Here is a 144,179-nt window from a genome sequence, read left to right as displayed (position 1 = left end):
ATTTCCTTAAAGGGGTTTTCCCATCTCAGACAATGGGGGCATATCACTAGGATATGCCCCCATTATCTGATAGGTGCGCAGCGTGTCCCACCGCTGGGACCCACACCTATATTGAGAACGGAGCACCGAAAGTGAAGGAGGGCGCACTGCGCATGCGCAGCCACCCTCCATTTAATTATACGGGGCCGCCGAAAATATCCAAGCGCTGGCTCGGCTATTTCCGTCTGCCCCATAGAAATGAATGGGAGCATGCGTGGTGCGCTCCCATTCACTTCTAAGGGAGCAGCGCTTGGTGGTGGACACAGCACTCCCCGCTTCGTTCTCGTTGTAGGTGCGGGTCCCAGCGGTGAGACCCGCACCTATCAGACAATGGGGGCATATCCTAGTGATATGCCCACATTGTATGTGATGGGAATAGAGCTAACATTGTTCACACATATTGTGTATAAGGCTCTCCTAAAACTGCCTCCTTTGCATTCATCCCAGACCACCACCCAATGCCACCAAGCCACCCACTGCTCCCTGCCACAATGACCAGATGTCCCTGTTCAATTCTTACTGCATTGGCTTTTACAGATTCTACCGCTCCAATCCTTACGTGACAGATTTGGTGCTTCGAGAAAGGTAGGGATTTAGTCTGAGAGAGAAATTTTAATTTAAAATGGTCAGCCATGGGGTCTAGGAACAGTGAGGGGGTGTAATGAAGTATGGTGAGCCTCAAGATTGATGGCTGGGGTGTGAAGGAGGAACAGTGTTCTTGTATATTATAGTATATTCTTTATCCATAGGGAGTATCTTTAAGTAGCTTATCTAGACCCATCTCTGACACACAGCAGGAAACCCCGCCACTGCTCGCCTACACAGACAGGAAAGACTGCCGCTGCACAACCAGGAAAGCCCGCCGCTGCTCACCTGCACAGACAAGAAAGCCCACCAGTGCTCACCCGCACAGACAGGAAAGCCCGCCACTCCTAACTTGTGAGCTACAGCAAGGAAGAATCTGATAAGCCGCATTACCAGTAGATACTGATTCTTGTGTATTGTCTTGCAATTACCGCCTGTGGCAAAGAGAATGTATGGCTTATTTTGGTAGTAGTGATATTTTTATCCATAGTGGGCAGTATTATAGTAGTCACATTCTTGTACATAGGGGACAACAGGAAAGTCCGCCGCTGTTCACCTACGCAGACAGGAAAGACCGCCGCTGCACAACCAGGAAAGCCTGACGCTGCTCAACTGCGCAGACAAGAAAGCCCGCCACTCCTAACTTGCAAGTTACAGCAAGGAAGAATCTGGTAAGCTGCATTACCAGTAGATACTGATTCTTGTGTATTGTCTGGCTATTACCGCCTATGGCAAAGAAAACGTATGGCTTATTTTGGTAGTAGTGATATTTTTATCCATAGTGGGCAGTATTATAGTAGTCACATTCTTGTGCATAGGGGGCAGCAGGAAAGCCCGCCGCTGCTCACCTACGCAGACAGGAAAGACCACCGCTGCACAACCAGGAAAGCCCGCCGCTGCTCACCTGCGCAGACAAGAAAGCCCGCCAGTGCTCACCCGCCCAACCAGGAAAGCCGGCCGCTGATCACCTGCGCAGACAAGAAAGCCCGCCAGTGCTCACCCGCACAGACAGGAAAGCCCGCCACTCCTCACTTGCGAGTTACAGCAAGGAAGAATCTGGTAAGCCGCATTACCAGTAGATACTGATTCTTGTGTATTGTCTGGCTATTACTGCCTGTGGCAAAGAGAACGTATGGCTTATTTTGGTAGTAGTGATATTTTTATCCATAGTGGGCAGTATTATAGTAGTCACATTCTTGTACATAGGGGCAGCAGGAAAGCCCGCCGCTGCACACCTACGCAGACAGGAAAGACCGCACCTGCACAACCAGGAAAGCCGCCGCTGCTCACCTGCGCAGACAAGAAAGCCCGCCAGTGCTCACCCGCACAGACAGGAAAGCCCGCTATGCCTCACTTGCACAGACAGGAAAGCCCGCCACTGCTCGCCTGCGCAGACAGGAAAGCCTGCCACTCACTTGCGAGTTACAGCAAGGAAGAATCTGGTAAGCAGCATCACCACTGATTCTTGTGAATTGCAAACATCTAGGCAGATCAGGTAATTATACATAATTGTTATTCACATGCTACAACGCTTAGCTCAGTATGGCAACATGTAAAATCACAGATTTTTTCAAAGATCTATCCTCCAGAGAGTCTTGTACCTAGTGTTAATAAGGGTGTGAGAGGTGGTGTAGGTGCACTGATAAGAAAAGATATAGGAAAATATTTACTCTCATTTCACTGCTTAGAACACAGGCTGGAACTGGCCATGTTGAGCACACAAAAGTGTCTTCCTACGGTTCAAAAAGTATATGACCTCTTGATTGGAAGACTGATCATTTTAGTTCCAAAAGTAAAAGGGAGTTGAGAGCAATTGGCACAGAGTTAGGCTGTAATTGGCACAGAGTTAGGCAGTGAAGACCCAGCGTTGGCTACCTTATATTTTTCGTGCACTCTCAGTCTTCCTCTCCTCGGATCATGAAAAACAGGACAGTACATCATCACATGGAACACCTTGCTGCCTCGTCCAAAAACAGTGATATATATGGAAGAGCTAAGCACATTGTACAGCAAATGGAGAACATTGGGCCAGATTTATCATTAGCTCAAGTCAGAATAATGGAGTGAAAAAGTCTGAAAAAAATGCGCAAACGCTAAAACTGCGCACAAATTTGCGACTTTTTTCTGCTCTGCACTATGCTCGCCAGTTTTCTGAAAATGGGCGTGTTTTCTTATGTAAATGAATCCCTAGACAGATTTACTATCAGGACTATTTAAAAAGTCACAAAAAGGTCGCAAAAAAATTCGCAATTTCACTCCAGTGAGGACCATGCTTATCTTTTGAGACTTTTTAATAGAACATGCGACTTTTTGGTAAAGACGTGCGACTTTTTCGTAAAGATGTGCGACTTTTGTAAAGCTGACAGATAAACTGCTACCGTCAAACCACATTTATTACAGTCTTAAAGGGCCGATCATAAATCTGACTTGGCTAAAACTGACTTTAGCCATATGTGAAAGTGGAGTGAGCTGTCAGAGTAATGATAAATCTGGCCCACAGTGTTTGTTGGATTCTGTCACTTTCTCCATGACCTCTTTGGAGAAATCTCAAAGTTAAGCCTTAGTCTTCAGAAAAATTCTCTAATATTACCACAAGCTGTCGCTGCTATTAAAAGTTGTATTATGACAATAGAAAGCATTAAAGAAAAGCCACTAAGAAATGGGAAACTACAGAATTTTTTCTGCTAATAGCTGGTAAAGAAATGCATACCCAGACAACGGTTCCTAAAAGGCGGGATAAAACCACAAGTGATACATGCATTCAGTTTCAGACTGCTGGTACTCAGGAACAGGGGTTAGGATAAGAGAAATACCACCAGGGCCCCTTCTGAATTCCGCTCCAACTCAGGAACCTCAAACAAAAGAAAACAACATGACCATCCAAATACAAACAAACATACCAATAAAGGGAGGGAGGGAGGGCGGGACCAGCTTGCCCTCACCGTACAAAGGAAGAGGCAGGAGCTGGGGGGGAGTATGTATCACCTGTCATTGCCTCCTCCCCTTCCTGCTCCATAGCCCCACCACCGCACATTTAACCCTTCCACCACCGCTCCCAACTCCCTTAACCCCACTTCGCCCAAATGGGCACAACATTGGAGGATTAAGGCAGAGGAAGAGAAGAAACAACAGGCCCCGCTCATAACCTGGGAAGGGGATGGGGGCACCATCAGTCCCTCATCACCCTCCTTAAACCGTCGGGTGCTCTCCAGACTGCTGGTACTCAGGAACAGGGGTTAGGATAAGAGAAATACCACCAGGCCCCCCGTTATTCACTTATCCTATAACAAAGGACACAAACACCGTTTAACTTTAACTTGCTTTACTGGGTCATGATCGGCCACAGCTAAACATTATAACGGCAAATTAAACTCCTCCTCCAACCACTCCTTCGGTGCAGTGTGCCAATCCCTGGACCCCAGAGGGCACGTGCGCCAAATCTGTTCCCACCATGCTCCTGTTCTCCACATTGCCGCCATGGAGGAGGACCGACTTTATACGGGACTCCGACCACCACCCAGCAAAAAGAAGCCTTGCTCAATGCCATCTTGCAGGCCAGACAAAAATATATCCAAACCAATGTCCGTCAGGTGCACCCCATCCGGTCTCATCAACACCCTATTGTCACCTTCTAATTGTCGGTGACGAACCGTCACCCCACCTCGGGAGCGCACAAAGCGTGAAATACGGGCATTTAAGGTTTTCGGGCACCTCTCCAGTGCCTCTCCATCCTGAGCCCCATGGGGAACCACACAATGACCAATTCCCTAAAGAAGGCCGGAAACCTTTCCAGATCAGAGCGCATAAGCGCCATTAACTCAGTCAGCCGCAGGGCACAGAGATCATTTCAGCCTGCATGAATCACCAGTATGACCGGCCCCACAGACCGGAGACCCAAATCAACCACCCCAGGTAACAGCTGCGACCATCGGAGGCCCCGTACACCCTTCCAAAAAAACTCTACTTCCCTGAATCCAAGGCTCCGACCTCCAGGCCTGCGTTCTGCCCTCTGCGCAGCCCAAAATATGTAAAAGTGGCCCAACAGCCACACCACCGGACGAACAGCCCCTGAAAGAGAAAAAACTATGAAAACATAGATCTGCCAGGAATACCTTAATAATTTTTAATTTTTTTTTGTCAATAATGCAATGGCTGTAAACACAGTAACTCAAACCAGCAGATCAGGACGAATATATCTCGCAAAGCAGGCCGACCGCCACCTGCCAATGCGCATCACCTCTGATTCAGATAAACCCGCTCTAGCCGCCTCTGTGGCTGCGCCTATATGAAAAGAGTGAGTGCCAAATTCACCAGGCTCCATCCCCAAATGCGGCAGGCAATTGCGAAAAACCGAAGAAAACAGAAATTTCTTAAACGGGGACCCATCAGCATGCGCAAAAAATGTTACGCCTCCCCTCCTAATTAACTTATATTCAGACACTAACCGAACTGGGCAGGCTACTCCCGGTACTGGCAATATCGGTAACCATACCCCATTCCCCAACTGATCCGTCTTTGATCTTCTAATACGGACTCTGAGAGCATTATTACCCAGCACGACATCCAATTCCAACAAGCCACCTGGTCTAGTGCCTGAAGGCGCCACAAATTCCCCCACCCTTAGAGCTGCAAAAAAGGCAAGACTGAAACTAGCCACCACCATAGAACACTCAAAGGCTGATGAACAAATCTCCCCGCAACACTCAATCAATTTGCCTAGTAAGGTAAAAGAAATAGGTCGTCTACTATCCCTCACTACCAGGGCCGGATTAACGTAGGGGCGGATGGAGCTGCAGCTCCAGGCCCCTGCATGAAAATAGGCCCAGCAGCCCGCATACAGGGCCGGACTGGCACGGCCCGTTAGGCCGGTAGCCTTGACTGCTGCACGGCCGGCAGTGAGGAGGCTCCTTGACTGGTGCAGTATATTACACAGAGGGACTGACAGACAGAGGAGCCCATCCCCCGGCCCCGCCCCCAACAGCAGGCTCCAGCACGGACATTGCCCGGAGCCTGACTCCTCCCACACATGTGACTGATCACATGATCATGACATCACGGAAGGTCCTTTAGCCTGCTAGCTGCTGCTTGTGCAGAGCTGTCATCCGGCTGTTCAGGGCTGTGTATCAGGTAGGACTCGGAGGCTGAGTACAGAGTACAGTCATAGCACACATCCCCTATAACAGTGCATCATCCATAGGTCCCCATAACAGTGCCAACCACAGATCCCCATAACAGTGCCATCCACAGATCCCCATAACAGTGCCATCCACAGATCCTCCATAACAGTGCCATCCACAGATCCTCCATAACAGTGCCATCCACAGATCCCCATAACAGTGCCATCCACAGATCCTCCATAACAGTGCCATCCACAGATCTCCATAACAGTGCCATCCACAGATCCCCATAACAATGTCATCCATAGATCCCCTCCATAACAGCGTGATCCACAGATCCCCCATAACAGTGCCAACCACAGATCCTTCATAACTGTGCCATCCACAGATCCTTCATAACAGTGCCAACCACAGATCCTTCATAACAGTGCCATCCACAGATCCTGTATAACAGTGCCATCCACAGATCCTTCATAACAGTGCCATCCGCAGATCCCCCATAACAGTGCAGGGGTGTGGAAATTAAAAAAAAAACTACTTGTCGAAGGACTAAAGCGGGGGCTCGATCTACTTGTCCCTCATGACAACCTACTTGTCCTGATACAAAAAATAATTTGAAATCAAAACCTTATTTCAATGCACCGCCACGCTTCCTTATGCAGGGATGGGTGGCTGGCTTGCATTCCAGCCTTTGTGGTGTGAAATGACTAAGTTTAGGCCTCGTTCACACCAGATGATTCTGTCCAGAATGCCTACATCGCGGCCGGCTCACTATGTTGCGGGGCAGGAGGGGGCGTGACAATCCATTGAAGTGAATGGCACCGTAGCCACAGGCGCAGGCGATCGGATGCACGGGATCGCAAGGCACAATTATGCCTGAGGTCCGGTCACAAGGCTGCTTGCAGCATTTTGTTTGGACTGCATAATTTGCCTTGCGATCCTGTGCAGACCACTACGCCCCTTCCTGCCCCACAATATAGTTAGCCGGCCGCAATGCGGTGCAGGGCATTCTGGACAGAATCAGGCCGGAACGCACTGCCTGGTGTGAACGAGGCCTTAATGTGATCACAGAAATTAGTTTAGTGCACACTCTTGCTAATCTTAGCACATTACTACCCATGCCTCTAGGTGGTTTAGGCAAACTAGCTGCTGATGTGGCATGGAAAGGACCCCCCTCACCTTCCCAGTTTGACAACACATGCAGAAAGGGGGTCCTCTGAGGGGTGCTGGCAGAGGTGAGAGTTCTATCAATGCCCCTGGCTCTGTAACGGCTCTGTCACTGCTCCTCCCCCAGAACCTTTCATTGCTCCACCCCTCCAGCTCTGTAATTTCTTCTTCCCCACGCTGTCACTACACCACGCCCCCCCCTTCCCACTCTGTCACCGCGGCTGCGTCACTGCTCTTAGAGATGGGAAGTTCGGATCTTTTTCATGAATCGGTTCATTTGAATCAGTTCACTCAAAAGAACCGATTCATGAATCGGATCTTCGGTTCACTTCCTGAGCCGGCAGAAGCAAGTGAACTGAAGATCAGTGCGCATGCTCAGCTCATCGAATCTTCAGTTCACTTGCTGAGTCGGCTCTCAAGTGAACCGAAGGTTAGGAGGGACTGGTTCCTGGCAAACACAGCTCTGCTGCAGTGAAAGCCGTGGAGCAGACTGTGATGTAGTGGCTATAGTTATTGCAGGGACTCAGATAATTGTCTGAGAGTTTATTAGTTAAAAGAATCGTTTTACCGAGTCCCTACCAGGCTTCCTGCTCTGCTACACTGCTGCATGCACCCTGTACACACACAGCTCTGCTACATGCTATACTAGCTCTGCTACATGCTACACACAGCTCTGCTACATGCTATACTAGCTCTGCTACATACAGCTCTGCTACATGCTATACTAGCTCTGCTACATGCTACACACAGCTCTGCTACATGCTATACTAGCTCTGCTACATGCTATACTAGCTCTGCTACATGCTACACACAGCTCTGCTACATGCTACACACAGCTCTGCTACATGCTACACACAGCTCTGCTACATGCTACACACAGCTCTGCTACATGCTACACACAGCTCTGCTACATGCTACACACAGCTCTGCTACATGCTATACTAGCTCTGCTACATGCTACACACAGCTCTGCTACATGCTATACTAGCTCTGCTACATGCTCCCCCCCCCCCAATGGGGGTTCTACAAAAGAGCTATTGTGGGGCAAAATTCATATTCGTGTTTACACACGTGTTTTAAAATGAATGCTTTTGCCTTTTATAAACAAGTAAATAAGGACACAATGCTGTGGGGCTGGTGTGCAACTTTTTCCAGGGCTGGTTTTTATCCCCAGTCCGGCCCTGCCCGCATAGGCCAACCAGAGCTAGGCCTGCATAGGCCGCCTCGCTGAGGTTGCCTGTCAGCCGCCCCGCAACCCTTTAGTAGGACCGAACCGTGCCGAATGTCAGATGATGACAGGGCCTGCGCGCAAGGAGAAATCTCCCAGGCCGGCCCTTTACAGAACTCACCAGGACAGTGACAGCTGACAGATCAGGTCAGGTGACAGCTCAGCTGTGCACGCCGCGCTGCGTCGTCACGTCAGACTCCTCCCCTGGGGCCTAGGCCATGCCGTAAAGTGAAAGACCGTGACGGCTGCTGCGCGCTGGAAGTTCAAAATTCTTCCTGCGTGGAGTCAGGGGTGCTGCCAGCGGTGAGTCGCGTTCAGCAGCCTTCAGTGTACTGCCCAGAAAACAACTCATAGGCGGTAAGTAAATCAGCATTGGCTCACCTCACCTATTATACTGTATACTGTATAATTTATATATGTCATTCAGGAGCATGGAAAAGCTGGGTGATGATTTTTTTCACCTAGCTTTTCCATGCTCCTGAATTGCATATCTGCTTATAGGCATATATATCTTTATAATAGCTGACCCTGATCTATTATAAACAGATATGCCATTCAGGAGCATTGAAAAGCTAAGTGAGAAATAGTCACCTAGCTCTTCAATGCTCCTGAGTGGTATATCTGCTTATAATAGATCAGGTATTATAAACAGATATGCCTAAAGGCAGATTTGCCATTCAGGAGCATAGCATGGAAAAGTTAAGTGAGAAATTGTCACCTAGCTTTTCCATGCTCCTGAATGATATATCTGCTTATAATAGTTCAGCTATTACAAACAGATATACCTAAAGGCAGATCTGCCATTCAGGAGCTTGGAAAAGATAGGTAGGCAAGAAATAGTCACCTAGCTTTTCCATGCTCCTGAATGGCAGATCTGCATATAATAGCTTGGCTATTATAACCATGTATGCATATAAGCAGATCTGCCATTCAGGAGCATGGAAAAGCTGGGTGACTATTTCTTGCCTACCTATCTTTTCCAAGCTCCTCAATGGCATATCTGCTTATAATAGATTAGCTTTTATAAACACATATGTTATTCAGGAGCATGGAAAAGCTAGACGTGAATAGCTTTTTCATGCTCCTGAATGACATATCCAGCAGCACTAGTTAACTCCTTGGGGGGTGGCTATACATAATACAGTAATCACAGCTAAGACAGTATCCCGTCAGAGGGAATAATAACCACAGGTGGTATATAATCCAATAATGTAATCACAGGGAACGACCTGTTTAAAACGTAGCCTTTAATCTAATTTTAACATAAAATAACAAAACTCCCACAGACATACATAGAAAAAGAACAAAACAGAAAATATATCCTTAATGACATGGAAGATGATACTTATAATGGTTCAGAAGTGCGGGTCAGGTGTGGACTGAGAGGATAGAAATGAAGTCTAGCCTGTCCCTATTCCTGGCCCTGGGCTAAATAGCCCTGCCTAAGAACGGAATGGCCGCCCTGATAAGGACGATCCCGTATTCAGGAACCTCCTGGTGGCCCTGGTAAGGCCCTGTGACCCTGGTGGATCCCTACTTGGGGCCTGCTCTGGGTACACAAAACAAAAACAAAGTATAGATAATCATTCAAAAAGCAACAATCCAGCCACCCCCTTGGATGCTCAGTGGCGTGGGTGGAAATGCTGCCAATAATAAATATGTCATAAGGAATATATAAACAGCCAGAGATATGGCTATCTATGAATATGCATCATCAATGGACAATAACACTGTGTAAACCCCACACACCGGATACACTGTGCGACGTCAACACACCAAGATACGCCGTTAACATTTGTACATATCAGTATATAAATTATGATGTATATACACATTCGGCACCAGAAGCACTACATCTAGTATGCAATCAGATGCCGGAGTCCCAACGCGTTTCACCCTGATTGATAGTCGGGTTCATCAGGGGACGTATATCAAAGTACAATGCTTTAGTTAGGCATCAAAAAGAGGTAACCAATCTAATGGCAAGGTCCTCAATTATGATGACACCGTTAGACCAGATAATATACTAGTCGCATTATGTTCATTCACTTAATAGCTTGAGAAAATCAAATGCAGGGACCACATTGGGGGGCCTTTTGGAGTATGTTCAAGAGATAATCATTCGCCAGTGTGGTGATATACCCACATATATATCCCGGCGATGAACCAACATAGGAATTCACAAATGAATAGCAACGGAGCGAGGCGCAGACATAGTGGAGTGCGTCTTGACTTGGGGGGAAGACCGCAGGCTAGGAGAGGGTTAATGGTTGGAAGTGTGTTGGGGGTTAGGTTCAGGTGAACGGGGAGGAGTAGCAATTTCCCGGGCTGTATATAGGTTATGGGTGGAGCTAGTGAGGCAGTTGCCAGTGTAAGCTAGAGTGTTTTAGGGTCAAGATGTCGTCTCTGGAGGAGTTATTGGAAGCGGTCCGTGCTGCGGTTCAGGTACATGGAGCGGAGCGCTTGCAGCAGACCATACAGGCTGCTTTGATCCCCCCGTCTACGGCGGCCTTGCCGGCGCGTCCACACAGGACCAGGAGGTCGGTTCCCCCAGAGCGCCTGAGTCCAGAGGCTACACCTCGGGTGCGTCGTCGCCTTAGAAGCCCCCCTATGGCCCCTCCGCTGCAGTCTGCGGTGCCTGTGCCCGGTTTGGCGCCCAGACGCAGCGGGAGGAGTGTGTCGGCGCGAAGCAGGTCAGCGGGTGAGGGACGGGATGTCCCCGGCCCGGTCTCCCCGGCGGTGAGAGGAAGAGAGCGCAGACAGGCGGGTGTCTCTTCACAGGTGCGGCGTTGTGAGGAGCGAACCATGGCGGCCTTACCGTCGGAGAGGAGGAGCAGTACGGTCGGGCGGTCCGGCGGCCTGGGCCTTCCATCAGTCGGGGAGGAGAGGTCTTCTGCGCCGCGGCCGGTGGCTTCCGGTCGGCGGCAGGCAAGCGCCGGGTCCAGTGAGCAGGAAGGAGCTGGTAGGAGTGAGTGTGCGTCGCGCCCCCTGGCGGTGGGTCGGCGACATTGCGGCATGGCAGGGACTGTGGCTGTTGCTTCGTCTCCTGGCATTTTGTCGCTGGATGCGGCTCACAGCCCTCCTGCTGTGGGGCCCGAAATTTCGATGGGTGACAGAGGAGAAAATATGCGGCCTGGTGATGAGGCCTGTGCTGCAGTCGATTTAGCGGATGACGGTCACCTGCATTCGCAGGGTGACGGGGGGATGTCACCATTGGAAGAAGGAGAAGTCGGCCCAAACGAAGAATTGGCGGCAGGCGCTTTGGACTTTCCGCTGGATGTTGACGCCGTGCCGTGCAGGATGGATGCGCTACTGAGGACACCTGGGAGGAGTTCTGCGGCTGCCGGAGGTGCTATCCGGGGACGGCCAGGTGAGAGATCTACGGGTCAGACTATTGTTGGGGGAGGTGGGGTTGCTGTGTCTCATAATGCGGGGGGTTCTGATGTTTTGGTGCGGGAGGTGTTGTCAGGCATGATGTCATTGTTGTCACGGCTGGGTACGGGATCTGTTGCGTCCCCGGTGCCAGTCTGGGCTCCGGCGCAAGCGGGTTCGTTGGAACAGGGGCCGGTGCGGGGTTTAATGGGGACAGTGGAAGACGGTGTGGCGGTTGGTACCCAGGGATCTGGGGCGGTTGCGGGTGTTAGGAGTGACATGGGTGATGGCGTGCGGTTGGCGGATGCAGCGAAAGGGGAGATCTATGTGTGTTTTGAGGGGCCGCTGGGGGCTCACTTGAAGCAGGAGATGAAGGATAAGATATGGAAGGATGAATACGTTGAAATTTTTTCGTTGCTTCCATTGGAAAAATTTAACTTAGATAGGGGAAAGCCGGACGAGAGTAAGAAAGAGGAGGAAGAGAGGAGGCGGTACAGGCTTATCCCGCGTACTTTTCAAAATTGGCTTCAAGCCTTTGCAATTTTGGCTAGCGTAGTTGGGGAAAAGGCGCCTGAGCACTGCTCCGCGCTCTTTTGCTATATGGATGCTATTGGTGAGGCGCATCGGACGTATGGGGGTGTTGCGTGGCTTAGGTATGACGAGCAGTTCCGGCAGCGGAAGGCGGTCAGGCCTAGCATTCGTTGGGACCATAAGGACATTGGTCTGTGGATGCGGTTGATGGCGGCACCTAGGATGGGCCCTCAGCCCTTTCGTGGAACGGCCGGGGGCACCTCGGCCTCTGAGTCGCATGGGGGTAATAGAAAGGGGTGTTGCTGGCAGTACAACGAAGGGCATTGCAGGTTCTTGTCTGATTGCCGGTACAAGCATGAGTGCTCCGGTTGTGGCGGCTCCCATAGTTTGTCGCGGTGTTTCAAGCGCGGCAAAGGTAAGGGACCCGAGGTTGTGCAGAAGAGGGGTGACGCCGGTGAGGGTGGAAGAGATGGAGCCCTATTTAAAGAAGTATCCAGATAAGGAGGTAGCGCAGCTGTTGTTGGCAGGGTTTACGAAGGGTTTTGTCATTCCGTGCGGATTGGTTGGGCCGCAACGGGCACCCCGGAATTTGTCATCGGCTCTTTGCCATCCGGCAGTTGTGAGAAATAAGATTGATGGTGAGGTTTCTGCCGGAAGGGTGGTGGGTCCTTTTTCTGTGTGTCCGTTGCCGGATTTGTGGGTTTCCCCTTTGGGCTTAGTCCCTAAGAAGGAGCCTAATAAATTTCGGCTTATTCATCACTTGTCCTATCCGTTAGGTGGGTCAGTGAATGATGGTATAGCGGACGAGTTATGCTCCGTTTCGTACACGTCTTTTGACGAGGCGGTACGGTGGGTCCGGCGTTTTGGGCGAGGCGCCCTGCTTGCGAAAACGGACATTGAGGCCGCTTTTCGTTTGTTGCCTATTCATCCCGATAGCGTGCATTTACTTGGTTTTCAGTGGGATGGCAGTTATTATGTTGATTGTTGTTTGCCGATGGGTTGTGCGATTTCGTGTTCATTGTTTGAATCGTTTAGTTCTTTTCTGGAATGGGTGGTGAAACAGGAGGCAGGATGGAGTTCGGTTTTGCACTACCTGGATGATTTTTTGTTTTTGGGTCCGGCTGGGTCCAGAGTGTGTGCTGTTTTGTTACATACCATGGAAAGGGTGGCTGCGCGCTTCGGTATCCCGTTAGCTGCGGAAAAGACGGAAGGCCCTTCCACGGTTATGAGGTTTTTGGGCATCGAAATTGATAGTGTGGCTATGGAATGTCGCTTGCCTGACAACAAGGTGTCGGATTTGTTGGATGAGGTTGTGTACTTACGGAAGGCAAAGAAGGTTCAGCTTAAGCGGGTTCAATCGGTTCTGGGTAAATTGAACTTTGCGTGTCGCATATTGCCGATGGGGCGGGTTTTTTGTCGTCGTTTGGCGCTTGCGACTGCGGGGGTTACTTCCCCGTTTTACTACTTGCGTTTACCAGCAGCAGTGAAGGATGATTTGGCGGTGTGGGAGACGTTTCTGTCGGAGTACAATGGGCGGTCTATGTGGATGGAGGCAGTGATTAGTAATGTGGATTTGGAATTGTTCTCAGATGCATCAGGTTCGTGTGGATATGGTGTTTTCTGTAGAGGACAATGGAGTGCTGGGGCGTGGCCGGTTGAATGGAGGGAGGCGGGTTTTCTTACTAACTTGGCTCTGTTGGAGCTTTTTCCGATTGTTTTGGCTACTGAGTTGTGGGGGACCTGGCTCAGGAATCGGCGAGTTCGTTTCTACTGTGACAATATGGGTGTGGTGCAGGCGATCAATAGCCAAACGGCGAACTCGCCTCCGGTGTTGAATTTACTGAGGCATCTTGTATTGCGGGGTTTGCAGTTGAATGCATGTTTTGTTGCGGTTCATGTTCCTGGAGTTGATAACTCACTCGCCGATTCCCTTTCTCGTTTTCAGTGGGACCGTTTCCGCAGCTTGGCGCCGGGTGCCGAGTTACAGGGGTTGCCTTGCCCCCAGTGGCTCTGGAGCGTGGCCTTGGGGTATCGGCGGACTTGATTAGGCAGTCTCTTAGTAGAGGTACGTGGTCGGCCTATTCATCAGTGTGGGCGTTGTGGGAGGAGTTGATCGAGCAGGTAGGTGGGGGCAGTAGTTCATTAGAGGATTTTCAGACGTTATTGGTTTTTTGGGTGGGTCAGTCTTATGCTGCGGGTTTGTCATTCTCGGTTGCATCTAAGAGGGTAGCGGCTGTTGCCTTCTGGTTGCGCCTGCGGGGACTGGCTGACGTGTCTAAATGTTTTATGGTGCGGCAAGCTTTAAAGGGTTACCGTCGTAGTGCGTTACGGAAGGATAGTCGTAGGCCGGTTTCATTTGATGTGTTGCAGATGCTATGGAAGGTGGCTGAGTCTGTTTGTGTGTCGGCATATGAAGTATGTCTGTTTAGGGCGGCTTTTGCGTTAGCTTTTTTCGGGGCTTTTCGTATATCGGAATTGGTTGCAGCTAGTCGCATGGGTGATGGTGGTTTGTTGTGGGAGGATGTTTGGATTGTAGAGGGGGCTTTGAGATGTACGCTCCGCAAGTCTAAGACTGATCAGGATGGTAAGGGTGTGGTTTTGTGGCTTAGGCCGCTATTGGGGTCAGTTTTTTGTCCAGTGCATTGTGTGAAGGAATTTTTGGAGCTGCGTCCTGGCGGTCCGGGTGCGTTGCTGGTTCATAGGGATGGTTCGCGGTTGTCGCGTTTCCAATTTGTGGCTGTTTTCAGAAAATGTTTGGCTGCCGCGGGTCTTCCTGCAAAGGACTTTGCATCTCACTCATTCAGGATTGGGGCCGCGACTGAGGCTTCCAGGTGGGGCCTAGGGGAGAAGGTTATAAAGCGAATCGGGCGTTGGGAGTCCGATTGTTTTCGATCATATGTCAGGCCTCATCTGTTATAGTGTTACAAGGAGGAGTTGGGTTTGTGTCTGTTCTTTATTAAATTTGTTTTTTGCAGTGCTGTTTTTTTGACTATGTTCGTTTTTTGCAGGGGCGGCGCCTTGCTTGGCATGGATTTTCGGGCATTCGTACGTCTACTGGGGGGCCTTGCGAGCGGATGTGCGGCGGAACGGTCGTCAATTGGGTTTTCCGATGGAGGATTTGCTGGTCAGGTGGATTGGTTTGAGGGGGCTCCTCTGGGGGCGTGTTTTGCCCGAAATCCATACCAATGTACTGTTAGATCGCCCGCCTGATATCTTAGTTCTTCATGCGGGTGGTAATGATTTGGGGGTTCGGCGGTCCCGTGATGTGATACGGGATATTAAGTTAGACGTTTTGCGTTTGATGTCAGATTTTCCGGAGTTGCTGGTGGTGTGGTCAGAGGTGGTGGCGAGGAGTAGTTGGCGGTTTGCCAGGTCGGTTGAGCGGCTCAATAAAGCGCGGGCCAAGTTGAATAAGGAGGTGGGACGCTTTGTTCGCAGACAGGGTGGTCTGGTGGTTCGACATCGGGAATTGGAGGCTGCATCGCCTCAATTCTTGAGATCCGATGGTGTGCATCTTAATGATATCGGGATTGATATGTGGGCGTTAGGTATTCAGGAGGGTCTGGAAACGGCCCTGAGGGTGTGGCGTGACGCCCACAGGTGAGGTGTCACCGGTGGTCTTCTTGTGGCTGATTGATATGGGATCCTGGGGGAGCAATACAATGGTTTTAAGAGATGCAGGACATGTTGGAGCCTGTATCTCATGTGGATGGTGATTGCCGAGGATGGGGCTCCTGTTTGGGCTGAAAGGCCTACAGGAGGAGATACATGGATACTTCAAGGATTTGGTGCCCTTGGGTCGGTGAGTGCGGCCAAGGGTAACCTTGAAGTACAAGGAGAGATGTTTAAGGAAGATACCGCTTGTTGGGTTGCCCTCCAGGATCCTTGTTACGGTACAGTGGCTCATAAGGTTGAAGGATGTGTTAAAATGCTTGTTGGTATTATTGTTATTATTATTATTGTGTGTGTATAATAAAGTTGGCCGTAATGGTCATTTTGCCAAAGCAAGAAGGTTTCTGTCTGGTTATTGGTAGGAAAAGGGGTTTGGTAAGGCTAGCCGGAGGAGAATTCTTCCATCCGAGTAAGTCAGAATAGCAACGGAGCGAGGCGCAGACATAGTGGAGTGCGTCTTGACTTGGGGGGAAGACCGCAGGCTAGGAGAGGGTTAATGGTTGGAAGTGTGTTGGGGGTTAGGTTCAGGTGAACGGGGAGGAGTAGCAATTTCCCGGGCTGTATATAGGTTATGGGTGGAGCTAGTGAGGCAGTTGCCAGTGTAAGCTAGAGTGTTTCCCGCCCTCCCGCCCTTGTTTGGGTAGAGAAGGGTATAATTAATGGAGGTGTGATGGTGGCTGATTGATATGGGATCCTGGGGGAGCAATACAATGGTTTTAAGAGATGCAGGACATGTTGGAGCCTGTATCTCATGTGGATGGTGATTGCCGAGGATGGGGCTCCTGTTTGGGCTGAAAGGCCTACAGGAGGAGATACATGGATACTTCAAGGATTTGGTGCCCTTGGGTCGGTGAGTGCGGCCAAGGGTAACCTTGAAGTACAAGGAGAGATGTTTAAGGAAGATACCGCTTGTTGGGTTGCCCTCCAGGATCCTTGTTACGGTACAGTGGCTCATAAGGTTGAAGGATGTGTTAAAATGCTTGTTGGTATTATTGTTATTATTATTATTGTGTGTGTATAATAAAGTTGGCCGTAATGGTCATTTTGCCAAAGCAAGAAGGTTTCTGTCTGGTTATTGGTAGGAAAAGGGGTTTGGTAAGGCTAGCCGGAGGAGAATTCTTCCATCCGAGTAAGTCAGGATAGTCAGAGTGACAACCTCCTACAAGCAGTCACATATGCATGATGACATGTATGATCGCATGGCAAACAGATAACAAGATACTACTTGCGTGTCCATACACGGCCAAGAATGGCCCAAGCTGTCTGTGGAGATAGTCATATGTCCACTCTCACTCCAGCCATAGCCCGCATCTGCACTGTTTAAGACAAAATTGGTAGTCAGGATTAAAAGCCAGATAAGGCCAAAAACTAACCTTTTGTTGGTAGGGGGAGACAGCCCCCCGTTCTCCCAAGAAACTCACAAATAATGGTGCCTCACTGGTCCTGTGTGTGAGGTCGCCGAGCAGTGAAGCCTGCTTGGTTTAAATAGCCCGCCTTTGGGAGATGGAGCAGGGGGCCGGATATTGCCCCGCCCCTCCCCCTTCATACCTAAGGTTAGGCGTGCGTCTATGGCCTGCTAACGCCTCCTATGGGCGTACCTATAATGTTAGATGGATTCAGCCAAACCCCCTAGTCTCTGGTGCTCGGCCTGTACAGGGTGCCGCCCCCATCCAGTCCCGCCCCAACGGGGTGTCTCACCATGATGCGGGCGGATCCGGGATGCAAGCCAGCCGGCGTGTAGACCTCGTGGATGACGTCACCGGGCGCGCCCGATCACATGGTCACACTGTTGTGGCCTCCTAGTGCCGGAGCGCCGCCCGATGACGTCACCCATCGCCTCCGATTATGTGCCTGCTTGGGAGATGGAACAGGGGGCCGAATATTGCCCCGCCCCTCCCTCATCATACCTAAGGTCAGGCATGCGTCAATGGCCTGCTAACGCCTCCTATGGGCGTACCTATGAAGCTGAATGGATTCAGCCAAACCCCCTTATCTTCTAACGCTCGGCCTGTGTAGGGTGTCGCCCCCATCCAGCCCCGCCCATACGGGGTGTGTCCCCATGATGTGGGCGGATACGGAAGACCAGCCGGCCGGCGTGTAAGCCTAGTGGATGACGCCACCGGGCGCGCCCGATCACATGGCCACCTGTTGTGGCCTCCTAGTGCCGGAGCGCCGCCCGATGACGTCACCCACCACCACCGATCATGTGACCAGGTCCGAGAACACTGTGAAACATCCACAGTGCAAGATTCAAAACCGGGTTCCATATATAGAGAGCGCACAGTTATGCACCAAAAAGGGGCCCAGTATAGATTATTGACCCCGATTGGGAAAAGAGGGGATGGGAAGAGGGGAGGGGGCAGGCAAAATAGCGCAGTGTGGATGCGCAGATCATAAACCAAAATGGTATGTAGATTACAGTGGGGACAAATATTTAGAACAGGTATACGCCCCTAGGGGCACAGTGCACATAATGTACACCGCTAAAGGGGGAAGGAAGAAACGTACCACAGGCTAAATCAAGCTATTAGTGAATACTCTATTATATCATAGTGATTAGAGCATATATATATGTATAAATTGATGTTCTTTATGGGGTAAATCCAAAGCGGCACTATAATGGGGGTGGCCACATATCCTCCCCTTCAAAATACTACAGTGCTCGAGATATATATATTAACCCAATGTAAGATAGCATATGGCTGGCTAAAGAAAGCAGGAATAATCGATATTTTCATTCAATCCTGCAGGTGACATGGTGTTAAGCATATGTATCCATTTTGACTCTTTCTGTCTCAGGATAATGTCAATGTCACCTCCCCTGATGGAATGTTTTACTATTTCCACCATTGAGAAGTTTACCGCTTTCGGGTCTCCTCCATGTTTTAGAACCACATGTCTGGATAAAGGCTTATCGCGCTTATGGCGAATATCGCCAATATGCTCCAGGATCCTCTTTTTAAAGGCTCTACAGGTTTTGCCGATGTATCTAAGGCTGCATATACATTGGGCCATGTAAACCACGCCCACTGTATTGCAATTTGCAAAGCCACGGGTCATATACGTATGGGTCTGTTCGGTGTTCGTAAAGGATTGACCTACTGTTATGAAGGAGCAAGCCTTACACTTACCACACCTGTAGGTACCATTTCTCCTATCTACTAGCCACGTACTGGAGGGGGGGGCAGGTTCATAGTGACTATGTACCAGTTGGTCTCCTAAACTTCGACCTCGCCTAAAGGTAATTGAGGGATGCTCCGGAAGAAGATCAGTCAGGTCAGGGTCAGCTTTAATCAATGACCAGTATCGCCCGATAATCTGGCGGACTTGATTAGCTTCAGTGTCGTACGTACCTATAATTCTGATCACTTCATCTGATGTCTTATTTCTCCCTACAGAGTGGATTAATGCTGATCTATCACGAGATCCAGCATGATTCCACGCTTCATAGAGGCAGTCCTCAGAATACCCCCTCTGTTTAAACCGATGAAATAGGGTACTGGCTTGTTTGTCAAACTCGATTTTATCAGAACAGTTCCTGCGAATCCGCAGAAACTGTCCCTTAGGGATACCTTTTTTGAGTGGTTTAGGGTGAAAACTATCCCATCTCAATAAGCTATTTGTTGAGGTGGATTTACGGAACAGGGTGGTTGTAAGAGTGTTATTAGTGTCCTTGCTAATCTGTAAATCGAGAAAATTGATTGTTCTGGATTGTAGTTCATGAGTAAAGAATAGACCGATGTGATTGATGTTAAGGTCCTTCATGAACCCATCAAAATCTTCTGCAGTACCTGACCAGAATAGCAGGATGTCATCGATGAACCTCGACCAAGATATTATATGGCGGGTCCATCTCTGCATCCCTTCAGTGAAAACAATAGTGTCCTCCCACCAGCCCAGGAGCAAGTTGGCGTATGTGGGCGCACAAGGGCTCCCCATCGCCGTGCCCCTGAGCTGGTGGTAGAACCGACCATTGAAAACAAATCGGCTGAATCCATCTAACATTATAGGTACGCCCATAGGAGGCGTTAGCAGGCCATAGACGCACGCCTAACCTTAGGTATGAAGGGGGAGGGGCGGGGCAATGTCCGGCCCCCTGCTCCATCTCCCAAAGGCGGGCTATTTAAACCAAGCAGGCTTCACTGCTCGGCGACCTCACACACAGGACCAGTGAGGCACCATTATTTGTGAGTTTCTTGGGAGAACGGGGGGCTGTCTCCCCCTACCAACAAAAGGTTAGTTTTTGGCCTTATCTGGCTTTTAATCCTGACTACCAATTTTGTCTTAAACAGTGCAGATGCGGGCTATGGCTGGAGTGAGAGTGGACATATGACTATCTCCACAGACAGCTTGGGCCATTCTTGGCCGTGTATGGACACGCAAGTAGTATCTTGTTATCTGTTTGCCATGCGATCATACATGTCATCATGCATATGTGACTGCTTGTAGGAGGTTGTCACTCTGACTATCCATTTGTGAATTCCTATGTTGGTTCATCGCCGGGATATATATGTGGGTATATCACCACACTGGCGAATGATTATCTCTTGAACATACTCCAAAAGGCCCCCCAATGTGGTCCCTGCATTTGATTTTCTCAAGCTATTAAGTGAATGAACATAATGCGACTAGTATATTATCTGGTCTAACGGTGTCATCATAATTGAGGACCTTGCCATTAGATTGGTTACCTCTTTTTGATGCCTAACTAAAGCATTGTACTTTGATATACGTCCCCTGATGAACCCGACTATCAATCAGGGTGAAACGCGTTGGGACTCCGGCATCTGATTGCATACTAGATGTAGTGCTTCTGGTGCCGAATGTGTATATACATCATAATTTATATACTGATATGTACAAATGTTAACGGCGTATCTTGGTGTGTTGACGTCGCACAGTGTATCCGGTGTGTGGGGTTTACACAGTGTTATTGTCCATTGATGATGCATATTCATAGATAGCCATATCTCTGGCTGTTTATATATTCCTTATGACATATTTATTATTGGCAGCATTTCCACCCACGCCACTGAGCATCCAAGGGGGTGGCTGGATTGTTGCTTTTTGAATGATTATCTATACTTTGTTTTTGTTTTGTGTACCCAGAGCAGGCCCCAAGTAGGGATCCACCAGGGTCACAGGGCCTTACCAGGGCCACCAGGAGGTTCCTGAATACGGGATCGTCCTTATCAGGGCGGCCATTCCGTTCTTAGGCAGGGCTATTTAGCCCAGGGCCAGGAATAGGGACAGGCTAGACTTCATTTCTATCCTCTCAGTCCACACCTGACCCGCACTTCTGAACCATTATAAGTATCATCTTCCATGTCATTAAGGATATATTTTCTGTTTTGTTCTTTTTCTATGTATGTCTGTGGGAGTTTTGTTATTTTATGTTAAAATTAGATTAAAGGCTACGTTTTAAACAGGTCGTTCCCTGTGATTATATACATAATACAGCCATCTATATAGATGGCTGTATATTTAAACTGTGGCCAGAGATGTACACTTAGGCTAAGTTCACACAGCAGATTTTTCACACGCAAACCCGTGCGTAAATCTGCTTCAAAATGACGCATGAACTTTAGTCCAATAGACTTGAATGGGATTACGCAGACCCGTTCACACTTCAAACTTTATGCATGCGTATTTTCACACGTGTAATTTTGCGTAAATTCACACTTTATTTGTGCTATAAAAAGTTGCTCTGCGTTGCGTTTTCATTTTCTATAAAAAGGCCCATTAAAATCTTCTGCACCAGGCCCATGATGCTCTTAATCCGGCCCTGCTCACTACATACTCCCTTTGCCATCCCTTCATAGCCTGCCTCACAACAAAGTTTTTTGTCACATCCGCCCAACCACATAACTTAAAGTAGAACGCCACCCCAGCCAAAACGCCGCCATGCCACGGGGGCGGAGGCCCCCAGGGTCCTCATCCCTAACAGCCATTCAATAGTAACCTCCAAACGAAGATCATCCCTCCTAGCGACATATCTTATACCTCGCACAGCCAACCAGTCTGCCCAGGCCTTACCATGTGCCTGCCACGTCGCCGGTGACACCGACGCACTCACAAGGGACATCAACTGTTGGCCACTAGCTGCCACAGGTACTGCGGGCAGTCCATTCCATCCGCCTCCGCCTGCGGAAGAAGTTCCCGAAAAACCTCCCAATTGAAGCGAGAAAGAGCGTCAGCGATCCGGTTGTCAACCCCAGGAACATGCCTGGCCCTAAAATAAATGTTACACTCCAGGCAACGGAGGACCAAGTGCCGTAGCAACGCTATCACCGGAAGGGATGAAGTTGACAAACTATTAATACATTGAACAGTCTCCAAATTATCAGACCAAAAACAAACATGCCGATTAGCCAAACGCTCCCCCCAGATCTCAACCGCCACCACTATAGGGAACAGCTCCAGCAGAGTAAGGTTCCGAACGAGCCCCGAGGCACGCCAATCCTCTGGCCAGGAAGATGCCCACTCCATGCCCAGTATTGTGCCAAAACCACATGAGCCAGCCGCATCAGACCACAACGCCAGTTTCAAGTTTGAAACCTCCGCAGCGATAAAGCAAGTGTGACCGTTATAGGAACCTAAAAAGGAACTCCATACCATCAAGTCAGCTTTCAGAGACTTCGGAAGGCGAATATGATGCCTAAGGGACCGGGCCCTGCACGTAGCCAAAGAAAGGCGCCGCGAAAAAACCCGGCCCATGGGCATGACTCGGCACGCAAAGCAAAGTAAACCCAAAAGAGACGGGAGTTGCCGTAAAGAAACCTTCCTTACCACCAAAAAATCATCAATCAATCCCATGAGATTAATCAATTTGTCCGAAGGGAGACGAAAGACCATGGCGACCGTATTAATCTCAATTCCTAAAAAGGAGAGACAGGTCACCGGACCCTCCGTTTTTTTTTTGGGGACTCCAAAACGCTCCATTAACTCCAGAAAGGTAGACAGTAGAAACCGCCAGCCGTCCCCTTCCCGCGGAGCCACAAAAAGGAAGTCGTCAAGATAATGAATCACCGACGACAACCCAGACTCAACACGCACAACCCATTTGAAAAATGAGCTGAACATCTTAAAATAATGGCACGAAATGGAGCACCCCATGGGCAAGCACATGTCATAATAAAAAAGGCCCTCGAAACAACCCCCTAGCAAATGAAAACAATCAGGGTGAATGGGCAGAAGTCTAAATGCTGACTCTATATCTGATTTGGCCAGAAGGGCACCCTGACCCGCTGCTCTCACCAAAAGTCACTGCTCTATCAAACGAGACATGCGTTACCGATGCTTCCTCCTGGAGGATAGCATCGTTAACGGACGAACCCCGGGGGTGAGATAGATGATGTATGAGGCGGAATTTACCTGTCTCTTTTTTGGGAACCACGCCCCACGGAGAAACCCTCAAGTTAGGGAAAGGGGGGGCCACAAAAGGGCCAGCAATCCTTCCCGCTGACACCTCCTTCCGCAACTTAGCCTCTAGCACCTCTGGGTTTTCCCTGACCGACTTAAAGGGAACCTGTCACCATGATTTTGCACACAGAGCTGGGGACATGGGCTGCTAGATGGCCACTAGCTCATCTGCAGTACCCAGGTCCCATAGCTCTCCGCGCTTTTATTGTGTTAAAAAAACCTTTTGAGTGATATGCAAATTACCTGATATGAGTCCTGTAGCCGAAGATGAGTCAAGCGTCAAGGAGCCCAGCACCGCCCCGCGTCCTCCGAATCTCCTCCTTGCCGGCTGACGTCACAGAGCTGGAGCGCCGAAATCTCGCGATGCGCGAGCTGGCGCATGCGTAGTTCGTTCCCTGTGCTGATGCCAGCACAGGGAATGAACATGATGCCGACACTGCGCATGCGCTAGCTCGCGCATCGCGAGATTTCGGCGCTCCAGCTGTGTGACGTCAGCCGGCAAGGAGGAGATTCGGAGGACGCGGGGCGGTGCTGGGCTCCTTGACGCTTGACTCATCTCCGGCTACAGGACTCATATCAGGTAATTTGCATATCACTCAAAAGGTTTTTTTAACACAATAAAAGCGCGGAGAGCTATGGGACCTGGGTACTGCAGATGAGCTAGTGGCCATCTAGCAGCCCATGTCCCCAGCTCTGTGTGCAAAATCATGGTGACAGGTTCCCTTTAAGATTATCAGAATAAACCGGGGACCTATTAAGAACAAACGGTATGAAAAAACCATCAGAAAAACCGTTACGCAAAGTGAAAGCTGCCTCCTTATTGGGATACCTGTCTAGCCATGCACTGCCCCCTTGAGCCTTATGAGCACTATAGATAGTGTCCAAGTATATGAACAATTCAGAACAGCACTCGGGGTGCCGCTGACCCATAACGCAACCCAGGACCGAGAATGCTTGTAGCCAATTGTTCATAGTCTTTGACACCTTCACCCTCCTGTCATACGGCTTATCTAAAAAACGTTTCTCTTTACCTACCATATGTTGGTCCACCGATATCAGAGACCAAATGTCCACATATTGGTTGGACCAAATTTTTTCCCGTACCGCCTCATCTAAATGAGAACCTAAGGGGCTAACCCCGCAGAAAAAGGAATCCTTGTGCACACTCGCCAATACCGGGGGAACCCTCCCGGAGGACGACGAGGCCTCCTGTGGATCAGATCCCAGCTCTGGCGCTGTAGACGCAGGAGTCGCTGGGGGAAACAAGGACGGCAATTTGTCCAATAAGGATTACAGCAACACTTCCAGACCCGCACTGGATCCACCCGCCCCCCAAGCCCCAGCATATTGGTACTCACCAGACGAAGAAGGCATCGGCACCGCCATTGCAGGTACAGGTACAACTTCCCTGTGAACCGCCGAAGTAGCCAGGCTAGAGGCCCTAGACCCATCAACCGGAACCGGTCTGCCCCGTCTGGAACGCGGTGAACGAACAGACTCCTACGATGCATCCGAGGACGACGGGGAGCGCCATCGAGAGGATCTGGACCGCCGACTGTATCTAGACGACCGGTTGCGCCGGCCCCTACTCCTGCCGTCCACTGACGAGGAGGGGGACAAGGACAACTCCCTGCGCCTGTGTGATCGGACAGGGGGGGTGGTGCAAGTGGCTGAGAGGGAGGTAAGGGGGGGGCCAAGTGGGAGGGCCCAGCCATGGGTATACCCACAGCAGGAATCACCAATATCTGCTGCAGAAGCGGGGGCAACATGTCACCCTGCAGAGGTGGGGGGGACTGCTGAGACTCAGGAGGGGTTAATGGACGGTCCTCCGCCGCCTCAACACTATTGTTGGACCCCATATTGCCACGCTGAGGCACACATTGGCTGAAGTGGAGGGAGCGGAGGAAGCGGAAGGGGCGGGGCTATCTCCCGGCGGCGCGAAACGGAGGCCACGCGCCTGCGAATTACGGCAGGCGCCGGAGCAGAACCCGGAGAGGAAGGCGGAGAGTTCTCCAGGCGCGCAGGAGGGCGGTGAGTCCTCCCCGATCGCTGCTCAGCCGGCATGACAAAGGGGTTGGGTGGGAGTTGGGCAGTCACCTGCGGCATCCCCACCGCATCAGGCATCACGGGCGCAGGAGGGATGGAGGAAGAGGGAGCGCTCAGGCTGCCTAGGAATGATCGCAGCCAGCCCTCCCCTTCCTCACTAAATATCGCCAGGAGCGCGTCACATAGGTGAGCGTCTCCTGCGGCCATATCTCTTGGGGACAGGCAGCCAGCAAAAACCTACCAGCTTGCCCTCACCGTACAGAGGAGGAAGTAGGAGCAGGGGGGGGAGTATATATCACCTGTCATTGCCTCCTCCCCTTCCTGCTCCATGGCCCCACCACCGCACATTTAACCCTTCCACCCCCGCTCCCAACTCCCTTAACCCCACTTCGCCCAAATGGGCACAACATTGGAGGATTAAGGCAGAGGAAGAGAAGAAACAGGGGGGGGCCCTGCTCTCATAACCTGGGAAGGGGATGGGGGCACCATCAGTCCCTCATCACCCTCCCTAAACCTGCTCTCCAAAATATTCAACTGAAAGAAAGCCTTTCCAGTTTTATGGATATACTTAAGGAACATATAAAAAAAAAAACAGTAGGGGTAACAATTACAGAACTGGAAAAAAGATTTGGAGTGAGGATAGGGAAAGACCAGGAAGATAACATAGGAGGGTCAGAAATCATCTGATGTTTCTCTATCTTTTGTCACGATTCTTGGCCTGAAGACTTCATCGCGTATGGAGAAGAGGAAATTGACATGCTAATACAGTGGTATAAGCCGATCTTGTTCAAGAATCACTGTGATTTGGAGGCAATCCACAGTGAGTGAAGATTGCTAAAATTCTAAATCAAAGGGCAGTTTGCAGACATGTCTTACAGCAATTTTTGGGAGGTAATCCTGACGAAAGAGCCTTACTCCACCTACTACAAAAATGTTTTACATTTGGTGAACATTGTGCTTATACTTCCTATATCAGCTGCACAGTGTCAACGAGGCATTTCTGTGCAAAACAGAATAAAATCACCAGTACGCAACTCACTTCATATTTCTACACTGGAGGATTTAATACAAATTAGCTAAGAAGGCCCTTCACTTGAGCTGTTTGATCCCGAGCCCTGCGTGAGACGCTGGTTTGGAGCCAAGAGGAAGAGGAGGCCTCATTATTCTGGATGGCCAAGTGACACTGACTTATATGTAGTCAGTGACACTGACTCAGAATCGGAGCAATAAGTTGTCTATTGAGGACTGTAAATAGTTTTAACGTTTTTGTTGGCTGTAAGAAGAACGAATCCAAAAAAACATATGGGCAACTGCACAAGGTAAGACAAGTCTTTTATTTTTTTCTCATAATTATATGTATTTTACATTTGGCGAATAAAAAATTTATTTGCCTCCTAAATTTTTCAGATTATTTTTTTTAGTCTGGAGCACTGCTTATGGGGCAAAAAATACGGTAATCATTTGCTGGATAAAAAAGAAAAAGAGTACATTCTAGTAAAGGATTCTACTCTATGGGGATCCCTGACGCTCGTTTCGGAAACACCTTCATCTGGGGGTGTGTGGTTCTCCTGAGGTGACTCTTCCACTTATGGGTATGTGAATGTTATATTTCTTTATTCTCATGTAGGATGGTTGATGTGGAACTTTTTACCAGTATAATGCACTGGCACTATATTTCCCCATGTTTCCCCCTTTTGTGGGTCAGGGATGTCTATTTTTTTATGCCTGGTATTTTTTTCCTCCTCCTTGTGATGAATATATTTACACTATCCTGTGATAATCATAATGTCATGAGTTTCCCTCAGGGGTATTCTGCACCACATTGATGTATTGTTTGTCTTTGCTTCTGTTTTTTTTTTATATTTAATAAAGATATATTTTCTTTATAAGGCCCTGTAGACTCAGCCTTTTTTCATGTAGGTGTATATATTCATTAGGAGCCAGGTCTGGAAATGTTTTTAGCACACATTTGTAAAGGAATATACAATGACGTCTGGATTTCTGCAAATTAAATGCAGAGTCACATAGAGTACATGATACGGCAAAATTTATAACATGATTTATAATATACACTGCCTGTCCCAAAAAAAAATTGCGTCCTGGATTTAACTAAGCAAATAGTTATGAGCCTCCTATTGGATAATTACTGCATGGGCGATTATCTTTCAGCTGGCAATAAGTTATTTAACCCCAACTGGTGCAATGAGTTGCTTCTCATTTCTTAAGCAACCATGTCAAAAGACACATCTTGTGGTCATGGAAAAGATGTTATTCTGTTTGAGAAGAGTTAAATCATTGGCATGCATCAAGCAGAGAAAACAGAAACTACAAAAATTGGGTTAAGAACTATCCAACGCATTATTAAAAACTGGAAGGATAGTGGGGACCCATGGTATTCGAGGAAGAAATTTGGCGGGAAAAAAATTCTGAATGATCGTGATCGCCGATCACTTAAACAATTGGCGAAATCAAATCGAAGAAAAACAATAGTAGAACTCAGGGCTATGTTTAATAGTGAAAGTAAGAGCATTTCCACATGCACAATGCGAAGGGAACTCAAGGGATTGGGACTGAACAGAAAACCACTAATCAGTGAGGCAAACCAGAAAAAAAGGCTTCCATTTGCTAGGGAGCATAACGATTGGACTCTGGAGCAATAGAAGAAGGTAATGTGGTCTGATGAGTCCAGATTTACCCTGTTCCAGAGTGATGGTGTCATAGATGATGTTGCAGATAGCTGGAAGTTATGGATAAACATCTGACTGGCTTGATCCCAAACTAAGGAGCATAAAGGTGACCCCTATAAAACCCTAAGAGCTCACCCTGACTGGTAAGCACATACAAGGGTCTCAGAGGTAGACAATTGCATGCCCTCGTACCTAGACTGTGTGACACCTGAAAACCCTATAATAGTGAGGGGACACGACCACCGGCTCCCTGCACTTAATACGGAGGGAGTCAGGGTTACCTAGAATCAAGCCAGCAAGGAAACACAATACATGAAAGGACTTATCTGAACAAGCAGTAACAGAAGTCTACAGTAGTGAACACTCCAATCCAGGAAGTAGTATAAACCGCAAAGTGAGGCAGTATGGGAGGGAATATAAAGGGAGGCAATTAGTGTAAATAGGTGACAGCTGGGAGAAGGAAAGGAGATGACAAAGTGAAACCAAAACAACGAACATCATGCAAGAGGTACAGAAGAACGTCTGCCAGACCTTCTCAGAGAGCTGGCGGTGACAGATGGGTGCATCAGGGTAAGAAGAGAGGCAGATGAAGTGATGCACCCATCATGCCTAGTGCCTACTGTACAAGACTGTGGGGGCAGTGCTATGATCTGGGGTTGCTGCAGTTGGTCAGGTCCAGGTCCAGCAGCAGTATGTGCTCCAAGAATGAGGTCAGCTGACTACCTGAACATACTGAATGACCAGGTTATTCCATCAATGGATTTTTTCTTCCCTGATGGCACGGGCATATTCCAAGATGACAATGCCAGGATTCATCGGGCTCAAATTGTGAAAGAGTGGTTCAGGGAGCATGAGGCATAATTTTCACACATGAATTGGCCACCAGAGAGTCCAGACCTTAACCCCATTGAGAATCTTTGGGATGTGCTGGAGAAGGCTTTGCGCAGCAGTCAGACTCTACCATCATCAATGCAAGATCTTGGTGAAAAATTAATGCAACACTGGATGGAAATAAATCTTGTGACATTGCAGAAGCTTATCGAAACAATGCCACAGCGAATGAGTGCCGTAATCAAAGCCAAAGGCGGTCCAACAAAATATTTTGTTGGACGGCCAGTGTAGGACGATTTATAACACTCACTTTTAACCAAATATTCAAACACATACAGCAAGACTAAATGACGTAGCAGATTAAATACAAGATCACAATCGGAAACTAGAGTATTAACCCTTTCCTGACAAGGCAATTTTCAGTAGTTTTTTTTTTCATTTTGTTCTCTGTCTTCTCTGAGCCATAGCTTTTTTATTTTTCCACTAACATAGCTGTATGAGGGCTTGTTTTTTGCAGGACAAGTTGTATTTTCTAATGCCATCATTTAATATTGCATAGGATGTAGTGGGAAGTGGGAAACATTTCCAAAAGGGGTGGAATTGGAAAAAACAACAATTCTGCCACAGTTTTACTGTTTGTTTGTTTTTTTACCGCGTTCATATTCGGTAAATCTGACTTGTGTTTTTCATTCCCCAGGTCAGTATGAATCCAGCGATGCAACATATGTATAGTTTTCCTTGTGTTTTGATACTGAAAAAAAAAAATCTTTTTTTTCGTCGCCTTTTTCTGACCCCTATAACTTTTTTGTAGTTATGCATACGGTGCTGTGTGAGGGCTCATTTTTTGTTGGGCAATATGTACTTTTCATTGATACCATTCTGGGGTGTGTACGGCTTTCTGAACACTTTTTATAAAAAAATTTTGTGGTGGGAGAAGCAACAAAAAAACGGCAAATCGGCCATTTTGACTGATCCATTTCTCCTTTTTCCGTATGGGATGAATATTTTTATATTTTTTTAAAAAATTTATTTGTAAACTTTTTTTCCACTTTTTTATAGCTCCCATAGGGAACTATAACAAGCAATCATCGGATTGCTATTCTCATAGACCCCAATGCATTAGCGTGCTTCTGGGTTTTCACGCTCTCAGATGCCGTGGTCAGGTTTTAAGCGGCATCTGAGAGGTTAAATGTCCGTGATCAGCATTAACGCCGGTCGCGTACATTAGCTGCGTGTGCCTGCTGTATGAAAGAGCCGGGCCCCGGTTGCTATGACGCCTGCTCCGTTCCAGAGCGGGTGCCATCTTTAAAGACCCAACATGTGATGCACTATTAAATCACATGTCGGGAAGGGGTTAATCGCAAAAACAACTCCTCTGTTGTCAGAAGATAGCAAAATCCTCTTACCCCGAAAAGCAGAGCCCCCAAACTGCCACAACCACTAAAAAAAGAACTCCAGCAGGACAATATTCCTAGTTACATTATTGAAAATCCTCCCTCAGCAGCCATTTTGGAACCAGACAATGCTAATAAACAAGAATTAAAGGGGTTGTCTGGGAATAAGTAGTTTGTACCTAATGTCCACAGCCTGCCTTAGTAAGAAAAAGCTTCATAATTACCTGCTCCCCACTGCTCCAGTCCTCTGCGAGGGCTCCAGTGTGTCTAACTTCTAGTCCTCAGCTTGTTTTCTAGCAGCACAGCATGGGCCACAAGCGACACATCACCGCTTAAGACAGTGATTGGCTGCAGAGGAACATGTGATCATGCCCATGCTGCGCTAGAAGAAAACAAACTGGGGACCAGAAGATGGACACACCAGAGTCATTGTGGTGGACAGGAGCAGGGGACCCCCTCTATGATGTTCATATGCCCTAATAGGCCATATAGACAGGGATTGTCTTCATGGTACAACATGGTTAACCTGGGCCTGTTTTCATTTTTTATTTTTTACTCCCTATGTTCCAATAGCCATAACTTTTTTATTTTTCTATTCACATAGCCATATGAGGACTTTTTTTTGTGGGACAAGATGCATTTGTTAATGGCACCATTTAATTTACCATTTATTGTATTGGAAAACGGGGAAATTTTTTTTGTGGGGTAAAAAAAATAAAAATAAAACGCAATTCTACCAAAGTTTTTAGGGTCTTGACATCACAGCGGTCACTGTGCACAAAAACTGACATGACGTCCTTATTATGTGGCTTAATACGATTGCAGTGATTCCAAACTTGGATAGTTTTTATTTTAATTAAAAACCTTTGAAAAAATAAAAATTATTTCTTTGCATCTCATATTCTGACAGCCATGACTTTTTTTATATTTTGGTCTACAGAGCTGTATGAGGGCTTGTTTTTTGCATAACAAACTGTAGTTTTTATTGGTACAATTTTTGTGCTATGTACAACTTTTTTCCACTGTTATTCAATTTATTTGGGAGACAAGATGACAAAAAAATTACGAATCGTATGTTTTTCATTTATTTTCTGTTACAGCATTCACCACAGGAAATGTAAAAAAATATTTGAATAGTTCAGACATTTTCAGACTTGGCGATACCTAATATGTTTATTTTTTATTGTTTATATATTTTTATATATAAAATTGAGAAAGGGGGTGATTTAAACTTTTAATATTTTGGTGGAGTTTTTTTTACCTGTTATTTAACTATTAGCCCCCTTAGGGGGCTAGAACCTTGGATCTTTTGACCCCTTGTCCTATTCACTCTAAAAGAGATCTATTAGGGTGAATAGGATTCTGACACTGTCCCTGGTGTGTTGTGCCTCGTGCATATTTCAGCAGGGAGCTTATAATGGTGGGCCTGGAAGGCTTCAACAGTGTCCAGGCTGCCATGGTAACCAAACGGAGCTGCGCTATTTTACTGCAGGGACTCTGTTTGGAAGATGCCTAGCTCCATAGATGTCACGATCAGCATTGAACGTGGTATCTGAAAGATGAAATGACGGGGTTCAACGCAATTGGCGTTCCCGTCGTAGTAGACGGGTGCCTGCTGTATGGTACAGCCAGCACCCGCATCATATGGAGCAGCCTGCTTCATACAAATGCGGTCGCATAGTGTCCATGGGTTAAAGAGGTTTTGTGGGAGTAAGATATTGATAACCTATCTTGAGGATAGATCGTCAATATCTGATTGGTGAGGTGCAACTAGCACAGAGACGTCACGTTCATCGGCACCTGTCCTAGGCACAGCCCAGTCCCTTTCAAGTGAATTGACTTGAGGTGCAATACTAAGCACACACAGCCACTATACAATATATGGTGCTGTGTTTGATATGCGTTAAGGAGGCTGCAGCACTTACTGGAGCAACCAGCTGATCAGTGCCGGTGTCCGGGGTTGGATCCCCACCCATCAGATACTGCTGATCAAACCTTATTGCGGATGTAATTAAGGGGTGACATGGTGTCACGACACCTGTTAATTGCATGTGCAATTATTTGCAGTATGTGGTTCTTACCTGGTAACAGATGCCAATTGGTGCAGTCTGCGGATCTCGTGCGGCAATCTTCTTCCGCTGATAGGAGGGAATCTCATCCTGGCTCGTGGGTACCTATAAAAGAGAGAAAATGTCAGTTGGTGCGCATTCAGGTAACAGCATGCCGATTCTTACCCGGATCTTCAATCAACTAATCCAGTCTGCGCTGCCTATCCTCTTAGGAGCGCAGAGCCGGCGAACGGTCATGACATCACAGAAGAGCAACTTGCCGTCCAGACTCCGCCCCCGCTTCCTCCTGTCGCTGTAAAGAGGAAGAGAAAGGAAAAAATAAATGATTCACCACCTCAACCAGCTGTAAAACGCAGGGATAAAAAATTCGCTGCGACACACAGCTTGAGGGCACCCCAGAGAGGCAGTTATAGACGACATCTGTCTCCCCAACCAACTGCCAGAATATCAGCAACTGTAAACGGTCGTCCAGCAACTGAAGTGACAAGTAATGGTGAGATTGATGATGTGTTGTCACACAGGGATGTCACTATACCACAAAGCACATTACCTCTTAGTAATATTAACACTTTTAATGCCAATGGTTTAGATCATTCTAAAATCCAATTATTTAAGGATTTTATCTCTTTCTTATCTAAGAATGAAAATTGCCCTATTGCTGAGTCTGTCTGGTCCTCTCCAGATATTGACTCTGTATCAGCAGTGGCATGTGACAAAACGGTTAATCGTAGCGAAGTTTTGTATCCAAGTGGTAACAAAGTAAGGATGTTGGAGGATAAATGCTTTATACCATCTCTAGAATCTAGAATTAATTTATGAATATCCCTCCTCCTCTAACCCTTCCCCAATATTTAGTCCCTCCCTTCCTGTATGCCCCCATTCCCTCCTTTTATAATATCACCATCCAGTACATATGACACTCCATATACCTTCTTTCCAACTTGCCCGCCCCAAGATACTCACAGGATCTATTGATTTTCCAGTTCAGCTATTTCACACATATTTTACATCCACCCGGGACTACTATATTTTAGCGACGTCTTAACCGCGTTTTTCCCCATATTCCACATGTATTTTTTAAACATTCCTATTATATCCTTTTAGAGTCTCTTATTGGTATTTATTTCATTTTTAGTGTACCACATTATATATATTTTACCCACGTTTTATTGCTACAATATATTACATCAATTTATTTGTACCCAAAATACCTTTCATTATATATAAGGATTTTATTTGTACCCACAATATCTTTCACTATATATAAGGATTACGGTATATATATCAGTATTATTTTCTGCATTTATGTATTAAATCTAACTTATTGTACCCAGAATATTTTTCATTAGATCAGGGATTGCTGTATTCCCTGATGTAGTCAAATACTAGTGCCATTCACCAGTACTGGTACAGGCACCCAAAATATCTTTCATTATGTCAGGGATTATTGTATTCCCTGAAATAGTTAAATACTAGCACTAGTTTCTACTGATTGTATTTCATTCAACAACATCATTACAATCACTGAAATGCACCTTGAGCTCCTTGCAAACTGCTCTTTATCAGCATGATAGGAACGGACGAACCTCCCTCCTCCCAGCCAGCCTTACACTCCCCTTCTCTGACGTGGCAGTAGCTTCTGGTTGCCAGGAGATGGGGAGTGATGTGTACAGCTGCCGGATCATGTGACCGGCCGATAGTTCATGTGACCAGCTGTCTCCTGATGCGGCCGCACTGTGCTTGCTGCATTTAGCTGAAGGAGGTCACATGTTGCAAAATAGGTCACGTGATCGGATCACATGACCCTCCTAGGTCCTGCGCCCACACAAACTATTACCCTAACTACTAAATCATGAACTAGAGATCGCACCATGTTTGAGGGTCGATCTTGACCATAGACCCTAAGAAAACCGATTTAAATAAAATATCCAGGTATTTAAACATTTTACTCTTTTCTTTTGCCAAGCTTTGAGAGCTCTCCTAGCACTGCCAATTGACCCGCCCCTTTCCCGCCCCCTTTGTCTTTGGCGGTTTTTTACAATGTATTTAAATGTATGTAATTTGCTTGTATGTATGCAAGTCATTTGTACCTGAAGAAGGGGTATATCCCCGAAACGCGTTGTACTGCTTGCTTAATAAAAAAGAACCCTCATTCTATTCCAACTACTGGGTGGTTCTTGCGCCGTGGGATATTCTTTTTCTCTATTGAACTTATCTCTGAGAGCAGGAACTGACAGCCAACCTTCCCTCCAAACTTCCCAGACCAGAATGATCAGTATAATCCGCTCAGAGCACTTAGCTGGAGGCCATTTAAACTAATGACTCCACCCAGTGCACCTGATGAGAGGCGGATCCAGCACGACACCAAAACAAATACTAAACTCGTGCTGCTATCCTGGCCGACCTCCGCACATCGTCAGAGTGGGGCATGACATTACCTTGTTTGTGTACATCTTCTTACTAGTCTTCACTTTTTAGCACTGTATTTATAGTGGCCTTTTTTGGTGCACTTCAAATTTCTGAATTTGCAGCTGTAAAAAGAAACGCAGAACCCCTTTGTATTTATCTGTAAAAATGTACGATAATAAGGTCTGTATTTTTATAAAGAAATCCAAAACCGATCAAAAAGGTCAAGGAACTTGGGTGTCATTAAATAAAATTCAAGATACGGTCATTTGCCCAGTTTTGGCTTTAGAAAATTGGTTAACTTTTCGGTCTAGTTCTATTGGGCCATTATTCATGCATGTTGACCACTCCCCTTTAACTAGATACCAATTTAATTACATGTTGGAAAAATGCAAGTCTCAATTCAACTTAAGTGACGTAAAGTTATTGTCTCATTCTTTTCGCATAGGTGCGGCGACCTATGCGAACAACCTTGGTCTTCAAGCTAACATAATAAAGAGATTGGGCAGATGGAATTCTGACAGATTCAAACTTTATATAAGGCCAGAATTACTTTTAAAAAACTAATTCTTTGTTTCAGATACCAAGAACATTTGGATTTTGGGGTCTGAATTGGTTTCCGAAGCTTGTTACCATTCAAGGTTGAGGTTTAAATCTGATAACCTCGGTTTTGGTAAGAACATACATATATTCTGGAAAGGTATTCCTAATATTAGACTTCGTGATGTGGTTAATTTTTGTTCACAAATTAAAAAAATTTGGCCTCCTTCAGTTTTATTAATTTTACATTTAGGCGGAAGTGATTTGGGCATTGTTAAGACTCATCTCTTGATGGAAGATTATACCTGTAAGTTGAGAGCTCTTCAAATGATTTTGCCTTCGACATTGTTGGCATTTTCAGACATAATCTCAAAATGGGAATGGCAGTCTACTCATATGTTTTTCCTGGAAAAAATAAAAAAGAGAATTAACAAACACCTCGAAAAAGTCATGCTCTGTTTTAATGGTTTTACTTGTAGGCATTCCGAATTGGAGGGCTTTCTCCCCGGGCTCTATAATTTGGATAAGAGCTCTTTGTCGGAAATAGGTTTAGACATTTTTAATTTCGAATTGCAAAATTTTATAGATTTGGCTATGGGGGTTTAGCCATTTGGCTGTTGCTGATGGCGATAGGGTAATAGTCGCTCCTTGAGCGGACTAGTTTGGGTCTTAGACAAGGTCTTGGTTTTAATTAGTTTTTATGATTTAAATAGTTTTGATTGACTAAGAAAGGTAACGTAAAAACACTGTGGCCTTTATATATCCAAAACAATGTTAAATTTCTAAGAATAAAATATCTTATTATTTAATTTGACAGAGTCTCAGTCTCTTTCGTGTTTCCTTTGGTTAGTGGTGGAATATGACACCATGCTCGGACTAGGAGAAAATGTCTGTATGTGGGTAAGTAACTGGCTCAATGATAGAAAACAGAGGGTGGTTATTAACGGTACACACTCAGATTGGATCACTGTCACTAGTGGGGTACCCGAGGGGTCAGTATTGGGCCCTATTCTCTTCAATATATTTATTAATGATCTTGTAGAAGGCTTGCACAGTAAAATATACATTTTTGCAGATGACACTAAACTGTGTAAAGTAATTAACACTGAAGAGGACAGTATACTGCTACAGAGGGATCTGGATAGATTGGAGGCTTGGGCAGAGAAGTGGCAGATGAGGTTTAGCACTGACAAATGTAAGGTTATGCACATGGATAGGAATAATGCAAGTCACCCGTACATACTAAATGGTAAAGCACTCGGTAACACTGACATGGAAAGGGACCTAGGAATCTTAGTGAACAGCAAACTAAGCAGTAAAAACCAGTGTCAGGCAGCTGCTGCCAAGGTCAATAAGATAATGGGTTGCATCAAAAGGGCATAGATGCCCGTGATGAGAACATAGTCCTACCACTTTACAAATCACTAGTCAGACCACACATGGAGTACTGTGTACAGTTCTGGGCTCCTGTGAACAAGGCAGACATAGCAGAGCTGGAGAGGGTTCAGAGGAGGGCAACAAAAGTAATAACTGGAATGGGGCAACTACAGTACCCTGAAAGATTATCAACATTAGGGTTATTCACTTTAGAAAAAAGACGACTGGGGAGAGATAAATATATCAGGGGTCAGTACAGAGATCTCTCCCATCATCTATTTATCCCCAGGACTGTGACTGTGACGAGCGGACACCCTCTGCGTCTGGAGGAAAGAAGGTTTGAACACAAACATAGAAGAGGATTCTTTACGGTAAGAGCAGTGAGACTATGGAACTCTCTGAGGAGGTGGTGATGGTGAATTCACTAAAAGAGTTTAAGCGGAACTTGGATGAATTTCTGGAGTGTAATAATATTACAGGCTATAGCTACTAGAGAGGGGCCGTTAATCCAGGGAGTTATCTGATTGCCTGATTGGAGTTGGGAAGGAATTTTTTCACCTTAAGTGGGGAAAATTGGCTTCTACCCCACAGTTTTTTTTTTCCTTCCTCTGGATCAACTTGCGGGATAACAGGCCGAACTGGATGGACAAATGTATTTTTTAGGCCTTAAATACTATGTTACTAACCTCTGATATATTGGGAATATACAAATGCACCATTATGAGACCGCCCAAAAGGGCATCTGTCAGCAGATTTGTACCTATGAAACTTGCTGACTTGTACGTAGAGAAGAATTTGGGTGTCTTTGTAGATGGTAGATTAAATAACAGCACAATGTCAATCAGCTGCTTTGAGGCCACCAAGATATTGTCATGCATTAAACGAGGCATGGACTCGCTGGGCAGGGATGTAATATTTCCACTTTACAAAGCGTTGGTGCGGGCACCAGTCCATAGAAAGGACGCATTGCAGCTGAAAAAAGTACAGAGGAGAGCGACTAAACTGATAAGGGGCATGGAGGGTCTTAGTTATGAGGAAAGATTAGAATTCTATTTATTTCGTCTTGAGAAGAGACGTCTAAGGGGGGTCATGATTAACCAATACAAATATATAAAATATATAAATGGGCCATACAAAAAATATGATGAAAAACTGTTCCATGTAAAATGCCCTCAAAAGACAAGGGGGCACTGCCTCCGACTAGAGAAGAAAAAGTTCAGACTCCAGAAGCGTCAAAACTTCATTACTGTAAGAACTGTGAATCTGTGGAATAGACTTCCTCAGGACGTGGTCACAGCAGGAACAGTGAAGGGCTTATATGAATTCTTAAAAGTAAATGACATTAATGCTTGTGAAAATGTGTAGAAATCTGGGTCTCACTCCCCTTTTTCTAAATTTCGTCTCCACCTATCCCTTGGTTGAACTTGATGGACATGTGTTTTTTCAACCATATTAACTACGTAACAATGTATTGTGTGCTTGGCAGCTTAAGGCATCCGTGTTAGTCTCATGTTCATATATGCTGACAATAGAAAAATTAGGTTTAAATATATGCAAATGAGCTTCTAGGAGTAACAGGGGTCTTTCTGCACTCTCTACTTTCATTGACAGGGCCAGGCAGTGAAAATTTCACTTTCCAAGCCTCGCACCCCCCGTCGCAGAGGGTGCCGCAGTGGCCGAGAAAGCAAAGCCTCTAGGTGTAATGGCAACACCACAGTTGCACACATTAATCGCATTGTTTGCCGGTGGTCATGTTAACACATGAGATATTTGTACTAAACTTCAATTCAAATTTCAGGAAAAATTAGATTTGCTGCGATTCCGAATTTCCTTGTGCTTCGTTGTAATTAATAAATATTCCCTGGAATGGCGTTCAAAAACAAAAACATACTCACCTCATCCATTTGGGCGCGAAGAGGCCACCGTGGCCATCTTGATTGAAGACCCCGCACAAAATCTGAGGTGACCACGCTGCCCAGCGTGATGACGTCATCAATGCACTGTGCGAGATTTCTTTATTGGATTAACCCCTGAAAGCCCTCAGTATTATTCTCAGATGCTGCGATCAGCGATGAACGCAGCATCTGAAGGGTTCCATAAAGGGAGGGCACAATCGCAGTTCCCCGTCATTGCGCCCACTACTTACAAAGAAATGCGCTTTGTGATGAAGTAATTCATCATGAAGCAAATTTCTTTGTGAAATTCACCAAAGCAGCCAAATCAAATTTTTCTAATCTTCGCTCAACATTAATCTGTATATTTTAGCTTCTCTTTGATATTTTCTGAAAACCCTATGCATCCACACATCTTATGTGTGTAGAGTTTGGGTTCAAGGGAGTTTATAGTCATTATTTAGTTTGATTCTGTAATCTTCGTGATTCATACTAAACATTAACATGATCTAGGGCATGCTTCCAGCTATGTGTTTGCGATATGCACAAGAACAGAGGAGGGAGGAGTACTAAAGCTGGCAACTCATTAAAAAGTGCATTATTCAGAGAGAGAACTTGCTAGTACAACTATTGCGGTAAGAGATTTCATTAATATATAATATAATACTTGTAAAAACTTACAGTTCCGTTTGTTAGTGTCAGTATAGTAGATTGTAAGATCTTATGAGCAGGGTCGTTCTTTGTCTTTGTAGATGTACATTTGTTTTTATTACTTTTTGTATACTGTATGTTAATTTTATGTTTTTTTTGCTTCCTCTCATTACCTCCCTTGTGGAATATGTTACTAATATATTTATTAAAGATTATGATGATTATTATTTTTATTGTAGGGCAGACAAATTTTAACTGTAGCTCAACACTTGCCTTCCATAAAAGGTATGTAGTAGACTGTATCTGCAACTTTAGATAGATTTTCATGCAGCTGTTATGGGACAGATATATTAATAAGAATATATGGCACTATTTAAGAAAGGGTGTGTGTTGTCTACACAACATTTTCTATTGAAGCTGTTACAAGGAAATGGTTTAACGGTAATGCTGCATTACATAAGATGTGTGTACTGTATGTGTGTTGTGCACATGGACATATGTGCAATTATGATTTAACTGACCTTAGAGGTTCTTTTGGAAGACTTTTAAAATACTTTACTTAAAAAAAAGCTTTAAAATTAAGAGTGTTTTCACACACAGTGTTTGCAGTTTTTGATACTAATACTTGATGGAAACTTCTCCCTTCTACTGGATCCATTCCTGGTTTTGGCTCAAAACACTGTATCAAAAGCTAAAATATGCTGTGTGTGAAAACACAATAAGGGGCCCTACACACAGTTTTACTCATGGCGGGGCGGTGGGGGGGGGGATTTTGACTGAAAGAAAGCGTCGATCAGCATTTCTGTACCATTTGTTGAGGCATTTTTTAGGCCAATATAGTGTGTTTTACAACTTGCCATTTTTTAAAGATGTTTCAGAACACCTGGTATTTTCTTTAAATTGCACTTGTGTTTTTAAAGGTGCAAAAAATGGAGATCTATGGAAAAAATGCCAGCCAATGATGGAAAAAATGCTAAACTCAGAACATGCTGTGATTTGAAAAAAACACGCATCTCAAGGGTGCAAAAACACCATTAGACTCAGGATGTGAGCTTAAAGGGTTACCCAGATTTTAACGTCAAGCTCCCACTCTGCTAATTAGAGTCACAAGGTTACTATTAAGCTGACAAGATGCCCCTTAAACTAGGTAACTTCCTAGCATTCACAGGGTTACTGCACAAATAGACATAATACTTCTTCTGAGGTCATGAAAGCACTTACACACAAGAAGACTCTTATTAAGGTGAACATTTTAAATTTAAAGAACAGTCCGTACAAAACAATACAGTCATCGCAAGGTGAAAACACGAAGACATACCAACACAAAGCAAAAAATAACAGTTTTTAAAATAAAAGGGATAAAAGAAACGGAACTTAATACGTTACGAGACGGTAGAAGTCCGGTTGCCTGTGCGGTAGCAGGAAGGTCAGGCAGTTCATCAAACGAGTTGTCCCTCAAAGAAATGAAAACTTGCTACATTGACACATATACCTTAAAAAGGTCTGCAGCTGGCCCCACTAGTCTCTCTGCCTGTAATGTCAGGACTGAGGATAGTGTGTATGCTAATGGCCTTTTTACGAGCAACAGGGGTGGACTGGCCATAGACCTTACCGTGAATTTTCCTAGAGGGCCGATGCCCCACAGGGCCACCCGAGGCTTCCTCACTGTCACTGGTGAGTTACATTCTACTGGGGGCACTATAGGGGTTATTAGAGGTAGTCAAGGCACCATGTAAAAGTAGGCCTGACTTAGTGCTGTGGCCCACATCTCACCTCTTAAGCCACCGCTCCGTGTCTTAATTAGAGAAGGAGGAGTAGAGAATGTGTCAGCTATTGATAGCCACCACAGAGAGACACACTTCTGGAGAAGTATTTTGTGCTGCACTGTGGTATTTGGTTCTTTAGGATGGTATTCTTCGATGCAATATGGTATTGCTGACCCTGAAAACTTGTATTGGCATCATCTACTTGTGTTTCCCTGACTTCTGTCAATATGGACCCACCTACAACATTAGGGCCACTTTAGTTTTTTCCCACAGCCACTTTAAGTTCCCAGTCCACCCCTGACAACCAAGTTTTATGAGGTGAGTGCTTGGCTCAGAATCTGTCCACTAAGACACAGTGGCATGCCTAAGGTGTTTGGCACCTGGGGCTGGTCCTTTCTCATACTTCAAAATGTTGTGCCCCCTCATAGTAGTAATGCCCATATTGCTCCACTTCACAGTAGTTATGCCCACATTGTGCCCTCTCACAGTAGTTATACCTGCATTGTGCCCCCTCACAGTAGTTATGCCCACATTGTACCCCCTCACAGTAGTTATCCCTTCATTGTGCCCCCTCACAGTATTTATGCCCACACTGTGCCCCTCACGGTAGTTATCCCTTCATTGTGCCCCTTCACAGTAGCTATGCTCACATTGTGCCCCTTCACAGTAGTTATGCCCACATTGTGCCCCCTCACAGTAGTTATGCCTGCACTGTGACCCCTCATAGTAGATACCCTTTCATTGTGCACCCTTCACAGTAGTTATGCCCTCATTGTGCCCCCTTCACAGTAGATATGTCCTCTCTGTGCTGTATAACAGTTGTTATGCCCTCTTGAAGTAGTAATAATAGATAAGACAATGATGAAGATAAATCATAGAAAAACATAAAATAAAATCAATCAAAAGATAAAATCATAGAAAACTGTTGAAAAACTGTTGTTTTTTGTATCGGACCTTTCACGGGTCCGGACATTATAATATAACTAGTGGATTCTGTGGGGCATGCTTATGGCATATTACAGAGCATACTATTTTCTGTATGCGCTGCTCCGTTCGCCCTCTGCGTCCCCCGTTCACTTTTCCAGTGTTGTGGTACCACACGTCTCATCAAGCGGCTCTATAGGGTCCATACAGCAGTGTCATATCACTCAGCACCAAGGATAGTTTATTATTTGTTATATTTTAGTTTTTTGTATTTTGGAAGGGTGGAGCCACTGTTCACTTTTACTTTAATGCCTATATCATTAGGATATGCCATCAAAGTAAGATACCGTAGGTGCATGTCTCACCCCTAAGACCCACACCTATCTCCAGAACGTGCCCCTGAAAATGAAGGAGAGTGTACTGCGCATGCATGGCGCGCTCTCCATTCATTTCTATTGGAGTTTCCAAAATAGCCAAGCAAGTGCACTCTGTTCATTTCTTTGTGACTGGCAGAGACAGCAGAGCCACCTCTCAGCTATTTTCGGAAATCCCATAGAAAAACTGGAGGGTGGCTGCACATGTGCGGCTGCTCTCCGCTGACTTTGGGGGTTCCTTTCTGGAGATAGGTACAGGTCCCATATGACATTGGTGGCATATCCTAAAGGTAGTTTAGGATATGTAAATCATGTCAGACATGGGAAGTGTATGGCTTCTGGCAGTGGAGAAAGAGAAAAGAGTTAAACTGAGCTGTAAATGGATAAAAAGAAAGCTAGAGTCAGTACTTTATGATGTAATAACTTTCATGGAGCCCCAGTGCAAACAATTGATTACAGTAACTTTGCAAACTCCTATGTACTAAGCTCCCCCTAGTGGTGGCTGCATGCGGCCAGCTTTGTAATAGATGGGAAGCAGGAAATCTACGGTATCAATGTATTTTTGCCACTTGTCTGGAGGGAATACATTGAGAAATATGGTGTTCAGAATGAGCGCCATAATTGTGAAGCACATGTTGCACTTTAGTGACATAGACGATAAATAAGGTGGTTGAGGCCAGGTGTGACTTACTACAATTGCGCTTTCGTTCTGCATTGGTTGGGAGTGATTGATACACAAGTACTGGGAAACTGGGTGGTGGCATGGGCGCCCATACAAAGTTTTACTATGGGACTCTATACGATCTGTGTACTCCGCTACAAACATATAAATTTAAATAGGCCTTGTGGGGCAGCAAAAATATGTTTTTTTCATTGGAATCTCTCAAGTGGTATTTGCCAAGAGCCCTTTGTCCAATTAAATCTGCTAATATTGTAAACTGGGCTTTACCCAACCTTGTGATCAGGTCATCACTATGGAGCATTGTTTTTCGAAAATCAATACAGAATCTCGGTCACCCATTTTCTTGGCTAAGGTGACAATTGGAGGGCAACAGTGACTAAAAGATGGTTCAGTGACACCTAATTTTAGAATATTCTGGAGTGCCATTTCTGTCGCAGGTTTTCAGGTTTTATGGCACCTTGTAGAATTTTTCACCTATAGGTTTTGTATCAATGACATGTTGGGCAAAATGAGTGCAATCAGGTATAGAAAGAAATGTAATTTTCAAGTTTGTGGAGCAAAAGGTCTAAATTTTTGTTTTGGTCATCAGAATAGGGACTAAATTACAATGTCATAACAGGAGCTACGGAAATGCGTTCTTTTTTTGTTGTTTTGTTTAAATAATAATTATAAAGAATAGTGTTTCCTGACGTTTGGTGGCCATGGTCTGATCCACTATCCCCTGTTATTTTAAACCCAAAAAAGAAATAATCCTCTGCAAATTAAATGTGAATTTTAAGTTATATGAATAGTAATTTAAATAGGATACAGATAAATAAGATACAGATAGGATACATATAAGATTAGCTCCTGTTATGACATTGCAATTTAGTCCCTATTACTTTCAAATACATGATATAGTTTACCGATTTTCACCCATTCTGTATGAAGATAAAAAATTGCAGCAAATATTATATCAAGGTTGTAAGGTAGTTTTTAGAAAAGCACCCACTAGCGAGTTGCACCACTTTTTGGCAGATTTTGTCGCGAATGGGTCTTGTGGCTAAATCTCCGCCTTTTCCACGCTGACTCCACTTTTCCGAGGTGGTGGAAAAAGAGGACGTGGTGTGGGTGGGGAAGAGGTCGGGCCATCTCGCCCATCTCAATTACCATTTTCTGTGCTACTTTATGGCGTGTAAAACGGTCTTAAACTATGCCAGTAATGGAGCTGACAGTTTAAAACATGTTACAGGGCCGGTGGCAGCAAAAGCCAAAGTTATGTAGAGGCCTGCGCTTCTACATAACTTAGGTGTAGCGGCTCACCTCCGTGTAGCTATGGATATGGTGCTCTGTCATTGACTCACCCAGTCAAAATAGTAATTATATATAGCTAAGACAGGCACTCCTCAATTGAAACCATTCAAAGAAAATGTATTCTTTATACAAATATTTATTGCACAGTAATTTACATAAGGCATCTTCAAAACTTTAAAAACAGCAAAAAAATTAAAAAAAAATTTCCCCAAACAATAAAATGAAGTATTTCTGGCACATATATGTGTATTAGATCCGCTGTAGGTTTATTGGACCCACTGCACAGACTTATAGGTTCATTCAAACGCATATCATATATAATATACACTGTAGGAAGCCGGGTTGTGTGCATACAAGGAGATTTAAAGGACTATCCTAGCGCCCTGGTGTCTGTATCCACGGCAGGTGGCAAGTGCCACCACTATACCTTATGAACTAATAATAGGGAGAGACTTTCCGGGGCTTCCTGGCCCTGTGGCTGGCTGTGAGAGTTGTTGATGCCCATGAGTCAAGGGTAACTTCAGCAGAGTGGCCTGGCTCGGGCCAGAACCCGAGGCCGAAGGGCCAGTGGTAGGGGTGACCGCCACTTTGGTGGAAGAGAGGAAGACAACCCCGTTGAGTGTGTTGGTAGGAGACGTTGAGGACTTGCCGCTGGGTCCTGAATTGGAAGACCTCAATGTCTCCAGTGAAAATTTCAGAACCGCACAACACCGGGACCCAACCTTATCCCAGGCCTGGGAGAATGTTGTAATAAATGATGGTGAACCACAAAAACCTGGGGCCGAGTCGATGTTTCCCCGTTTTGTCGTTCACCAGGAAATGCTGTGTCGGGTAAACCAACAATGGGGTGAGCATATTGAACAGCTGGTGGTGCCCAAGTGTCACGGAACCATGAACCAGACGTACAACAAGAGATAAGTGAAAATAAGAAGGCTTTATTGAAAATAAAGCTGTAAAGCAAAAGTCCAAACGGATGGTGAAACCGAGCAGAGTCTTTGCGAAGCCAGAGGTCAGGAACCAGAAGGGTAGTCAGACGAAGCCAGGATCAGGAACCAGCAGGGTAGTCAGACGAAGCCAGGATCAGGAACCAGCAGGGTAGTCAGACGAAGCCAGGATCAGGAACCAGAAGCAGCAGCAGTCTTAGAAGCATGTGAACACAAGAGGACCAAGCAAGGAACTGAAGCCACAGACCTCCTATATATATGAGCTAGGCATCCAGCTCCTCCCAGTGGGAAGGAGGAGCCGCAGGGTGGAAGGCTACAAGAAACCCAGAAACCAAGATGGCCGCCAGCACATGTCAAACGAAGGAGAACAGCAAGAAGGTAAGACCATGACAGTACCTCCCCCTCAAGGGCCCCTCCTCCGCGGAGCACAAAACGGTTTCTGAGGGAAGCGTGCGTGGAAGGCTCGGAGCAAGGCAGGAGCATGGACATCTGCGGAGGGAACCCAGGAACGCTCCTCTGGACCATAACCACGCCAATGGACCAAAAACTGCAACCGACCGCGGACCAGGCGTGAGTCCAGGATATTGCTCACCTCATATTCCTCACGATTGCCCAATTGGACCGGACGAAGCCGAGGAACCGAGGAAGTGAAACGATTACACACCAGTGGCTTCAACAGGGAGACATAAAACACGTTGGAGATCCGCATGCCAGGAGGAAGCGCAAGGGCATAGGCTACCGGGTTTACCCTGCGAAGCACTCGGAAGGGGCCAACAAAGCGAGGCGCCAGCTTGGGAGTGGGCACTCGAAGGTTGAGGTTGCGGGTGGACAACCATACACGGTCTCCGACCTGGTAGGAAGGAGCAGGCGCTCGTCTGCGATCAGCCTGGAGTCTCTGGCGCTGCGCAGAGACCTCAAGGGACTTCTGGATCTGTACCCAAGAAGCACGTAGGACGGAAAGGTGATCCTCCACAGCCGGAATATCCTGGGGAGAGAATACCTCCGGTAACACGGCAGGTTGGAACCCATAATTGGCCATGAAGGGAGACGTCCCAGAGGAAGAGTTCACCGCCGTGTTCCTGGCAAACTCAGCCCAAGGCAGGAGGTCAACCCAATTGTCTTGGTGATCGGAGACATAGCAACGAAGGAATTGCTCCAAGGCCTGATTGGATCGTTCTGCGGCCCCATTGGACTGAGGGTGGTAGGCCGAGGAGAAGGAGAGATGAATCCCCAACTGGGAGCAAAAGGCGCGCCAGAACCTGGACACAAACTGACTCCCCCGATCCGACACAATCTCCTTGGGCAAACCGTGCAACCGGAAGACCTCCCTGGCAAAAATCGTGGCCAACTCTTGTGCAGAGGGTAACTTCTTGAGAGGAACACAGTGGCACATTTTGGAAAACCGATCCACAATCATGAGAATGACCGTATGGCCTCGGGATGCAGGGAGGTCCACAATGAAATCCATCCCCAGGTGTGACCATGGGCGCTCCCCGGTGGCTATGGGTTGCAGAAGGCCCAACGGAAGGTGCCGAGGGGACTTACTCTGGGCACAAACGGAGCATGCCGCTACATATGCGGCGATGTCTGAACGTAGGGAAGGCCACCAGAACAGACGTGAAACAGCCCAGGACAGCTGATTCTTTCCAGGATGCCCCGCGGTCTTGGAGTTATGGTAGGTTCGCAACAACCGAGTGCGCAACTCCTCAGGCACAAAACATCTGCCGTTGGGTCTCCCAGAGGGAGCACCAGATTGAGCCGCCAAAATCTGCTCACCCAGGGGAGAGGTCAAGCTGGTGCGAATGGCGGCCAGGATCTGATTCGGAGGTATGACCGAAGTCGGAATCGACTCCTCCCTGGACAGCTCGGAGTACTGCCGTGATAAGGCATCCGCCCTGATGTTCTTGGAACCGGGTAGGTAGGAGACCACGTAATTAAAACGTGACAAGAACAGAGCCCATCTGGCCTGACGTGGTGTCAATCTCTTGGCCTCAGAAAGGTAGGTCAGATTCTTGTGGTCCGTCAGGATGAGAACCGGAACCACCGAACCCTCGAGCAAGTGCCTCCATTCTTTAAGGGCCTGCACGATGGCCAATAACTCCCTGTCACCAATCTGATAGTTGCACTCCGCGGAAGACAGTTTCCGGGAGTAAAACCCACAAGGAAGCAGAGGACCCTCTGGTGTTCTACGCTGAGACAGAAGGGCGCCTACTCCCGTCTCAGACGCGTCCACCTCGAGGACAAAGGGCAACCCAGGGTTGGGATGCGACAGAATCGGAGCCGACACAAAGGCGGACTTTAGGGCCTCAAAAGCTCGGATGGCCTCGAGCGGCCAGACCTGGGAATTACTGCCCTTCCTGGTCAGATCCGTGAGAGGCTTGGCCAGCATGGAAAAGTCCCTGATGAACTTCCGATAATAATTGGCGAAGCCCAAAAAGCGCTGCAGGGAACGAAGACCACTGGGCTGGGGCCACTGTAAGACAGCCGAAACCTTCTCAGGATCCATGGAGAACCCCTCAGCGGAAATGATGTAACCTAAGAAGGTTACCTGGGATCGGTGAAATTCGCATTTCTCAAGCTTACCGAACAGCTTGTTCTCTCGTAACCGTTGCAACACTCGTCTGACATCCAGAATGTGGGCCTCCATGGATTCAGAATATACCAAGATGTCATCCAAATAGACCACCACACACTGCTGCAACAGGTCACGGAAAACATCGTTGATGAATTCCTGAAAGACTGCGGGCGCATTGCACAACCCAAAGGGCATAACCAAGGATTCGTAATGACCGGTCCTGGTGTTAAACGCGGTCTTCCACTCATCGCCCGCCTTGATCCTTACCAGGTTATATGCCGCCCTCAGGTCGAGTTTGGTAAAGACCGTGGCCCCTTTAAGGCGATCGAACAGCTCGGAAATCAAGGGTATCGGGTAAGCGTTCTTGATCGTGATGCGATTGAGACCCCTGTAATCGATGCAAGGCCTCAACTCACCGCCCTTCTTTTTCACAAAGAAAAATCCAGCCCCTGCCGGGGACGAAGATTTGCGAATGTGTCCGCGTGAAAGCGCCTCCCTCACGTACTCCTCCATTGCCTCATTCTCCGCTACCGACAGTGGATAGACTTTGCCACGAGGAGGAACGGCACCAGATTGTAACTCTATGGCACAATCGTATGGGCGGTGCGGAGGTAGGGCAACCGCGCGCACCTTATCGAATACATCCCGGTACTCCTCGTATTCAGGAGGCAACAGAGAGTCCGAGGAAGTACACAGCAACTTGACAGACCCATGGATGCAACTAGCCCCACACTGCGGTGACCACGAGAGGATCTCGACCGATCTCCAATCGAAAGTCGGATTATGCTTCTGGAGCCAGGGGTACCCCAAGACCACCGAGTAGTGTGGAGACGAAATAACCTGGAGGCAGACCGACTCTCTGTGAACGGCACCAATGGCTATCCCCACTGGAAGGGTCTCATGAGTCACGTGTGGCGGCAGAAGGGGTCTGCCGTCTATCGCCTCAAGAGCCAGTGGGGAACCTCGAGCCTGCAGAGGAATGGAATTGGCGGCAGCGAACACACTATCAATGAACAAACCACCAGCACCAGAGTCCACCAACGCCTGGGTCGTCACCGAGCCCCCGACCCAGGAGAGGACAACAGTGATCAGTGGTTTGTCAACACGGGAAACCGGGGACGAGGAGACTCCACCCAAGATCTGCCCCCGACAGGATCTCAGGTACGAGCGTTTTCCCGGACGGTTCGGACATGCCAACCGAAAATGCCCACCGAGACCACAGTACATGCATCGGCCCTCGCGTCTCCGGAGTGCCCTCTCCCCCTCGGACAGGCGAGCAAACCCCAGCTGCATGGGTTCACCCCCAGACAAGTCATCCCCAGGAGGCGTGGGAGGAGAGGGAGGCACGGGTGGGACTGCAAACGTAGGCACCAATCTGTTAGAAGACCTCCGCAGGTTCTCCTTAAAGGAAGGTCTCTCCCTGAGTCTGGTGTCAATCAAAATCAGGAAAGAAATAAGAGACTCGAGCTCAACTGGTAGGTCCTTAGCTGCAACCTCATCCTTCAAGGCATCCGAGAGACCATGAGAGAAAGCAGCGACCAGAGCCTCATTATTCCAGCCCACCTCTGCTGCCAGGGTACGAAACTCAATGGCGTATTCAGCTACGGATCGTGAACCCTGTCTGATGGACATAAGGAGCTTCGCAGCAGAGGCAGCACGAGCCGGCACATCGAATACCTTCCGAAGAGAAGCAACAAAACCGGAAAACTCGGCAACCACCGGATTGTTGTTCTCCCATAAAGGGCTGGCCCAGGCCAAGGCCTTGTCCGAGAGCAGCGAGATCAAGAAGCCCACCTTTGATCTCTCAGTGGGAAAGGCATGTGGCAGCAACTCGAAATAAATGCCCACCTGGTTAAGGAAACCTCGGCACTGAGTTGGCTCTCCCCCAAAGCGCTGTGGAAGAGGGGCAGAACCGGTCATACCCCGAAACACCGCAGGCGCAACAACAGGTGTCAGAGTAGACTCTGGCGCAACAACCGGAGCGGCAGTAGGAGCGAGCCCAGGAGCGACAACCGACCCATCGGCAACGGGAGCGAAATGAGCCGTGCGTTCAAGCAGGGTTTGCAACGCCACAGCGAACCGACCCAACAGGTGATCCTGCTGATCAAGTCTGGCAACCAGCGTGGGTAGCGAGGATGGCCCTGTACCGTCAGAATTCATGGCTTGGTCCTAATGTCACGGAACCATGAACCAGACGTACAACAAGAGATAAGTGAAAATAAGAAGGCTTTATTGAAAATAAAGCTGTAAAGCAAAAGTCCAAACGGATGGTGAAACCGAGCAGAGTCTTTGCGAAGCCAGAGGTCAGGAACCAGAAGGGTAGTCAGACGAAGCCAGGATCAGGAACCAGCAGGGTAGTCAGACGAAGCCAGGATCAGGAACCAGCAGGGTAGTCAGACGAAGCCAGGATCAGGAACCAGAAGCAGCAGCAGTCTTAGAAGCATGTGAACACAAGAGGACCAAGCAAGGAACTGAAGCCACAGACCTCCTATATATATGAGCTAGGCATCCAGCTCCTCCCAGTGGGAAGGAGGAGCCGCAGGGTGGAAGGCTACAAGAAACCCAGAAACCAAGATGGCCGCCAGCACATGTCAAACGAAGGAGAACAGCAAGAAGGTAAGACCATGACACCAAGGCATATCGCAAGCTCGTATTGGAGCTTGCCCACCAACATGTTCTTGGGGGTCACTTGGGGTTGCAGAAAAAGCAGGACCGGATACTACAGCGGTTTTACTGGCCCAGTGTATCAGAGAGGTAGAAGAGTTTTGTAAGTCTTGCCCATCCTGCCAGATAAATAGCCCCCAGCCACATTTCCGTAGTCCCCTAGTGCGTCTCCCGATTATGAAGGTCCCGTTCAAGGGAATTGCTATGGATCTCATAGGCCGATTACCAATGTCCGTGTCAGAAAGCTGGAACTTATAAATAAACATCCGACTGGCTTGATCACAAACTAAGGAGCATATGAGTGAGCCCTATAAAACCCCTAGAGCTCTCCCTGACTGCTATGCCCATGCAAAGGTCTTTATGGTAGACGATTGCATGCCCACGTACCTTATACTGTGTGACACCTGAAAACCCTATAATAGTGAGGGGACACGACCACCGGCTCCCTGCACTTAATACGGATGGAGTCAGGGTCACCTATAATCAAGCCAGCAAGGAAACACAAATAAAGGAAAAAGACTTATCTGAAGAATCAGCAGTGGCAGCCTCCAGCAGTGAACAACTCATCCAGGAAGAAGTATAAACCGCAAAGTGATGCAGTATGGGAGGTAATATAAAGGGAGACAATTAGTGTAAATAGGTGACAGCTGGGAGAAGGAAAGGATATGACAAAGTGAAACCAAAACAAAGAACCTCATGCAAGAGGTAGAGAAGAATGTCTAACAGACCTTCTCACAGAACTGGCGGTGACAGTCCGCTAGAGGGCACCAACACATCTTGGTCGTCCTCGACTACGCCACTCGGTACCCGGAGGTGGTGCCACTGCGACATACATCAGCCAAACTCATAGTTAAGCAGTTAATGGAGATATTTTCCCGAGTGGGTCTACCTAAAGAGGTTCTGACTGAACAAGTGACTCCTTTTATGTCCAAGGTCATGAGGGAACTCTGTAAGTTGCTGCACATAAAACAGTTATGGACATCCGTGTATCATCCACAAACAGATGGCCTGGTAGAGAGATTTAATCAAACATTAAAAAACATGTTAAAAAGAGTGGTGTCTAAGGATGGGAGGGACTGGGACCTTCTTCTGCCCTATCTCATTTTCGTAGTGCGAGAGGTGCCCCAGGCCTGTACCGGGTTCTCGCCCTTCGAACTGCTATATGGCAGACACCCTTGCGGACTGTTGGACATAGCCAAAGAACCATGGGAACAACAACCCACACCGCACAAAAGTGTTATTGAGTACATCACCCAGATGCAAGGACGGATGGAGACAGTGTTGCCTCTGGTCAGGGAGCATAAGGAGGCAGTGCAGCGAGCCCAGAGTAGGGTCTATAATCAGCAGGATCGAGTCCGGAACTTTAACCCGGGTGATTGGGTTTTGGTTCTGGTACCAACCGTAGACAGTAAGTTCCTAGCTAGGTGGCAGGGGCCCTACTAGGTACTCGAGAAAGTGGGAGAAGTAAATTACAAGGTACACCAGGCGGAGCGTCGAAAGCTGGAGCAGGTGTACCATGTGAATTTACTAAAACCATGGAAAGATAGGGAGTCCTCTACTGAAGACAGCCCGCGGCCAGGTTTTGTAGGAGAAAAGGTTCAGGCTCCTCGGTCTGATGCAAGAAAAGCAGTTGTCACAGTATAAATTGCACTTCCATAATCCAGCATGACATTGTCACTGAGCCTCAGGCAAAAGTCCGGTTAAAACCATACTGGGTACCCGAGGCTCGGCGACAAGCCATCTCAGAGGAAGTGCAGCTAATGCTGCAACTAGACGTCATTGGGCCAGTCCGATAGTCTTAATACCGAAGCCGGATGGGATGTTACGGTTTTGTAACAATTTTCACGAACCAAACGAAATCTCCAAGTTCGATGCGTATCTCATGCCCCGGGTAGATGAGCTTATCGAGAGGTTAGGACAAGCCCGATATTTATCTGTTTTGGACTTTATGAAGGGCTACTGGCAGGTTCCATTAACGGAGGCCAAAGAGAAAACTGCCTTTGTCATCCCTCAGGGGCTGTATCAGTATAAAGTTTTACCCTTTGGTCTGCATGGTGCCCTGCCACCTTCCAATGACTCATGGACATTGTACTTCGTCCACATCATCGGTAAGCGTCGGCTTACCTGGACAATATCGTCATCCACAGTACCGACTGGGAAAGTCATCTACCCAAAGTGCAGGCTGTAGTGGACTCCCTTAGGAAGGCTGAACTGACCGCGATAGGGTTAGAGGAGACTAAATACCTGGGGTACATCATTGGACGTGGAGTTATCAAAACACCCAGATGAAGAAAATAGAGGCGATTCAGAATTGGCCATGACCGGTCACTACGAGGCAAGTTAAGTCATTCCTGGGAATGGTGGGCTATTATATGAGGTTCATTCCCCATTTTGCCACTTTAGCGGCTACATTCATAGGGCTCTTGAAAGGACGGAAGTCCGTGATGGTATGCTGGAATGATCAGACGGAAGAGGCTTTTTCCGCGTTGAAGTCGGTCTTGTGCGGGTCACCGGTTTTGGTGACACCCGACTTCAAGAGGGAGTTTGTGGTACAGACGTAGGAAGTAGGAAAATCAGGAAATCAATGGGGAGGAACATCCCGTTGTTTTCCTGAGCCGCAAACTCACCCCAGCCGAGACTAGGTACAGTATAGTGGAGAGAGAGTGCCTGGCCATCAAATGGGCACTCGAGTCTCTCGACTATTATCAGCTGGGGGGAAAGTTCCGTCTGGTGACCGACCACTCTCCTCTCAAGTGGATGAGCCAGGCCAAAGAGAGGAATCCTCGGGTCTTTAGATGGTTCTTGTCATTGCAGAACTTCAAGTTCTCAGTGGAACACAGGGCAGGCCATTTGCAGGGAAATGCGGATGCCCTGTGCCGGGTACATTGTCTGGCAAGTGTTCACCCCCTCAGGTTAAACAAAGGGGGGAGGTATGTAAGAAGGCACAAGGGTCCATCGTTGACAGAAGGTATGTGTCACTGAAGTTCCTGGCCTCGTTGAAGTAAGAGCCGGTATTTTCAGGTGTCAGCGGCAGCTAATGCTGATTGACACTTTGCTATTTTAGTATGGCGGTATAGCTGATCTGGGACGGCTCTTACTGGGAGTAGTCAAAGTGCTGGGTGGGTGACTACTCCCCACGTTCCAGGCTGGGTCTTGACTGGCCTATAAAAACCCAGCCAGCAGTGTCAGCTGGGAGTGATTACCTCTCTCTGACAGAGGAGCTCTGGCAATCGTTGGTGTGGGAACTGAGCTCTGTGCTGGGTTGAAAAGCTGAGACCTGTGTGTTGGGAGTGCAGGCCACCCAAAGCCTGCATTTGGACTGCTGGAGGCAGAACCGCCGACAAGGTGACATTTTTGTTATGCACAAACTTTGTACTCGGTGTGAACAAACACCAACCTTGTAAAGAGTGTTTTTGTTTGACCTTATGTGTGAATAAACACGGACATTTGTATTACAAACTTGTACTTTGCCTCTGTACTGCACCCGCTTATCCCAACTACCAGAGCGAATCCCCACAACCCACAGTAGTATACCACATTCAGTTACAATATCTAACTCTGGGCTGTGTTTTATCGTTAGTGATCTCTTGCTTAACCCCTTCAGGACCCTGCCATTTTTTCACCTTAAGGGCCAGGCCATTTTTTGCAAATCTGACGAGTCACTTTATGTGGTGAAAACTTTAAAACGCTTTTACCGGATGTTTCGCCCCATAAGACGCACTTTTTAACCCCAAAAGTGGGGGGGAAATGCCCCTGCGTCTTATGAGGCGAATGCTGCCATTTTACATCGCAGACTGCGATGTATCAGCTGGACGGGGGAGGGAGGAGGGGTCGGTGTCATGCAAATGCGGCGGGGCTGGTGCAGTCACTGTACTCCGGCCCCACCGCTCACTCACTGCTTTATTGCCTAAACATTTTATAATAGCTTTCATTGAAGTTCTGATCCCCAGCCCCATCTGTACTACTTACTAAATGTTCTGTAGCAGGCAGAGCAGGGCGGGCGGCCGGAACTCACTGACGTCACGTGCCTGCGCCGCCTACTTCATTCATAAAAGTAGGCGGCGCAGGCACGTGACGTCAGTGAGTTCCGTCCGGCCGCCCGCCCTGCCTGCTACAGGACATTTAGTAAGTAGTACAGATGGGGCTGGGGATCGGAACTTCAATGAAAGCTATTATTATAAAATGTTTAGGCAATAAAGCAGTGAGTGAGTGGTGGGGCCGGAGTACAGTGACCGCATTGGCCCAGCTGCATTTGCATGACACCAGCCCCTCCCACGGGTTATTAGGGCATCTGTAGATGCCACTATTATGGGGTGGGGGATATGTGGATGGCACTGTTATGGGGGGGAGATCTGTGGATGACACTGTTATGGAGGGGAGAGATCTGTGGATGGCACTGTTATGAGGGGGGGTGATCTGTGGATGCCGCTATTATGGGGTGGGGGATATGTGAATGGCACTGTTATGGGGTGGGGGATCTGTGGGTGACACATATATAGCAGTGCCATCCACAGATACACCCCCCATAACAGTGCCATCCACAGATGCCCCTCCATAACAGTGCCATCCACAGATCACCCCCCCATAACAGTGCCACCCACAGATCACCCCCCCCATAACAGAGCCATCCACAGATCACACCCCCATAACAGTGCCATCCAGATCCCCCCATAACAGTGCCCCCCTCATATCCCCCATAACAGTACCCCCCTCAGATCTCCCCCATAACAGTGCCATCCACAGATCCCCCCATAACAGTGCCATCCACAGATCCCCCCATAACAGTGCCATCCACAAATCCCCCATAGCAGTGCCACGCGCAGATCCCCCCCATAACAGTGCCATCCACAGATCCCCCATAGTAGTGCACAGACCACCATTAGTTCAAAACCCACCAAAAGCACACCTTTTGGTTAAAAAATTTTTTTTTCTTATTTTCCTCTTCAAAAACCTAGGTGCGTCTTATGGGCCGGTGCGTCTTATAGGGTGAAAAATACAGTACTTATCCAAGCCATTCTGAGATTGTTTTCTAGTCACATATTGTACTTCATGACAGTGGTAAATTTGAGTCAAAATATTTCATTTTTATTTATAAAAAAAATAGCAAATTTACCAAAAATTTTGAACAATTACCAATTTTCTAAATTTCAATTTCTCTTCTTTTAAAACAGTGATACCTCCTAAATAGTTATTACTTTACATTTCCCATATGTCTACTTCATGTTTGGATCATTTCGTAAATTACATTTTCTTTATTTTGGACGTTAGAAGGCTTAGAAGTTTAGAAGCAAATCTTGTAATTTTTCAGAAAATTTCCAAAATCCACTTTTTAAGGACCAGTTCAGGTATGAAGTCACTTTGTGAGGCTTGCATAATAGAAACCACCCATGAATGGACCCATTTTAGAAACGACACCCCTCAAGGTATCCAAAACCGATTTTACAAATGGTCTTAATCCTTTAGGTGGTCCACAAGAATTAAAGGAAAATGCAGATGAAATATCAGTATTTCATTTTTTTGGAAGATTTTCCATTTCAATTCATTTTTTCCAGTAACAAAGCAAGGGTTAACAGCCCAAAAAAACTCAATATTTATCACCCTGATTCTGTAGTTTAAATAAACACCCCACACGTGGTTGTAAACTGCTGTACGGGCACACGGCAAGGCGCAGAAGGAAAGGAACGCCATATGGTTTTTGGAAGGCAGATTTTACAGGGATAATTTTAAGTTGCCATGTCACATTTGAAGACCCCCTGTGCACTCCAAATAGAATAGAAACTCCAAAAACTCCAAAAAAATTTACCCCATTTTGGAAACTACAGGATAAGGTGGCAGTTTTGTTGGTACTATTTTAGGGTACATATGATTTTTGATTGCTCTATATTACACTTTTTGTGAGGCAAGGTAACAATAAATAGCTGCTTTGGCACGATTTTTATTTTTTGTAATTTACAATGTTCATCTGACAGGTTAGACCATGTGGTATTTTTTATAGAGCAGGTTGTTACAGATGCGACAATACCAAATATGACTACTTTTTTGGTTGTTTGTTTCAGTTTTCCATAATAAAGCATTTAAAAAAAAAAATTTTTTTTGGTCTCTCCATATTCTGAAAGCCATAATTTTTATTTTTTTTGGACAACTGTCTTATATAGGGGCTCATTTTTTCGGTATGAGATGATGGTTTGATTGGTACTATTTTAGGGTGCATATGACTTTTTGATTGCTTGGTATTACACTTTTTGTGATGTAAGGTGACAAAAAAATGGCTTTTTTGACATTTTTTTTTTTTTTATGGTGTTCACCTTAGGTGATCCATGTGATATTTTTATACAGTAGTTTGTTATGGACGTGGCAATACCTAATATGTATACTTTTTCTTATTTTTTTAAGTTTTACACAATAAATGCATTTTTGAAACAAAAAAATCATGTTTTAGGCCTAGTTCACACGAACGTATGGCTTTTATAGTTTTTTGCGGTCCGTTTTTCACGGATCCGTTGTTCCGTTTTTGAGTTCCATTGTGTTTCCGTTTCTGTTCCGTTTTTCCGTTCCGTTTTTCCATATGGCATATACAGTGTACAGTAATTACATAGAAAAAATTGGGCTGGGCATAACATTTTCAATAGATGGTTCAGCAAAAAACGGAACGGAAACGGAAGACATACGGATGCATTTCCGTATGTGTTCCGTTTTTTTTGCGGACCCATTGACTTGAATGGAGCCACGACCCGTGATTTACGGCCAAATATAGGACAAGCTCTATCTTTAAACGGAACGGAAAAACGGAAATACGGAAACGGAATGCATACGGAACACATTCCGTTTTTTTTGCGGAACCATTGAAATGAATGATTCCGTATACGGACCGTATACGGAACACAAAAAAACGGCCCGTACACCCGCAAAAAAAACGTTCGTGTGAACTAGGCCTTAGTGTCTCCATATTCTGAGAGCCATAGTTTTTTTTTATTTTTATGCAATTTGTCTTAGGTAGGGTATCATTTTTGCGGGATGAGATGATGGTTTGATTGGCACTATTTTGGGGTGCATATGACTTTTTGTAAACAGTTTTTTCTAAATTTTTCTAAATTTTTGAAGAAAAAACATACAAACAAGAGCGATGTTTCACCGCCATCAATAATATCCATTTGTACAAGTGCAAAATTATTTGTCAAATGCCTTTTCCAACATATGACTTTTTGATCGCTTGCTATTACACTTTTTGTGATGTAAGGTGCTTTTTTGACACCGTCATGTGGAATTTTTAGACAGCAGGTCATTACGGACGTGGCAATACCTAGTATGTATACTTTTTTTATTTTATTTAGGTTTTACATGATAATATCATCTTTGAAACAAACAAAAAAAATCATGTTTTATTGTCTCCATAGTCTGAGAGCCATAGTTTTTTATTTTGTGGGCGATTGTCTTAGGTAGGGGCTCATTTTTGGCGGGATGAGGTGATGGTTAGATTGGTACTATTTTGGGTGGTATACACCTTTTTGAGCGCTTGGTGTTGCACGTTTAGTGATGTAAGGTGACAAAAAATACATTTTGGCACAGTTTTTATTTAATTTTTTTGACGTTGTTCACCTGAGGGGTTAGCTCGTATGAAATTTTTATAGAGGCGGTCGATATGAACTCGGTGATACCTAATATGTCTACTTTTCTTTATTTATTTAAGTTTTACAATATAATATCAACTTTGAAACAAAAAAAAAGCATGTTTTAGTGTCTCCATAGTCTGAGAGCCATATTTTTTTACTTTGTGGGCGATTGTCTTAGGTAGGGGCTCATTTTTTGCGGGATGAGGTGACAGTTAGATTGGTACTATTTTGGGTGGCATACACACCCAACTTTATATTTTTTTTTTCACTTTATTTTTTGTCCCTTTTTGGGACTTCAACTTTTGGGGGTCTGATCCCCTTTACAATGCATTACAATACTACTATTTTTATTTTATTTTTTATATTTTTTTATATATTTTTTATTTTTATCCTATGTTGTTTCTGCACATTTTTATGGTTTACATATATTTCATAAAAATGGATTATGTAGAGTATTTTTAAAGAAATAAATATGGATTGCCACTATTAAAAACCAAAGGCAACTATATGCAAATAAACGCATAAATTAATAAAAAAAACGCATAGGAAACGCACTGTGATTGCAATGCGTCACTGAAGGGGAAAAGAAGATGAATAAGAGGATAATTCAAATATTTATATATTTAGCGGAGAAAAAGTAGTATGTTTCTACTAACATTGGGGAAAAGAATCTCATTAATGATGGGAAGAAAGAATCCAGAGCGGGCTTTCGTGGGGACCACTGGGATGGCCACTGAGGAAGGAGTAAGGTTGACTCTGAAACGCGTCTGTAACTTACAGGCATATTTACAGAATCCAGTATCCACGTACAAAAGTAATGAAGAAATTATTTTGCTAAAGTAGTGCGGAGCGCTCCATAGACACTACACACTCGCATTTTGTAAAAACCCGGGCATATTGAAACCAGCGTGCTTGATCACATGGGACACTAGGATCTCATGGGACATTAAGATCAGAGGATAGCTCTGCGGTGAGACTGTGCGATCTATACTGTGAGACAGGTAATATCACCCGCTCCAAATACAGATACTCGGTGAGTCTACCAACCACCAGGTGGGACGCCACGGTGGGCGAACAATATCTATTAACAGTGAGTACGTGATAACAACCACTGCTAGATTTATACCGCCAGATTATAACCAGTATTAATACAACCAAAAGGAAAGATCAACCTAATCACAGTATGATCTAATGGTGGACATTGTATACTTACCATGTGAACGGCGTACACTGTACACTCACCATTTGAATATGCCATACTACAACTAAGGCTACTTTCACACTGGCGTTTTGGCTTTCCGTTTGTGAGATCTGTTCAGGGCTCTCACAAGCGGTCCAAAACGGATCAGTTTTGCCCTAATGCATTCTGAATGTAAAAGGATCTGCTCAGAATGCATCAGTTTGCCTCCGTTCAGTCTCCATTCCGCTCACGTTTTGGTGTCCGTCTGACGAAACTGAGCCAAACAGATCCGTCCTGGCACACAATGTGAGTCAATGGGGACGGATCAGTTTTCTATGACACAATCTGGCACAATAGAAAACGGATCCGTCCTCCATTGACTTTCAATAGTGTTCAAGACAGATCCGTTTTGGCTATGTTAAAGATAAAACAAACGGATCCGTTCTGAACGGATGCAGACGGATGTATTATCTGAACAGATCCGTCTGATCCGCACCAAACGCGAGTGTGAAAGTAGCCTAACGGCGGACATTGTATACTTACAATCTGAATGTACCATACCACTATTATAATTTGATTGCATGAACAAATGGTGGAATTATAAACATGAGAAGTGTGGACTATTGATATGGCAAATAGAAGTTTTATCAACTAAGGACAATTAAGCAAGAGATTACTAACGATAAAACACAGTTGTGACTCATAGCATCAAAATGATTGTGGACAGTATGTGTAATATACACAAATTATATAATCATTTGATTATTTGCACATACAGTACAGACCAAAAGTTTGGACACACCTTCTCATTCAAAGAGTTTTCTTTATTTTCATTACTATGAAAATTGCAGATTCACACTGAAGGCATCAAAACTATGAATTTACACATGTGGAATTATATTCATAACAAACAAGTGTGAAACAACTGAAAATATGTCATATTCTAGGTTCTTCAAAGTAGCCACCTTTTGCTTTGATTACTGCTTTGCACACTCTTGGCATTCTCTTGATGAGCTTCAAGAGGTAGTCCCCTGAAATGGTTTTCACTTCACAGGTGTGCCCTGTCAGGTTTAATAAGTGGGATTTCTTGCCTTATAAATGGGGTTGGGACCATCAGTGGCGTTGAGGAGAAGTCAGGTGGATACACAGCTGATAGTCCTACTAAATAGACTGTTAGAATTTGTATTATGGCAAGAAAAAAGCAGCTAAGTAAAGAAAAACGAGTGGCCATCATTACTTTAAGAAATGAAGGTCAGTCAGTCAGCCGAAAAATTGGGAAAACTTTGAAAGTAAGGGCTATTTGACCATGAAGGAGAGTGATGGGGTGCTGCGCCAGATGACCTGGCCTCCACAGTCACCGGACCTGAACCCAATCGAGATGGTTTGGGTTGAGCTGGACCGCAGAGTGAAGGCAAAAGGGCCAACAAGTGCTAAGCATCTCTGGGAACTCCTTCAAGACTGTTGGAAGACCATTTCAGGGGACTACCTCTTGAAGCTCATCAAGAGAATGCCAAGAGTGTGCAAAGCAGTAATCAAAGCAAAAGGTGGCTACTTTGAAGAACCTAGAATATGACATATTTTCAGTTGTTTCACACCTGTTTGTTATGTATATAATTCCACATATGTTAATTCATAGTTTTGATGCCTTCATAGTCATGAAAATAAAGAAAACTCTTTGAATGAGAAGGTGTGTCCAAACTTTTGGTCTGTACTGTATAACCTTGTATAATTCCATATCGCCTTACAAGCAATAAGTGGTTCTAGTGCACGGGCAGCCCAGAGTGAGATATTGTAACCAGTGATGGCCAGTTCGCATTGTTCGCCCGCGAACATATGCAGGCTGCCATCTTTTTTCACAAGTCCAGCGAGGCACAGATAAGCCCTTACCTGTGCCTGTGCACGAGCCGGTCTGAAAACAAGTGCGGTCAGCGGGAGCAGGCAGTTACGAGAACAGCGACCGGGGGCCTTCATCGGGCTGTTCCCGGAACTGCCTGCTCCCGGTGACCGCACTTGTTTTCAGACCGGCTCGCGCACAGGCACAGGTAAGGGCTTATCTGTGCCTCGCTGGACTTGTGAAAAAAGATGGCAGCCCGCATATGTTCGCGGGCGGACAATGCGAACTGGCCATCACTGATTGTAACTGAATGTGATATACTACTGTGGGTATATATTATATATGATATGCATGTGAATGAACCTACAAATGGATTGTGTGTGCAGGGGGTCCAATAAACCTACACCGGGTCTAATACATATACAATATTCATATCAAATTGATATATCTGCCAGAAATACTTCATTTTTTTATTTTTTTTTAAAGTTTTAAAGGAAACCTGTCACCGGGATTTTGGGTATAGAGCTGAGGACATGGGTTGCTAGATGGCCGCTAGCACATCCGCAATACCCAGTCCCCATAGCTCTGTGTGCTTTTATTGTGTCAGGGACAGGACTCATCTCAGGTTAATTTGCATATGTATCAAATCGCTTGTTTTACACAATAAAAGCACACAGAGCTATGGGGACTGGGCATTGCGGATGTGCTAGCGGCCATCTAGCAACCCATGTTCTCAGCTCTATACCCAAAATCCCAGTGACAGGTTCCCTTTAAAGAAGCCTTATGTAAATTACTGCACAATAAATATTTGTATAGGCCCCTTTCACACGAGCGAGTTTTCTGCGCAGGTGCAATGCGTGACGTGAACGCATAGCACCCGCACTGAATCCTGACCCATTCATTTCAATGGGTCTGTGTACATGAGCGTTGTTTTTCACGCATAATCGCAGCATGTTCTATATTCTGCGTTTTTCACGCAGCCCTGGCCCCATAGAAGTGAATGGGGCTGCGTGAAAAACGCATTGCATCCGCAAGCAAGTGCGGGTGCGATGCGTTTTTCACTGATGGTTGCTAAGAGATGTTGTTTGTAAACATTCAGTTTTTTATCACGCGTGTGAAAAACGCTTCAAAACACATTGCACCCGCGCGGAAAAAACTGAACAACTAAACGCAACCGCAGACAAAACTGACTGAACCTGCTTGCAAAATAGTGCGAGTTTCACTGAACGCACTCTGAACGCATCTGGCCCCAATCCACAACGCCCGTGTGAAACCAGCCTAAAGGATACATTTTTTTGGGATGGTTTCAATTGAGGAGTGCCAGTCTTAGCTATATATAATTCCGGCGTATAAATCACCGGTCTTGAAGGGGTTGTCCCATTTTCAAACTAGCACCTGGATCTGAATTATTTTATAATTTGGTGTAGTTAAAAATTTAGTACAGCTACTGAGTTATTCAATATAATCTATCTGTATAGAGTCACCTGCTCTTTTTCTTATTTCTTTGACCTGCTCACTGAGATGGCCGCACATGCTAAGTTTCATCCTTCATCAGTCTCCTGAGCTGTGATAGGGAGAGCACGGACACGCCCCCTGAGCTGCAGCAGAAAAGACACTCCCCTTGGGCTGTCGGCTTGATATAAATCTAGTAGGGCAATGACTGGGGAGATCTCTGGATCCATGTGAGGCACAGGGCTGGTTCTAGCTTTGTTAGAAAGAGATTGTCATGTACTATATTATACATTCTTTTACATTACTCATGGGATAACCCCTTTAATAAATTACCCCCCCCCCCCTCCAAGTGTTCCTAGAGCGCCCCAAGTGAGAAAGGCCTGATTACATTGTACAGTTTTTTTCAAGTGCGGCACTTTTCCATGTTAGCTCAATTCTTTTGCTAAGTCAATTATATCTTTTACAGATTCTGATCACATTGTGATATATTACATTAAAGATTATATTAATTGTAATACTAACTATGTCATTTACATGATCATGTGCACACTATGTGATAAAATGTACCCTGGGAGCACATCAAGACTTTTGAAGCTGCGTGCACTGGAACTAAAAATATAAATGCAACACTTTCGGTTTTGCTCCAATTTTGCACGAGCTGAACTCAAAGATCTGAAACATTTTCTACATACACAAAAGACCCATTACTCTCAAATATTGTTCACAAATCTGTCTAAATCTGTGTTAGTGAGCACTTCTCCTTTGCCGAGATAATCCATCCCACCTCACAGGTGTGGCATATCAAGGTGCTGATTAGATAGCATGAATATTGCACAGGTGAGCCTTAGACTGCCCACAATAAAAGGCCACTCTGAAATGTGCAGTTTGATCACACAGCACAATGCCACAGATGTCGCAATGTTTGAGGGAGCGTGCAATTGGCATGCTGACTGCAGGAATGTCTACCAGAGTTATTGCCTGTGCAATAAATGTTCATTTCTCTACCATAAGCCGTCTTCAATGGTGTTTCAGAGAATTTGGCAGCACATCCAACCGACCTCACAACCACAGACCACGTGTAACCACACCAGCCCAGGACCTCCACATCCAGCATGTTCACCTCCATGATCGTTTGAGACCAGCCATCCGGACAGCTGCAGCAACAATCGGTTTGCATAAGCAAAGAATTTCTGAACAAACTGTCAGAAACCGTCTCAGGGAAGCTCATCTGCATGCGCGTCATTCTCATCAGGGTTTGCACCTGACTGCAGTTTGTCGTCATAACTGACTTGAATGGGCAAATGCTCACATTCGATGGCGTCTGGCAAGTTGGAGAGGCATTTTGTCCACGGATGAGTCCCGGTTTTCACTGTTCAGCGCAGATGGCAGACAGCATGTGTGGCGTCGTGTGGGTGAGCGCTTTGCTGACGTCAACGTTGTGGATCGAGTGGCCCATGGAGGCGGTGGGGTTATGGTATGGGCAGGCGTATGTTATGGACAACGAACACAGGTGCATTTTATTGATAGCATTTTGAATGCACAGAGATACCGTGATGAGATCCTGAGTCCCATTGTTGTGCAAATCCACAACTAGAGATGAGAGAATCGAAGCTGACAAAGTGGAATTCGTTTAGAATTTCAGGAAAAATTCAATTCACAACTAATACTAATTTCCTCGCACTTTGTGGTAACGAATCACAATTTTCCTAAAATGGTGGCTACATGTGTGAGGACTGAGGACATGGGGCATGGAACTCTGGGAAGGCGGGACCACCCAGATTGACATGCCTGCATGTAGCCAATCAGCAGCCAGCCAGCCCAGTGATGTCACAGCCCTATAAATACGGCAGCCATTTTAGATTCTGCCATTTTCCAGCGTTCAGAGTGCAGGGACAGACGTGTGAAGGCGCTAGGGACAGCAATTGGAAAAACCTAATTTGGGGAAAAAAGGCAGAAAAAACGATTTATAAGTGCAGGGAAAGGATAGGGAGGAATTATTTCAAGGCATCTTAGAACAGGGAGAGACGACAGAAGGCACTAGGGACATTAATAGGAAAGTGATTTACAAGTGCAAGGAACGATTATTTGGGGATCCAAATAGTCATTAGACAGCTCTTTCATTCCAGCTTTTTGTTATTGGGCTGCAAGTGCTATGTTGAAAAGCCCTTAGAGGCTTATATCTTAGTATCTTATTCAGTACTACACAAAAAATATATACGCATTTCACTTCTTAAGTTATTTCTGGTTAAAGCGTATAGGGGCGTATTTCAGTAAAAAAAAGATAAATACATACGCACTGCACTGTTGCAGCTTTTTCTGGTCAAAGTGTATAGAGGCCTATTTCAGTCCAACAAGAAATATATATTCTCAGGTCACTTCTGCAGTTATTTCTGGTGAAAGCGTATAGGGTCGTATTTCAGTAAAAAAATATATATATATATGCGCACTGCACTGTTGCAGTTATTTCTGTTAAAAGCATATAGGGGCGTATTTCAGTAAAAAAATATAAATATATACGCACTACACTGTTGCAGTTATTTCTGGTGAAAGAGTATAGGGGCGTATTTGAGTACTGCAAGAAATATATATACGCACTTCACGCTTTCATTTTTTTTCTGGTCAAAGTGTATAGTGGCCAATTTCAGTGCAAAAAGAAATATATATTCTCAGTTCAATGCTGCAGTTATTTCTGGTGAAAGCGTATAGGGGCGTATTTCAGTACTGCAAGAAATATATATACGCACTTCACTCTTTAATTTTTTTCTAGTCACAGCGTATAGTGGCCAATTTCAGTCCAACAAGAAAAATATATTCTCAGGTCACTACTGCAGTTATTTCGGGTGAAAGCGTATACGGGCGTTTTTCAGTACTACAAGAAAAATACAGTATATTCTCACTTCACTACTGCAGTTATATCTGGTAAAGCCTTTACTGGCGTATTGCAGTAGAAAAATAAATATACATTCACCATTTGCTGGTGCACTTACATGTTGAAAAACCTTTATTGACATTTATCTTCAGAAAAAGAAATATACATTCGCCATTCGTTCCTGCACTTATATCTTGAAAAACCTTTAGTGACGTATATCAGTATAAAAAGAAATATACATTCGCCATTCACTGCTGCACTTATATCTTGAAAAACCTTTATTGACGTATATCAGTAGAAAAAGAAAAATATATTCAGCATTCACTGTTGCAGTTATATTTGGTAAAAACTTTAGTGGCGTATTTCAGTAGAAAAATAAAGATATATTCAGCATTCAGCCCTGCAGTTATATATGGGAAAGTCCTTTTTGCGGTATGGACCGAATTACGTTGTGGTGAAATTTTGTATTTACGTTTCACACACTGCACGCTTACGTGACGACGTCCATAACAGCGGCGCACCTATACAGGTGAATACACTATGAACTAACCCTGCACAAAAATGCGAAATAATTCACACCAGCCCGCATCTATCTGCGTTATTGCTTGCTGTACACTATGGGGACTTCTCTGTAGCACAGAAACCGCACTAGGACCTGCTTCTCGCTCTTCCAGCGCGGACCTACTTCCTCCGCTACGTCCCGTTCACTTCAGATCACTCCGCCTCAGGCGCCGCTGTTTTTTTTAACTCTCAGCCTATAACCCTCTGTTGAAAAGCCTTTAGTGGCGTATATACGTGGAGAAATAAATTATACTCGGCGTTCACTGTTCCAGTTATATGTGGTAAAGCTTTTAGTGGCGTATACTGTATCAGTAGAAAAAGAAAAAGATATTCGGCGTTCAGCGCGGCAGTTATATGCGGTACATGAAGCGCCGCACTTATATGAGGTAAAATCTTTTTTTTATTATTTCGGTGGACAAAAAATCTTGTATTCAGCATTAAGCTTATATGTGGTAAAATCTTTTTTGAATTATTTCGGTGTACAAAAAAATCTTGTATTCAGCATTAAGTGCTGCACTTATATGCGGTAAAATCTTTTTAAAATTATTTCGGTGGACAAAAAATCTTGTATTCAGCCAGGATTTTCCACACACCAATGCCTGATGCATCAGACTAGATTATCCATGGTGCCAAACCAACAATTTGACAAAAGAGACTGGTTTCTTCTGGCTACCTGCCTCAGCTACTATTCTGATGCTGTTACCCGCCTGATGCCACACATCTGATGCCAAGTGCTCCTTCTTTCACCCACCATCTTCAGCGGGTACTGGTATTGCCACCCACTTCCACAGTATGCCACCTAGACACTCTGTGGCCTCCTGATGCTGCCGCCACCTCCAGACTCTGTCATTGTGCCACTCTGTGGTCTCCTCATGCTGCTGCCACCTCCAGACTCTGTCATTGTGCCATTCTGTGGCCTCCTCATGCTGCTGCCACCTCCAGACCCTGTCATTGGGCCACTCTGTGGTCTCCTCATGCTGCTTTCATCTCACCACTATGTCATAGGTCCACTCTGTGGGCTTCTCATGCTGTTCCCACCCTCCCCACTTCATGACTGGTCCACTATTTTGGCTTTCGGCTTGGCTGACATCATCATTTATTTGACACGTCTTCTGATCTGTCAGAAGGAAGGAAAAACGAGACGCACAACGGATCCTGTCTGTGTAGCAGCTTTAAGGCCTGTATGGTCCCATCAGTATTGGCACAGAAGACATGCAAATATTCCATTCACATGTCATCACTGTTTTAGATCCACTCTGTTTTTTTTTTTTGCCTTTAGCAATACTGATGGATTATTGAGCAAATGCTGACCGAGTGAAGGCATATGCTCCGGAGACAGGATCCATTTTTTCTGGGTAATTGTAGAATGTGGAAAATTAATCAGTGACGTCAACACAAACCTACTTCTAACACCCTCTCCACTCTGTAGGGGGCCTCTGCTTGTATAAGCGTTTAATAGAACAGGTTCTGTAGACATCTATGTGGAATCAGCTGATGAGGGTGTAAAAGGAGTGTGCTTCTTCTTGACGCTAACATCTACCTGTAAGGCTGAGTTGATACTTGAGTTATTTGGTCAGTTTTGGACCCGTGACTGCCCAAATAAGGGAAGTATGCTGTGATTCTAAGAGCGACGCCTGTCATCTGCATGTCATATGGACTCACAGTATTATTTAACTGCCAAAGCAGACTCCCGATGTGTGTTACTACAAGGCACAGTGTTCTACACCACTATAAAGGCTCTCAGCAGCCAGGAAATAGCGTTTTATTTACATAATTCACCGCAAATTTATTGCAAGGATCTGCACACAATTCCTGGAAGCTGAAAAAATCCCAGTTCTTGCATGGCCAGCATACTCACCGGACATGTCACCCATTGAGCATGTTTGGGATGCCCTGAATCGGCGTATACGACATTGTGTTCTAGTTCCTGCCAATATTCTCAACTTCGCACAGCTATTGAAGAGGAGTGGACCAACATTCCACAGGCCACACTCAACAACCTGATCAACTCTGAGTGTAGAAATATTATGTTATAGTTGCTGGATTACTGGATATGGGATGTTGATCCAGGGAGTTATTGTCACGACCGCTATCCCAGCAGCAGTCGTGTCGCACCAGACGGAGGGGAAGGGGGACCCTTATCTACGGATGGGAATAGTATGGCCACCCCTGACTAACCCTAAGCTGGCACCTGTCTGCCCTGATACACTAGACGGGGTGTGAACCCGTGCGGCGAGCAGGATGCCTAAACCCTCAGTCACCCTAACAAGCCTAGAGTGGTGAAAGGCCGATGGGAGCACTAGTCACCATCACTCATGTCTAGGAGAACAGCAGGGGAAGACAGCAACAAACAAACTATAGCAGAGATAGACTTATCCAGTCACGAGCAGAGAAGGCGATCCCAATCACGACAGTCCACGCCGGACAAGAGCTCCACAGCAACACCATCAAACGATCTCCTTCAAAGGTCAGAATAGAACTGGAAGTAAGGACTATATCTGGCAATGACTGCAAGTGAAACTGAAACTAATATAGTAGCTGGGAGTGGCAGACAGGACTCACCTGAGAAGGATGCCTACAAACTCCCAGTCAGGACAAAAAGGTTCACAAGGCAAAACCCGGATGACATACCCTGAACCATGGAGCAAACTCACAAGCTATCGCGAGTAGCAAGTCGCTGCGACCTTCTCCTCCCAGACCTGTCTGGATCAGTCACAGCCGTGACAGTTATCTTGACTGCCAGATTTGGAGTCAGGAATAATTTTTTTCTCCCTAAGATTCTACCTCATGGGAGTTTTTGCTTTCATCGGGATAAACACTGCAGGACAATAGCTTGAACTTGGATGTACATGTCTTTTTCAGCCTTTCAAACGATGCTACTATGTAAGAATATTTGGGTACATTCTGGTAGAATAATACAGGTAACATTTGGTCTATCAACCAATTTTTTAAAGGGTATACAGCGCAGGCGCAGTGAGCTCGCTGGCTGCTGGCTTCCTCACTGCGCCTGCGCCGAATACTGAACGGGAAGGCGCAGGCGCGAGATTTACACGGCAGATAGGGCCAGCAGGAGAACCAACGCTGGCCTGGCCATGTCAATTAAGACAGAAGGGCGTGGGAATGAGGTGGGCGAATGGAGCCTCTAGGAGCAGGTGCAACGCCCCCCCCCCCCCCTGCTCCTAGAGGCTAAATTGCATATAATAAAAATTTAAATTACACGAAAACAGGGACATACTTAAATAAAAGAAATGCAGAGTTAAATTCAGGTGACTTTCACATGCATAATGTCAGCCTGTTTAATTGTGAAAATTACAGTGACAGAAACTCTTTAAGTACTATGGCATTTTTTGTTGAATTTTTCCAGCCATGAAAAGTTTATCATTTACAGGATCAGTTTGCTATAAGACTTTAACTGGTCCCTGCCACCCTGCTAGCAGTTTATTATCAAAAGTTGGCAGCAACAGTACACCTTTTTCACCTTGTGGAAAACATTTCTTCTTAGTAGATTTTTTATAGAAATGTGTGACTGTGTCTCTGTAAGGTTGATTATCACAAAGTCAGCCAACCTAAAGGGGTTGTATCATGTCAGACAATGGGGGCATTTCGCTAGGATATGCCCCCTCTGTCTGATAAAGGTGGGACCCGCACCTAGGACCTGCACCTATGTCTAAAACGAAGCCTAACATCAGGACGGAAAAGTGTTGGCCACTGGTGCCGGGTCCGGCCACCACCAAGCCTTCCTGTTGGCCAGCTGAGCGATGCACTCGTCTATTTTCTGAATCCGCATAGAAAATGAATCTGGCAAAGTCCCGAAGTGTCATGGGGCTGCTGAAAATAGCCGAGTCCTGGCTCTGCTATTTCTGTTGGCCCCATATAAATAAATAGGAGCGGTGGCCACACAAATGCGGAGCGCTCCCAATACTTTCTATGGGGATTCAGAAAATAGCTGAGTGTGTCGACTCAGCTATTTTTGGCGGGCCAACAGGAAGGCTTGGTGGTGGCCGGACCCGCCACCGCCGGCCACCACTTTCACGGCCTCATGTTAGGCTTTGTTTACATATAGGTGCAGGTCCTAAAGGTGGGACCTGCACCTATCAGACACCTAGCGATATGCCCCCATTGTCTGAGATGGGAATACCCCTTTAATGTGGATTTAGACTGCCCTATTTTCAGGCAGATAATTGGGAATGACCGTTCCTGCGAGCCTCCCATAGAGCAACTCAAACGGGAAGAAACCAGTGGATGCCTATGGAAACTCTGAGTATGCAAACAACACATATGGAAGGAAATTATCCCATTGTTTTGGATACTGTTGCACAAACTAGTAAAGCAGGGATCAGCAACTTCCAGCACTCCAACTGTTCTGAAACTACAATTCCTCCTTTTCACTCTATGGGAATTACAAAGAATAAGTGTGCATGCTGGGAATTTTACAGCAACTAGAGGGCCGAAGGTTGCTGATCCTTGTAGTAAAGCATTATTTTAAGAGTTTAGTAAAAGCATTCCATGAAACCACCTGATAAGGAGTGGTCCTTACAGCCCAAACTGTACTTGCCTCATTACACTCATTTGAAACTTTGAACCTTAAAGGGCTTCTGTCAGCCCACTAAACCGTTTTTTTTTTTTTGTTTACTAATAATCCCTATACTGCGAGCTCTGCATACATAAGCTAAATAATCATTTTGGTTCAGTAGAATTTGATAAAAAAGCAATTTTTTAAATATGCAAATTACCTCCGATCCTAATGACGCCCCCTCCGCATTGTGATTGACAGGGCCAGGGAACGGAATCGTTCTCTGCTGGCCCTGTTAGAATTCGAAATCTCGCGCCTGCGCCGTACCTGTCTTCAATCGGCGCAGGCACACTGAGAGGCGGACGCTGGCTCGACCGCTCCATCCTCAATGCGCCTGCGCCGATGACGTCATCGCATACACCCGGAAGAGAAGACGCCGCCATCGCTGGAAGGAGGCGGAGAGTCTGGATGACGTCGCTGGATGCTCGAATCAGGTAAGTATGTAGGTAATAAGCATGCTGCCACAAAAACCACCAACGAAATGGGAATAAATAATAATAAATGATTTTATAAAAGGTACAATTATTAACACTATATCACCAACGATTATGAATAATAAGCACCTACTCAATAAATATACAGATACTTATATATGACACATATATAAATATCTGTATATATCTGTCAAATAGTATATATATATATATACATATATTTTTGTGTAAGTGATATATATCCTTATATATGTTTCTTTGTGTATATATTACTATATATATATATGTTCACGGACAGGCATATATATACACATAGAAACAGATATAGAGATAAATATATATATATATATATATATACACTGCTCAAAAAAATAAAGGGAACACAAAAATAACACATCCTAGATCTGAGTTAATTAAATATTCTTCTGAAATACTTTGTTCTTTACATAGTTGAATGTGCTGACAACAAAATCACACAAAAATAAAAAATGGAAATCAAATTTTGTAACCCATGGAGGTCTGGATTTGGAGTCACACTCAAAATTATAGTGGAAAAACACACTACAGGCTGATCCAACTTTGATGTAATGTCCTTAAAACAAGTCAAAATGAGGCTCAGTAGTGTGTGTGGCCTCCACGTGCCTGTATGACCTCCCTACAACGCCTGTGCATGCTCCTGATGAGGTGGCGGACGGTCTCCTGAGGGATCTCCTCCCAGACCTGGACTAAAGCATCTGCCAACTCCTGGACAGTCTGTGGTGCAACGTGACGTTGGTGGATAGAGCGAGACATGATGTCCCAGATGTGCTCAATTGGATTCAGGTCTGGGGAATAAGCAGGCCAGTCCATAGCATCAATGCCTTCATCTTGCAGGAACTGCTGACACACTCCAGCCACATGAGGTCTAGCATTGTCTTGCATTAGGAGGAACCCAGGGCCAACCGCACCAGCATATGGTCTCACAAGGGGTCTGAGGATCTCATCTCGGTACCTAATGGCAGTCAGGCTACCTCTGGCGAGCACATGGAGGGCTGTGCGGCCCTCCAAAGAAATGCCACCCCACACCATTACTGACCCAATGCCAAAACGGTCATGCTGGCATTGCTGGAGGATGTTGCAGGCAGCAGAACATTCTCCACGGCGTCTCCAGACTCTGTCACGTCTGTCACATGTGCTCAGTGTGAACCTGCTTTCATCTGTGAAGAGCACAGGGCGCCAGTGGCGAATTTGCCAATCTTGGTGTTCTCTGGCAAATGCCAAACGTCTTGCACGGTGTTGGGCTGTAAGCACAACCCCCACCTGTGGACGTCGGGCCCTCATTTCACCCTCATGGAGTCTGTTTCTGACCGTTTGAGCAGACACATTCACATTTGTGGCCTGCTGGAGGTCATTTTGCAGGGCTCTGGCAGTGCTCCTCCTGTTCCTCCTTGCACAAAGGCGGAGGTAGCGGTCCTGCTGCTGGGTTGTTGCCCTCCTATGGCCTCCTCCACTTCTCCTGATGTACTGGCCTGTCTCCTGGTAGCGCCTCCATGCTCTGGACACTACACTGACAGACACAGCAAACCTTCTTGCCACAGCTCGCATTGATGTGCCATCCTGGATAAGCTGCACTACCTGAGCCACTTGTGTGGGTTGTAGACTCCGTCTCATGCTACCACTAGAGTGAAAGCACCGCCAGCATTCAAAAGTGACCAAAACATCAGCCAGGAAGCATAGGAACTGAGAAGTGGTCTGTGATCACCACCTGCAGAACCATTCCTTTATTGGGGGTGTCTTGCTAATTGCCTATAATTTCCACCTGTTGTCTATCCCAATTGCACAACAGCATGTGGAATTGATTGTCACTCAGTGTTGCTTCCTAAGTGGACAGTTTGATTTCACAGAAGTGTGATTGACTTGGAGTTACATTGTGTTGTTTAAGTGTTCCCTTTATTTTTTTGAGCAGTGTATATATATAAATATACATAGAGTAATTCAGATATATTATCATAAAGATACATATAGAAAGAGTCGTGATAGATAGGCACAGATGGATAGGCAGAGATGGACAGGCAGACATGGACAGGCAGACATGGACAGGCAGACATGGACAGGCAGAGATAGTTAGGCAGAGATGGACAGGCAGACATGGACACGCAGACATGGACACGCAGAGATGGAGACGTAGAGATGGAGACGCAGAGATGGACAGGCAGACATGGACACGGAGAGATGGACACGGAGAGATAGACAGGCAGAGATGGAGAGGCAGAGATGGAGACGCAGAGATGGACAGGCAGAGATGGACAGGCAGAGAGGGACAGGCAGACATGGACACGCAGACATGGACAGGCAGAGATGGACCGGCAGAGATGGACAGGAAGAGGGACAGGCAGACATGGACACGCAGACATGGACAGGCAGAGATAGACAGGCAGAGAGGGACAGGCAGACATGGACACGCAGACATGGACAGGCAGAGATGGACAGGCAGAGATGGACAGGCAGACATGGACACGCAGACATGGACACGCAGAGATGGACAGGCAGAGATGGACCGGCAGAGATGGACACAGAGAGATGGACAGGCAGAGAGGGACAGGCAGACATGGACACGCAGACATGGACAGGCAGAGATAGACAGGCAGAGATGGACAGGCAGAGAGGGACAGGCAGACATGGATACACAGACATGGACAGGCAGAGAGGGACAGGCAGAGAGGGACAGGCAGACATGGACAGGCAGAGATGGACAGGCAGAGATGGACAGGCAGACATGGACACGCAGAGATGGACACGCAGAGATGGAGATGCAGAGATGGAGACGCAGAGATGGAGACGCAGAGATGGAGACGCAGCGATGGAGACGCAGAGATGGAGACGCAGAGATGGAGACGCAGAGATGGAGACGCAGAGATGGAGACGCAGAGATGGAGACGCAGAGATGGACAGGCAGACATGGACAGGCAGACATGGACACGGGGAGATGGATACGCAGACATGGATACGCAGACATGGACACGCAGACATGGATAGGCAGACATGGACAGGCAGAGATGGACAGGCAGAGATGGACAGGCAGATATACATAGTCAGAGATACATATTCAGAGATACATAGGCAGAGATTCATAGGCAGAGATTTATAGGCAGAGATTTATAGGCAGAGATTCATAGGCAGAGATTCATAGACACAGATACATAGAGAGTGTGAAGATATGCGTACTGTGTGGCCTGTAATTGTACCTTGTAATTAGTCTATTTTTTTTTTTTCGTGGCTTTATTGTCTGGAGATAGTTAGTTTAGACAGTGTCTAGACTAATTATCTTCTGGCAGACAAAGGAGGAGACCTGTGAAGGTATGCGTATTGTGTGGCCTGTAATTGTACCATGTAATTAGTCTATTGGTTAATATTCGTGGCTTTATTCTTTAGAGATAGTTAATTTAGTACTATTGGTTGTATGTTGCCTCCCTCTAGGAAGCCCCCCTCCCCTTTTTTTCTGGGGGTACAGTATAAATACAAGTTTGGGTCAATAAACAGACAGTCTTCTTACAGCCCTCATCACGTTTCTGCTGTTGTTTTGGTACCTGTGTTGTGTGTGGGAGTGATACCGCTGAGATTGCTGGCGATTATAACTTGGGAATCTAGCTAACCTGCGGAGGACTATATTCACTGTGTGCTTTTCCATTAAGGTAAACCAGACTCTACTACTAACAGGGTTCGTTACAGACAGACATACATAGACAGACATACATAAACAGAGATACATAAATAGATAGACAGATACATAGGTAGAGAGATAGGCAGAGATACATAGACAGAGTTAGATAGACAAAAATATACAAATATTCATAAAAATAATTCCAAATAAACTTTTGTAAAAATATTTAGTATAATTAAATAATTGTTCAAAATTGTTTTAACATTTTGATTATAAAATAATCTAATTTATGTTTTAATTTATTGTTTTATTTATCATTAGAGGTTGATATTCTCTGAGATATATGTGATTTTTTACATCGACTACCTACACAAAATCTACATTACACAGGTAAAAAAAAAACAATGTATTATTGATCAAAGCAATATTGTATATGAAATTTTTTATTTTTTTTGGTCTTTCATTAATGATGTTTTTAACAATAATTTTAATAGGTGCGTATATATTCCAGCTATATTCCCACATTGTCTGAGATGTTATTACCATTTTATCTTTCAATATCCATTCAGAAAACGCCAAGCAAACAGTATTATGTTATCATTGGATTCGGATAGTACACATAGCCTGCAGTATAACATGAACACTTGGAATACACTTAAAGTATGGTGGCTCACTCTGTACACAGCTGTGGAAGTGGGTGCTGCTAAGTCTACTATGACTCACCCAGTCATAAAAGGGATTGTAGTATATGTATGTAGAAAGACTGAGCACTCGCCAGCTGGACCAAGTGAAGACCAAGAACAAGTATATATAATGTAAGAGTAATTTATTGGTGGAATATTAATAAATAGCTCTGAAATTATAATGCAATAAAATATAAAATACAATACTAATATAAAATGATGTAGTACCCAAATAACGAATTAAAATGTAATAATAGCACCTACATAGATACAATAATATAACATAAACAATGCTAAAAAGAGATAAAAAAGGGCAAATATAGTAATATAGATGATATAAAAAACAGTATAAAATGTAGAAGTGGTTATATATTCGATAAGTATTCGGTATATATTCGATGAACCACTGCACAGTCCAGTGAAGAAATATGCCAGGTATAGTGTCCGATGATAAAAGCGGATAAATGTTCCTGTATTTAAAGAGATAGATTCGCTTGTATAGAAACAAATCAACGTACAGTCTAGGAATAGGAATGCACCTGTTATATGCCGTCTGTTGTGAGTATAACCGTGGCGTCCCACGAGGCTCACTGAATCAGATTAGGCAGTACCTGGGTCTAGTCGCTTGCTCAAGGTGGTCATGTAGCTCTCAGCATGAGAGATTTCTTGATAGCTTTTCACCGATGTTGCAAGCCTGGACCTAGTTGGTAATTATCAAGGCGTCTTACTTCGTTCGCATTTGCGCGGTGTCACTGTTCCGCCAAAATTAGAATCCAATTGTCGGGATGTTAGGGTCTCATAAATGTTCATCAGCTGATGTCCAAAGTGTACAGAAACCAAACGCGTTTCGGGGTCCTTTCCTGGCCCCTTCCTCAGTGGTGGTCTGTCAGAGGGGTTTAATCCTCCTTTTATACCCAACATCCCTTAAAATAAGATGGAACGAAAATGTGGTAGTGGATCTGGTCATACATAAATCCTGGCATGGAGTAGTCCAGATAATTGTTCTTTTTATACAGAAGAGTGTTTTCAGATGTTGTTTTTGCCATCATTCTAAGTAGTCATGTTATCTGGCATAACTCAACTTTAGTAATCATATTGTCTGGCATATTTCGATTTTCAACAATATTTTCAGCAAATCATATTGTCTAGCATTTCTCAAATTTATTATACAATTTTTTTATTTGCGTTAGCAATGCGGTTTCATGCTTTACAAAACGCAGATGCGGTTTTTCCCAATGCATATGCGTTTTGTTGTCCTTTGTATGTAGGAGTATAAATTATATTGTTTTTCGTTGATTTTACATCATAACATACTATTTGACTAAAAATAAAAATAAAAATCAACATAAAATAAGAAATATACAATTATAATATGCATTTTTATAAAAAATATAAGATATAAAATATAAAATAGTGTTGAAATATGTATATCGTTATCTATAGGCTATACATATGTGGAGGCACAGACTGTCGGTCTAAAACATACTTTTAAATATAATATCACAAGCAATTTTATTATATTATAAGAAATGATTATATATAAAATATGACAATGTTTAAAAAGGTTAACAATATTTGAAAAGATTAGTGCGGACTATCTTAAAACGGTGTTGGAAGCTGTATTTCATGATCCCTATTACTTAATTGTAGAGTCACCGGAGAGGAGAGTAAAAGAATGGTGGCTGCCCACCAGAGGCGGACCAGAGTGGGTATTAATTCCACCTCTGGGCCACATCGGGAGGGGGGCCACCACCCCCACGGGAATGTGTTATAGAAAGCCGAACAGTTCAGATTCGGCATTCAAGCCCATGGGTATAATTGAGTCGAAATTATATATAAACCGTGTCTCAACGCGGGACATGTGTTTAATGTTGTCCCCTCCTCTCCAATGAGGTCTAACTTTTTCAATACCAGCAAAAGAAAGGCAGCTTGGGTCCTGGTCATGGTGCAATTTAAAATGTCTCGACACTGTATGTTTGTCCGATCCACCCCTAATTTTGTAAAAGTGTTCAGAAATTCTTTTTTTTAAAGTTCTTTTTGTGCGTCCTATGTACTGTTTGTTACACGGGCACTGAAGAATATAAATTACATTTTTACTGTTACAAGGTAAAAAGTCTTGTATTTCATGTTTAAAACCATTGGAGGTGGATATGACATTCATTGTTTTTTTATTAAAACGTGTCTTTTTACAGTTTGGACAAGTATTACATCTGAAAAAACCTTTTAGATGGAGCCATCCCTGTAGTGAAGGGTCCGAAATAGGGATGCTAGATTTTACCGTAGGGGCAATTTTTAAACCCAAGTTCGGGGCCTTTGTATAGATTATAGTTGGTTTACTTGGTAATAGTGCTCCAATTGTCTTGTCTTTCTGAATAAAGTGCCAGTGTTTGTTTAAAAATTTTTTCAATTTTTTTATATTGTGTGTTTAAAGGGAGAACTATGTTTGTGCGTTCTAATCCTGGCATTTTTTCTTTTTCTATCAGATTATCTTTAGGGGTTTTATCAAAGAACGTCTGTCTGTCCAGTCTTTTGATTTTGTTTAGTGATTCTTCAATGCATTTTATTGGGTATTTTTTATCTACAAACTGTGATTTTAAAATCTCTGCTTCTTGTTCAAAGGTTTCATTATGAGTACAGTTCCTTTTTAGACGTCTAAATTGACTACTAGGGATGTTGAGTAGCCACCTAGGTAAATGACAGCTAGAATACAGAATAAAACTGTTTCTGGCTGTCGGTTTTTGGTATGTAGAACACAATAATCTGTTCTGTTCGACTTTAATGTTGAGATCCAAAAATTCTAGATGCGTCTTACTAGTGTTGGAGGAGAAGCGAAGATTCAGTTCATTTGTATTAATTTGATCCAAAAAGGAATTCAATGTGGTTTCACTTCCCCTCCAAATAAAAATCACGTCATCGATATAGCGATACCATAGCACCAGGTCCGACCCCAGCTTGTGGTCTATATTTAATGTTTCCCACTCAGCCATAAATAAATTGGCATAGCTGGGGGCGAACCTGGTGCCCATCGCTGTTCCGGTGATTTGTAGATAATAGTCCGTATCGAAGAAAAAATAATTATGTTTTAAAATTAATTCTACTCCCTCCGCTATAAACTCAATTTGTTCATTATGGAACATTTTGCTATTTTTAAGTTGATTTTTCATCGCTAATACCCCTTGTGCATGGTCAATTGATGTATATAGTGTCTGTACATCTAGGGTACCTAGGATCCATTGAGGGTCATATTTTAATTTTTCAATAATATTTACAATTTGTGTTGTATCCTTGATGTAAGACCTAGTATTTTTCACAACCGGTTGAAGTAGGTTGTCTATATACTGAGAGAGGTTTGCCGTTAGGGAGCCAATGCCCGAAATAATAGGGCGGCCCGGTGGGTTAATTGGGTTTTTGTGCACTTTAGGTAAGCAATAAAAGACTGGGAGTCTACATTGTGTATCTAAAATAAATTTGGTTTCGTGATCTGATAGGATTTTATTGTCTGTGCCTTTATTACAGTAATTTTTTAAAATATTTTTAAAATCATCTATGGGGTCTGCATTTAATTTTATGTAGGTCTTCGTATCCGTTAACTGTCTCCTACATTCATTAGTATATGCTTCAGTGTTCATAATCACAATAGCCCCGCCTTTATCGGCGGGGCGTATTGTGATATTTTCCATCGATTGCAGATTTTCTATTGCTTGGACTTCCAAATTGGAAAGGTTAGGTCTCATATTTTTAATTTTTAGTGACCTTAATTCCTGTTCTACATTTTTTCTGAATGTGTTCATTTCAATACTAATTTCTTGTCTAGGGTATTTTAGAGACTTTGGTCTTAAATCTGTATGCCTATATCTCAGGTTGTCCTCTAGATTTGGGGCAATCGGATTTTTGAGAAAATATTTTTTAAGACATAATTTTCGAATATATTTTTCAATTCCTATATATATATCAAATTTATTTATTTTAGGGGTAGGGGCAAATTTAAGACCTCTATTCAGAAGTTTAATCTGAGAGTCGATTAGTTTGACATTGCTTAAATTAATTATGGCATCTTGCTCTAATTGTGTTTCCTGTTGTGATTGTGCTCCCTTTCGTTGACTTCTCCGTGTTTTCCTCTTCCTGTTTGATATGTGTGTTTTTTGTGGGTTTTCTGTTGTTGTCTCTCTGGTGACCAATTGTGTTCTTGGTATTCGTTGTGTCTCTGGGGTGATGTGTCTCGACGAGTTCTGTGATCCCAAATTGTGTTCTCCTGTCGGTTCCTCAAATTGTATGGATGTGAACTGGGTGGGGGGGAGTAATGTGACCTGTTCGGTGAGTGTCTGGTGTCTTTGTGGTGGTGTCTCGTCCGTGCTCTGTGGTGTGGTGGTGTACGGTCTAAAAAATGATCATTCATTAGAGCCTCATATCTATTAGAAGTGGGGATATTAGGCTTCACTTTTATAGTGTCCTGTGTGTGGTGATTTACATTGGTGTTAGTTAATTTTAGATCTTTTGTGTTGAAGTGCGTATCTGGGGATGATACGTTTCCTACAAATTGGGTTTGTGAATGGTAAGTTTTTTTTCTGTCATAATTAATAAATTTATTGAATTTTTTATCTATAATGTCGTGTTCTAATTTGTCCATACTTTTGCACAGTCTTTCTTGCCAGACATTATATTCCTCATTAATTGGGAATTTATCTATAATGTCCTTTACTCTAGTAATGTTAATCATAGTTTCCTCCAATATTTGGGTTCTCCTCTTAATAATAAGTTGGATCAGTGCCACTGACTGATCAAAGAAGAATTTATCCCATTCTTTGGAGAAATCAATATTAACAAGATCCTGTGCTGGGATTTTTGAAAATGTAAGGCCTTTAGGAATGTAACCTTTCTCCATAAATTGAGTGAGGGATCTAATTTCCCATCTTTGTCTTAGTTGTTTATGGAGAAGGGTCTCAAGCTCTCTAAAAACTTCTGTTGTGGTTTGGTCTGTATTTGTTCTTTCTTCCCTAGAATCAAAGTTAAATTGTTCAACTTTTTGACGTTTGGTCTCCATATGGTTCCAGATGTCCATAGCTAGATGCAGAGGAGCTCACCAAATGGGTGAAAAAAATCAATAGGAATACACTTAAAGTACGGTGGCTCACTCTGTACACAGCTGTGGAAGTGGGTGCTGCTAAGTCTACTATGACTCACCCAGTCATAAAAGGGATTGTAGTATATGTATGTAGAAAGACTGAGCACTCGCCAGCTGGACCAAGTGAAGACCAAGAACAAGTATATATAATGTAAGAGTAATTTATTGGTGGAATATTAATAAATAGTTCTGAAATTATAATGCAATAAAATATAAAATACAATACTAATATAAAATGATGTAGTACCCAAATAACGAATTAAAATGTAATAATAGCACCTACATAGATACAATAATATAACATAAACAATGCTAAAAAGAGATAAAAAAGGGCAAATATAGTAATATAGATGATATAAAAAACAGTATAAAATGTAGAAGTGGTTATATATTCGATAAGTATTCGGTATATATTCGATGAACCACTGCACAGTCCAGTGAAGAAATATGCCAGGTATAGTGTCCGATGATAAAAGCGGATAAATGTTCCTGTATTTAAAGAGATAGATTCGCTTGTATAGAAACAAATCAACGTACAGTCTAGGAATAGGAATGCACCTGTTATATGCCGTCTGTTGTGAGTATAACCGTGGCGTCCCACGAGGCTCACTGAATCAGATTAGGCAGTACCTGGGTCTAGTCGCTTGCTCAAGGTGGTCATGTAGCTCTCAGCATGAGAGATTTCTTGATAGCTTTTCACCGATGTTGCAAGCCTGGACCTAGTTGGTAATTATCAAGGCGTCTTACTTCGTTCGCATTTGCGCGGTGTCACTGTTCCGCCAAAATTAGAATCCAATTGTCGGGATGTTAGGGTCTCATAAATGTTCATCAGCTGATGTCCAAAGTGTACAGAAACCAAACGCGTTTCGGGGTCCTTTCCTGGCCCCTTCCTCAGTGGTGGTCTGTCAGAGGGGTTTAATCCTCCTTTTATACCCAACATCCCTTAAAATAAGATGGAACGAAAATGTGGTAGTGGATCTGGTCATACATAAATCCTGGCATGGAGTAGTCCAGATAATTGTTCTTTTTATACAGAAGAGTGTTTTCAGATGTTGTTTTTGCCATCATTCTAAGTAGTCATGTTATCTGGCATAACTCAACTTTAGTAATCATATTGTCTGGCATATTTCGATTTTCAACTATATTTTCAGCAAATCATATTGTCTAGCATTTCTCAAATTTATTATACAATTTTTTTATGTGCGTTAGCAATGCGGTTTCATGCTTTACAAAACGCAGATGCGGTTTTTCCCAATGCATATGCGTTTTGTTGTCCTTTGTATGTAGGAGTATAAATTATATTGTTTTTCGTTGATTTTACATCATAACATACTATTTGACTAAAAATAAAAATCAACATAAAATAAGAAATATACAATTATAATATGCATTTTTATAAAAAATATAAGATATAAAATATAAAATAGTGTTGAAATATGTATATCGTTATCTATAGGCTATACATATGTGGAGGCACAGACTGTCGGTCTAAAACATACTTTTAAATATAATATCACAAGCAATTTTATTATATTATAAGAAATGATTATATATAAAATATGACAATGTTTAAAAAGGTTAACAATATTTGAAAAGATTAGTGCGGACTATCTTAAAACGGTGTTGGAAGCTGTAGGCTGTCATGGAATTATGGGAGTTGTAGTTTTTCAACAGCTGGAGAGCCGCAGGTAGAGCATGCCTGGTATTGCGTATAATAATGATTGACATGGAACACTTCAATCGTCAGATCAATTACCACTCTCCATCAGTGACTGAGGCTGATTAAATTTTTTTTTATATAGATTTATTATATTTCTATTTGGATTTTATATAAATAGTAATCTTTGATGTATTTTTTTTGTTTAAATATATCCTCTAATATATTCATCAACAAATTGGAGTAGATCAAGATGTTAGAACATTATAAATCTTACCAAGCCTTGCCGTTGTGTGATAGCTCTAGGCTGTCTGGTCATGCTGATAAAAGTAGTTTTAAAACTTCTGCTAGTAGTCATTTTGAGGATGCGTGTTCTACTAATACACTTAAAGGGTTTCTATCACCAGAAATACTGTTATGTAGCTGACTGACATTAGCAATGCGCTGTCAGAACTACATAACAGTATGTTTATAACGTTAGTCCCTGCAGCCGTTTTTGTTAAAAAAGCACTTTTATTATATGCTAATGAGCCTCTAGGTGCTATTTGGGCGTAAAATCAGCACCTAGAGGCTCCGTCCACTCACCCTGTATTCCGCCCAGGTCCAGTGTTGTGCCCGCCCAGCTCCTCTTGATTGTTGCCACGGTTGTTGCCTGTCTATCTCTGCCTGTCCATCTCTGCGTGTCCATGTCTGCATGTCCATGTCTGCGTGTCCATCTCTCCGTGTCCATGTCTGCCTGTCCATCTCTGCGTCTCCATCTCTGCGTGTCCATCTCTGCCTGTCCATCTCTGCCTGACCATCTCTGCCTGTCCATCTCTGCCTGTCCATCTCTGCCTGACCATCTCTGCCTGTCCATCTCTGCCTGTCCATCTCTGCCTGACCATCTCTGCCTGTCCATCTCTGCCTGTCCATCTCTGCCTGTCCATCTCTGCCTATCTATCACGACTCTTTCTATATGTATCTTTATGATAATACATCTGAATTACTCTATGTATATTTATATATATAAATTCGGTTCCCTGGCCCTGTCAATCACAATGCGGAGGGGGCGTCATTAGGATCGGAGGTAATTTGCATATTTTAAAAATAGCTTTTTATCAAATTCTACTGAACCAAAATAATTATTTAGCTTATGTATGCAGAGCTCACAGTGTGGGGATTATTAGTAAACAAAAAAAAAACAAAAAAAAACGGTTTAGTGGGCTGACAGAAGCCCTTTAAAGGGGTTTTCCAGGCTCCTTATATTGATGACCTATCCTCAAGATAGGTTACTAATATCCAATTGGTGAGGGTCTGACATACAGCACCCTCACCGATCCAGTGTTCCTTGCAGCCTCTGGCGTTAGAACTAGCACTTTGAATGGAACAGGAAACACAGCTCCACTCAAAGTGTGGTGGCTGTGCCAGGTTACTGCAGCTCAGCTCCTATTCACTTAAAGGGTTTCTATCACTTCGTTTCACCTATTTAGCTTTCAGACACTAGCGATCCGCTAGTGTCTGCTTTATCTAACCATCCTAATATAAGAGCTTATTGTCCTGCCGTTTAGCTAAAAAAATAACTTATATAGATATGCAAATGAGCCTCTAGGTGCTATGGGGGCGTGATTAGCACCTAGAGGCTCCGTCTACCTTCACAAACTGCCGCCGCCCAGCGCGTCCCTCCAGCCCGCCCATCTCCAGCTGAAGCGATCCTCTCCGTGCGCGTCTCTGTTCTGCGCATGCGCAGTGAATGTCTGATCGCTTCCCTGCTCAGACATCTCCACTGCGCCTGTTCCTCGGAGCACTATGATGTCATCGGCGCAGGCGCAGTGGAGATGTCTGAGCAGGGAAGCGATCAGACATTCACTGCGCATGCGCCGAATACGAGGAGCATCGCATTCCGGAGGAGATGGGCGGGCTGGAGGGACGCGCTGGGCGGCGGCAGTTTGTTAAGGTAGACGGAGCCTCTAGGTGCTAATCACGCCCCCATAGCACCTAGAGGCTCATTTGCATATCTATATAAGTTATTTTTTTAGCTAAACGGCAGGACAATAAGCTCTTATATTAGGATGGTTAGATAAAGCAGACACTAGCGGATCGCTAGTGTCTGAAAGCTAAATAGGTGAAACGAAGTGATAGAAACCCTTTAAATGGGAGCTTAGCTGCAATAGACCATCATGGCTACTACACTTTTAATGGAGCTGTGCTTCCAGTTCCATTCAAATTAATTTATTGTCTATCCTGAGGACAGGTTGTCAATAATGAAGAACGAATCGGTTTGACCCCTACAGACAAACCAGATTCATTCATCATATTTTCGTTATTGTGGCTCAAGGAATAGCTTTACTGTGCTTATAGATTGTAGTCATTACAATGAGGGCAGACAAAGATGGCTACTGGTATTGTGAGACCATCTTATTATTGCGCATGCACCGTTAGGCCTCTTTCACACGAGTGTGACGGATTGGCTCCGGATGCGTTCAGGGTGCGTTCAGTGAAACTCGCACCATTCTGCAAGCAAGTTCAGTCAGTTTTGTCTGCGATTGCGTTCAGTTGTTCAGTTTTTTCTGCGGGGGTGCAATAGGTTTTGATGCGTTTTTCACCCGTGTGATAAATAACTGAAGGTTTACAAACAACATCTCCTAGCAAATGCATCGCACCCGCACTTGCTTGCGGATGCAATGCGATTTTCACACAGCCCCATTTATTTCTATGGGGCCTGCGTTGCGTGGAAAACACTGAATATAGAACATGCTGCGATTTTCACGCAACGCACAAGTGATGCGTGAAAACCAAAGCTCATGTACACAGACCCATTGAAATAAATGGGTCAGGATTCAGTGCGGGTGCTATGCGTTCACGTCACGCATTGCACCCATGCGGAAAACTCGCTCGTGTGAAAGGGGCCTTAGGGTCCATTCACACGTCCGTTTTTTCTTTCCTGATCTGTTCCGTTTTTTCAGGAACAGATCTGGACCAGATCTGGACCCATTCATTTTCAATGGGTCCTGGAAAAAAACGGACAGCTCAATGTCTGATTTTTTTCAGGACCCATTGAAAATGAATGGGTCCAGATCTGGTCCAGATCTGTTCCTGAAAAAACGGAACAGATCAGGAAAGAAAAAACGGACGTGTGAATGGACCCTTATTGTGAGTACTCTATTGAGGTTCTTCTAAGGCCTCTTTCACACGAGCGTAACGGATTGGCTCCGGATGCGTTCAGAGTGCGTTCAGTGAAACTCGCACCATTTTGCAAGCAAGTTCACTCAGTTTTGTCTGCGATTGCATTCAGTTGTTCAGTTTTTTCCACGCGGGTGCAATGCGTTTTGATGCGTTTTTCACGCGTTTTTCACTGAAGGTTTACAAACAACATCTCTTAGCAACCATCAGTGAAAAACGCATTGCATCCGCACTTGCTTGCGAATGAAATGCGTTTTTCACTAAAGCCCCATTCACTTCAATGGGGCCAGGACTGCGTGAAAAACGCAGAATATAGAACATGCTGCGTTTTTCACGCAACGCAGAACTGATGCGTGAAAAAAACGCTCATGTGCACAGACCCATTGAAATGAATCGGTCTTGATTCAGTGCGGGTGCTATGCATTTACGTCATGCATTGCCCCCGCGCGGAAAACTCGCTCGTGTAAAAGGGGCCTAAGGCCTCTTTCACTTGGGCATCGTGTGTGAGGGCCGGATAGGATGCGGATGTGTCGCGTGAAAAAACGCGCAATATAGAGCATGCTGCGATTTTCACGCAATGCACAAGTGATGTGTGAAAATCACCGCTCGTGTGCACAGCCCCATAGAAATGAATGGGTCCAGATTCAGTGCGGGTGCAATGCGTTCACCTCACGCATTGCACCCGTGTGGAAAACTAGCCAGTGTGAAAGAGGCCTAAGAGCGAATGATCAAATTGCCATTTCTGACACGCAAGTTGATTTTATCTTCTAGAAAGATGGCCTTTACCATTACCATGGACCTAGTTAGTCAAAAGTTACACATAGCAAATAGTCTTTAACAAGATCAACATAAGAAAAGACTTTAAAACTTTTATTTTGCTGTATAGAAGTTCAGGGAAAGGATAGGGAGGAATCATTCCACAGTATTGAAGCAAACCAGGGTTCAGTAGGGAAGTTTACAGCCTGGGTAATAGGAACAATCCTATTACACCTGGCTGCACTGACTGGGGATCCATGCTGCCATTATACAGCTCTGTAATTCCAGCAAACTGTTCTTGTTATTGGGATGCAAGTGCTGTTTGATACAGTCATTAACAGGGTTTATTACAAAAGGAAATATTTCTACGTCTTATTTTCCCTTGTGCGGTGCAGTTATATGTTCTAAAGCATTCTTTGTCTTGTATTAGTGGGAAAAAAGGGCTTATTAGCCGTTGTGTGGTAAAGTGAGAAAATTACAGCCCTTTTTGGCGTGTATTAGTGGGAAAAAAATATATATATTATTTGCCGTTCAGTGGTGCAGTTATATGTTCTAAAGCCCTATTTGGCGTGTATTAGTGGCACAAAAATATATATTATTTGCCGTTCAGCGCTGCAGTTATATGTTCTAAGGCTCTTTTTGGCGTGCATTAGTGGCAAAAAATTTATATTATTTGCCGTTCAGCGATGCAGTTATATGTTCTAAAGCCCTTTTTGCCGTGTATTAGTGACAAAAAATACATATTATTTGCCGTTCAGTGGTGTAGTTATATGTTCTAAAGCCATTTTTGGCGTGTATTGGTGGCAAAATAATATATATTATTTGCCGTTCAGCGATGCAGTTATATGTTCTAAAGCCTTCTTTGGCGTTGTGACACAATGAGGGGAATGGTCTGGGAAAACAGGTATTTTCCTCACAGCGTGAGCTGCTGGGCTGATTTGTAGCCAGGTGGGGTCAAATACCGGACTGAATTTTTATTGCCGGTCTGGTTTTTTGGCAGCACCTGGCTGTCCTTAAATAGGCAGCTGGGCTCAGCAGCAGGATCTCTGTGTTGGGATCTGAGGCTTGGTGCCAGGTTGGAGGGCTGAGACCCATGGGCCAAGGAAACAGGCCCCCTAAAGCCTGCCGTGGACTGCTGGAGGCAGAACTGACATCAAGGTGACTGTTCTTATATGAACATTCCAATTTGTGTGCAGTAACAACAAGTTGTACTTTCCATTGTGTGTGAAGTAAACACCAAGACTGAAAAGTGACGCATTGTTTTGTGCATTTGCCTCAAGTGTGAATAAAACACTGAAGTTTTTGCATTAAGAACTTGTTTTTCGCCTCTGTACTGCCTCCGCTTACCCTATCTACCAGATTGAAACCCCACAGCGTGTATTAGTGGAAAGAAAAATGGCTTGTGTGGTGAAGTAAGAAAATTACTGACTTTTTTGGGGTGTTTTAATTTCCTTTTTATTTATTTATTTGATGTAACAGTATGTCAGACAGAGAAGTGCCAGGCCCTGCACCGTGGAGTGTCAGAAGCCTAAATGTTTTTGGCACAGGTCGCAGCAGAGTAAGGCTACTTTCACACTTGCGTTGTTCTTTTCCGGCATAGAGTTCCGTCACAGGGGCTCTATACCGGAAAAGAACTGATCAGGTATGTCCCCATGCATTCTGAATGGAGAGTAATCCGTTCAGTTTGCATCAGGATTTCTTCAGTTCAGTCGTTTTGACTGATCAGGCAAAAGAGAAAACCGTAGCATGCTACGGTTTTATCTCCGGCTAAAAAAACTGAAGACTTGCCTGAATGCCGGATCAGGCATTTTTTCCCATAGGAACGTATTAGTGCCGGATCCGGCATTCAGAATACCGGAATGCCGGATCCGTCCTTCCGGTATGCGCATGCGCAGACTGAAAAAAAGGTGAAAAAATAAATGCCGGATCCGTTTTTGCCGGATGACACCGGAAAGACGGATCCGGCATTTCAATGCATTTTTTCGACTGATCAGGCATTTTTAAGACTGATCAGGATCCTGATCAGTCTTACTAATGCCATCAGTTAGCATACATTTTGCCTGATCCGGCAGGCAGTTCCGGCGACGGAACTGCTTGCCGGATCTCTCTGCCGCAAGTGTGAAAGTAGCCTAAGGGGACATGGCAGCAGGAGTCGTAGCGAGTGGCCTAAGCTCCCGGTGTCATCTAGGTGTCGTGTCTTGACCAGCAACCCAGCGGTTCTTGAATGGTTGACTCGGTCATCCACTTTGTCCCAAGTGAAATCAGACACCCCCAGGCAAAAGTCGGTGAGTTCGTCAGACACAACCCTTAGTTGGCATGGCCTGGGAGCATGCCCTGTGCTCTCACCTGTTCTCAACCTGCCTCTGTCCTTTTCTGTTCCCTCAGCCAGACAAGTATTATATGCTGTGGGCTCAGCTCCACTATACAGCGAGGACAAGCTACTAGAGGACAGTCAGCAGCTACTGGCCAGCCAAGATGTGGCTTCCTCTACTAGGTGGGCAAGTAGTGATGAGGAGAGTGGCATGGGAGCTGGTGTTGCGAGCGGTCAGGCTACTGACCCAGAGACCGTTGAGGAGGACATCGGTGACATGCCGACAGTACTCGATGATGATGATGTAGCTGATCGCACATGGGAGCCGGGTGAATTAGGGGCTTCATCATCATCATCAGGAGAAGAGGGTGGCAGCTTGCCCGTGAGGCAGCGTTGGAGCCAGCAAGTCGCTAGTGTGGCCGGGAGTCAGCAGGGTGGCAGCAGTGGAAGGTCGGGAGCCAAACATGCCCAGGGTAGACCATTCGCTTCGCAGGAGCCTACCTGCACCGGAAAGTAGGGGTTCACGGAATCAGCAGTGGTAGCAATCAGTCTGTGCGGAGTGTTGGGGGTAAAATCACCTACTTTGCGGTGTGGCAGTTTTTTGTTAAGCCGCCGGAGGAGGTGAACATGGCCATTTGTAGAATCTGTGGGCAGAAGGTGAAGTGTGGCCAGGGTGCCAATGTGGGCACCACGGCCCTGCGTCAACATATGCAGCATCACCATAAAGTGGCCTGGGAGAACAGTGGCTCTGATGTGGTGGTGCAGTCTGCCACAGCAATGGCTGCATCACTCAGTGGCACGCACCCGATTTCAGGCAGTCAAGGCTCCACCACCTCAGCCGAAAGGAGCTGTCTGTCTTTCCCATCATCTGTTGGTCCTGATGCTCCTGCTCCTCCTCCTAGTCAGTCATTCCATCAGCAATCAATCACCAAAGCGATTGCCAAGAGACAACAGTATGCGTGCACTCATCCAACGGCGCAGAAGCTGAATGTGCTCCTGGCCAAGTTGCTGGTGCTGCAGTCCCTCCCTTTCCAAGTGGTGGACTCTGCACCTTTCACAGAACTGATGGCTTGTGCCGAGCCGAGATGGAGAGTCCCAAGCCGTCATTTCATTGCCAAAAAGGCAATACCATCCCTGCACACACATGTAGAACAGAAGGTGGGCCAGTCCTTGCGCCTGTCGGTGTCTGCCAAAGTGCACGGCAGCGCCAACGTGTGGAGCTGTAAATACGGTCAGGGACAATACGTATTCTTTACAGCCCACTGGGTGAATGTGGTTCCTGCACAGCCACACCAGCAACTTGGCCAGCTGACGCTGCTTCCGCCTCCATGTTCTCACGCCTTTGGTCCTGCGACAATGTCCACCTCTGCCTCCTCATCCTCCACCGTGTCCTCAGCCTCCAGTGCAGGGACAATTCACAGTGCCCCTCCAGCATACCACATGTGCAGGGCACGGTGGTGTCACGCTGTTCTGCACCTTAGTTGCCTGAGCGAATGGAGTCACACAGGAGAGGAACTGCTCCATGTCCTTCATCAAGAAATTTAACCCTGTCTTTCGCAATCGCCACGACAACTCAAAATCGGAACCATGGTTATGAAAATAGGAAGAAAATGGTGTCGGTGCTGCGTCAAGGAGGGCTGAGCCATGCGCCCTGCATGGCACACGTGTTCAATCTGGTTGTCAAGCAGTTCCTGCAAGACATCCTAAAAATTGCCAGGAAACTTTGCATGCACTTCAGTATCTCATACACCGCAAAGCACACCCTCCTTGAGCTGCAGCGGCAGAATGGCATCCCCCAACATAGGCTGATATGCGACATTTCCACCCATTGGAATTCCACCCTCCATACTGTATGTTCGACCAACTATACGAACAGAGAAAGGCCATAAACGATTTCTTGATGATCCAAGCAGATAGGAATACTCCCCTGTGTAACTTTGATGTCAGCCAGTGGCAGCTCATGCATGACACTTGCCATTTGCTCAGGCCCTTTGAGGAGGCCACGTTATTTTTCAGTCGCCAGGACTACGGGATGAACAACGTCATTACACTGCTTCATGTTGTGGAACAGATGCTGGTAAATCTGGCTGGTCAGGGGACGGGAGATGTGGCACCTAGATCTCACGGCCACATGAGCCCTGTGGGGGCTGAACTGGAGGAGGACATTGGAGCACAAGCAATGTGTAGCCAAATGGGTTGTTTTTCTGTACAGGTAACAGGAGAGGAGGAGCAAGAGCAGCTAGAGGAGCTACAGGGCGATTAAGAAAACTAGGGAAAGGACCCAGACACAGTATGCAGTGGAGATGGAGGCAGGGAGTCCCTCCGAGTCATTTACACAAATGGCCCAATGCATGCTCACTTGCTTGCGTAGTGCCAGCCGAATTATCACCATTCGGTAGAGGGGTGACTTCTGGCTTTGCACCTTGTTGGACCCTCGATACCGGTCTAAAATAGGGGCCTTTTTTTACACCCGCTGAGAGGGAGGACAAACTGAACTACTATAGAGACATCCTATGTAGTCAGTTGGTCCTGCCTATCTGCACCATCGTCCATCCTCTCGCAGGACTGACCGGGGTGCCCTCCACGCTCCCGATGCTCTGCCATGGCTGCTGTGGCAGGGTGAAGGGGTAGGAGCAGTTCCAGCTCCATCAGCAGCAACTTGAGTCTAGAGTCGCTAATGAGCAGCTTTATTCACCCGCCTAGTTAAGAAACTACGCACCAGCCGCAGCTAGACCTTGAGCAGGACCTGAACGACCAGGTGGTGGCATACTTGGACAGCACCCTGCCACCCCACATTGAAGATCCGCTGGAATACAGAGCAGCCAAACTGGATTTGTGGCCGTAACTGGCAGAGTTTGCCCTGGAAAAGCTGTCCTGCCTGGCCAGTAGTGTGGCATCAGAGCGGGTGTTTTGTGCGGCAGGGGGCATAGTTACCCCAAGAAGAACTTGCCTTTCCACCCAAAATGTGGAGAAACTAACCTTTGTCAAGATGAATCAGCCAAGATTTCCACCCACCAATGCCTGATGCATCAGACTAGATCATCCATGGTGCCACACCAACACTTTGTGACAAAAAAGATCAGTTTCTCGTGGCTACCTGCTTCAGCTACTATTCTGGTGCTGCCACCTGCCTGATGCCACACATCTGATGCCAAGTGCTCTTTCTTTCACCCACCATCTTCAGCTGGTACTGGTATTGCCACCCACCTCCCCACTCTCTCACCGGGTCACTCTGTGGTCTCCTGATGCTGATGCTACCTCCACACTGTCACATTGCCACTCTGTGTTCTCCTGATGCTGCTGTCACCTCCACATTATGTCACCTTGCCACTCTGTCATCCCCTGATGCTGCTTCCACCTCCACACTATGTCACCTTGCCACTCTGTGGTCTCCTAATGCTGCTGCCACCTCCACACGATGTAACCTTGCCACTCTGTTGTCTCCTGATGCTGCTGCCACCTCCACACTATGTCACCTTGCCACTCTGTGGTCTCCTGATGCTGCTGCCACCTCCAAACTATGTCACCTTGCCACTTTGTGGACTCCTGATGCTGATGCTTCCACCTCCACACTCTGTCATTGTGCCACTCTTTGGTTTCCTGATGCTGCTGCTACCTCCACACTGTCATTGTGCCACCCTGTGGCCTCCCCCTGATGCTGCTGCTGCAGCCACCTCCACACTCTGTCATTGTGCCACCCTGTGGCCTCCTCCTGATGCTGCTGCCGCCACCTCCACACTCCGTCACTGTGCCACTCTGTTGAAACCTGATGCTGCTGCCACATCCACACTGTCATTGTGCCACCCTGTGGCCTCATCCTGATGCTGCTGCTGCCGCCACCTCCACACTCTGTCATTGTGCCACTCTGTGGCCTCCTCCTGATGCTGCCGTCACCTCTACAATCTGTCATTGTGCCACCCTGTGGCCTCCTCCTGTTGTTGATGCCACCTCCAGACTCTGTCATTGGGCCACTCTGTGGTCTCTTCATGCTGGTTCCACCTCACCACTATGTCATAGGGCTACTCTGTGGACTTCTAATGCTGTTCCCACCCTCCCCACTTAATGACTGGGCCACTATTTTGCCTTTCGGCCTGGCTGACATCATCATTTACTTGACCCTTCTTCTGATCTGTCAGAAGGAAGGAAAAATGAGACGCACAACAGATCCTGTCTATGTAACAGCTGTAAGTCCTGCATGAAATGGAGTGGGTACAAAACACAGAAGACATGCAAATATTCCATTCACGTGTCCTCTCTGTTTTGGATCCACACCTGTTTTTTTGGGCTTTAGCAATACTGCTATGGATCACTGACCAAATGCTGACCGAGTGAAGGCGGATGCTCCACAGACAGGATCCGTTTTTTGGGGGTTATTGTTCTGACAGATCAGAGCAAGGGCAAAATAATCAGTGACAACAACACAAACTTACTGCTGACACCCAGCGTTTAATAGAACAGGTTCTGTAGACATCTATGTGGAATCAGCTGCCGATGGTGTAAAAGGAGTGCGCTTCTTCTTGACGCTAACTTTGACCTGTAAGGCTGAGTTCACACTTGAGTTATTTGGTCAGTTTTGGCCCTGTAACTGCCCAAATAAGTGAAGTGTACAGTGATTCTAAGAGCGACGCCTGTTATCTGCATGTCATACTGACTCACAGTATTGTTTTACAACCACAGCAGACTCCCTATGCGTGTTACTGCAAGGCACAGTGTTCTACACTACTAGAAAAGCTCTCTGCAGTCAGGAAATAGCCGTTTTTAACACGATTTGCCACAAATAAATTCGGATTGAACCAAATTTTTTCGAAAAGTTCTGCGAACCAGCTGAATAACATTTTTGAGAAATTCACTTTTCTCTAATTATCAGTCATGAGAGTATTTTCCTTTCCCCTTTCTACATTGGTCAAATTATCCTGGAGACTAGCAACAAAATTAGTTGGAATGTTCTTACCAAAAATATTTTAGAGATCCATAAATGGGATGACTAAAATCTCAGTAGTAGCATTACCTAAGATGATGTTCTAACTTTCCTAACAGTGTTGTCTTCTGTCAAGCTAAACTCAGCACACCACCATGGGTAAGAAAGTTGCTGTGATTGGTGCCGGTGCCAGTGGACTACCTGCAATTAAAACCTGTTTGGATGAAGGTTTAGAGCCAACATGCTTTGAACGGAGTGACGATATTGGAGGACTCTGGAGGTTCAAGGTACTTTCATACATCATTTTCTTTTACTGGTGATATGCTATTGATTCCCTTAATGAGGTACATTACATACATCAATGTTACATTGACATAACAGCCATTAAAACCAAGACAAATGGAAAATAATTTTAGTTTAGAAGGGATTGTCTCGTATCCAACCGTTTTGAACCATCATAAACTTAAGTGTCTCCCTTTCTCTGGTTTAGGCTTCATGCCCTTTTAGTTTTGTAAGGCTAATTTCACACTAGCTTTAAACCCTTCCAGCAGGCTGTTCAGGAAACAGCTGGAGCACCTCCAGGCCCCATTGACTATAATGGGACTCAGCAGAGACCGGGCCTGTTTCCGGGATGAGTGCCGGGACTCTGACAGACAAAAAACTGTGCTTATGGAAATGGATGTGTATAAAAAAGGTCTGAAACATTGGGAAAATATTGAGGCTATATCACGGTTGCAATGATGCTACAATTTTATCACAACTCCATGTGATGCTAGAGGTATTTCATGTTTTCAGAATTTTAGTGATTCAAACCAGACAGTTTAAAGGTTAGGTTGACCTTTGCAACCATTTCTTTTTTCTTTTTTTTTGCTCCAATCTATCTAAAATAGAAAAAAACAACTTTATGTTCTAAATGTACAGATCTACTGCAGACTTATGTGTCTCCATGATTACAGACTACAAACAGACCCTGTACAGTCCGATCTTTCAGTCCTACTTTATTTCATGTGTCACCTGCTGCTTGCTAACATACTGTACATTTGGATAAGAGAGACAGATGGAAGGGATTATGACTTCAGAAACAGTGGTTAGTCTTGGAGAAGACTCACTTTCCAGAGCGACATTTCTGGTTACTTTCTTTTATTTCTTTGGCAAAGTTTTTTTTAAAACGGTCATTGTATAGTCAAAGTGTCAAAGACATGATTTTGCCTTGTAATTATTAAAACAAATACACCAAGTACTGTATCATTTTTGGAATGCTATGATCTACTTTGGTATGTCCAGATGGGTTGGTAAACTTGCCAGAAGCACCATCTATAAACAGAGTGCCACAGAACCTACTAAAGTCACAAAACAGTAAGTTAGAAATGAAAAAACCAATACTCTGCCCTGTACATAGGAATCTAATGGAATATACTGTAAAGGGGTATTCCTATCTGTACATTTTTGCTATAATGATAAGGATATACAATAAATGTCTGATAGGTGCAGGTCCCACCTCTGGAACCCTGCTTATCCTAAGAATTGGACCTCGTTGTGAATGGGCAGCATTACTCGTGCTTGGCTATTTTCTGAAGTCCCATATCAGTAAATGGATGTCCACCTCTCCAATCACCACTATGGGACTTCAGCTATTTTCGGTGGTTCAATTGCAGTAAATATAGAAAGCCATGAAAGTCCAGCTTGCTCCCCATTCACGATGGTGCCCTATTTTTTAGAGCTGAACCTATCGAACCTACCTATGTATGGCATGTCCTATCAATATAGAGTAAACAAATAAAAAAGATGAATATCAGCTCGCCACACGGAGAATGTAGAGGCTAACCAGCTGCAGGAGGAGAACAATGTCCGGTGCAAGGAGAGTGTCAGGTCAGCAGGGTGACTTGCAGATAAATAGGACAATTTCAGCACCAAGAACTTAAATTAAAATCCACTTTTATATCAATTTTTTTAAAAGCTCACCAACACAGACTCACTCAATACTCACTTCAAATATTACCCTCATAATAAATTTACCCCAATTTGTTGCAGATTTTTGTGAAGCCCAATTTTTCCATGGATTGCAAAGGGATGACATAATCTACACTGACATCTGCTTAAAAATCCACAATAAGATCTGCACCAAACAATTCACCATGCAAACATCCACATGAACCTAAAGATATTGCATGTGCAGATTTCAGTGAGGATTTTACCACCATGTTTGAGGGCACCTTAGCACAATACCATGGAGTACAACGTTTTTAATAGTATCATTATAATCTTATTTATTTTTTCGGTGTAGGGATTTTTCCAGGCTGAAATTGCCATTTGTAAACTAGGTCTCCATAGGAACCCCAGTTACAGAGAAAAACAACTTCTGTGGTGGCAGCAGTCACTGTTAGAGCTGATCTGGGTTCTACCATGCCTGGAGAATACTCCAAAGAACACACGATTGCCAAGTCCATTAGAAGCAGTGGTATTGCAGATCTGAACATTTGACTGAGCAGATATGTGAATATTTTCCATTCCAGAAAGATCCTGAAGAAAGCAGAGCCAGCATTTACAATTCAGTTATTATCAATACATCAAAGGAAATGATGACGTACAGTGATTATCCTATACCTGAAGATTATCCAAACTACATGCATAACTCTAAAGTGCTGGAATACTTCTATCAATATATAAACCACTTTCAACTTAAGAAATATATCAAGTTCAAGGTAATAATATCAGTTGCAATAAGAATTACCTACTTTTATGGACTGTCGAGCAATTTACGAACCATTGGCAACCCTATACCAAAACCTTAGATAGAAAAAGCCAAACACAGTCTCTAGTATATATTTCAAAGTGATCATTTTTGGACATTTTGGCAAAGGAGAGATAGTAACCCCCAAATCCTGACTTAGGCCCCTCACCCAGTTAAGGCTACTTTCACACTTGCGTTGTTGGATTCCGGAAGGCAGTTCCGTCGCCGGCAAGCTGTATGCAAACGGATATCATTTGTAGACGGAGTGTTTTTCCAGAACACTTGGGGCCGGATCCGGCATTAATGCATTTCAATGGAAAATAATGCCGGGTCCGACATTCCGGCAAGTGTTCCGGAATTTTGGATGGAGAAAATACCGCAGCAGTGACTGAACTGAAGACATCCTTATGCATACTGAACGGATTGCTCTCCATTCAGAATGCATTAGGATAAAACTGATCCGTTTTTTTTCTGGTATTGAGCCCCTAGGACGGAACTCAATACCGGAAAAGTTTAACGCAAGTGTGAAAAAACCCTAAGCCAGTACTCTCTGCTATGCACTGATGAGGAGCAATCACGAAACAGCTGTCTGCAGGTAAGGTGCTGGCTTATTTAATATTCGAGTCATGTCTCATGGCCTATTTAAAGGGTCGAACATTGACTTATAGGATAGCTGCCTGATATCTGGTGGCATCCTTTTATTGGACATTGATTTACTCTATTTTGTTAGCATATGGGAGCGGTACAATGACTTTTGCATCCAAAGCAATTACTCTACCAAAAAAAATTCAATCTATCTTTCTATTGAAATTTAAAAAGACAATGGGGTTTCTTTGTAAGGACCTGGGGGCTTAAAACCCTGCCAAATGGTAGAATAAAGGAATATACTCTCTGTTTGTTTTAGTCATTCAGAAGGGCCAGGACCAGAAGTAGGCAAAAGTAGGTGACTGCCAAGGGCACCACTTTGCTACATAGTGTATTGAAAGCAATTTTTGCAATGTTGCAGAACTTAACTTTCTAACCAATGATCTCTACCATCAGTTCATTAGTCATAGAGGCAGTCATTTGTAAAGGAGACCTAGGGAGTGATGAGCATGGTTAACATTATTCACTGTTCCTCACTCTCTGGTCTACTTACATTCTGAATGCTAGTACTGCACTGGGTCATAACACCATCCAGTGTCTGAGTACTGTGGCCCCTTCAAACAGCTGATTAGTGGAAGTTGGACTCCCCACCTGATATTGATAGGTCATCAATTCTTAACTCACAGAAAACCTATTTAAATAAAAATACTGAAAAAATAAAATAAAAATTATATTCACATAGATGTCGTTAGATATACCAGATGAAAACAGTCTTGTCCCTAGGGGATGGGGGTGTGGGGTATGAAATAAAATGGAAGGACTAAAGCAAGGGTACTCAACTGGTGGATCGGGGTCTGAGTTCAGGCCGTTGTGGCCAGATGTCCGGACCCCTCCTCTCAACTGTATCTGTGCCCTGGGGGAAGTCGTCGGCTCTCTGCTTCACTGTTCACCTGCCACCGGTGATTTGGTGTCGGCAAGCACGATGCGATAATGTCATCATGCCTGCTGCACTCAACCACAGGCAACACAGCATAGAGCGAGGGTCTGCGCCGCACTGTGCTGTCTGTGGCTCAGCACAGGGGGCATGATGACATCATCACATTGCACGCATCATTCTATGGGGGTTCAGAAAAGGATCATACTGCATGGGGACATTAAGCAAGGCATCATATGGCGAGGGGAGGCACTAAAGGAGAATCATATTGTGAGGAGGCACAAAGGGGGCATCATGCTGTGAGAGGAGACACTAAAAGGGGCATTATATGGTTAGGGGAGGTACTAAGGGGGTATCATATTGTGAGAGGAGGCACTAAAGGGCCATCATACTGTGAAGGGAGTTACTAAGAGGACATCAAATTCTGCAAGGAGGCACTATGGAGGCATCATATTGTGAGATGGGGCATCATACTCTGTGCGGGACACTAAAAGGGCATCATATTGTCTGAGGGGCACTAAGGGAACATTCTTATTGTGTTGGGGCCCTAAGGAAATTGTGGGGAAAAATTGCCGTAGAGCAGTACACACCACTGTTGTTCCTCTGTAAAAAAATGTTTTGCGCCTTGGACCTTCACCCAGAAGCAGACCCAGGTAGGTGGAACTTTACAAAAAGTACTTGAGTACCCCTGGACTAAATGAAGAAGCTTATGGTGCTAAGTGGGATCTAAATTGTGGAGAGTTTAGAAGGTCACCCAGTGAAACCATATTCTATGTAATTTATTGTGGGTGTATTTTTTTTTATCTTCCTTTACTAGACATCCGTTTGCAGTGTTAAGAAACGTCCAGATTTTGCAACTACTGGTCAGTGGGATGTTACTACGGAACATAATGGAAAACAAGAGACACATGTCTTTGATGCCATTCTGGTGTGTGTTGGTCATCACACATCTCCAAACCTACCACTTCATTCCTTTCCAGGTACAGTGTCAACCCAGTATATTGTTTTACAGGGTTGTGTTAATGAGTTGTATAGAGGTTAATAATGTTAGTGAGGTGGCAACTGTCCAAAACTAGGTGCTGATGCTGGTGTTTCGAATATTACGCCAATAAGTTGGATAGATATTGGATTATCCAAAGATAATTTATACAAAGGAAATGTAGTTGTGAATTTTGCATTACTAGTGCTGTATGTCAACTCAATCTGCCTATGAAATCAACCCTTTCCTATTGGCAATAGTTTTAGCAGGATAAGCAACATTTTTGTAATTAATGTCACATTTTTTGAACTTTTTTCTTTCTATTAAAAATATCATATAATCATATAACAGACACAATATAATTTAGACATGATACACATAAATCAAGAAGATCTAAGTGTAGACTATTAGGGTCTTGAACTTTTTTTTTCTGTCTTTATAAATAGTCTTATCTAATGAGAATGAAGGAAATATTGGTTTATTTGAAATACACTATTTAGGTTGGACAAAAGAAATAAATTACGTTTTAAAAATAGAAGCCGGTTTTATTCTTTCTTAGCAAAAGGTGCACACGTTCAGTACCTAGGTATTTACGATATATCATAGGGATGGCTGCTAACGTGGACAACGTGTAGTTCCGACATCTATTTCCGGTGATGGAGCTACTGCAGAACAGCTGGTTGGCAGGGGCGCCAGGAGTTGGATTCCTGCCAATCTCATGTTGATGATGAATATAAAAATCCTAGAGAAACCCCTTTAGGAAAAAATAAGCACTTTTATATTTACGGTACTTGTACCTTTTTACACTTGTTTCCATGAATCCTTTTATATTTTTCAGATGTGTGTTAGCATATGGGAGCGGTACAATGACTTTTGTATCCAAAGCAATTATTTGAAAATGTGCCCCCACTGCAGCCACTAGCTCTCTTCTGTCATCCAATTCCATAGAAAGGGAAGCACTAGTTACACACACAGAAAAAGATTATTCTCGTGTGACAGGTGCAGTTTTAACATACATAGACACTCGTTGGTCCTCTGATACAGTACCAAAGAATTTTAAATACACATCATTTTCTTTTTCATTTGGAATTGCGCCATCTCCTCTTAGTGGTGCCCTAGTTGTCCTCTTGCTACATCTACCACTACTCCTGAACCATGCATATAGTTGCCACCACATATGCAATCATGGTAACCATGCTACAATCTCACATCGAGTGAAATAATCAACCCCGGCCATAATACTTTACATTATTGTGGTTCCAAGTGGACATTCTTCTATAAGTGCTGACAAGTTTCTGAGGCTTGTTGCCGAGGAGCCTAAACAGAAGATGCAATATAGACAAGATTTATTTTAAAACATAGGGGGTAATTTAAAACGCCGGTCTTTATAACCCCTATATGTGGCGGTAGATCTGCCAAAGTTATGAAGAGGCGCAGGCCTCTACATAACTTCGGCGCATCCAATGCCAGTCTAAATGTAAGCCAGCTTCCATTTTCTTCACCTAAACCAGACGTACAAAATGATAAATGAGATGGGCCTACCGGCCCGTCCCCTTCCCCGCCCACTTTTTTAGACGTGCTGTGAGCGGGGAAAAGTCACGGTTAGTTGGGCCTCAATCTGTGCCTGAAAAATGCCTAATATAGTATGACCCCCATACATTATTGAATTTTTCTATTTGCAGGAATTGAAAAGTTCAAAGGCCATTACTTTCATAGTCGTGACTACAAAGCACCAGAAGAGTTTAAAGACAAAAAAGTAATTGTGGTTGGTATTGGAAACACAGGCGTTGATCTGGCTGTGGAACTCAGTGGCGTGGCTAAACAGGTGAATGTGAAAAGGGAAAAGGCCATCAATTAGTGGTCCTTGAGTACAGAGTGAGGGTCTCTGATCAACAACCAGTGGCTCTGTAGCCACGTATGACTAAGATTTGAGTGACTTGTGATAGGATATAAAAAATAAAATGGCTGCCCACCATTATACATACAAACAATAGAGCTAAGAAATGGGGATCATTCTAAATAAAACTGGTATAATACCTACTATAAATGAGTCAATTGAGCTTCCATTGACTCATTTATAGTAGGTATGATACCACTTTTATTTAGAATGATCCACATTTCTTAGCTCTATTGTTTGTATGTATAATGGTGTGCAGCCATTTTCATTTTTCTAATCATGTTTGCTTCATGGACATGCACCTGTGATTCTGAAGGATCTAGTCTAAATTTTCTTGTAGTTGTGATAGGATATATCGGTTATGAGCATGTGGACTGACCACAGTACACCACACATCATCAACAGTATTGTAGATATATCCTATTCCTTAACCGCTGCCAATTTGGATTGTGTGAAATGTTATCAATGTGCTGAGTGCCAAATTTCATGGTATATTGATTGAGTTCCTAATGTTACAAAAGGTCGGGGACTTGTAGTATAAAGCGTGAATCTAGATTGCTAGGGTTTACATTCACATCCAGTGTTACTAATTTCAATGTGAACTCATTGCCACCTGATATTCTAGGAACAAAGGTCTCATGGGTCCACCAGATTATCTGACTTTCTAGAGTTTGGCTATTGGTCAACCATTTATGTAGCCGTTAAAGGGTTTCTGTCATGGGAAAAATCGTTATGTAGCTGACTGACATTAGCGATGTGTGTACATAACAGTGTGTTTGTTAACTCTCTGCCTGCCGCCGTTCTCTTAAAAAACAGACTTTTATAATATGCTAATGAAGCCTCTAGGTGCTATGAGGGTGTTGCTGCAGCACCAAGAGGCTCAGTCTACTCGCCTTTTGGCACGCCCACGTCCACTTGATTGACGTCCTTCTTCTCCGCATTGTCCTCATAATCCCGCGCCTGCACCATCCCGTTTAGTATTCGGCGCAGGCGCAGTGAGTGAAGGATGCTCGGCTGCTGCCAGGCAGGCCTGCCGGGGAGGCCTGTTACGTAATCGGCGCAGGCGCAGTGAGGAATCTGGCAGCAGCCGAGCGTCTTTCACTCACTGCGCCTGTGCTGAATACTAAACGGGATGGCGCAGGCGCGGGATTATGAGGATGATGCGGAGAAGGACGTCAATCAAGTGGATGTGGGCGTGCCAAAAGGCGAGTAGACCGAGCCTCTAGGTGCTGCAGCAACGCCCTCATAGCCCCTAGAGGCTTCATTAGCATATTATAAAAGTCTGTTTTTTAAGAGAACGGCGGCAGGCAGGGAGTTAACAAACATACTGTTATGTACTGCTGACATTAGAACATTGCTGATCTCAGTCAGCTACATAACAATTTTTCCGTAAAACACCAAAGAATAAATACCATAAATATCTTGAGTGGAGTTATTCGTATATCACCTATAACGCTCAAAAAGCTATCACACAAGTAAATGTTATCAATTAGTCCTTTATTAAACATCCATATACAATACATTAATAATACTTAAAAAATTACAAAAAGCGGCAACCATGGGAACACAGAAGTGTTTGAGAAAATTAAAAACAAAGTGAGCTCCAGACCGTAAGGGACTAGAATACCCACAAATTAGCAGCATCAAACAAGTGAGGCTCATATAGCATAGTGCACACACCTGCAATACACCGCACAGCACTGGTCCATGCAGGGCGGTATTGTCCTCGTGCACCCCTACAGTGTGAGGCTGCTAAAGGGAAAAAGTACATAAAGTCACGCTTTCGCTTCATGCTTCCTCTAGGGGCATACTCCACTCACCAAATGTCCACTCCTATATACTTCCTTAATTTAACCTCAGCCAATGAATGCGCCTCTGACCAGCTGTCCGCTATCATACAATCACCCAGGTACATTTCCAGGGGAGTGTTTAAGAGTCTAATCACGTGTCACTCACGTGACTAGCGCATCACCCGCCTCGCGACCCGCCCACCGGAAAAGTGTTAACAGCTTAGGGAGCTCCCTCCCTCTCCCATCGGGGGGCTGCTGTGCCTTTGCAGCCCCCCGACTGCCCTGTCCTTACCCTTCTCCGTCTGCGCAGTTCTGACCACTACTGAGCAGACGGGGAAGGTTCCCATGGCAACAGGACGCCTCTCAGGCATGCTGCTGTCCATGGTGCTGAACAGATCTGTGCTAAAAGGCATAGATCTGTTCAGACAAAGTGTAAAATACAGTACAGTACAATATATATTGTATTGTACTGTATTATACAGACATCAGACCCACTGGATCTTCAAGAACCAAGTGGGTCTGGGTAAAAAAAAAAGTGAATAAAAGTGAAAATAAAGTAAAAATAAAAAAACACATTTATCACTGATTAAAAATGAAAAAAATAAAATTCCCTACACATGTTTGGTATCGCCGCGTCTGTAACGACCTGATCTATAAAACGGTCATGTTACTTTACCCGAACGGTGAACGCCATAAAAATAAAAAACTATGATGAAATTGACATTTTGCCCACCTTACTTCCCAAAAAAGGTAATAAAAGTGATCAAAAAAGTCGTATGTACGCCAAAATTGTAACAATCAAACCATCATCTCATCCCGCAAAAATCATACCCTACCCAAGATAATCGCCCAAAAACTGAAAAAACTATGGCTCTTAGACTATGGAAACACTAAAACATGAATTTTTTTGTTTCAAAAATGAAATCATTGTGTAAAACTTACATAAATAAAAAAAAGTATACATATTAGGTATCGCCGCGTCCGTATCGACCGGCTCTATAAAAATATCACATGAACTAACCCCTCAGGTTACCACCGTAAAAAAAAAAAAAAAAAAATGGTGTACAAAAAGCAATTTTTTTGTCATTTTACGTCACAAAAAGTGTAATAGCAAGCAATCAAAAAGTCATATGCACCCCAAATTAGTGCCAAACAGTCATCTCATCCCGCAAAAAATAAGACTCTACTTAAGATAATCGCTTAAAAACTGAAAAAACTATGGCTCTTAGACTATGGAGACACTAAAACTTTTTTTTTTTTAAATTAATTCATTGTGTAAAACTTAAATAAATAAAAAAAATTGTATACATATAAAGTATTGCCGCGTCCGTGACAACCTGCTCTATAAAATTACCACATGATATAACCTGTCAGATGAATGTTGTAAATACCAAAAAATAAAAACGGTGCCAAAAAAGCTATTTCTTGTTACCTTGCCGCACAAAAAGTGTAATATAGAGCAACCAAAAATCATATGTACCCTAAATTAGTACCAACAAAACTGCCACCCTATCCCGTAGTTTCTAAAATGGGGTCAATTTTTTGGAGTTTCTACTCTAGGGGTGCATCAGGGGGGCTTCAAATGGGACATGGTGTCAAAAAAAACGGTCCAGCAAAATCTGCCTTCCAAAAATCGTATGGCATTCCTTTCCTTCTGCGCCCTGCCGTGTGCCCGTACAGCAGTTTACGACCACATATGTGGTGTTTCTGTAAACTACAGAATCAGGGCCATAAATAATGAGTTTTGTTTGTGTCATGGTCTTACCTTCTTGCTGTTCTCCTTCGTTTGACATGTGCTGGCGGCCATCTTGGTTTCTGGGTTTCTTGTAGCCTTCCACCCTGCGGCTCCTCCTTCCCACTGGGAGGAGCTGGATGCCTAGCTCATATATATAGGAGGTCTGTGGCTTCAGTTCCTTGCTTGGCCCTCCTGTGTTCACATGCTTCTAAGACTGCTGCTGCTTCTGGTTCCTGATCCTGGCTTCGTCTGACTACCCTGCTGGTTCCTGATCCTGGCTTCGTCTGACTACCCTGCTGGTTCCTGATCCTGGCTTCGTCTGACTACCCTGCTGGTTCCTGATCCTGGCTTCGTCTGACTACCCTTCTGGTTCCTGATCTCTGGCCTCTCAAAGACTCTGCTTCGGTTTCACCATTCGTTTGGACTTTTGCTTTACAGCTTTATTTTCATTAAAGCCTTCTTATTTTCACTTATCTCTTGTTGTACGTCTGGTTCATGGTTCCGTGACATTAGGACCAAGCCATGAGTTCTGACGGTACAGGGCCATCCTCGCTACCCATGCTGGTTGCCAGACTTGATCAGCAGGATCACCTGTTGGGTCGGTTCGCTGTGGCGTTGCAAACCCTGCTTGAACGCACGGCTCATTTCGCTCCCGTTGCCGATGGGTCGGTTGTCGCTCCTACTGCCGCTCCGGTTGTTGCGCCAGAGTCTACCCCGACACCTGTTGTTGCGCCTGCGGTGTTTCGGGGTATGACCGGTTCTGCCCCTCTTCCACAGCGCTTTGGGGGAGAGCCAACTCAGTGCCGAGGTTTCCTTAACCAGGTGGGCATTTATTTCGAGTTGCTGCCACATGCCTTTCCTACTGAGAGATCAAAGGTGGGCTTCTTGATCTCGCTGCTCTCAGGCAAGGCCTTGGCCTGGGCCAGCCCTTTATGGGAGAACAACAATCCGGTGGTTGCCGAGTTTTCCGGTTTTGTTGCTTCTCTTCGGAAGGTATTCGATGTGCCGGCTCGTGCTGCCTCTGCTGCGAAGCTCCTTATGTCCATCAGACAGGGTTCACGATCCGTAGCTGAATACGCCATTGAGTTTCGTACCCTGGCAGCAGAGGTGGGCTGGAATAATGAGGCTCTGGTCGCTGCTTTCTCTCATGGTCTCTCGGATGCCTTGAAGGATGAGGTTGCAGCTAAGGACCTACCAGTGGAGCTCGAGTCTCTTATTTCTTTCCTGATTTTGATTGACACCAGACTCAGGGAGAGACCTTCCTTTAAGGAGAGCCTGCGGAGGTCTTCTAACAGATTGGCGCCTACGTTTGCTGTCCCACCCGTGCCTCCCTCTCCTCCCACGCCTCCTGGGGATGACTTGTCTGGGGGTGAACCCATGCAGCTGGGGTTTGCTCGCCTGTCCGAGGGGGAGAGGGTACTCCGGAGACGCGAGGGTCGATGCATGTACTGTGGTCTCGGTGGGCATTTTCGGTTGGCATGTCCGAACCGTCCGGGAAACGCTCGTACCTGAGATCCTGTCGGGGGCAGATCTTGGGTGGAGTCTCCTCGTCCCCGGTTTCCCGTGTTGACAAACCACTGATCACTGTTGTCCTCTCCTGGGTCGGGGGCTCGGTGACGACCCAGGCGTTGGTGGACTCTGGTGCTGGTGGTTTGTTCATTGATAGTGTGTTCGCTGCCGCCAATTCCATTCCTCTGCAGGCTCGAGGTTCCCCACTGGCTCTTGAGGCGATAGACGGCAGACCCCTTCTGTCGCCACACGTGACTCATGAGACCCTTCCAGTGGGGATAGCCATTGGTGCCGTTCACAGAGAGTCGGTCTGCCTCCAGGTTATTTCGTCTCCACACTACTCGGTGGTCTTGGGATACCCCTGGCTCCAGAAGCATAATCCGACTTTCGATTGGAGATCGGCCGAGATCCTCTCGTGGTCACCGCAGTGTGGGGCTAGTTGCATCCATGGGTCTGTCAAGTTGCTGTGTACTTCCTCGGACTCTCTGTTGCCTCCTGAATACGAGGAGTACCGGGATGTATTCGATAAGGTGCGCGCGGTTGCCCTACCTCCGCACCGCCCATACGATTGTGCCATAGAGTTACAACCTGGTGCCGTTCCTCCTCGTGGCAAAGTCTATCCACTGTCGGTAGCGGAGAATGAGGCCATGGAGGAGTACGTGAGGGAGGCGCTTTCACGCGGACACATTCGCAAATCCTCGTCCCCGGCAGGGGCTGGATTTTTCTTAGTGAAAAAGAAGGGCGGTGAGTTGAGGCCTTGCATCGATTACAGGGGTCTCAATCGCATCACGATCAAGAACGCTTACCCGATACCCTTGATTTCCGAGCTGTTCGATCGCCTTAAAGGGGCCACGGTCATATAACCTGGTAAGGATCAAGGCGGGCGATGAGTGGAAGACCGCGTTTAACACCAGGACCGGTCATTATGAATCCTTGGTTATGCCCTTTGGGTTGTGCAATGCGCCCGCAGTCTTTCAGGAATTCATCAACGATGTTTTCCGTGACCTGTTGCAGCAGTGTGTGGTGGTCTATTTGGATGACATCTTGGTATATTCTGAATCCATGGAGGCCCACATTCTGGATGTCAGACGAGTGTTGCAACGGTTACGAGAGAACAAGCTGTTCGGTAAGCTTGAGAAATGCGAATTTCACCGATCCCAGGTAACCTTCTTAGGTTACATCATTTCCGCTGAGGGGTTCTCCATGGATCCTGAGAAGGTTTCGGCTGTCTTACAGTGGCCCCAGCCCAGTGGTCTTCGTTCCCTGCAGCGCTTTTTGGGCTTCGCCAATTATTATCGGAAGTTCATCAGGGACTTTTCCATGCTGGCCAAGCCTCTCACGGATCTGACCAGGAAGGGCAGTAATTCCCAGGTCTGGCCGCTCGAGGCCATCCGAGCTTTTGAGGCCCTAAAGTCCGCTTTTGTGTCGGCTCCGATTCTGTCGCATCCCAACCCTGGGTTGCCCTTTGTCCTCGAGGTGGACGCGTCTGAGACGGGAGTAGGCGCCCTTCTGTCTCAGCGTAGAACACCGGAGGGTCCTCTGCTTCCTTGTGGGTTTTACTCCCGGAAACTGTCTTCCGCGGAGTGCAACTATCAGATTGGTGACAGGGAGTTATTGGCCATCGTGCAGGCCCTTAAAGAATGGAGGCACTTGCTCGAGGGTTCGGTGGTTCCGGTTCTCATCCTGACGGACCATAAGAATCTGACCTACCTTTCTGAGGCCAAGAGATTGACACCACGTCAGGCCAGATGGGCTCTGTTCTTGTCACGTTTTAATTACGTGGTCTCCTACCTACCCGGTTCCAAGAACATCAGGGCGGATGCCCTATCACGGCAGTACTCCGAGCTGTCCAGGGAGGAGTCGATTCCGACTTCGGTCATACCTCCGAATCAGATCCTGGCCGCCATTCGCACCAGCCTGACCTCTCCCCTGGGTGAGCAGATTTTGGCGGCTCAATCTGGTGCTCCCTCTGGGAGACCCAACGGCAGATGTTTTGTGCCTGAGGAGTTGCGCACTCGGTTGTTGCGAACCTACCATAACTCCAAGACCGCGGGGCATCCTGGAAAGAATTAGCTGTCCTGGGCTGTTTCACGTCTGTTCTGGTGGCCTTCCCTACGTTCCGACATCGCCGCATATGTAGCGGCATGCTCCGTTTGTGCCCAGAGTAAGTCCCCTCGGCACCTTCCGTTGGGCCTTCTGCAACCCATAGCCACCGGGGAGCGCCCATGGTCACACCTGGGGATGGATTTCATTGTGGACCTCCCTGCATCCCGAGGCCATACGGTCATTCTCATGATTGTGGATCGGTTTTCCAAAATGTGCCACTGTGTTCCTCTCAAGAAGTTACCCTCTGCACAAGAGTTGGCCACGATTTTTGCCAGGGAGGTCTTCCGGTTGCACGGTTTGCCCAAGGAGATTGTGTCGGATCGGGGGAGTCAGTTTGTGTCCAGGTTCTGGCGCGCCTTTTGCTCCCAGTTGGGGATTCATCTCTCCTTCTCCTCGGCCTACCACCCTCAGTCCAATGGGGCCGCAGAACGATCCAATCAGGCCTTGGAGCAATTCCTTCGTTGCTATGTCTCCGATCACCAAGACAATTGGGTTGACCTTCTGCCTTGGGCTGAGTTTGCCAGGAACACGGCGGTGAACTCTTCCTCTGGGACGTCTCCCTTCATGGCCAATTATGGGTTCCAACCTGCCGTGTTACCGGAGGTATTCTCTCCCCAGGATATTCCGGCTGTGGAGGATCACCTTTCCGTCCTACGTGCTTCTTGGGTACAGATCCAGAAGTCCCTTGAGGCCTCTGCGCAGCGCCAGAGACTCCAGGCTGATCGCAGACGAGCGCCTGCTCCTTCCTACCAGGTCGGAGACCGTGTATGGTTGTCCACCCGCAACCTCAACCTTCGAGTGCCCACTCCCAAGCTGGCGCCTCGCTTTGTTGGTCCCTTCCGAGTGCTTCGCAGGGTAAACCCGGTAGCCTATGCCCTTGCGCTTCCTCCTGGCATGCGGATCTCTAACGTGGTTCATGTCTCCCTGTTGAAGCCACTGGTGTGTAATCGTTTCACTTCCTCGGTTCCTCGGCCTCGTCCGGTCCGAGTGGGCAATCATGAGGAGTATGAGGTGAGCAATATCCTGGACTCACGCCTGGTCCGCGGTCGGGTGCAGTTTTTGGTCCATTGGCGTGGTTATGGTCCAGAGGAGCGTTCCTGGGTTCCCTCCGCAGATGTCCATGCTCCTGCCTTGCTCCGAGCCTTCCACGCACGCTTCCCTCAGAAACCGTTTTTTTGCTCCGTGGAGGAGGGGCCCTTGAGGGGGAGGTACTGTCATGGTCTTACCTTCTTGCTGTTCTCCTTCGTTTGACATGTGCTGGCGGCCATCTTGGTTTCTGGGTTTCTTGTAGCCTTCCACCCTGCGGCTCCTCCTTCCCACTGGGAGGAGATGGATGCCTAGCTCATATATATAGGAGGTCTGTGGCTTCAGTTCCTTGCTTGGTCCTCCTGTGTTCACATGCTTCTAAGACTGCTGCTGCTTCTGGTTCCTGATCCTGGCTTCGTCTGACTACCCTGCTGGTTCCTGATCCTGGCTTCGTCTGACTACCCTGCTGGTTCCTGATCCTGGCTTCGTCTGACTACCCTGCTGGTTCCTGATCCTGGCTTCGTCTGACTACCCTTCTGGTTCCTGATCTCTGGCCTCTCAAAGACTCTGCTTCGGTTTCACCATTCGTTTGGACTTTTGCTTTACAGCTTTATTTTCAATAAAGCCTTCTTATTTTCACTTATCTCTTGTTGTACGTCTGGTTCATGGTTCCGTGACAGTTTGGCTGTTATCCCTTGCTTTGTAACTGGAAAAAAAATATTAAAATGGAAAATCTGCCAAAAAAGTGAAATTTTGAAATTGTATCTCTATTTTCCATTAAATCTTGTGCAACACCTAAAGGGTTAACAAAGTTTGTAAAATCAGTTTTGAATACCTTGAGGGGTGTAGTTTCTTAGATGGGGTCACTTTTATGGAGTTTCTACTCTAGGGGTGCATCAGGGGGGCTTCAAATGGTACATGGTGTCAAAAAACCAGTCCAGCAAAACCTGCCTTCCAAAAACCATATGGCGCACCCTTCACTCTACACCCCGCTGTGTTCCCGTACAGTAGTTTACGGCCACATATGGGGTGTTTCTGTAAACGGCAGAGTCAGGGCAATAAAGATGCAGTCTTGTTTGGCTGTTAACCCTTGCTTTGTTAGTGGAAAAAATGGGATAAAATGGAAAATTAGGCCAAAAAATGAAATTCTCAAATTTCATCCCCATTTGCCAATAACTCTTGTGCAACACCTAAAGGGTTAACGAAGTTTGTAAAATCAGTTTTGAATACCTTGAGGGGTGTATTTTATAGAATGGGGTCATTTTTGGGTGGTTTCTATTATGTAAGCCTCGCAAAGTGACTTCAGAGCTGTAGTGGTCCCTAAAAATTGGGTTTTTGTAAATTTCTGAAAAATTTCAAGATTTGCTTTTAAACTTCTAAGCCTTATAACATCCCAAAAAAATAAAATATCATTCCCAAAATAATTCAAACATGAAGTAGACATATGGGGAATGTAAAGTCATCACAATTTTTAGGGGTATTACTATGTATTACAGAAGTAGAGAAACTGAAACTTTGAAATTTGCAAATTTTTTCAATTTGTTTGTTAAATTAGGTATTTTTTGGTGCAAAAAAAAAAAATGTTTTTGACTTCATTTTACCAGTGTCATGAAGTACAATATGTGACGAAAAAACAATCTCAGAACGGCCTGGATAAGTCAAAGCGTTTTCAAGTTATCAGCACTTAAAGTGACACTGGTCAGATTTGCAAAAAATGGCCTGGTCCTAAGGTGTAATAAGGCTGTGTCCTTAAGGGGTTAAGAATCAGCCCTATCTTTATACATAGAGCGCGCCACCCGCTGTGACTTCCTGACCCCGGGTATAACGGAGTCAGGCGTGGCTCTTGACACCCTCGTGACAAGAATAAACTAGAAGCAAGGAGAGAAATATGGCACATAAGTAATTATATATTTCAAACCACCATGTAGCAAAAAGAAAAAAGCTACAATGAGGGCAACTGTTAAAAAACCTTATTTTATCAACAGACAACAGTTAAAAGAAACCCATCCTACCTGGTGGTTCCACGATGATCCTGGTCATTCGAAGCAATATGGGCAATAATCTATTAGAACGGAACATAGCTGTTATAATCATTTAACCCTACCGGGGCCATCGTTTTCAGGGTATATATCCAGCGTGTCTCTCGTTGGGCCAATAGTTTATTCCAGTTACCGCCTCTTTGGGAGATCATTACAGGCATGCTCTGCCTTAAAATGCCTTGGTATTGTCGTGAGCAGTTGTACATCAGTCACCTCCTTAGCGGCTTCAATCGACAGGACATGCTCGCGGATCCGCTTTATAAACTGGCGAGAGGTCATCTCCACATATATTTTCTTGCAGGGGCAAATGGCCCAGTAGATCACCCCTATCGTTGCACAGTCAATGGGATATGTGATTTTATATTCTTTCTGGTGTGTGGCATCCCAGAAGATCTCACTTCTGTCCATATTCACACAAGCCACGCATCTCCCACATTGTTTATTACCCCACCGCGGGCCTCTTGATCCAAAAGGGTTTGGGGGGCGTGCTATATAGTGGCCCTTTTACTAGATGATCTTTTAGGTTTTTTCCCCTCCTAAAGGTAATACTCGGATGCTCTTTTAATTTATCCTTTAAACCTGGATCGAGTTTTAAGATGTCCCAATGTCTGGCTAATATGTTAGTAATCTCCTTACTCTGGTTGTTGAATGTTGTTATAAATCTGACGTCTTCCACAGTCTCCCTTGGTTTCTTATCTTGTAGCAGGTTTGAACGCCTAGATACACTAGCCCGACTATATGCCCTTTCAACTGATCTATCTGTGTAGTTTCTGGCCTGAAATCTGTTACGCAGATCTTTTCCCTATGTCTCAAAGAGCTGATCCGTGGAGCATATCCGCCTCGCCCTCAGGAATTGCCCCACAGGGATGTTATCAATCAATCTCTTGGGGTGTGCAGATTTAGCTGATAGTATGCTGTTAACAGAGGTTGGTTTTCTGTATAGGTCTGTCACTATTTTCCCCTTCTCACCCACATGGATTTTTACATCGAGGAATTCCACCTCCGTCTGACTCACAGTGAAGGTCAGTCGAATATTCAGATTGTTCTTATTCAATTGGCTCACAAACAGGCTGAACTCCTCACTGGTACCCTGCCATATGATTAGCAGATCGTCAATATATCTGCCCCAATACTGCACCTTCTGTGCCAATGATGTCACTTCTGTTTGGAGTATTTCCCTTTCCCACAGCCCCAGGAACAAATAAGCGTATGAGGGCGCACAAGACGCCCCCAATTCTGTCCCCTGGAGCTGTAGGAAATGGAGACCTCCAAACATGAAGAAATTATGTGTCAACACAAATTCAAGGAGGGTCAGAATGAACTCACGTTTTTTTGGAGGCACATTGGAGGTCTGTAGGTAAAAGTTGGTCGCCCTCAGTCCATCTTCGTGTTTAATGGAGGTATACAGTGACTCCACGTCACAGGTGGCCAGTAGCATGTCTGGTTCCAGATGTAGGTCCTCAATTTTCCGAAGCACATCTGTCGTATCCTTTAAATATGAAGACAATTCCTCAACCAAAGGGTGTAGATGGTGTTCAATATATTTACAAATCACATCATTTATGCTGTTCATCCCTGAAACAATTGGCCTCCCAGGGGGATGTTGCATGTTTTTATGTATTTTCAGTAGAAAATACATTGTTGGAGTCACAGGATGTTCTATCATCAGAAAAGACATCTGTTGTTTCGTAATGACCCCCTCATCTACTCCATTCTCCAGAATGGCACTCAGCTCATCCCTGTATTTTATGGTTGGGTTGAATGTCAGCCTCTTGTAACAGTTATGGTCATTTAATTGACGCCAAGCCTCTTTTTCATATGCTGCACGGGGCCAGATTACAATATTACCCCCTTTGTCTGCTCCTTTTATGACCACATCATGCCATGATTTAAGTTCTCTCAACGCCCTTTTCTCACCACTAGTGCAATTGCTACGTTCCCCATTTGCAGGGATTTTCTCCAAGTCCCTGCAGACTAATTGAACAAAAAGTTCAATATTAGGGAAAAGGGAGATGGGTGGAAATCTCCCCGATTTAGGTTTTAGTCGTTTAGGGAACTCACCTATTTGGTTTTCCACCTCCTGTTCATCCAATAACTCCACAAGAGTAGATAAAGCCTCCTGTTCAATAGGTGTCGGGAAATTGGGATCTTCTCTTTGTTTAAATAGTTTCTTTAAAACCAGTTTACGCGCAAATAAATGCACGTCCTTCACTGTGGAAAAAAGGTCCAGATTATTTGATGGTGAAAAAGATAATCCTCTTTGCAGGATGTTTATCTGTTCCTGCGTCAGGGTATGTGTGGATAAGTTAATTACCTGTTGGGTATTTGTAGTCATATCTGGACGCCCTTTTTCCTGCTGGTATTTGGGGCTCACCATTCTTCCGTTTCATAAAGCGTCGTGGGTATCTTCTGGATCCCTGAGGTCCCATGGAGTCGTCGTCACTCCTTGATGTCACTGATGATACAGATGTTAATCTGGAATGACTCCTTATCTCAGTATTTTTCCACCGATACACTATTATTTTCAAAATCCGTGCGATCCCTCTGTAGTTTTTTTGTTTTAATTGTCTTAATCTGATTCTCCCATGTCAGAAAAGACGCATCCAGTTCTTTCTTATATGCCTCCCATTCAGTCGTGGATAGATTCTGGGTCAGATGTCTCTCCATTTCATCAATCTCTTTTTCTACTGTACCAAGTGTCTTTGTATTCAACTCAATTATCAACTGCATGAGAGTACTTGAGCAGGTGTTACACTCCGCCTCCCACCTAGAGCAGAACTCACTCTCTTCTCTCCCAAAGGAGGGAAAAATCTGAACTCTAAGGCCCCTGGGGATCAATGATTTTGCAATATATTGTTCCAGAGTGGCCTTATTCCACCATGTTCTAAGTCTCTTGTGTTGCAGATTTCTGAAACACATCTTAGATTCCCTCATGCTTCTTTGACCAGCATCATCGCCACCTCCCGCGTTCCCAGAGAACACTGCTTCCACTTGGGTCTTCCAAGTTTGATCACGTGATCTACAATCCATTATACGATCTTCTGTAATAAAACAGGCAAAATTCGTAAAACACCAAAGAATAAATACCATAAATATCTTGCGTGGAGTTATTCATATACACCTATAACGCTCAAAAAGCTATCACACAAGTAAATCTTATCAATTAGTCCTTTATTAAACATCCATATACAATACATTAATAATACTTAAAAATTTACAAAAAGCGCCAACCATGGGAACACAGAAGTGTTTGAGAAAATGAAAAACAAAGTGAGCTCCAGACCGTAAGGGACTAGTATACCCACAAATTAGCAGCATCAAACAAGTGGGGCTCATATAGCGTAGTGCACACACCTGCAATACACCGCACAGCACTGGTCCATGCAGGGCGGTATTGTCCTCGTGCACCCCTACAGTGTGAGGCTGCTAAAGGGAAAAAGTACATAAAGTCACACATATTACTGACCCAGTCTGGAGCAACCGCCCGACGATCGTTTCGCTTCACGCTTCCTCTAGGTGCATACTCCACTCACCAAATGTCCACTCCTATATACTTCCTTAATTTAACCTCAGCCAATGAATGCGCCTCTGACCAGCTGTCCGCTATCATACAATCACCCAGGTACATTTCCAGGGGAGTGTTTAAGAGTCTAATCACGTGTCACTCACGTGACTAGCGCATCACCCGCCTCGCGACCCGCCCACCGGAATCCAGAGTCACATGACACAAGGATCCGGAGTCACGCAGCCACTATGTATTATACCTTCATGATTTAATTATGGAATCGAGAAGGCTGAACTTCAACCCTGATATCATCATCTTCTGCACTCTGTTCACTGAGCACTTTGCACACGGCACTTCACAATTTCCTCCCCCTTTTCCCTCTTTCTTCCTGTCTCTTTTTGCACTTGCACTTTCGAGAATGATGACATCAGAGTACACAACATATATCTATTTTTGATATATGTCTTCTATTAAATTTTATGATAAGTGGGATTAAATAAAAGAGGTGTCATATGATTGATTCTATTATGTACCATAATGGTTTTATGATTAACACATTTCACTATGTTTTGTTTATTAAATGCACATGGCAGGTTGGTGATATATTCATATATTACGCCAGTGGAGGATTTTGTCCACTGCCTACACTTTGTGGGGGTACTCTAATGGATGTGCACAAAATAATGTAGGGTTCAGTATGGAATAATGAGTATTGATTGGTATTTAATATACATTATATATTTATAACTGTATTGTAATTACGTATTCTTTATAACTGTATTGTAATCATGTATATCACTGTATTTTAATCATGATGTGTTAAAGTGATATATATATAGAATAATAGTGATAATGGTCTGCCTAATCATAACTCTGATTTGCTATCCTTATAAGTCTAATTATGCTGTTTTCTATACTGTATGGGGTTACATACCATGCACTTTTGGCCCGTGTAACTGGAGCGGTAGATATAGGAAGAGCGGTGTATACATCACCCAGTGGTGAGTCGATCATGACTCCGGATCCTTGTGTCCGGGTCGCGAGGCGGGTGATGCGCTAGTCACGTGAGTGACACGTGATTAGACTCTTAAACACTCCCCTGGAAATGTACCTGGGTGATTGTATGATAGCGGACAGCTGGTCAGAGGCGCATTCATTGGCTGAGGTTAAATTAAGGAAGTATATAGGAGTGGACATTTGGTGAGTGGAGTATGCCCCTAGAGGAAGCGTGAAGCAAAACAATCGTCGGGCGGTTGCTCCAGACTGGGTCAGTAATATGTGTGACTTTATGTACTTTTTCCCTTTAGCAGCCTCACACTGTAGGGGTGCACGAGGACAATACCGCCCTGCATGGACCAGTGCTGTGCGGTGTATTGCAGGTGTGTGCACTATGCTATATGAGCCCCACTTGTTTGATGCTGCTAATTTGTGGGTATACTAGTCCCTTACGGTCTGGAGCTCACTTTGTTTTTCATTTTCTCAAACACTTCTGTGTTCCCATGGTTGGCGCTTTTTGTAATTTTTTAAGTATTATTAATGTATTGTATATGGATGTTTAATAAAGGACTAATTGATAACATTTACTTGTGTGATAGCTTTTTGAGCGTTACAGGTGATATAACAATTTTTCCCATGACAGAAACCCTTTAAAGGGGTTGAGATTATAAAAAAAGTCTATTTTTTCAGTAACAACATAATTGTTGTCCATGATTGCTGCAACTTGATAGAAAACGCAGGCCCTTTGATGTGATTCCTGTTTAAATTACAAGATCAAGCAGTACGGAATACCAAGATGACTATCACTGTAGTATTGCTGGAATATTTGAGATGTATAGGCCCAATAATGATTTTTATCCATGGTGCTGAATACGTATCATATAATATAGTACAGGAAAAGATTATAAAGAATAGTCAAATATAAGTATCACTGCTCCTCGTTTACTCCTTTATCTTTCAGGTTTATCTCAGCACCAGGAGAGGAGCCTGGCTGTTGAATCGTGTCTTTGATAACGGCTTTCCATTAGATATTGTCCTCTTCACAAGATTTTTTGGATTATTTCAAGATACTGTCCCATCTCTAGTAAACACCTTCTTGGAGCGTAAAGTCAACTCTAGAGTTGATCATGATAATTTTGGTCTAAAACCCCAGCACAGGTGAAAACAGTTTTTTTTTTTCCATTGTGTATGAGAATATGAAGTCTGCTAAGTTTTGTACACAAAATGTACAGTGGGAAGCACTATTTGCCTGATTGTCACCATTGTTTCTAGTATCTGCCAATGTAAAATTCCTAAATGTAAGAGTATACAGGAAAGCTACATGTGTATCCAGTTTTTCCTGCCCCAAGTCATTGTATTCCATAATCAAATTAGCTATACTCTCTTTCGATTTTTTATTATTTAAAGGGGTTGTCTGCTTTGGAGAAACCCTTTTGGTTTAAAGTATGCCCAAAGATAAGTTGATCATAGAATCTCTTGCTGCAAGGACCTCTCAGTGATCAGCTGTTATATGTGGGTCAAAGGGAATCTGTCAGCTCCAAAACACCCCCAGACCAAAGAAAGACATATTGGGCCAGATTTATCATTAGCTCAGGTCAGAATAATGGAGTGAAAAAGTCCCAAAAAAGTCCCAAACGCTAAAACTGCGCACAAATTTGCGACTTTTTACTGCTCTGCACTATGCTCGCCAGTTTTCTGAAAGTGGGCGTGTTTTCTTATGGAAATGAATCTCTAGACAGATTTACTATTGGGACTATTTAAAAAAGTCGCAAAAAAGTCCCAATTTCACTCCAGTGAGGACCATGCTTATCTTATGAGACTTTTTAATAGAACAAGCAACTTTTTCATAAAAACGTGCGACTTTTTTGTAAAGATGTGCGACTTTTGTAAAGCCGCTTACTGACGGATAAATTGCTACCGTCAAACCACATTTATTACAGTCTTAAAGGGCCGATCATAAATCTGACTTGGCTAAAACTGACTTTAGCCATATGTGAAAGTGGAGTGAGCTGTCAGAGTAATGATAAATCTGGCCCATTGTATGTGGTGCTGATTCCAATTATGTAATATTTATCTACAGTTGCAAGAAAAAGTATGTGAACCCTTTGGAATGATATGGATTTCTGCACAAATTGATCATAAAATGTGATCTGATCTTTATCTAAGTCACAACAATGTACAATCACAGTCTGCTTAAACTAATAACACAAAGAATTAAATGTTACCATGTTTTTATTGAACACAACATGTAAACATTCACAGTGCAGGTGGAAAAAGTATGTGAACCCCTAGACTAATGACATCTCCAAGAGCTAATTGGAGTGAGGTGTCAGCCAACTGGTGTCCAATCAATGAGATGAGATTGGAGGTGTTGGTTACAGCTGCCCTGCCCTATTGAAAACACACACCAGTTCTGGGTTTGCTTTTCACAAGAAGCATTGCCTGATGTGAATGATGCCTCTCACAAAAGAGCTCTCAGAAGACCTACGATGAATATTTGTTGACTTGCATAAAGCTGGAAAGGGTTATAAAAGTATCTCCAAAAGCCTTGCTGTTCATCAGTCCACCGTAAGACACATTGTCTATAAATGGAGAAAGTTCAGCACTGCTGCTGCTCTCCCTAGGAGTGGCCGTCCTGTAAAGATGACTGCAAGAGCACAGCGCAGACTGCTCAATGAAGTGAAGAAAAATCCTAGAGTGTCAGCTAAAGACTTACAAAAGTCTCTGGCATATGCTAACATCCCTGTTAGCGAATCTACGATAAGTAAAACACTAAACAAGAATGGATTTCATGGGAGGATACCACAGAGGAAGCCACTGCTGTCCAAAAAAAACATTGCTGCAAGTTTATCAAGACATTTTGCAGGAGAACTTAAGGCATCTGTCCACCAGCTGAAGCTCAACAGAAGATGGGTGTTGCAACAGGACAACGACCCAAAGCATAGAAGTAAATCAACAATATAATGGTTTAAACAGAAGAAAATATGCCTTCTGGAGTGGCCCAGTCAGAGTCCTGACCTCAACCCGACTGAGATCCTGTGGCATGACCTCAAGAAAGCGATTCACACCAGACATCCCAAGAATATTGCAGAACTGAAACAGTTCTGTAAAGAGGAATGGTCAAGAATTACTCCTGACCGTTGTGCACGTCTGATCTGCAACTACGGGAAACGTTTGGTTGAAGTTATTGCTGGCAAAGGAGGTTCAACCAGTTATTAAATCCAAAGGTTCACATACTTTTTCCACCTGCACTGTGAATGTTACATGGTGTGTTCAATAAAAACATGGTAACATTTAATTCTTTGTGTGTTATTAGTTTAAAGAGGACCTTTCACTAGAATATAAAATCTAAACTAAGCATACAGACATAGAGAGCGGCGCCCAGGGATCTCCCTGCACTTACTATTATCCCTGGGCGCCGCTCCGTTCTCCCAGTATAGGCTCCGGTATCTTCATGTGTTCGGCTCAACTGGGTGGAGCCTGCCGTCCTCTCTTTCTTCCAGGCTGTAGCGCTGGCCAATCGCAGCGCTCAGCTCATAGCCTGAGAGGTTTTTTTTTCTCTCAGGCTATGAGCTGAGCGCTGCAATTGGCCAGCGCTACAGCCTGGGAGAAGGAGACGTCGGCAGGCTCCACCCAGTTGAGCCGAACATATGAAGATACCGGAGCCTATACTGGGAGAACGGAGCGGCGCCCAAGGATAATAGTAAGTGCAGGGAGATCCCTGGGCGCCGCTCTCCATGTCTGTATGCTTAGTTTCGATTTTTTATTCTAGTGAAAGGTCCTCTTTAAGCAGACTGTGATTGTCTATTGTTGTGACTTAGATGAAGATCAGATCACATTTTATGACCAATTTGTGCAGAAATCCATATCATTCCAAAGGGTTAACATACTTTTTCTTGCAACTGTACATATTCACTTGTATTCTGATGCTGTGCTTCCACAAACCAGCAGTAAAATACATTGAGAAGGACTCCTCTTTGAATCTTCTCCACTATGTGAGTGATTACGGGGTCCTCTCAATGCATTTTATTGCTGGTTTGTTTGATCACAGCATTGGAACACAAGTGAGTATGAAAAAAAATCGGACATAATCAGACTCTACGTCACCTACACTATGCATTGCTTACTCTAGTTTGGGGGGTGTTATGGGGTTGACAGATTCCTTTTAATGTGGTCCCATCCAAGTGTTCAATACCTTTGTAGCACCACCACAGTGGAAATAAAGCACTACACAGTTCCCATTTAGATCTGCCAACTGTCTGTGGAAGTCAGGGATGCACCAGGTCCTCAAGACAATAGATTTTCTTTGTAGCCAATCTATTCTCTGGATTAAAGCAGATATAATCAGATGAAGCACTCTGCCCCTTCGTTTCTGATCACCTCTGCTCATGTTATGTCAGCAGCCCATGCTCAGCACCACCATTGTCCAGCTCCTATGGGCGGGCATTGATGCCGCTCCCCTCAACTCTTTCTGTTCTCTATAAGGTGTGCATATGTGCTCCCTCTCCCTCTTAAAGAGACAGAGTGTGCACACTCTAGGTCTCCCCAGCATATGGCTGGCCACCTCAAGGTACTTAAGGCATCTTCCCCTAGGGTAGGGTGCATAATCAATAGTTTATTCTAGCTCTCTAGTTCCTACAAGGGTGTGCCGTTCTATTCCATCTGTCTGTGTACTGACTTCTGCCTGATTCCTGACTCTGATTCACCACTGCCCTGACCTGTGTCTGATTAGCATATTGACCCTCTGCTGCCTACCCTGATCTTGAACTATTCTTTTGATTGCCTGTACTCTGCCTGGACTGACCTTGGCCTGTTCCTGACTATGATTTAGCCTGATCCCACCCTACTCTGCTGTGCTTTCTCTGACCTATGTTGTTTAGCCTCCAACCACACAGAGAGTACTTAGGGAAGTAGTGGCCTAATGGCTTACCTACAGTGAAGTCCATATGTTTGTATAGGGCTTAAAGGGAGAATAACAGGGGACTGACAGGATAATGCCCTTAGGTTATACCCAAAGTCAAATGTCTTGGTTTGCACAGAGGTTTCACACCCACTGCTGAGACAGTTTGCTCAGGCCATGGAACCAGCTGTCTCACCCAAGTTGGGCCTGCTTGAGGTGTAAAAAAAGCTAACTAACCAGCTTGGTCACCAGGACTAACTGTTGTATTACTTACAGTTCCTTCACACTGCTGGCAGCTCCCAGCCTCTCTGGATCAAGCATTACGAGACCGTACCAGAATGCCCACTGTCCCTTTTGATTATAATGGGGTCCAGAGGAGATCCAGACATTACCTGGCAAATATGCCAGGATTCAGATAGACAAATAATTCTGCATGCTGGACCCCATTTTAGTCAATAGGGCCAGTGGGCATTCCGGTACCGTCCGGCAATTATGGATCCAGAGAGCTCCAGAAGGTTGTTCTCTGCAGAATAGCCTATGGATAATCCTGCCAGCAGTGTTTAACTTACCTTAAACAATATTTTCTGCTTGCCGGGATGACTTGACCACTACCACTCCAGTACCACCACCCCAAGCCGCAGCTACTGCATCACCATCTCTGCCAGTTACAACCTATGGCATATCCAATTTATATCTGCCACTTCCTCCTTGCTATGAGGTTTTTTGAACCAGTATACCATATGCTTTAAGGTACAGGCACATCAGATCCCCATTGACCAGTCCAAATCAGCCTTTATGGCCACTCTACTCTGGGGATGAAGTGGCCTTCTGTCCAGCAACTTACAGGAATTACTAAATAATTTAAAAAAGGTCTTTGACTGGCTATACCACATTAGCTTCTTCTTCCCTTCTACGCCTTTGCCAGGCCAACCTCAGGATTGGAAAGTACACTGCACAGTTCCATACCCTTGTCTCTGAATTTTGCTGGAACAAAAATGCTTGACCTGTTACCTGGAACTACTCCCTTTCATGGCCATTTCTATCCATTGTCCTTTCCTATGATGTAAACCATGTAAGAATACATCACATAAAAAACCTGGAAAGAGGCTTCATTCGAAATTTTCTTTGCTGACAGGAGCCAGTTTCTTTTTTGTCAAGATCAAGGATAGGTCTCTCCAACCATATATTGGCTGTTCAATAATCTGGGTGGTAACTTTGTGTCACTTCGTGCGCTTGCCTGGTATTCCATCTGCCAGTCAGCTAAATTTCCAGCAACACATTTTTCATCTCCTTGGGTTACCCTTGCACAACATGCTTGACCGGAGAGTGCAGTTCACTTCTAGGTTTTGGAGAATACATTTGCAAGCTTCTGTAAGTCGAACTTGACTTTTACTCTGCCTATTACCCACAGACCAATGGACAGGTGGAGTGTATCAATCAGGTTTAGGTCAACTTTCTGCATCTATACATCATGATGATTGGGCTACCTTCCTTGTCTGGCTGGGCACAGTACTCAGACAATAATCATTTCAATGAGTTCAAGACTCCTTTTTCATTGTTTATAGTCATCAAGTAAAGGTTTCTTTGCCTGTCTTCCAGCTAACTCTACTGTCAACAATTGTTCTCACATTTCTTTGCCTGTCTTTCAGCTACCTCTACTGTCAACAATTGTTCTCACATTTGGCAAGAGACTGGAACTTCCCTACTGCAGTCCTCTAGTCATAGGAAGTTCACTGATCATAGGCAAAAAGCTCCACCACAATTTTCTAATGGAGATAAGGTCTGTCTCTCAGGGGAAAAACACTTTAGAATAAAGATACCCTTGTACACATTGGCTCCCTGCTTCACTCATCCTTTTGAAGAATTAAAGCATTTGAACCTGGATTGCTACAAGTTGTGATTCCCTGCCTCTTTACATTTCTTTAACTCTTTTTATGAGTCTCTTTTTGAGCCAGTGTCTTCAATCGATATTCCAGGGGGTCTGTTTCTGCTGCTTCCACAGGCAGTTCAGATGCCACAATCAGCGATGAACTCGGCATCTGAGGGGTTCAATGACTGGGGCAGCACAATATGTCACAAAACGAATTTCTTTGTTAAATTCGGCAAAGCAGCCAAATCGAAGTTTTGATAACTTCAGTAATGAAAAATATTAGATGTAGAATTTTCTTGATTGGTTGGAAAGGTTTTGGTCCTGAGCAGAGGTTTTGGGAGCCTGCTGAGGACACTGATGCTCCTGTCCTGCTAAAAAAAATTCCTGTCTGGACCTAAGAAGTAAAGGCATAAGGGGGAAGTATTCTTTTGTTTGCAACCCTTGCTTGTCACTGTCCTCCCTCCAGGTGGGCACAGGTGCGGCTCCATTTACCCTGTCACCACCACTATTGTGGTCCAGAACTGATTGTCTTCCTCTGATCCCCATCAGTGGGTCCAGCTTCTGGAATACCATGCTTTATCCTCCTTACAGCCCCCAGCCTGCTTCTTGCCATCAAAAGCCTCTTCCTGTTCTCTATCAGTAGTGCATGTGCTTTCTCTGGCTCTTAAAGGGCCTATGCATGTGCATCCTAGATCTTCCCAGCCTATGGCTGACTACTTCAGGGCATTTAAGGCACCTTACCCTAGAGGAAGGAGCCTAAGCAGTAGGTTATTCTAGCTTGCTAGTTCTTTCAAAGTTGTGCTTTTCTGTTTGTCTAACCGTATACCAACTTCAGCCAGATTACTGACTCTGATTCTCTTTTGCCTGACCCGACCTGTGTCTGATTACCGTATTGACCCTCCAATGGCTACCCTTACCTCAGACTGTTCTTTGGGTTGCCAGTACTCTGCGTGCCTTAACCTTGGCCTGTCCTTTACTGTGATTAAGCCTGACCGCTCGATGCTACACACTGGTATTTCTAACCCCTGTGGGTCAGCTGCCCACCACATAGATACTGCTGGAGGTAGTAGCCTGGTGGCTGTCCTGCAGCGAAGTCCAGATCCCTGTATAGGGGTTACAGGATGAATACCGGTGGACTACCTGGATAATGCCCATAGGTTTAGCCCAAAGTCAAATCTGCAGTAACGGCTGATTCACATATTCACCCACTGCAGTAACAGTTTAGCTTTCCTCACAGAGAAAATTATTTATGTATTGATAGAAAGTCTATGGACTTTCTATAAATCTGTACATTGCGCCCTCTGAGATCTTAAAAAAAGGGAACATCAATAAACAAAGCACTTTTGCACTTCATTTAAATGACTGGTGGGGGTCTCAGCACCCAGACCTCCACCAGTCATCCCACACATTACTCACTATCAAATACAGTCCAACAGATAAGCAGTGTAGGATGGCACAGATTCTTGAAAATATATCTGGATGCCTGTGTGGGCTGGTCCTCACACCAATTGTACTAGTCCAGGAAAAACAGATGTGTCTGTTGCATCTGCGTTCAATGTGCCGTCTTTATTAATCCAATACTACTGGAAAATATAATTTCCTGTTTTTCCTGGAATGTCACATAACTGATGTGTATGTTAAAATGATAATAATAGTTTCTCTAGAAAGAGGAACAGTTTGAAATTAATGAAAATGTCAGGTCTATATTATTATTCTAGTTATGTTTTAGTTATGTTCTAGTTATGTTTGTAGTTATAACCACAAATAACTAGTTATGTCTTTGCTATTCAACTACTCAGGATGCTCAGCCAACATCCTACAATCAGTGATGATCTCCCCAATCGCATTATCTCTGGCAAGGTGCTGATGAAGACCAACATCAAAAGGTTTGAGGAGACAGATGTCGTATTTGAAGATGGGACAGTGGAGAAGGACATAGATGTTGTGATTTTTGCCACAGGATACAAATTTTCCTTTTCTTTTTTTGATGATTCAGTCATAAAAGTAGAAAAAAACCAAGCCCCATTATATAAAATGATGTTTCTACCACATTTGGAAAAACCAACGGTAGCTTTTATTGGCTACGTACAACCACTTGGGGCTATAATGCCCATTTCTGAGATTCAGGCTCGCTGGGCAACAAAAGTCTTCAAAGGTACCCTTTTCTAATTATTCTAAGATATGAATGACCAGATACTGTAGATCATTTATATGGCTGCTGATACACTTTTCTAAACATTTTCAATGCATTCCTAGGTGAAAGAAAGTTACCATCTATGAGTGAAATGAAGGCAGAGATCACAAAAAGAAAAGAAGACATGAAGAAGAGGTTGGCATCTTGTATTATAACTAGTGTTATAGCTCTTCCAGATGTATTCATGAAAGAAATTATATTCAGTATTGTATTCTAGAAATCTGGGGTCCTCCAGCCACAGCGCTCCCCGCTCCGTTCTCGATATAGGTGCGGGTCCCAGCAGTGGGGCCCACACCTATCAGACAATGGGGGCATATCCTAGTCAGTGATATGCCCCCATTGTCTAAGATGGGAATACCCCTTTAATGAGTAAGATTCTACATTTTGAGAAATCCAGGGCATTGTGCTTTGCATTCTACATAGCCTGGGAGTGTTTGACATGCGTATTGGGAAATTAGTGGTGCAGGGGGGGCCCAACATAAGTTTTGCTATGGGATCCTATGAGATCTGTGTACACCCCTGTCCACGGTGTACCAAATTTATTATGAGGACTACCCTCAAAAGGGTTGTCTCATCAATGTCTATAGGTGCGGGTCCCACCCAAAGAGGGTGCACTGCGCATGCTCAGCCGCCCTCCATTCATTTTCTATGGGGCCGGCGAAAATAGCTGGCTCGGCTATTTCCGTCGGCCCCATAGAAATGAATGGGAGCGGGGGCCGTGCATGTGTGATGCGCTCCCATTCACTTCTATGGGGAGCCGGCTTGGTGGTGGCTGGACCGAAGTCCTCCAGCCACCACCTTTCAGGGCGCCGTTCTCGATATAGGTGCGGTTCCCAGCGATGGGACCCACACCTATAAGACAATGGGGGCATATCCTAGCGATATGCCCCCATTGTCCATGATGAGACAACCCCTTTAATAAGTTTGGTGCATCTTACTCCTGCTGACTCTTTACTAATACTATGGGGGTCATTTATTAATCTGAAATATGCCTAAATTAGGCGTATTACAGGCGCAAATGGCGGCACAACAGTAAGCGACTTTACCCCGCTCACACGTGGGCGTGGGCATGGAAGGGGACAGGCCAGGAGGCCCGTCTCATAAATAATTTTCTACGCCTGTTAGGCGTAGGATATCGTCTAAATGTAAGAAAGCTAGGAAGCTCTCTTACATTTAGAACTGGCGCCAGATATGCAAAAATTATGGAGAGGACTGCACCTCTTTATAACTTTGCAGATCCACCGCCAACTATGGGTCTTTATTAAGACCAGCGTCTAAAACGCAGACCTTAATAAATGTGCCCCTATGTCCATGTACCAATTTTGAACTAATGTAGATTAAACCTTTTTTATTTAGGATTTTGGCTTTTGGGAGAAAGCATAAAAAATTGGCATAGACTGTCCTATGTAAACTGGACCTGACAGTAATTTAAAAAATGACTATGTCAAATTAGGCATAATGATCATTTCTGTCTTGGCGGCTATTATTGCTTCTGCTGCCCCTTGTCTTAAATTTTTTTCCTAAAAGACTTTTTGTATACTGTACATACCTGATTCAACCGAAAACTGGTTCTACTACCAATAATCTGTTATGTGTTTTTATACAGGTATGTCGAAAGTGAGCGTCATACCTTACAAGTTGACTACGTGAATTACATGGATGAAGTAGCAGAAGAGATAGGCTGCAGACCCAATGTGAAGAAGCTATTTTTGTCAGATCCAAAGCTGGCCTGGGAGATATTGTTTGGGCCCTGCACTCCATACCAGTACCGCCTGTGTGGACCTGGGCAGTGGAAAGATGCCAGGAAAGCCATTTTAACCCAGTATGAACGTATCATCAAGCCCATGAAGACCCGAAGCACGAGTGACAAATGTTCTTGTGGCTTAATGAAATTTGCGTTAAAGATTTTTGCCATTCTGATTGTTTTTGCTGCAATATATATTGCCGTGTAGTTATATTACATATGTAACTAATGCAGAATTCATTTACTTCTTACGTTTTAGCTCTATATTAACTACTGCTTAAAATCTTCAAATCATAATGAAAGGAGTATTATGGTTTCACAAGACTTAAAGATGTATTCTCATCTGAGACAATGGAGGCATATCGCTATTGTCCGCTGTGACCCACACCTATATCGAGAATGGAGCAGGCAAAGTGGTGGCTGGAGGACTCCGGTCCGGCCACCACCAAGTGCTCTCCCCATAGAAGTGAATGGGAGCACATAGGGCATGCACGGCCATTGCTCCCATTCATCTCTATGGGCCCAACGGAAATAGCTGAGCCAGCGCTCAGCTATTTTCGGCGGCCTCATAGAAATGAATGGGGGACTGCTGCGCATGCACATGTGCGCTCCACCACTTTCAGGGCTCCATTTAGGACATAGGTGTGGGTCCCAGTGGTGGGACCCGCATCCATCAGCAATGGGGGTATACCCTAGTGATATGCCCCCATTGTCTCAGATGAGAAAACCCCTTCAATGTTTCTGTTTGTATAATGAAAAGTTATACAATTTTCAATGATACCTTTTGGGTCAATTTCTCAAGATCTCAAGGATAGGGCATCAATATCTGCTTAGTGGTGATCTGAAACGCTACACCCTCATCAATCAGTTGTTAAACGGGCTGTCCAAGATTAGAAAAACATGGTTTCTTTCTTTCAGAAACAGCCCCACACCTGTCCATGTATTGCTGCACAGCTCCACTGACGTGAAGGTACAATACTACACACAACCTTTGGACAGGCACAGTGCGGGTTTAGGAAAAATGCAGCCATATTTGTCTGATCCTGGACAACCCCTTTAGGCCTGTTTCACAATTGCGCCAGGAGTTACAGCAGGCTGTTCTGGCAGCTACTTGGCAAATATGGTTGGATTCAGCCGGACCCCATTATAGTCAATGGGGCCAGTGGGCATTCCGGTAACATCCTGCCAGAAATCCTGCCAGTGGTGTTAAAGGAGTCTTAATGTGTAGCTTCTACACTGGAAGTCAGCATGGGAACTGCACAGCTCCATCCATTGGATAGTGGACAGAGCTATTTACTGCAGCACTGCTCCCATTGCAGTGAATGAGAGCAGTGCTGCTGTAACCAGATCTGTCTACTACACAGTGCTGCATAGGTCCAGTGTCAGAGCTACTTTAGCACAGCTGATGGGTTTTTGGGGTTGAACCCTCACCATTCAGCTATTGGTGGCTTATCCTGAGAATAGGCTATCAATAGTAAAATCCTGGAATACACCTTTAAGGGTACATCTACATCAGGCAGTGAATTTTCTGCGACAGAAAAACTGCAGTGAACAGTATCTGCCCGAATTCCAATGGAGCAAATCTTGTAGAAAAATTGTTTGTGGTTTTCTTCTAAGGATGAAATCTGCAGTAAGTAACATAATTTCACATGCTGTGGATTTGAAAGCCACCCTCCAGGTCAATGTATGTGCTTATTCCAATGCGGAAATATTCTGCAGCTTGTGGTTGAGATTTTTAAAAATCTCATCCACTTTGCTGCTACTGTATTACACTGTGGGTTTTCTGCATGCATATCCACTGCAGAAAATCCACAGCAGATCTGCCCAGTGTCCATACCCTTCTGGCTCACTTGCATAAAAATCTGTCCCGGTCATGTGATGGCACGGCTCTGATAATAGTAAGGAGCTGAGGACATCTGTGTCCATCACCTGACCAGGACACCACCATACAAACAATGAAGCTGCTTTTGAATGACAACAAACAGAGATCTTGGCGACTGTGGAATTGAAGATAACAATAATATCATCATCCAATAGATACATTTGACATGCTGTAACTGGAATAGTCCCTTTAAGAAAAAAATGTAATATGATTTATGCATTATGATCTATGATTGACATCTACAATCTGCTTATAAGAGCATACAGTAGACAATGCATGCTAACGTTAGTCTTTCTTTCTGACGCTTTTATTTCTGAATACCCCTTTCTGACACTTCCATCAGGAAGGGGTATTTTCTTAACTCAATATTCATACAAAACTATTTTTTAAAGACTTTTTGGCAGAACTATGCCATTGAGATACTACTGTCCCCCCTCATTACCTGTGGTGGAAACGATTTCCAAGTTAGTTTTGTTCCTTTTCATTGCGTTTGCTTCTCTTTCCAGCCCTAAAAGGAAACACTTCTAAGAAATAACCGATAAAATATGTTACGTAAAAAATCTTGAAGTGTGTTGCTCTTTTTTTTTGTTTTAAATTGATGAACAGTGCTGCCAAATTAATTTGATCCCGCAGCTCTGTCAGAATAAGGCTACTTTCAAACTCACGTTTTGGGCGGATCCGTCATGGATCGGCAAAAACTGATCCGTTACAATAACAAAACCGCATGCATCTGTTATGGACGGATCCGTTTGTATAAGGCTACTTTCACACTTGCATTCAGAGCAGATCCGTCTGGTGTCTGCACAGACGGATCCGCTCCTATAATGCAAACGTTGGGATCCGTTCAGAACGGATCCGTCTGCATTATAGTTCAGAAAAAATTCTAAGTGTGAAAGTAGTTCAGACGGATCCGTACAGACTTTACATTGAAAGTCAATGGGGGACGGATCCGTTTGAAATTGCACCATATTGTGTCAACTTCAAACGGATCCGTCCCCATTGACTTACATTGTACGTCTGGACGGATCCGTTTGGCTTCGCACGGCCAGGCGGACACGAAAACGCTGCAAGCTGCATTCGGATGTCCGCCTGCTGAGCGGAACGGAGGCCAAGCGGAGCCAGACTGAGGCATTCTGAGCGGATCCGCATCCACTCAGAATGCATTGGGGCTGTACGGATCCGTTCGGGGCCGCTTGTGAGACCCTTCAAACGGAACTCACAAGCGGAGCCCCGAACGCTAGTGTGAAAGCAGCCTTATCTGTAACATAGCCAAGACTGATCCATGAACTCCATTGAAAGTCAATGGGAAACGGATCCGTTTTCTATTATGCCAGATTATGTCAGAGAAAACAGATCCGTCCCCATTGACTTACATTGTGTGCCAGGCTCAGTTTTGTCAAGCGGACAGCAAAACGCTGCAAGCAGCATTTTGGTGTCCGCTTCCAGAGCGGAATGGAGACTGATTGGAGGCAAACTGATGCATTCTGAGCGGATCCTTTTCCATTCAGAATGCATTAGGGCAAAACAGAGCCGTTTTGGACCGCTTGTGAGAGCCCTGAACGGATCTCACAAACGGAAAGCCAAAACGCGAGTGTGAAAGTAGCTTAAGGCCCAGTTCACACTTCAGTTATTTGGTCAGTTATTTTCATTAGTTAGGGTCCGTTGTAACACTCCGTTTAAATCTGAACGTTTTTTCGGATCCATTAATTTCAATTGCCTCTGCAAAAATGCGGACACCAATCATAGTGCAGTCCAAATCACGGAATCCGTTCCGTTTTCCTATTTTCGAGTATGCGGATCCTGAAAAAAAATTAAGCTTGTCCTACTTTCTGTCCGTTTTTCGGGTCTGTTGTCCATTCAAGTCAATGTATCCGCATAAATGCGGATGACATGCACAAAACCATCCGAATGTCATCCGATTTTGCGGATCCGTTGACAGGAAAATGGATGAAAAAAACCCCCCCAGAATAACGGAAACACGGAACGGATTCGGAAGCACTTTAGTAAAAAATCGGAAGGTTGTACTGAAAAACGGATCCGCAAAAAAAAGGAACGTTTATCTGGAAAGGTAAAAATACTGACGTGTGAATGGACCCTTAGGCCTCATGCACACGAACGTTTTTTTTCACGGTCCGCAAAAACGGGGTCCGTAGGTCCGTGATCCGTGACCGTTTTTTCGTCCGTGGGTCTTCCTTGATTTTTGGAGGATCCACGGACATGAAAAAAAAGTCGTTTTGGTGTCCGCCTGGCCGTGCGGAGCCAAACAGATCCGTCCTGAATTACAATGCAAGTCAATGGGGACGGATCCGTTTGACGTTGACACAATATGGTGCCATTTCAAACGGATCCGTCCCCATTGACTTTCAATGTAAAGTCTGGAGTCCCTTTTATACCATCGGATCGGAGTTTTCTCCAATCCGATGGTATATTTTAACTTGAAGCGTCCCCATCACCATGGGAACGCCTCTATGTTAGAATATACTGTCGGATATGAGTTAGATCGTGAAACCTCATTTCCGACAGTATATTCTAACACAGAGGCGTTCCCATGGTGATGGGGACGCTTCTAGTTAGAATACACTACAAACTGTGTACATGACTGCCCCCTGCTGCCTAGCAGCATCCGATCTCTTACAGGGGGCCTTACAATTAACCCCTCAAGTGCCGCACCTGAAGGGGTTAATTGTACTATCATATCCCCCTGTAAGAGATCAGGGCTGCCAGGCAGCAGGGGGCAGACCCCCCCTCCCCAGTTTGAATATCATTGGTGGCACAGTGTGCCCCCCCCTTCCTCCCTCTATTGTAATAAATCGTTGGTGGCACAGTGTGTGCAGCGTACTCAAGTTAGGGTTAATAGTGTTCCTGGGTGTTGTAGTGCAATTGTGACCACTAACCTGAGACAGCTGACTCTCTGCAAGGCAGGTAATGAAAAGTAATGTTCGTGACGCCAGTGCCAATTAAACGGTGGCACGCCGTTTGCTGATAGCAGGAATAACTGAGGAACCACGTGATGTTAAAACAGTACTCAAACTTTAGTAGTCATCATGCATGGACATAGATGGAAGCGCAGTTCCTTTGCAGACAGTTGGTTGCAGTACATTTGATGCAGGCAATATATATAGCAAGGTGACTTCAGAGTGTTAAACACAGGACTTGCAGTACAGGCGGCTTGCACTCTATTCCTGACTGATCCTGGAACATAGAAACTCTTCTCCAAGGCCCGATGCCCTAGCTCTGGCGTATATCCTTGGTTTTATAATGATCAAGTACCTCCTCTGTTATCTTTAGTACCTCTTGCTTTTCTGGACTTGCCTCTGTCTCTCCCAGCACTGACTCTAGAAACTTCTCCACTCCCTCAGTCTCCTCCGGCTGATTAACGGTGGTGTTCCTGCTTCTGCATATATGAACTCAGGAGGGGAACCTTCTCCTTGGATCTGGAACCCGGTTACAGGGACTGCAATACCCTCTCCTAGTCTGCAGGCTTCAGGCCTGGACTTGACTCTGACATAGTCTAATCTCCAACTCCAACTCCTTAACTCTAGATTCAAGACTGCCTCTCCTTACCCTGACTGGGCCTTATATAAACTAGGGCTCCCTAGCTCCCTCTAGTGACTCAGAGCTGGAATGACACCCCTAGCAGGCCTGTACATGCACATTTCACAGTAACAGGGAAGTACATAGCATTACATTACATAACATTTTATAAAGATGACTTATACAAACTTTCCCTTAAATAAGGGGAAACGACAGCACACAAGTGACCCTTCTGTAGTAACGGGCATTACAGCTCCCGTACACTACATACCCCGCTGCTTTAAGCTGAGTACGACCTCGTACTGCATCAGGGCCCGCCCAACTGGAATTTCTACCTGAAACAGAAAAAGACACATGCAGGCATACATATATGTAATTCATCTGCATTTACATTCATATCAGGTCCAATTGGCAAAGGTGAAGGGTAGTGACAAGGGGCGTCGTTCTCTTCTCTCAGGATAGTGAATGGAACTGGGGCGCTGACCTGGCACAGCGTGACATTAATACCAGGATAGTCCATATGTGCAAATTGTCCTTAACAGAACAGCAAAAACGGTAAAACAGTATAAAAGTTCTTGGAGGCTCAAAGAACAAATATGAGTCCGTACCCAGGTACCTTTCTTGTAAATCACAGAGGCTCTCATGCGGTGGAGTCTATCTCTGGGCACATTCCTTAATATCAAGTTGCACAATCAAATTGTATAATATTAAACAAGTGCTGTAATACCCCTGATCAACCTGAAAAGGGGGTTAAGGGTAAAAGGTGCAACAACGGAACAGGCACAACGTGGTGTGGGATAGCAAAAGCAGGCAGGAGGTCCTGGAAACAAACTTGGCTTTGTTGACTTTAATATTTCAGTGATTGACACCTACCACTGAGCCGTGGATGAACTGGCAGCAGCAACAAAAGACCAGGAAACATAGGACTCCTGTCCTGGAAGGGTTAAATCTTTTGAGCAATCCCTTGGCAAAAAAAAACAATCAAAGGCCTAGCAGGCTGTTTCACAGAGGCATGTCATAATCACCCGGCTCTGCTGGCAAATATGGCCTGTAGTAGTCCTCTACAGGAGGATGTGCCCACATTACAGTATTAGGGGGCAGCTGCAACGTGAAGGGACCCCTAATAGGTATTGGCCCCATAGGCCTAGGGGTACACACACTGGTGGACCGTACCGGTCCAGCCATAAGGATTGTGGGTTGTGCTGCATTGGGTACCACCGCCGCAAGCGTCCGGTGGGTTCTGTGCAGCAATTCACAGCAATAGTGGGTCTTCTTTGGGGCCTTGACGGAGCAATATTAGCAGAAGGTGGTTTACGAGTGGTGACAGGCACCCTTACCTCGTCCTTCTTAGGCGGCGTCTGGATCCTGGCGGTGGCAATCTGGCGCAGCTCCCGCAACTTTTCCTCCAGCCGGACGATCTGGTCACCGATGCTTTCCGTGTCGGAATCGCTGTCCTCTGCTGGAGCCGCCGGCGCAGGTACAGTCAACGATGCGCCGGACGCGGCCGCGGCAGGCTCCGGTGGCACATCGGGTCTCCTACCCTTCCAGATATTCTCCAGGGTAACACGGAGTCCTTTGAGATTTTCCAGGTCTTGGATGGTCTTCTCCCGGCGAGGCAGCTCGGGGGACGGATAGGGACTCACCCATTTCTCCAACACGGTTGGCTGCCAGAATACATTAGGACCAATGAAAGAGCCCCGCTCCTGGAACGCGTGATGGGCTGGTTGTTCTGGAGAGCGTTCAGGTTCCCGCTCGCAGCCAGAATAGTCCTCACTCTCCAACATGCTCGATCCTTCTCTGGAGAGCGACAGGGTGGCGCCAATAAGTTCAGCCAGATCCTCCCATTGCACCGGGAGGCCGCCCCCCAGGTATTCCAGTATGTGGAAGGCGGAGTCCATGCTGGCAGACATGCAAATATCCAGACAGGCGGTGGCGCCTGACCTTGAACCTTTTCCCGCTTTTTCATTAAAAAGGCGCCAACTTTTCCCGCATTTTCGGGATGAAGATGACGCAGCAGTAAAGCCAGCAAGCTCAGCGGCCATCTTTTAGCAAGAAACGCTGTCTATTCACTGACAGCAAGCAGGATGGTAAAAAGTCCATAAAACCACACTCCGATGTGGCGATTTCCTTCCTCTTGATAGCACAACACTGCACAGTGCTTTTTGGAGGTTTTAGGGACACTTTTGGTATGTTTTTCAGTCCACAAAGTCCACTTTAATAAAACAGGCAATTTGTCACTTTGGTCACAGGGCAACTGTATAAGGCACAAAGTTCACGCTTCTTGCACTAGAAAGCGCGCGTATCCTGTTCGTGACGCCAAAAGAGAGGTGCAGCGTACTCAAGTTAGGGTTAATAGTGTTCCTGGGTGTTGTAGTGCAATTGTGACCACTAACCTGAGACAGCTGACTCTCTGCAAGGCAGGTAATGAAAAGTAATGTTCGTGACGCCAGTGCCAATTAAACGGTGGCACGCCGTTTGCTGATAGCAGGAATAACTGAGGAACCACGTGATGTTAAAACAGTACTCAAACTTTAGTAGTCATCATGCATGGACATAGATGGAAGCGCAGTTCCTTTGCAGACAGTTGGTTGCAGTACATTTGATGCAGGCAATATATATAGCAAGGTGACTTCAGAGTGTTAAACACAGGACTTGCAGTACAGGCGGCTTGCACTCTATTCCTGACTGATCCTGGAACATAGAAACTCTTCTCCAAGGCCCGATGCCCTAGCTCTGGCGTATATCCTTGGTTTTATAATGATCAAGTACCTCCTCTGTTATCTTTAGCACCTCTTGCTTTTCTGGACTTGCCTCTGTCTCTCCCAGCACTGACTCTAGAAACTTCTCCACTCCCTCAGTCTCCTCCGGCTGATTAACGGTGGTGTTCCTGCTTCTGCATATATGAACTCAGGAGGGGAACCTTCTCCTTGGATCTGGAACCCGGTTACAGGGACTGCAATACCCTCTCCTGGTCTGCAGGCTTCAGGCCTGGACTTGACTCTGACATAGTCTAATCTCCAACTCCAACTCCTTAACTCTAGATTCAAGACTGCCTCTCCTTACCCTGACTGGGCCTTATATAAACTAGGGCTCCCTAGCTCCCTCTAGTGACTCAGAGCTGGAATGACACCCCTAGCAGGCCTGTACATGCACATTTCACAGTAACAGGGAAGTACATAGCATTACATTACATAACATTTTATAAAGATGACTTATACCAACTTTTCCTTAAATAAGGGGAAACGACAGCACACAAGTGACCCTTCTGTAGTGACGGGCATTACAGCTCCCGTACACTACATGTGCGCCCCCCCCCTCCCTCTATTGTAATAAATCGTTGGTGGCACAGTGTGCGCCCCCCATCAGCCCCCCTCCCTCTATACAACATTGGTGGCCAGTGTGCGGCCTCCCATCTCCCCCCCGATCATTGGTGGCAGCGGGTTACTAGCAATAGTACAATAGTAAAAGATTCATACTTACCTGGGAGCTGCGATGTCTGTGTCCGGCCGGGAGCTCCTCCTACTGGTAAGTGACAGTTCATTTAGCAATGCGCCGCACAGACCTGAGGCTGTCACTTACCAGTAGGTGGAGCTCCCGGCCGGACACGAACATCGCAGCAGCAGGTAAGTATGAATCTTCTACTATTGTACTATTGCTAAGTAACCATGGCAACCAGGACTGTAGTAGCGTCCTGGTTGCCATGGTTACCGATCGGAGCCCCAGCGATTAAACTGGGACTCCGATCGGAACTCCGCTGCCACCAATGATGGGGGGGGGGGGAGATGGGAGGCCGCACACTGGCCACCAATGTTGTTAATGCTATAGAGGGAGGGGGGGCCGATGGGGGGCGCACACTGTGCCACCAAGGAATTATTACAATAGATGGAGGGAGGGGGGGGGGCGCACACTGTGCCACCAAGGAATTATTACAATAGAGGGAGGGGGGGGGCGCACACTGTGCCACCAACTAATTATTACAATAGAGGGAGGGAGGAGGTGGGGGGGCGCACACTGTGCCACCAACGAATTATTACAATAGAGGGGGGGGGCCGCACTGGCCATCAATGATATTCAAACTGGGGAGGGGGGGGGGGTCTGATCTCTTACAGGGGGATATAATAGTACAATTAACCCTTTCAGGTGCCGCACCTGAAGGGGTTAATTGTGCTGATCACGGCCCCCTGTAAGAGATCGGGTGCTGCCAGGCAGCAGGGGGCAGTCTTGTACACAGTTTGTAGTGTATTCTAACTAGAAGCGTCCCCATCACCATGGGAACGCCTCTGTGTTAGAATATACTGTCGGTTCTGAGTTTTCACGAAGTGAAAACTCAGCTTTGAAAAAGCTTTATGCAGACGGATCTTCGGATCCGTCTGTATAAAAACTAACCTACAGCCACGGATCACGGACACGGATGCCAATCTTGTGTGCATCCGTGTTCTTTCTCGGACCCATTGACTTGAATGGGTCCGTGAACCGTTGACCGTGAAAAAAATAGGACAGGTCATATTTTTTTCACGGCCAGGAAACACGGATCACGGATGCGGCTGCAAAACAGTGCATTTTCCGATTTTTCCACGGACCCATTGAAAGTCAATAGGTCCGCGAAAAAAAATGGAAAACGGCACAACGGCCACGGGTGCACACAACGGTCGTGTGCATGAGGCCTTATTGTGAGCCAAAACCAGTAGTGAAGCCTACACAGAGATAAGGTGTAATGGAAAACACCTGGTTTTGTCTCACAATAACTGATAGAAATAACTGCCCAAATAACTGAAGTGTGAACTCTGCCTAAGAATGGTTTAGACACTTCAAGGGGAGTTTAAAGGGGTTCTCTGTGAATAAGGACATTTTAGCGATTGTCAGCCGCCTGTCTCGCTAAGCTGAGGATTCATACTTACCTGCTCCCTGCTGCTCTGATCCTCAGCACTGCCTCCAGTCCCTGCAGTGTTTACATCTGGGGCAGGTTAGGCATGGTCAGCTACTCCACTGAAGCCAATAACTGGCTTCAGTGGTGATGTGCCATGTGCAGCAAGCCCCCGTGGAAGCCAGTGTAGAGGATGGGAGTGGTAGTGGCCCTGATGTAGTGTTGTAGTGTCACAATGTCCTACCTCAGACAATCGCTTCCTGGGGTCCGTGACAGTGAAAGTCATGGTACTGAAGAATGAGGCCAGAGTTAAACGTACTAAAGTCCTTTTTACTAAGTGCAATGTAGAATTTGAAATAGATACAGTAGCAGCAGGCTTTAGTGCAATTCTTCTCTGGCACCATCAAAGATATGGAGGCGGGTTAGTTGGTGGTAATACTGCGGTTATTCTAGCCTAGGAGTTGTTTGGTGATGGGCGGCTTGACTGTTTCCCTCACCTCACAGCAGTGCCTGTAGAATCGTTAATTTCTAACGATAATTTGTTTTCCCTTAGTCCTAACAGCAGCACAGATGGGGTTAACTGCCCCTGTGGACTGGTAGGACCGGCGGAATTTTTAATGAGCCCAAGAACCAATAAACGATCTTCAGCTCCCTGAAAGGGAGGAGATCACCCCCCAGCCCACCGTGTTTTTAACAAGCATAATGTATTTTAGGGTGGGATATTTGTGTGCTGCTGTTAGGACTAAGGGAAAACAAATTATCGTTAGAAATTAACGATTCCCTTACGTCCTACCAGCAGCACAGATGGGGAGATCGCAAGAAGAATCCCCTAGGGAGGGTCCTCATGCCTGGCAGAACTAAGAACAGTCTGCCCAAAAGCCGAAAACTCTGCCATCCTAGCATCTATCCTATAATGGGAGATGAAGGTTGACTCAGAGCTCCAGGAGGCCGCCTTACAGATCAACTCTAAGGGGAGGAGTCTTCTCTCCGCAACCGAGGTGGAGACCGCCCTAGTAGAATGGGCTCTCACAAACTCAGGAGGATCTAAGGATTGGGAGACGAAAGCTTCCATAATGGCCTCCTTGATCCAGCGACTAATGGTAGCTTTAGACGCTTTATGGCCTTTAGACTTACCGGCAAACAGGATAAGAAGATTCTCATCTATCCTGAATTCTCTAGATCTATCCACATAGATCTGGAGGCATCTTTAAATATCCAGCGGGTCTCTAGCTGGAGTATCAGAGGAGGAGGCTGTAAACAAAACTGGTAAAGAGATTACCTGATTGATATTCTGGAAAGTAGGCACCTTAGGCCTGAAGTATGGTAAAAACTTCAGGAGTACTCTATCCTGTAGAAAAATAATGTACGGGTGAACTGCAGAGAAAGCCTGCAATTCAGAAATTCTTTTGGCTGAAGCTATAGCCAGAAGAAAGACCATCTTTAAAGTCAAATATTTGAAATTTACCTCCTCCAAGGGCTCGAAGGGGGGAGATGCTAGCCCCCTGAGCACTACTGAAAGATCCCACTGGGGGATAGGTTTCAGTATAGTAGGCTTTAGTCTTTCAGCTCCCTTCAGGAAGCGTTTGATGAGTGGGTCCCGAGAATGTGGCCTGTTGAGACAGGCCGAGATGGCACAAACCTGTACCTTCAAGGTAGCTGGAGATAGGCCTCTATCTAATCCATCTTGAAGAAATTGAAGTATCGCAGGAAGGGGCGGATCTGCGGACGCCACCTGTCTGGAATCACACCATGCCACGAAGATTCTCATGATCCTGGAGTAGGCCTTCTTTGTAGACTCTGCTCGGGAATGCGACAAAGTTCTCAGGACCGACTCGGAAAGCCCTTCTATATGGGGAAGGGACTGATCAACCTCCAGGCTGTCAGGTTGAACCTGTGCAGATCTGGGCAGAGGTGAGTGTCCCACGACACCAGGGTCTGCTCCGGGGAAAGTCTCCAGTATTGTCCCCGACTCATCTGAATGAGTTGGGTAAACCAGGATCTTCTGGGCCAAAACGGTATGATGGCTATTACCGAGGCCTGATCCTGACGGATTTTCATCAATACCCTCGGTATCATGGAAAACGGAGGGAAGATGTAAGCCAGCCTGAACCTCCACGGTATTGACAGAGCATCTATCGCCAGGGGGTTGTCTTCCCTGTAGAGGGAACAGAACCTCAGCACCTTGGCGTTGAACCTGGTTGCCATGAGATCCACTTCTGGCATACCCCATCTGTGAACTAGCTGCCTGAAGATCTCCGGATGCAGAGACCACTCCATGGTCGGTAATCCTCGACTTAAGCGGTCCGCTATCATATTGAGGGAGCCTCGAATATGAACGGCAGATAGATGGGAAAGGTTCAGCTCTGCCCACCGAAGAATCACCCCGATCTCTGACAGAAGGGGCAATGATCTTGTGCCTCCCTGTTTGTTTATATAGAGAACTGCAGTCATATTGTCTGACTGGATTTTCACTGCTTTGCCCCGGATCTGAGGGGCAAAGTGAAGGAGGGCTAGCCGGATAGCTCGCATCTCGCGAAGATTGGAAGAAAGACGCCGCTCCAGAGGAGACCAAGATCCCTGTATTGGGGATCCGTCCAGGTGAGCGCCCCAGCCTACAAGGGACGCGTCTGTAGTCAATATGACCCAAACTGGTTGGGTCATAGACTTCCCTGGTGGTAGCTGAAACCACCATCTGAGGGAATTCCGGGTTTGACCGGACAGGGAGCACAGGGAATCTAGCCCCGCAGGGCTGCCGTTCCATAGGTATAAGACCTCCGACTGAAGAGGACGGAGGTGCCATAGCGCCCAAGGGACTGCATCCGCAGCCGCTGACATGAGTCCCAGCATCTTCATGAGAGTCCGGATAGAGACTCGACGAGGGACATAAAGGACCTTTGCTAGGTCCTGAATCCGCGCTCTCCTTTCTGGAGTCAACCGGAGGGACATCTCCACAGAGTCGACCACGAATCCTAATGGATTGAAGTCGATGGGCTCACATTCGACTTCTGCCAGTTGATAATCCAGCCTAGGCGGAAGAGAAAAGAGATTGCGACCTAAAGATGGTGGGTAAGGATCGGAACTGAAGAGGCTAAGAAAAGCCAATCGTCCAGATAAGGAATAATAGTCAGTCCTTGAAGTCTCAAAGCTGCCACCACCGGCACCACCACCATGGTGAAGATAAGGGGGGCAGAAGAGATTCCGAAGGGAAGCGCGGCGAACTGAAAGTGCCTGCGAACCCCTGATATCTGGACCGCGATCCTGAGGAGTTTCCGGGACGCGGAATGGATCGGAATGTGAAGATACGCATCTTTGAGGTCCAGAGTAGCCATGACATCCCCAGGGTTGAGGATATGGCTGACTGACCTTATGGTTTCCATGCGAAACCTTGTTTTCCTTATAAATCGATTGAGAAATCTCAAGTCGATGATCATCCGGAGATCTCCCGTCTTTTTGGGAACCAGGAACACCGGTGAATAAATCTCTAGGCCCCTCTCCCCTGCCGGCACCTCCTCTAGGGCTCCCTTGGAAATATAGTCCTGAATGTAAGCTTCTAGGACCACTTGTTTGGCAGACCCGAAGTTTCGTGTGGCGATGAATCTCTCTGGGGGGAGAGAGATAAGATCTACCCGGTACCCGAGGGAAACTATGTCCTGGACCCAGGGGTCTGCAATCAACCGGCTCCAAGAGTCTTTGAAATGGGTAAGACGACCCCCCACAGGAATATGGGGGAGGGGTACGGGAAAATCTAGGGGAGATACTGCAGGGGCAGCAGGGCTTATCCAAGAGCCTCGAAGAGGCCCATAGTCAGGAGGGCTTTGCCTCCCTGGTGGGTTTACGGGAGCGTCTCGAATATTTACGAGATGGTCCCCCCCAATCTCTGCGCCTAGACTGCTGCCCTGGACGACCTCCGCCTTTCTTCTCCTGTCTGGGGCGTCCCCGAAAGGGCTGCTGGGGGAGGCTCTTCCCCTTTTTATCGGAGAGCCCCTCCATTATCTTGTCCAATTCGGACCCGAATAGCCTATCCGGTTCGAAGGGGAGCCCACAAAGATTGAACTTGGACGCGTTATCAGCGATCCAAGGTTTCAGCCAGAGTGGTCTGCGGGCAGCCGAAACTAGGGCCATAGTTTTGGCGGCCAGCTTCAGCTGCATCTGGGTAGAATTGACCAGGAAGTCCATGGCCAGATTGGCCGACTTGAAGGCTGCCAGGATATCATCCCTTGATACACTCTGATCAACGTCCGTCTGGATACTGTTAAGCTTAGAGCGTAAATAGGCGGCTACCTCCGTGGCCGCAATAGAAGTTGATGTGGAGGCAGCAGCCGCCACATAACTCCTCCTAAGGGTGCACTCTACCCTCCGGTCTAGAGGGTCCTGCAGACTAGACCCATCGTCTGCAGGAACTAGAGTGCGCCGGGACAACTTGGCAATAGCCATGTCCACCTTGGGAACGGAACCCCACGATTCCACCAAGGGTTTAGCCATCGGGTACATCAGTTTGAATTTTCTAGTGAGAACTGGACCCTTCTCAGGCTTTCTCCATTCTGTGCGCATCACGGAGAGAAGGGTCTCATCCGCTCTAAAGACACGCTGTGTCCGTCCGGCGGGATCGGAGGACTCCCCCATGTCAACATCATGGTCCCCCGACCTGATGGACTTAAGTAACTTCTGCGTCTTTTCTGGAGGAAAAAAGCAAGAAGTAGATTCTTCTTCCTCAGAAGAAGAAGACCCCGGAGAACAGGGGGTAGGTCTTTCGACCGGTGCGACCACCTCCATGGGAGTCTGAGAGGGTCCTGGTAGCCTCTCATTCAGCAGCCGCACCACTCCCTTAATGGAGTCGTCCACGTATGTCTTCGTCCACTGAAACATTTCTTGCATCGCGGGTTCCGTGGATGCCGTGCGACAACTCTCACATCTAGAGTACGGACAGCTGTCGTCTAAGGGGGTGTTGCATTCGTAACACGCCAGATGCTTCCTCTTGGCCCCAGCTTTACGCTGATCCGGATCCTTAGGGGAAGCCATAGTTCTGTAATTAGAAAGAACACAGGTCATAACACCTACAATTTTACCTGGAGGTGGTGAAACAAGACCTTATGGGGGCCCACCAGCACTAGCAGAAAATAGAGCTGTAAAAAAGGAAACCACAATCCCAAGCCAAGCAATACAAAATATCTCAAGGCACAGGGAACTCTGGAGCTAACTTGTGAAAGCGACGCAACCAGAGCACTGACTGACAGGCTCTGGGCACTTAAGAGGAGGAAGCCCCGCCTCAATCGTAATTAGCCCAGAGGGATAAACAGAGCCTAAACAGGCTCAGCAAGCCCTAAATGTCTCCCCCACCTAATCCTGGATCCCAGGGTGAGAAAGGGAGAAAGCTTTTAATAGAAGCAGTGAGGTTTACCCTCACGGCATCGCTATGAAAAAACCGGAAGTGACGTAGCACACCTAGTGCGCGTCACTTCCGGAGATGGCGGCGCCCATAGCGCCGCCACATGCGGCGAGAGAACGGACGGGAGACCGCAGCACTCGATGGAAGAAGAGGGGAGGGGACACCCCCCTCCCCGACAGTACCCCAGCGGCACCCGACGGCCATAGCGCCGCTCACATGCGGCGAGGGAGGACGGGATACCAAGCTGGATACAAGAAGAGGGGAGGGGACACCCCTCACCCTGACGGTACCCCAAATAGAACGCCGACTAGCCTATAATAAAGGCAATGAGAGGCCATAGAGGGCAAACTTTAGATTTAAAGAAAAATAGAGCCCCTAGCACTCTTCAGCTCCCTGAGGGGGAGCGCCGCCAGTCCACCTGTCCAGAGGACAGAAAAAAACACGGTGGGCTGGGGGGTGATCTCCTCCCTTTCAGGGAGCTGAAGATCGTTTATTGGTTCTTGGGCTTATTAAAAATTCCGCCGGTCCTACCAGTCCACAGGGGCAGTTAACCCCATCTGTGCTGCTGGTAGGACGTAAGGGAAGCTGCATTTAAGGCTCTATTTGAGACAATTCTCTCTGGAAAACCCTCTGTAGGAGCAGGAGCACTGCAGTCTGCATCCTCTCCACTCTGTCTGTAGACAGGAACTCCCCCTCTCGGCAGGAAGCTGGACCAGCCCACTCCTACCATGAGGGGAGGAACAGGGGGGTGAAAACTCTCCCTGACAACCTTTGCCATACTTTCCTAGTAACAGCCAGGAAACAAACAGTAAAATACAATGCATAACAATGGTAGAAGCTGTTCTACGATATATAGGGGCAGTTATATATACTTTATTTATAGTGCATAACTGTCTCTATATATCATAGAACAGCTTGGCTCTCGCAGTGGCAATCCTCACACCAATGACCCCCACCCCCGGAGTTTATATTTAACTCACCCCTTTAAACCTGGGCTGCAATTCTAATAGACACATGTTTGATTTACCTCTACATAACCACATGGATTTTACAGTAGCCTCTGTAGCTTTCATACTGCAGCCACAGGAGCCCTATACAGTTCTGTCATTGATACACTCACCACATACATGGACACACTCATACACACACTCACCACATACGTGGACACACTCATACATGCACTCACATACATGGGCGCACTCATACATGCACTCACCACATACATGGGCGCACTCATACATGCACTCACATACATGGACGCACTCAGCACACCCATGGACACACTCATACATACACTCACATACATGGACGCACTCATACATACACTCACATACATGGACGCACTCACCACATACTTGCAAGCACTCATACACACAGTCACCACATACATAGACGTGCTCATACATGAAGTCACTACATACATGGACGTGCTCACATATGCAGTCACCACATACATGGACGTGCTTATACACACAGTCACCACATACATGGACAAGCTCATACACACAGTCACCACATACATTGACACATTCATACACAGTCTCACCAAATGTTTAAACACACACATATAATGTAAAGACATAATTTAATTAATAGAGATTGATAGTTTATTAATATAAGTTCATACAAAACATGATATATAACATCATTAAAAATAGCAGCAATATATGAGGCACAGTGACAAAAAGTATTCCCCCAGCGTCAATCACATATTTATAAATTACATTACGCTGGATAAACTAATTGACCAAAGATGTCAATTTTTGTGTCACCCATACATTTAGTCACCCTGGTCCTATCTTAAAGTATTATATGCCACAATATAGTTCATCTTCATATCCAACAACAAAATAACTGCTAATGCAAAAAAGTCCCTAAATAGGGCTCAAAGTAATTGGTGTTGGGTATGAAAAACATAATGAACAACATAAACCAGTGGCAAGAAAATGAAATACAGACCCAGGACCTGGAGGGAACGCCATCCCCGACACGCGTTTCACCTCGCTTCCTCTTGGGGGCGTACCCTACCGTCAAAGATACCACATACATGGACGCGCTCATACACACAGTCACCAAATAGATGAACGCGCTCATATACACAGTCACCACATACATGAAAGCACTCATACACAGTCAACACATACATGAACGCGCTCTTACACAGTCACCACATACATGAAAGCACTCATATACACAGTCACCACATACATGTACACACTCATACACAGTCAACACATACATGAACGTGCTCTTACACAGTCACCACATACATGGACACGCTCATACACACACTCACCAGATACATGGAGGCACTCATACACACAGTCACCACATACATTGACACTGTGACACAGTGAGAGATTTGGTCTGGGAAAACAGGTATTTTCCCTTCCAGCATGTGCTGCTGGGCTGATTTACAGCCAGGTGAGGTCAAATACCGGACGGGATTTTAAGTGCCGGTCCGGGTTTTGGCATCACCTGACAGTCCTTAAATAGGCAGCTGGGCTCAGAAGCGAGGTTTCTGTGTTAAAGGGCTTCTGTCGCCCCACTAAAGTGATTTTTTTTTTTTGAGGCTAGTTAAATTAGTTATATAGCGATATATGAAAATATAATTGTGTTACTTACATTGATCCAGCAGTTTATTTTAAAAACGAAGTTTTATCATATGCAAATTCGGTCTCTACCAGCAAGTAGGGCGGCTACTTGGGGGTAGCTGCTGCAGAAATCCGCCCCCTCCTCTTGTTGATTGACAGGGCCAGCCGGGATCTCCTCCTCCGGCCAGCCCTGTCGGAACTCCCTCAGTGCGCCTGCGCCGATGACGTCTTCTATTTCGGTGATGTCATCGGCGCAGGCGCACTGAGGGAGTTCTGAGGAGACGAGCCTCCTCATCTCAGAGCGCCTGCGCCGAATCAACACAGGCGCGCGATTTTTAAAATGCCGACAGGGCTGGCCGGAGGAGGAGATCC

At 45.4% G+C, this 144,179-nt stretch overlaps 1 protein-coding gene across 3 annotated transcripts; it reads left to right on the top strand.

The window, feature by feature from the left end:
- Positions 1 to 38,935: 38,935 nt before the first annotated feature.
- LOC120978546 (flavin-containing monooxygenase 5-like) lies at positions 38,936 to 126,176 on the top strand. Of its 3 annotated transcripts, none has more exons than XM_040406748.1 (10): positions 38,936 to 39,010; positions 39,266 to 39,311; positions 93,127 to 93,294; positions 95,521 to 95,709; positions 98,075 to 98,237; positions 99,919 to 100,061; positions 115,801 to 115,997; positions 123,409 to 123,764; positions 123,866 to 123,938; positions 125,410 to 126,176. In XM_040406748.1, the coding sequence occupies exons 3-10, from the start codon at positions 93,163 to 93,165 to the stop codon at positions 125,753 to 125,755; spliced, it is 1,599 nt and encodes a 532-aa protein (XP_040262682.1). In that variant the 5' UTR covers positions 38,936 to 39,010; positions 39,266 to 39,311; positions 93,127 to 93,162; the 3' UTR covers positions 125,756 to 126,176. The 3 variants fall into 3 exon arrangements, with proteins under 3 accessions (XP_040262682.1, XP_040262684.1, XP_040262683.1); XM_040406750.1 differs by having other exon boundaries at positions 38,983 to 39,010; positions 93,144 to 93,294; XM_040406749.1 differs by lacking the exons at positions 38,936 to 39,010; positions 39,266 to 39,311 and adding exons at positions 82,108 to 82,118; positions 89,095 to 89,098 and having other exon boundaries at positions 93,115 to 93,294.
- The last annotated feature ends 18,003 nt before the right edge of the window (positions 126,177 to 144,179 follow it).

Source organism: Bufo bufo, chromosome 9 (assembly GCF_905171765.1).
Source record: "Bufo bufo chromosome 9, aBufBuf1.1, whole genome shotgun sequence".
Taxonomy (NCBI): domain Eukaryota; kingdom Metazoa; phylum Chordata; class Amphibia; order Anura; family Bufonidae; genus Bufo; species Bufo bufo.
Note: the sequence above shows the minus strand (reverse complement) of the source record. Positions and strands in the feature narration are given on the sequence as shown.

What these genes read in the sequence shown, in the direction of transcription:
- LOC120978546 (XM_040406748.1), top strand. Translation starts at nt 93,163, where the DNA reads ATGGGTAAGAAAGTTGCTGTGATTGGTGCCGGTGCCAGTGGACTACCT. An exon ending in GAGGACTCTGGAGGTTCAAG is followed by an intron (nt 93,295 to 95,520) that starts GTACTTTCATAC and finishes TTTCCATTCCAG; the next exon opens with AAAGATCCTGAAGAAAGCAG. An exon ending in AGAAATATATCAAGTTCAAG is followed by an intron (nt 95,710 to 98,074) that starts GTAATAATATCA and finishes TTCCTTTACTAG; the next exon opens with ACATCCGTTTGCAGTGTTAA.